A 144,179-nucleotide genomic window follows, 5' to 3' on the forward strand; every position below is an offset into this window, starting at 1 on the left:
GGCCCAGGCCAGAGACATCTATGGAAACAGGCCTGAGCTAGCAACCTCCACCAGAAAAGACCTGAACTAGCAATCTCTGCCTGAGCAGGCCTGAGGCAGCAACCTCCACAGGAACAGGTACAAGCGAGCAACTGCCGAGGGAACAGACCAGAGCCAGAGACTTCTGCGGGACCAGTTGTGAGTCAGGGACCTCCAAGGAAGCAGGCCCAAGCCAGGGACATCAGTGGAAACAGGCCTGAGCCAGAAACTCTGCGGGAGTAGGCTTCAGACAGCTACCTCAGCAAAAGCAGGCCTGAGGCAGCAACCTCCACAGAAGCAGGTACAGGGGAGTCACCACTGAGGAAGCAGGCCTGAGCCAGAGACCTCTGTGGGACAGGGTGTGAATCAGCTACCTCTGAGGTAGCAGGCCCCAAGCAGCCACGTCCACCAGAGCAGGCCTGAACCAGCGACCTCTGCCAGAGCGTGCCAAAGCAAACAACCTCTGTGGGAGCAAGCCCAAACAACCCCCAGTACTGTAAAGTGACCCCTGGGAACAGAGCACTGAACAACCTACAGGAACACTGAGTGGCCGCCAGGATGACTAGAATCATAGGCCTCGTTGCATTTCGAGGAGCAACCATCTGAGCCTTGCATCCATTAGCACCTGGAATACTGATCACCAGAGACACAGACAGCTCCAACTACACAATAAGAGGAAAAGAATGGTAGACAAGGTAAGAACACACTCAATACCACAAAGAGCAACATGACACCAATAAAAACTAGTGGCCCTACAACACTACTACAGCACGACTTGAATCACCAAATACAGATGAAGCAGAAGAAAATGACCTATAAAATGACTTTAAGAGAATGTTTGAGGCCCTTAAAGAGGAAATGAAAAATTCCCTCAAATAAATGGAGGAAAAGAAAAACAAAAATTGGAAAAACTCAACAAATCCCTTAAAGAAAACCAAGAAAAATCAATCAAACAGATGAAAGTAACAATTCAAGACATGAAAACTGAAATAGAGACAACAGAGAAAACACAAACTGAGGATATTATAGAAACAGAAATTATGAGAAAATGATCAGGAACCACAAATACAAGCATAAATAGCAGAATACAATGATGGAAGAGAGAATCTCAAGCACTGAAGATACAATAAAGGAAATAGACTCATTGGTCAAAGAAAACATTAAATCTAACAAATTCTTAACAGAAAATATGGCACACCATGATAAGACCAAACCTTAGAATAATAGGTATAGAAGAAGTAGTCCAACTCAAAAGCACAGAAAATATATTCAACAAAATCATAGAAAACTTTCCCAACCTAAAGAAAGATATGCCTATGAAGATTCAAGAAGCCTACAAAACACCAAATTGGCTGGATTAAAAAAAAAACATACAGAATAATGAAAGAATATTAAGAGCTGCAAAGGAAAAAGGCCAAGTAACATATAAAGGCAAACCAATCAGAATTACACATGACTTATCATTGAAGACAATAAAAACCAGAAGATCCTGGTCAAGCATTATACTGACATTAAGAGACCACGGATGCCAACCACACCCCCACACTACTATACCCAGGAAAACTTTCAATCACTATAGACAGACAAAATAAGATATTCCATGACAGAACCAGATTTAACCAATACCTAGCCACAAACCCAGCCCTACACAAAGTACTAGAAGGAAAACTCCAACCCAAGTAAGTTAGCTTCATACATAAATACACAGACAATAGATGACCTCACAGCAGCAAACCCTGAAGAAGGGGTAAACGTACATAACAACATCACCAACAACATAAACCAAAATAACAAGAAGTAGCAATCACTGGTCATTAATATCCTTTAAAATAAATGGACTCAACTCACCTATAAAAAGACACAGACTAACAGGTTGAATACAAAAACAGAATCCATCCTTCTGCTGCATACAAGAAACACACTTCAACCTCAAAGACAGACATTGCCTCAGAGTAAAGGGTTGAGAAAAATGTTCCAATCAAATGGACCTAAGAAACAAGCTGGTATAGTTATCCTAATATCTAACAAAATAGACTTCAAACTAAAATTCAAATCGAAAGAGATGAAGGACATTTCATATTAGTCATAGGAAAAGTCCATTGAGAGGAAATGTCAATATTGAACATCTATGCCTCAAAGAAAATGACACCCACGTATGTAAAAGAAAGACTTCTCAAGCTTAAATCACACATTAAATCCCACACACTAATAGTGGGAGACTTCGATACCCAACTCTCACTACAGGACAGGTCTGTCAGACAGAAAATTAACAGAGAAATAAGGGAACTAACAGATGCTATGCCTCAAATGGATTAATAGACATTATAGAACATTCCACTTAAACATAAAAGAATATACCTTCTTCTCAGCACCTCATGGAGCCTTCTCAAAAATTGCTACTAGGTAGCAAAGCAAACCTCAACAGATTTAAAAATATAAAATAACTCTATGTATCTTGTCGGATCACCATGGCTTAAAATTAGAATTCAACAGCAACACTAATTCCAGAAAGCCCACAAACATACGGAAATTAAACAATGCTCACCTGAATCATCAATAGATCAAGGAAGAAAAAAAGGAAGAAATTAAAGACTTCCTACAATTCAATGAAAATGACTACACAACATACCCAAATTTATGAGAAACAATGAAGGCTATGTTAAGAGGAAAGTTCATAGGACTAAATGCTTACATAAAGAAGCTGGAAAAATCCCAAGGTGAGTTAAAAGAGAATTTGAAAACTCTAGAACAAAAAGAAGCAAACTCAACTAAGTGAACTAGACAACAAGAAATAGTCAAACTGAGAACTGCAATGAACAAAATAGAAACAAAGAAAACAATACAAAGAATCGATGAGTCAAAGAGTTGGTTCTATGAGAAAATCAACAAAATAGACAAACCTTTATCCAAACTAACCAAAAAACAGAGAGAAAATATCCAAATTAACAAAATCAAAAATGAAAAGGGGACATAACATGGAGGAAATCCAGAGAATCCTCAGGTCACATTTCTAAAACCTGTACTCCACAAAACTGGAAAACTTAAAGGAAACAGACAACTTTCAGGATAAATATCACTTGCCAAAATTAAATAAAGACCAAAAAGCAAATTAAATAGACTTATAACTGCTAAAAAAATAGAAATAGTCATCAAAAGTCTCCCAACCAAAAAAAAAAAAAAAAAAAAGCCAAGGGCCAGATGGCTTCAGTGCAGAATTCTACAAGATTTTCAAAGAAGAACTAATTCCAATACTCTTAAAATTGTTCCACACAATAGAAACAGAAAGAAAATTGCCAAACTCTTTTTGTGAGGCTACTATTACCCCGATACCCAAACCACATAAAGACATTACAAAGAAAAAGAATTACAAACCAATCTCACTCATGTCAGCAGTTTTGTTTGGTACTTGGAGGATCTAGAAGGATTCATGCTCAAACCTATGCAGGTGACTGGAAAGCCCCAATCCAGAAGTTAACAGCTGTTGTTTCCTTTTCTGCTTGTCAAGGGAGAAGTTTGACTCTGATGGCATCTTTACCACGCAGAAAACTGGCAGAAGAACATCTACACGCACTTCTTCAACTTGTCTTCACTGACTCTTTCTCACCACCTAAACTTTGCTTGCACAGTGCTCCTACACAAGACCATACCCACCCAGGCAATTTTCCTTGTTCATATAAAATAATCTATAGTATATAATAACATATATAATAATCTTTCTCCATTGAATGGGGATGGCTTTGGATCCCATGTAGAGACTTCCCCATAATCAAGGGCAGCAGATGCCACAAAATTTAAAGTCAGTGAATTTTGCATGTTGCACATGCCAAGCAGATTATTTAGTTGGCAGTTACAGTTTATTTTAAAGGCAGAACATACATTTATTAATTTAACAACTCCAACTGTGTATCCATTTTGCTTTTTGAAACATTGGTAAATGATAGTCACTCAGATGGTGACTGGTGTAATACCTATATATAAAGACAATAGTAGCATGAAGAGGGAGCTATGTGTTTGAGTCTTAACATAGGAGCTAGGTGAGCAGAAACAAGAGACAGTGAGATCCAAATGGCAGTGGCCTTGCACGCCATGCTGAGTTTTTACTTTATTCTGTAATTGATCACACCAAGATTGTTCATTATTTCAGCAAGGAAAAAGAAACAAGATTTTTGCAAATATCAGAAAGCTAGATTTACTATCGTCGATAGCAACAAACAGTGCCATGCCACCTACAACATCTGCAGACTGTTAGTGGTCCTGCAATGGGAGGTGAGAATTTGATAAACCTACTGGCCATGTTGATACAATTTTACCATCCCATAGGCACTAGAAAATCTGACTCAGCCTGCCATCTCCTCCATCCGTCCTCCGTGACAAATTTCTAATTTTTCATAATCTACTGTGTCACACTTCCAAAAGTTTCAGCTTCCCACCCACCCTCTGCCAGACTTTTCAGCTACTCACAAAGAGTTTCCTTTATAGATCAGAGCTAAAACTTTGCACACATTAAAAAAATAAAAAAATAAAAACCCTGCACCTTTTATGCCTGCTGTTGCTTCCTGAGAAAAGGTTACAGGAATCGCAAGTAAATTTTAATGAGTGAGCTTCTAAGGTCTCAGAACTGATTTATGTGGGGAAGCATTTGAGATTTTGTAGTAAGTGCATGGTTGACATGAATTATCATGTAGATGTACACCAGTCCACATACATAGTCCTCTTGCTTTAAAGAGTAGCTCAGGATAATTTCTAAATGTCAACGCTGGATCTCTGCTAATTACAAAGCACTAAGCATTTAGAAAATCAAGTCTATGTCTCCTAGAAGTGACTCATCATGAGGCCACTTCTTATCAGGGGAATACACCGTTTTTAAGTGTAAACATGTAGAGAAAGAACTATTTCCCGATTAAGGAGAGAAGAAGATCAAGTGACTGTTTCCCTTCTTTTCCCTACTTTGTATATCTGTCCTGTTTCTTCTGCTCCCAGACACATGAGTGACTCATGAGATTCTATTTGAAGTTTTACCTCACAGAATGGAGTTTTCTGTCAAAATCAATGACAGAGGAAAAGAAGAAGTCTAAACTTTCAAAGTTCCTGACTGCTGAGAAGACAGGCCAATTTTTGTGTATAGGATGGAGCAGTGATCAAAACACGGCTAATAACTTAAAGATGCACAGTGTCATCCCTCTAAATGACACTACGAGATAGTGCGAAATTTTAGAATTATCAATTAACTCATGGAACATTTGAATTTCTCAAAAGAAGCTTTGTTTTGAGTGCCTAGAATGTGCGTAAACTGAAGGAGACCTGGGTGATAAGAGGACGAAAGGGGCACATCATAGACTTCACTTCACCCGTGGCATGTGTTGAGACCTTACCTTCTCCAGTCTTCAGATACAAGCCTAGTCCCCATGTGGGAACTTTAGAAATCTTCCCAACCAGGTACTGTGATGTCTTGTGGTGAGTAATCAAATTTACTTTTCTCTTTTGAACCCATTTGCTCATTGTTCTCTATATTTAAATTATTTAAGGCAATAGTCCTTTCCCGTCACTATTGTCGCGGCACTATTTGCTATACCTTGACATCCCAACGTTATGAATTCTAAAGCCTTCCAGATAAAGACTTTTCCTGCAGTTTTTATCACACAAATGTTCACACTTGTAAAAGGGAGCTTGTCAATCTGAAATGTTTCTGTCAGTTACATTTGGCTGCTCGGAAGTACTAAGACAGTGAAGACCCCAATGCACGATGAGGGGAAGAAGCAAGTGACGGAGGCTCTTTGCTGAGTCGGATGCACTTATTCCTGTGATCTTGTAAAGTCGTGGGTGAATCTACCACTCCCCTTTACCAAAATTGCCTAAAAACATAAAGCCCACTAACAAAATGCTATTTTCTGATATAGTATTATAAAATGGGCTTTCTATAATTTAAGGGCTAACTTACTTGTCCCAAGAATACCTCTCAGATGGCCTTCACAAATTCCAAGTCAATTTCTGTGCAATAAAACCCTATGTGAAGATTTGAAAGTTGAAAAGTTGACTCCTCCTTGTCTTACAAATACAATAATTGAATCATATTGACCAACATACTTAAAACTATTGAAGTCTAAATTTCCCTATAACAGCAAAGATATTAAATCTGCTGGGAAATTGGGCAAATTAGGAAATACAATGCTTTCTGTAGCTCTGAAGAGTTAAATGGTAGTCTTCAAGATTAAAAATCAATTCATTTGGTAGAATTGTCATTAATCTATAGATTCAATGCAATCCCAATCAAGGTCCCATTAAAATTCTTCACAGAGATTGAGAGGACAATAATCAACTTTATATGGAAAAACAAGAAACCCAGGATAGCCAAAAAAATCTTATACAATAAAGGTACTTCTGGAGGCATTACCATCCCTGACTTCAAACTCTATTACAGAGCTACAGTATTGAAAACAGCTTGGTATTGGCATAAAAACAGAGAAGCTGACCAATGGAATCGTATAGAAGACCCGGATCTTAAACCACAAACCTACGAACACCTGATTTTTGATAAAGGAGCCAAAAGTACACAATGGAAGAAAGAGGGCATCTTCAACAAATGGTGCTGGCATAACTGGATGTCAACCTGTAGAAGAATGAAAGTAGATCCATATCTATCACCATGCACAAAACTCAAGTCCAAATGGATTAAAGACCTCAATATTAATCTGAACACATTGAGCTTGATAGAGGAGAAAGTGGGAAGTACTCTACAACAATGGGCACAGGGAACCGTTTCCTACGCATAACCCCAGCTGCACAGACATTAAGGGCAACATTGAATAAATGGAACCTCCTGAAGCTGAGCAGCTTCTGTAAAGCAAAGGACATTGTCACTAAGACACAAAGGCAGCCTACTGACTGGGAAAAAATCTTCACCAACCCTGCAACTGACAAAGGTCTGATCTCTAAAATATATAAGGAACTCAAGAGACTAGACGGTAAAATGCCAATTAACCCAATTAAAAAATGGGGCGCTGAACTGAACAGAGAATTCTCAACAGAAGAAGTTCAAATGGCCAAAAGACAATTAAGGTCATGCTCAACCTCCCTAGCTATCAGGGAAATGCAAATCAAAACAACTTTGAGATATCATCTTACACCTGTCAGATTGGCTAAAATCCAAAACACCAATAATAACCTTTGCTGGAGAGGTTGTGGGGTAAGGGGTACACTCATCCATTGCTGGTGGGAATGCACACTTGTGCAACCACTTTGGAAAGCAGTGTGGCGGTTTCTCAGGAAATTCGGGATCAACCTACCCCAGGATCCAGCAATTCCACTATTGGGAATCTACCCAAGAGATGCCCAATCATACTACAAAAGCATTTGCTCATCTATGTTCATAGCAGCATTATTTGTAATAGCCAGATCCTGGAAACAACCTAGATGCCCTTCAGTGGAAGAATGGATGAAGAAACTGTGGAATATATACATGCTAGAATACTACTCAGCGGTAAAAAACAATGACATCTTGAATTTTGCATGCAAATGGATGGAAATAGAAAACACTATTCTGAGTGAGGTAACCCAGACCCAAAAAGATGAACATGGGATGTACTCACTCATAATCGGTTTCTAGCCATAATTAAAGGACATCGAGCCTATAATTTGGGATCCTTAAGAAGATAATAAGAAGGTGAACTCCCAAAAAAAGATATAGTAATCCTCCTGGATATTGGAAGTAGACACGATCGCCAGGCAAAATTGGGAACTTGAGGGTTGGGCGAGACTGGGCCAAGGGAAGATGGGGAGAGAAAAGTGTGAAGGGGAGAATGGGGGGAGCTCGGAGGAATGGGATGCTTGGGATACAGGAAGGGTGGATATGGGAGCAGGGAAGCATATATCTTAATTTAAGGAGCCACCTGAGGGTTGTCAAGAGACTTGACCCTGGAGGGGTTCCCAGGTTTCCAGGGAGACGCCCCCAGTTGGTTCCTTGGGCAGCTGAGGAGAGGGAGCCTGAAAAGGCCAGTTCCTATGGCCATACTGATGAATTTCTTGCATGTCACCATAGAACCTCCACCTGGCGATAGATGAAGAAAATGACAGAGCCCCACATTGGAGCACCGGACTGAGCTCCCAGGGTCCTGATGAGGAGCAGAAGGAGAGAGAACATGAGAAAGAAAGTCAGGACCGTGAGGGAACCTCCACCTGGCGATAGATGAAGAGGATGGCTGAGCCCCACATTGGAGCACTGGACTGGGCTCCCAGGGTCCTGATGAGGAGCAGAGGGAGGGAGAGCATGAGAAAGAAAGTCAGGAACGTGAGGGGTGCGTTCACTCATGGAGACGGTGGGACAGAACTAATGGGAGATCACCAACTCCAGTTGGAATGGGACTGATGGATCATGCAACCAAACCCGTCTCTCTGAGTGTGGCCAACGGTGGGGGCTGACTGAGAAGCAAAGGACAATGGCGCTGGGCTCTGATTCTTCTGCATGGACGGGCTCTGTGGGAGCCTTCTCAGCTTGGTCGGTCACCTTCCTGGACCTGGGGGGAGTTGGGAGGACCTTGGTCTTAGCATGGAGTGGGGAACCCTGATGGCTCCTTGGCCTTGAGAGGGAGGGAGGGGAGGTATGGGTGGAGGGGAGGGGAGGGAAGGGGGAGGAGGAGGGGAGGGAAGGGGGAGGAGGAGGGGAGGAGGAGGGGAGGAGATGGAAATTTTTAAATATAAAAAAATAAACCATGAAAAAAAAATCAATTCATTTAGTCTACCAAGAAAGTCCAAGTTTATACAGTGGACTTTGGTGAAAGATCTATCGCTGGACAAGCAGCTTCTACTTTTTCTATCAAGAGCCATGTGAGCTGACTTGTGGGTGCTTTCCTTGGTTTTATGGCCCAATCTTGCATTTTGTACATGAAATTTGAGAGACTGAAAGTATCTTTCGTGTCTATATTATGGATTCTGTGTTTTAAGGGATTCCTGTGTGTACGAACATGGGTGCCTGTTCATCTATACACATTTCTTGTATTTTTTCAGTGGCTTCTTTTCTTCTGTTTGTTTTATCCTATTCTGTTTGTCTTTATCTTATCTTATTTTATTATAATTTTTAGATAAATATTTATTTTAAAACCAGAATCAGTAAAGGTGTGGATTCTGATGGGAGGGGAGGTGGGAAGGATCTCAGAGGAACTATTGGGGAAGAAGAAAATATAATCAGAATATATTGAAAAAAATCCTTTAAAAAAGAAAATAACACATAATTATCATGGCCAACCACATTATATGAGAGATATCATTAGATCAATAAGCTTCTTAACAATGTTCTATTTTTACTTCATTTCCTTATTATTACTTATTATTCATTTTTAGAAGAAAACTTACAGAGCACTCTCAAACAAAAGGTTTATTCACTAGTGCCAAGCAGCCGATGCTCTTCTAGAAAAGAAGGTGAACTGTATATCCTAAGGCTCTGACAGGATGGCATCACAATAGCCAGCTGGAGTCGAGAGTAGAAAACTTAGGGCTAGAAAGATGGCTCCACAGTCAAAGCATTTGTGCAAATGTGAGGAGAGGAGAAGTCCAGATCCCCAGAACCTGCACAAAGACAAAGTGAACATGGCAACCTGTCTATAATTCCAGTCCCCAAAGACAGAGACATGGGATTCCTTGTACAAGGCGGCTAGTGAGGCTCGCCATGTAAGCAAGCTCTCCTCTGAGAGCCACTGGCTCCATGAATGCAGTCAGAGAGTTATGGAGGCTGATCCCATATCAACCTCTAGCCTCCACTTGCATGTTCACCCACCCACATACATGCACAGCGTTCATGCAAGTGCACATACACCCTATATCTGTGAATATGGGGTGGGGGGGATAAAGTAGAAAAACTATTCTTGCATCTTAGTAGCCACTGTTTAACAACCCGATTTGAGGAAGAGTGGAGAAAAAATGGTTACTAGCTAAAATGAAGGGCAAGAAATAGGGGGCAGCAACTCTCAAATATGTTTCCTTGGAATATGCCCCAAAACTCCTTCAGTATTTCTCACATCAGTCAGTATACATAAAGTCTAAATAAAATAAAGTAAGTTTGTAACAGTGTGTGTGTTAGACCTCTGTTATTGTAATAAGTAATCATCCACCTTAAAGAAGGAAGGTTGCTTTTGGCTCATAGCTATTGAGGTATCAGTCTGTGATCTATTGGTCCCCTTGCTTTTGATCTGTGGCTAGACAGCACACTACAGCAAGGCATTAGTGCAAGACGTTTACCTCCTGGATATCAAGTTAGAGAGAGGGGGGTTGAAACCCCACTGTCCCCAATAACCAGAATACCACCCATTGGGCAAAAGTTCTGAAAGTTCTGACTCCATGCCAACAGCACTAAGCTAAGAATGAAGTTTTTTGACAGTTGTGCCTTTGGGGATGATTACAAGTGCAATATAGCAAGAAGCAAGAGTACACAAAAGCTTTGGTCGCAATACTTGTCACTCTAGCATGTGTATCCTATATCTAGCACACTAGTGTACTGTTTATATATGTAAGTATGAATGTTTATATGTACATGTGTACACAGGAAGAGATGCATATGTGTACATAAACATGTGTATGTGAGTATGTATAGTACAAAATACATAATTCATTGTGTATGTAGTAACACAGTAGATTTTGTTACACTCTTTTTTTGTTTGTTTTTTTTTTGGTTTTTTTTGTTTCCAGTTTATTTATTTTTTATTAAAAATTGCCATCTCCTCCCCTCCTCCTACCCCTTCCCTCCCCTCCCCTCCACCCATACCCCTACTCCCTCCCTCTCCAGGCCAAAGAGCCATCAGGGTTCTCTACACTATGTTGAGTCCAAGGTCCTCCCAACTCCCTCCAGGTCCAGGAAGGTGAGCAACCAAACTGACAAGGCTCACACAGAGCCCGTCCATGTCGTAGAGACCAAGCCCATCGCCATTGTCCTTGGCTCCTCGGTCAGCCTCCACCATCAGCCACTTTCAGAGAGTCCGATTTGGTCGCATTGAACTATTGATTGTTAGAATTTTATGCAATGATGAAATTACTTCCTAGTTGAATTAATATCATGGACTGGAAAGACAGCTCAGTGATTAAGAGATCATAGTAATCTTACAGAGAACCCAGGTTCAATTGCCAGCACCCACACTGGGTGGCTCACCACCACCTGTAACTTCAGCTGCAGCAGAAATTAGGTGCCTCTGATTTCCATGGGCCCTTCATTCATGTGTATACCTCTCTCCTGAAAAACCACACGCACAACAGACATTTTTTAATTAAAAAGAAAAGAAATTTCCTTTATTGGTTATAGTAGGGTTTTCTATAATTGAAATAAATAATTAGCCTTGCTTATATGGTTCTCCATGCAAACCACAATGTTAGATTTTGTTTTATGTATTCATGTGTTTTTCTACTCTTCTAAACATAATTGTTTATAAACCACTACTGTATGTAAAGTGCTTTGTTAAGACATCATAGAAAATGAGGTTGTGATTTACAGGTTTTAACATACTTAGGATGAAATAATATGTTGTTAATATTAGTGAGAATATTTGCACAAGAAAAGTATATGCTTGCTCTCTACATTACATACACTTTTCATTTAGTAACACAGGAAGACTTATTTCAATACAGGATAAATAATTTCTGGTGTAGAATTGTACAGTAGTGTACCCATAGATAATCCTTAGGTAGATGTCCTTCAAAAAAGATGGAAGAAAGGATATGGAGTATTTTTTTTCACAAAGCATTATTCTAATGTGAGCAGCTAGATGTACCATCCTTGCACTGGATTAACACATGGGCTGGGGAAAGGAAAGTGGGGTGATATGTGTGTACAAAGTGTCACAACACAAGCCATTTGGTTTTTATCCAAACAAACTAATGTTAATATTAATATGAATTTTTCAAAAAGATTGATGAGAAGACAAAAACTAGAATAAACAAATGAGAGAAATACAGTCAGTTTTAAAATGCTCCGTAATTTTACCTTCCGTTGATAAGTAATATTAAGTTTTATTTTATATCTTTTCACTTTTTTCCACACAGGCGTAAGTGAGTCATACATAGTTTAGACAAATACAACACCTGTAACTCAGTGTCTGTCTGCAGGATGGCTAGGTGCTTGCTGTACCGAATGTTAGTCTAAAACATGGGGAGTAAGGACACACAGCTTGAATGGTTTGCATGGGAATGAAAAAGAATAAAGTAGATCTGGGGTATGGAATAAAAAGGGAAAACTGTAATGAGAGTGTAGATAATCTAGAGCATTGGTTCTCAACCTGTGGGTTATGACCCCATTGGGGGGGGTCACATATCAGATGTCCTGTACATCAGATATTCACATTAAGATGCATTATGATAGAAAATTACAGTTATGAAGTAGTAATGAAATAGTTTTATGCTTGGGATATAGTCACCACAACATGAGGAGTTGTATTTAAAGGGTTGTAGCATTAAGAAGGTTAAGAACCACTGATCATCTGGCCTGTGAGAGACTATCTTAATGGGGTTTGTCATGGGAGGGCCCAGCCTATGGCGGGTGGCACCATCTCTAGGCAGTTGGGCCTTGGCTATATAAGATTGCTACCTGAGCGAGCCCGAGAGTAAGCCAGTATGCAGACCTTTTCTGTTTTTTCTGTCTCCAGGTTCCTGCCTTGATTTCCTTCCCTGGCTTCCCTCCGTGATGGACCGTAGGCAGAAAGTGTAAACCAAACAAACCCTTTCAGCCACAAATTGCTTTTGGTCAATGTTTTATCACAGCAAAAGGATGGAATTAGGTTGGAGAGAAAATAAGAGACAGAGACAGAGAGGCGTGCAGAGAAGAAAGCAACAGTGGCAGAGAGAGAAGAATTTTTCCTGTCACTTTTCAGAATAGTGACATATGCCTTTAGTCCCAGCACTTGGAATCTAAGACAGAAGAATTGCAAGGCCAGGTATGTGGATAGTCTTCCTTCAACCTGATACAAGCTTGCATCATCCAGGAATAGGGAACATTAACTGAGAAAATTCTTCTATCACGTTGGCTTGTATGCAAGTGTGGGATGTGTTCTTGATTAATGATTGACCTGGCAGGGTTGATCCCTGGCCAGGTAGTCCTGGTTGGTATGAGAAAGCAGCTGGAGCAAGCCCACAGAAAGCAAGGCAATAAGCAGCAACCCTTATTCCTTTAGGTTTCTGCCTAGAGGTCCAGCCTTGGCTTCTCTTGAGAATGGGCTGTAAACCAAACAAACCCTTCGTGGCAAGCTGCTTTTGGTCTTGGTGTTCATCATGGTCATCGAAAGTGAAAGAGAACCCCACGTAAGTTACATAGTGTGTTCCCTGACCAGCCTGAACTACTACTAATCCCAGGAAATGAAATTGTAAGAAAACGTATGTCAAATATGCCAAAATAAAGATTTCAAAGTCACTCTTCATGTAAATGAAGACTACCAGCCAGTTCAACAGTAGATTAATATGTTTACATGTGGGAGTTATGTCTTGCCAGGCTCATTCTCCTTTTTACTATTAACAGCATGAACTTCCCAAATCCAGTGGACACGTAGCAGAATAATATTATAGAATAACATATGTAGTAGTAGAGTCTTGCAATGGCAAGACTCTATACCCGAGGCCCTAACTTGGGACCCAGACGACAGGCATATGTTTATGTGTCTTCAGCCCAAAGCTCTCTGGGAATTTAGAACTATAATTTACAGGATGCCAAGTGGTTTCTAGATATAGCTCACTGTGATACATGAAGCTGGAGTTCTGGTGGCAGCATAATCCAGCACATAGATCATGAAATAAACAGAAAAATGGATGAAAGATGAAGAATGTTGACAATTCTTTAATATCATGGTTTCGTCTTCTTTTTTTTTAACATTTCTATGTAGTGTTGGGATCCTTGAGATATCTCTTGATTTTTGTAACAAATACATGCTTGTTTGTTTGTTTGGTTGTTTGGTTGTTTGGTTGGTTGGTTGGTTGGTTGGTTACTTGGCTTTTGGTTTTGGTTTGGCTCATCATTTGCAAAGCCACATACACAGCCTCTGTCTCTGTCTCTGTCTCTGTCTTTCTCACACACACGCATGTGTGGGCTGCAAGCATTCACATGTTTAGTATACTGCATTTTAACATTCTGTAATATATCAGAAGTATTTTATATTAATAAATGTATCTATAACATCTACATTAATTATTCCAATAATTTGTTGTACATTGATAAATGCTCCATAATTTACTTAAAAAATCCCCATTCTCATGCACTTCCTGCTCTCATAAAGAATCTTTGCACATATATCTGCATACTTATTTGTATTTTGTCCTCAGGATAAATTTATAGCATCCCATATGCTGGATCAAAGAACATGTACATTTTTAAGGCTTTTGAGATACATTGCCAGTTTTCTCCCAAAATATACAACAATTTATCAAAAATAACCACATATATTTAATAACCCAATAGAAGTACAGATTAGGATCTTGTTTTAAGATTCAGTATTTCAGTCACTAGAGCAGGATGGTATTTATTCACACATGAGTTACTTCATTTCTTTTGTACTTGTAATTGCACATTTATATTCTGAACTTATTTTTTATGAGGATACATGGTTTTCATGATTGTTGTAAATGTTATCCTAAATATAAAAATGTCACTTGCTTGCTTAGCTTAGGTGTTGCACATATACTTTCTTGTGTGTTATTCGATGTTCACTTTTTAGTAGGTTGATTTAATGATGTTTGTTTTAAAATTTGTATCTTATAATGGAGCAATCTTTACATTTCTGTCTCTGGTGTAGAATTAGAAATTCTTCTTGGCTGGGGAAATAGTTCAGTCCATAAAATATTTGCCATGTGAACTTGAGGACACAGGATTACCCACAGAACCCACTTAAAAAGCCAGATACCAATACCATAGCTCACTCTATAATTCCAATGCTATGGATGCAGAGATGGAAGGTGCCCTGTGACTTTCTGGCCAGCCAGAGTAGCCACATCAGCAGGTACCTGGTCCTAGTGAGAGATCCTGTCTCAAAAATGCTTCCTGAGAGACAACACGTATGCTTGACCTCTGACCTTAGCACACATATGTATGCACATGCATCTATGTCAGTGTGTGCATGCACACACACACACACACACACACACATCACACACCACACACACACACCACAAATTCCTTTTGAGTTCCAAATGTATACAGCCATTCAGTGAATTCTCCTCATCCTCTCAGGGAGATATGTTTGACAGCTGGACCACACTGTTTATAAACACTGAAGTGATTATTCTGTCATTTAATGTGGAATGGAGGGTTGAACTTTTCTTTAGTGCCCCCACTAGCCTGGGCTCTACCCAGAAGTGGTAGAAGCTTCAAGATGAGGGCCCTAGAAGGAAACTTCGGGTTATGGGGTTTGCCCTCCAAGTAGAGAATGGGACCATCATCTCCTTATTCTCTTCTCATCTCTGTGGTGAATGGGTGAGTGAGGGGGGAACTGGGGTTGTTATGTAAAACAGAAAAAATCTAAGTAAAAATAAATAATTTTTAAAAAACCACCCAGACTCCACTGAGTTTAGGAAAAACATCCTGATTACAATTTTCCCTTCCTCTACTCCTCTCAGCTCCTCCGTACCCCCCATCCTATACAGATCCACTCCCTTTCTGCCTCTCATTAGAAAAGAATAGGCTTCTAACAAAACATAACAAAATTAAATATAATTAAAAAATCATACCAAAGTTGGACAAGGTAAACCCACAAAAAGAAAAGAACCCCCAAAATAGGCACAAGAATCAAAAAGACCCACTCATTTTCATACTCCAGACTCCCTTAAAAACACTAAACTAAAAGCTTAAAATGCATATGCAGAGGACCTGGTGCAGCCCCTATATACCATGTGCTTTTGCTTCAGTAACTATGAGCTCATGTGCACCTTGCTAAGTTGCTTTAGAGGGCCTTGTTCTTCTGGTGTCTTCCTTTCCCTCTCTCCTACACTCTTTCCACCTCCTCTTACATGGGGTTCCCTGAACTCTGCGGGGGGGATTTGACTGAGATACCCACTTAGAGCTGAATGTGTCAAGTGTGTGTGTGTGTGTGTGTGTGTGTGTGTGTGTGTGTGTGTGTGTGTGTCTGTCTGTCTGTCTGTCTCTGTCTCCCCCTCTCTCCCCCTGGGGTGTGTATGTATGTATCTGTCTGTCTGTCTGTCTCTCTCTCTCTCTCTCTCTCTCTCTCTGTCTCTCTTTCTCTCTCTTTCTCTCTCTCTTTGGGGTGTGTGTATGTCTGTCTCTGCCTCTCTTTCTCTCTCTATGGTGTGTGTGTTTCTCTCTCTTTCCCTGGGGTGTGTGTATATCTGTCTGTGTCTGACTCTCTATTTCTCTCTCTCTCTCTTTGTGTGTCTCTGTCTCTGTCTCTGGGGGGTGTGTCTGTCTGTCTGTTTCTCCCCCCACCTCTCGTGTGTGTGTGTGTGTGTGTGTGTGTGTGTGTGTGTGTGTGTGTGTGTATGAGAGAGATAAAGAGAAAAAGAAAGAGAGAGAGAGGAGGGGGGTCTTGCTGTGGAATTCTGTAATTGTTCGCATATGCTGTAGGAGGAAGCTTTCCTGATGACAGCTGAATGAGTCACTGATCTATGAGTTTAGCAGAACAGCATTAGGAGTCATTTGTCACCATTTTTTTTAACATTAGCAATGTTTGGTTTTACCCCAGGTTTCTGAGTTATTTAGTCTCTGGTTCTTGGTCACTAAAACAGTGTCAGGTATAGGTTCCATCTCATGAAGTGTGCCTTAAATAAGATATTGCTTGGTTACTCCCACAGCTTTGTGCCCCCATTGCCTAGCATAGCCTGCAGGCAGAACAGGATTGTAGATTAAGGATTTTTGTGGCTCTTTTTACAATCTAATTTTCAATGTATCACCTCCCTTTTTACTGATTTATTTTAGAGAAAATTAAATACCAAGTATTTCATTTAACTCTGACATTTTAGGAAACGCCTCTAAATAATTCAGTAAGACACAGGTGTGATATTTATGCTTAGAGAATCCTTCAAGAAGAGCACATTACCTGATATAGAATCTAAGCCACACCATCACCCTGAATGCACAGGACTGTGTTGTACTGATGTAGATGGACCAGTCTGTGTAGAACACTTGGCAGAATTTGCTCAGACATCTTTTAGTCAAACATGTCTCGGAACACAGCTTCAACAACACCTTCCCTGTTTCTCTTTTGGTCACCAATCTGCTAGCGTTCTTACCACATGCCTGATCTATTCCTTCAGAACAAGTCAACTTCTCCTCCTCAGAGGTTTAGTTAGTACTTTCCACCTTTATCTGTATAACTTCCCTCGTAGCTCCTGGGTATATTTAATTATATGGGTTTATTAAGACTTCTTGAGTGCTATTTTTAGTTGGCTTCTGCTTATACTTTTTGTTTAATAATAAACACCAAAGTCAATATTCCCTAAAGCTAGTATTTGTAGTTTATCTTAGAAGTTATAGAAAAAGTATTCTAAGCAGTTAGTTTTGATTAGCATATTGTTATTAATCTCTATTTAGTGCTTCAGCTAGTTTAAAATATATCTTGTATAATCTGGGAAGATGGCTTGATCAATTTAGTGCTTGGTATGGAAGCCCGAGAGCCTGAGTTCATATACTTGAACCTATTTAAAAAAAAATAATAAAATCCAGTCATGTGGGATGAACTTCTATTCTGAGTGCTGGGGAGGTGGAGACAGGGGATCCCCAGAGCAAGCTGACTATACCACAAACTGAGACACATGAAAAAAAAAAAACAACAACAAAATGAAAGAAAAGAAAACCCTACATCCTAAACTCAATATCAGCAGGTAAGGGATTGAGGAGCTGGCACTTGCCATTGGCCAGCACTGAGGACCTCCACACTCGTGACAGGAAGAACACAGATGATCCAGGAAATTTGACTAATGGTAAACTGAGGTGATATATCCACACTGAGGCTCAGAACCATATCTAACTCCAGAAAGCATAGAGTACACATGAACTCATGCAGGCACACACATGTGCACATGGAAATAATCAATCAATTCGCTAATTTTAAAATTGAAGCTGGGGTCTGAGAGAGCTGCTGTGTGCCATACAGTCTCACAGACAAGCAGACAGGCAGCTATGGCAGTTAAACTGTATAATTGGTGCCACGTTTCTCTTGTGTATGTACAACTCTTTCTTCAGACGAATATCTAAGATTATGTCCTTGCAAAGTTAAACCCCCCTCATTATAGAAGCTCTGGAAAAAAAAAAACAAGAAAAGGAACACGCCTCAACATAAGACTATTATAAACATATGCTAACATTCAAAAATATCCTGTCCTTGCCGAGTGGTGGTGGCGCACGCCTTTAATCCCAGCACTCGGGAGGCAGAGGCAGGCGGATCAGCATGAGTTCGAGGCCAGCCTGGTCTACTAGAGCTAGTTCCAGGACAGGCTCCATAGCTTCTGAGAAACCCTGTCTCGAAAAACCCAACAAAGAAAAACTCTGTCCTTGCAGCACTCCTTGTCTCCACGCTGCACTTCATGAGCTGTGTTGGGACAGTTGCTGTCTCCCCAAAACCCACTCTGCTGTTCTTCTGCAGCAGCGCCATGTTTTAGTCAACCGCTCCGGACTCCAGTTAGTTTCTCATCTATGCACCTCAGCTGTCACAGTCACAAATCTCTTCTTACCTACCGGTTCTTCGCCTCAGGCCTAAGCCAATCACAGCACAGAGAATCTCTGGCCAGAGTTAAGGCTGGGTATCTAAACTAAATTACCCAAATTAAAGGAAGAATATTTGTTCACAAGCTGATGGGACAGTGTTCTCTTCACTGCATGAGATATGAAGGAGGAAGTGTCCATCCTTCCATGCTAAGAAGCAGCTACTGAAGCGTATGCTATGGCAGCAGATCACGGTGGGGTAGAAGAGAGCTCAAGGCAAGGCGTCTATGATCTGAGCACTCGGGAGGCCTGGAGAAAGAGGATTGCCAGGAGAGTGAGGCTTTGGCTACATTGTGAGTTCCAAGCCACTCTCAGATTCAGTGTGAAACCCTGTCTTCAAACACTTACCTCTGGGGCTGGGGGGATGGCCCAGGGGTTAAGACAACTTCCTGCTTTTGTGCACGATCCATGTTTGGTTACCAACACCAATAATGTATCTCATAATCATTGATAACTACAGTTCTAAGGGGATCTAATGACCTCTCTTGGCCTCTAAGGGTAAGAGACCCCCACTTGGTATAAATATATTCAGATGAAAATTCATACAAAAAACCAAACACACAAAAAAAATGATTTTAAAACATACTTTATCCCCCCAATAGGAAAGGGACATTCATTTTTTATTACATTTTGAATACTGGATTAATTTTCCTGATCTAATCAATTATTTTTGGACTTCTTACTTTACAAACAAACCACTTAATAAACTTAATAGTTTAAGTTACTTCACATTGATGTTTTCCTATTATTTGTAGACATAATCTTTGATGCAGTCAATTATTTAAATAAATTTTTCAATAATATATAATGATAAATACTTATTATGACTATACTGTCTATAATGAGCCAACAAGAAAACATTTTTGTACCTTTCTAGACCTTTTTAAAAATCTTATTGAAAATTATTTATATATATTATTTTATATATATATTCTGATCATGGTTTTCCCTCCCCAATCTCCTCCCAAGGTCCTCCACACCTCCCCACTTGTTAAAGTCACATCTTCTTTTCCTCTTTAGAAAGCTTACTCTAGTCAGTTGCTTTCTTTCCACTCTTTAGTCTTTGTCTGCTCACCTAGCACTGTGTTATCCATTGCTTGAAACCCAAAGAGATTCTGTTCCTGGATTTCCCTCCAGTGAAGCCAGAGCAGTACTGTGGCATGGTTCATAGAGAAAAAACCATACTACCTGTTGTCACTGTCATAATCAAAATGACATTAGAGCCAGGCAGGCATGGTGGTGCACGCCTTTAATCTCAGCACTTGGGAGGCAGAGGCAGGCAGATCTCTGTGAGTTCGATGCCAGTCTGGTCTACAAAGCAAGTTCCAGGACAGCCATGGCTGTTACACAGAGAAACCCCTATCTCGGAAAACAAAACAAAACAAAGAAAGAAAAAGAAAAATGACTTTTGAATATCTATTGTCTTTTTTCTAAACTCCTTCCTCTCCCTCACTATGTCAGGAAGTACGGTGAGTCACAGTTAAATTTTAATCTGCCCTCACACATTGTGTAACAAGAAGAGTAAACAATTTGGACAGACCTTTAGCAGATGCTTAATGTTTCCTTCGAGTGTGACTTCCGAAAATCCAACTGTGAAATGAGAATGTTCAAAGAGTTCAATATTAAGAAAATTTGAAAATAAATCCTGACATAGCAAGGTTGAAGAGAATGCTTTTAAGACTACCACACATTTTATTAGTAAACTGTGTCCAGTGTGTTGATAAATTCATAATTGAATATATGACCCATAACTCAGGTTTCTGATTCTACATATATTTCCTCATCTGTTTGGGGACTGAATTTTTCATATGCTGACTTCTTCATCTAATTGATCCAAATGCTTCTAAAATCATTTGGGTTCATGTCTTGGTATTTGCCCTGTTGACAGTTCTGGGCTTGCTAAAGCTCTGTATTGTTTTCAATTACTGTTTTTTCAGATCATCCAAATCAAAAACACAGTACCAATTAGTTTAGAAGAGCTAGTGGTTTCTGGATTTCTCAAGAACAATAATCACAAGAAACCTCAAGATTATCTCCTTATTGGTGACTTGTGCCAACTCCTTACCACCTCCTGTGATCACACAGTGGCTTTGAAAACCATCCTTGAACAAACATCATCTCCAGTTTATACAGGGACGGAGCACAGAGCTCTGAGCAGGATAGAGCTGGTTGACTCTTCTCTGTGTTCTCTTTATGGCAGGGTTGATGGGTCAACAGTCCAAGCTGTCCCTGTGTGACTTGCAGCAACATGACAGCCATCTCCACAATGTTATTCTGGAAACATGTGGCTACAAAGAATCATCAGGCAGAGCTAACATCAATATTATACTTAATAACATCTGTAAAAGAAGAAATATAAATATGCATTGAATAGACCCTAGTTTCCTTAGAATGGAAAAAAACAGAAGTTTTTTCTAACATATAACAATATTTTAAAAATTACAAGAAGGAAGATATGAGAATTATAATGACCCAAAATATTAAAATAAATAAGTAGCAGCCTACTAAAATCCATTTTGGGGATAATTAATTTTTCTTTAGACAAAATAACATTCATATGCCATACAGTTTCTAGAATTATGTATTGGAAGAATACAATTATTTCACAATATAATATAACCACATAACATTTTCCAAGCTCTAAAATCAAATCTTGTTATCCATCAAAGGCAGTAACTGAATCCTCTTTAAAAGACAAGGTGCGTATAGAGCCAGTTGCTCCATTTTCCTGGTCACAAAATTCAGATTATAATCCAATGGCACCACCTGTTGTTGGAATGGCAGAATTGACCTAAACGACAAGATCACACGCTACTGAAATTAAAAGTCTAACGACAGAGCACAGGTCTTTGACAGCTGGGCAGATGACATAACGAGGCAGTTACATGATGGTCGATTGAGTCAGATGCCACTCTGATCCTGGCCTTGTGGAGAACTGCACAGGATGCCTAGAGCATCCATCATCGTATGAGCATAAGAAAATAGATAATTAAGATTAGTCACCCCTGGGTTGGACCTTGGACTTCCCGCAGGGCAGGGAACCCTGACTGTTCCTTGGACTGGAAAGGGAGAGGGAGGGGAGTTAAGGGAGGGGGAGGGAAATGGGAGGTAGGTAGGAGGCAGAAATTTTTAATAATAATAAAATTAAATTTAAAAAAATAAAAAAGATTAGTTACCCCTCATGCATGCTGTTAAATGTAAGTCATTGAAGAAAATTATTGGTGACTTTGATTTGTGCTTGTACGTGTGTATGCTTGTGTGTGTGTGTGTGTGTGTGTGTGTGTGTGTGTGTGTGTGTGTGTGTATGTGCGCGCACGTGTAGAGGTCAGGGGACAATATCAGGAGTCATCTCCTATCATTCTCCACCTTATCTCTTGAGATTAAGTCCAGCAAGCTCTGGCCTCCCTGTCTCAAAAAAAATTTTAAATTTGAAATTATAATATAATTATATCATTTCCTCCCTTCCTTTTTCTCCCTCTAACACCTCGTTCTCTCTTTCAGATTCATGACCTTTTTCATTAATTATTATCATACATATACATAGTATACATATTCATACACACATACATATATATTCCTCAAGACATAAATACAACCTTCTCAGTCCATATAATGTTATTTCTCAGGGCTGACCATTGGTATTGAGTCACAGGGGTTTCCCTGGAGAAGACTATTTCTCCTGCTCTCGGCATTTTTAGTTCTTTGTCTAGGGTTATGGCCTTGTGGACTTCCATTGTCTTCATTTTGTCCTGTCGGGTAGCATTATAAAATATTAACATGATCTCCTGATATCATGGATGAAACTCTTCTCAAGATTATTTTTTAAGATAAAGTTTATATTAACAAACAAGCATTGCTAGCATGTCTATTGGTTGTTGTCTTGTTATAGGTTTGTTTATGCAGGGGATCGTGGGGCAGGGTGGTTGAGGAGCAATAGGGAGGGAATAGCATGGTACATCAATGGGTGTGGAAGAAATTTGGGGCTTTGACTATGGAGTGGGAAAGGAGATGAACCAGGAGGGAGGAGTGTAAAACAACCCTAAAGATGTCTGAAAACGTCATAAGGAATCATTATCTACCTAAAATTCCATCTAGTACATAGAAGTCTATGTACATATAGACATATATACTTAGATGAAATTCTTTTTTTTTTTTTTTGTTTTTTTTTTTTCAAGACAGGGTTTCTCTGTGGCTTTGGAGCCTGTCCTGGAACTAGCTCTTGTAGACCAGGCTGGTCTCGAACTCACAGAGATCCGCCTGCCTCTGCCTCCCGAGTGCTGGGATTAAAGGCGTGCGCCACCACCGCCTGGCCTAGATGAAATTCTTACACTTGGCCTGGCAATGTTTCCCCAAAGAGCCACAGACTGATGCACTGTCTGCCTGCAGGCTTGAGCTTTCCTAATCCGAACACATTTAAGCCTGAGTTCTCCTGCTACACATGCCCTTCAGCCCTATATTTTTCTTGACTTTCTCCACTACTAGGGTAATAGTTTCATGTGGTGCTCCTCTCTCCCCAGATAACTTTCGGGGCAAAGAAGCCCATTGAAAAACCCCAACTTTTGTATCACGGCTTCAGCAAATATTGGATTTTAGAAATCAAAGACCTAGTTGCTCAGTACTGTTTCCACACAGGGAACTTCCATCTCCTTTTATGTTTCAGCTCCATTTCTGTCAACAGGGGTGCTAATCGTATGTTTAGGCAGAGTGATGTCTCAACTTGTTAATTAATATACCAAGTTTATCCATTCTGCTTCCAAACTGCTTGTGGGATTTGCTACTACCTAAGCTCAAAGTTAGACATGACTCTAACTCAAAGCCTTTCTCCTGGACCACTGCAGCCACTTCCTAACTGGTTTAGCCATTTCCGGACTCTCTTCTCTTAATTCAGGGTCCGCACTCCTCCATGCCAGGCAGCATTATAAAATATAAATATGATCTTCCCATATGTTGCTCAAGACTCTTATCAAGCTCCTGTTACTTTTTAAATAAAGTTTACATTAGGAACCAAGCACTATTAAGCAAGAAGATTAAGGGAATAGGCTCTAAAATCAAAGCTCTGTCTTAAAATGTTTCTTGGTAGGCCCTGGATTTAAATCCTGAATTTTTGTATTTCTTGCATGATCCATGGCAAGTACTTATCTTTGCAAGAGATCTAGTAACCTACATCACAGGGTGGGAGAGTTATACATTGTAATTTATAATATATATATATATATATATATATATATATTAGCTTCTGCTGTTCTTATTTAAGACAGTTTCCTATATTTAATATTTTAAGCCCTGTAGTGATCAGCTCATTGTGCCCTAATGAAACATTGCAGGGAGAGGGAAGAAGGGGGGAAGAAGAAAGAGAGAAAATAAGTAAATGAATATATGTGTTTACTTACAGCAAATAGGATGCTTGTCCTGTTGAATGAAGGCCCAATCCAATGACCTCATTGAACTTGAATTATCTACTGAAGGTCTCATCTCCCAGTGCCTTCGTAGTTACACTTTAAACACATAGAATTCAGAGAGAGACAGTTCAGCTCCTGAGTTGTATCTTTCTAGTTACAGAAAAATCAGAATTTTTCCACAATCATATTTCCTAAATCATTACCTAAAAGGCACATACACTATCTCATATAGGTATATATGCACATATATGCATATACAAGTATATAAAATTTTTCCTTTAAAATATTATTGTGTGCATACATGTTATGTGCAGAGGTGTGCATACTACATCATATATGTGGAAGCAGTTCTCTCCTTTACACGAGACCCACTGTTCTCATGGTTGCAGGTTACTGCTGAGCCATCTTGGCAGCCCTTTCCCACTCTTTAGTCAAAATTCTCTTCAGCTTAAATTCTTCTGGTTTCCTCTGACTGAAATGAAGAAATAATTCTTTCCTGGAACCCACTCTGTAGACCAGGCTAGCCTCAAACTCACAGAGATCCGCCTGCCTTTGCCTCCTGAATGCTGGGATTAAAGGCATGCGCCACCACCATCTGGGAAGAAAATTTTGAATAAATAAAAATTTGTATTTCTATTGTAAAAAGGAACACACAATTTAAATGTTGTGGTGGAAGAATAAGCCAATAAATAATTTAACATTAATTAAACATTACTTGCTAAAATATGCACTGCTAATTTAAAAATGTAAAACACCAAAAATAATAGATACAGTATAAAGAAGGGACAAGGACATTAATCAATGTCTGCTTGAAACCTGCCTCCTTCAGTATAGATGAAAATTCAGAAAAATCACAGATCAAGATATTTTACTGTTCTTAAACCACATTTTTTACACTAAATGTGCTAGAGTAAATGGGCAGTACTTCAGAACATATAGGGGTATCTGTATGCATGTGTGCTAAAAGAAGCTATGTCACACAGGGTGATAATGCTCCTCATAAGAGCCATAGCCTACCTAGCAAATGCCAGGCATAGGAAACCTTCCTTTGTTGGTCACAGGTATCCAAGAGATTCCCCAAACAATATTGACTATTGTCATTGATCTGGGTTTACCTCCCGAAACTAAGACCATACTGCTGAAAGCATCACATACTTCAGATGCTGGACTGAGAAGAACTGAACTGGAGCTGACCTGGATGGAGACCTCCTCCCTGGAAATGAGCTCTCAGAGTATCAGAAGGTGCTATGCAGGTTTCCAAGGTGGGAAAGCAATGCGTAGCACTATGAACAGTCCTGCAAAGCCCACGAATCATAACAATGACCAGCCTTGACAAGCTATCCCTAATGGTGTAATAGTAGCAGGGCACTTGCATCTTGAGGGTAAATAAACAAGAGTTGAAGAATTAGATTTAAGGCCCCCTCAATAGGAGGGAATTCATGCTTGGACTGTAAACATAGCCATGGTTGAAGAGGTCATCAACTCCAGAAGAGAATCTATGACTGCCATTTTCCTAAAATAATTTCTAACTATGTTTTAAATACTTAATCCTTATACTAAGTATAGCTCTTACCTCTCATCAAAGATCATCAAAGAAGCTTTTTTTTCAGATGGAAATTATTACACAGAACCACAGCTGGTCAAACTACAGAGAATAAGTGACCATAGAGCATAGAGTGCAGGAATACAATAGATACATCTGCAACCAGACCTGTATTCCTCACACAAAGGAAAAAAATTACAGGAGGCAGGACAGAAAGATAATAAAAGACAGAAGATCTGGCTGCCTGATGCTAGATGGCGTTTTATAGACACAGTAGGGAAGCTCTACCCATGAAATCATAGCAATATGGTTGCCCACAAAAGATCTGCAGGATGACCAGGAAAATTTCATGTTCCCATTCCTACCTGAAGAGCTAAAGGCAAATCAAATGACTCTTGAGAGAGGGAGAATCAGTTTTCTTCAGGGACAAGCTATGCAATCCCAAGTAGTCATTTCTAACATAAGTGTTGTGGAATAATCATTCTGTACACTGTGAAGATTATTGGTGTAGTAAAAAGCTGAATGGCCAATAGCTAGGTAGGATTTCCAAGCACAGAAGACACTGGAAGAAGAGGAGCAAAGATGCCAGGAGACACAGAGCAAGCAGAATGGGTGGTAAGGAGATGAGGAGATAAAGTCATAAGGCACAAGCATATTAATAAAAATATAGGTTAGTTTAAGTTCTAAGAGCTAGTTAAAAATAAGCCTAAGATATAGGCTGAACTTTCATAATTAATAAGTCTCCATGTCATTATTGGGGATCTGATAGTTCCAAAAAAAGTCCAACTACACACGTTTTTAAGTACAACACTAACTAAATAGACTCCTTAAGGTGTGCATATTACAATAATAAAGAAGACATGAATAATAATAATATTACAATAATAAAGGAAGTAAAGAAGCCATGGGAGGAACTTGAAGGGGAGAGAGAAGAGAGGTGAAAATGAATTAAATATAGTGTGTACTTTGTAAGAGAATGACTCCCATAGAGTCCAGTGTTTAAATACTTAGTACTCAATTGGTGGAAATGTTTGAGAAGCATTAGGAAGCATGGCCTTGTTGGAAGAAGTGTGTTACAGAGGGAGGTCTCTGAAGTTTCAGAAGACAAATCTTATTTCCAAGGTGCTCTGTGCTTCCTGTTTGCAGTTTAGATGTGATCTCTTAGCCATTCCTGCTGCCATTCCTTCACACCACCATACCATCACAGACTCTAGCCCTCTTGAAGTATAAGCACAATTAAACACATTCTTTTATAAGTTGCTTTTGTCATTGTGTTTTATCACAGCAACAGCAAAGCAACTAAGACATACAGTATTCATATGTGAAATTAAATATATATACATTTAATACATATTCTAAATTATCATATATAATATTATATACTTATTTATATATAATCAATTAATATATTAAATATGTTTAAATTAAACAAAAACATGCTTTTAAATATGGCCTTTTCTCTCTGTATTGATACATAAGTGACTAAATCTATAATAACCATTTCTATGTTAATAGGAAAAATATGATATTGAATTATATATATTAAAAATGTATAGTTTTCAAGAGAAATTTGGATTTAAGTTACCCCTTACCTTTGAGATATGCGTGTCTTAAGAGTTGGTAAAGTTAGAATGTTTGCTTATTATAGGAAGTAATTTTAAGTCCTAACTTCTAGTATAAACAAATTTCATTCTTTTTATTGATACTTATCTTATTATAAGACTTCATGCACCTGTATTTTAAGAAAGAACTAAATAATTCTCTCTGCAGTTATGAGGATAACAATCTAGTCACATGGAGTTACAGATGAACTACTGTTACTGTTAGTTTGACTGTAATAACTGAAGAAAGCTTAATACAACATGACAAGAATATTCCACCTTACAAAATAGCTAAGATTCAATGTATAAAAATAGGATAAAGGAAACTCTGGGGCTAACAAGACAGCACAGTGGATTAAGGAGTTTGCTGTCAAGCCTGAAACCTTCAACACATGGCTGAATGAGAGAACCTATAACTACAAATTTTCCTCTTACCTCTACATGTGTGTCATAGTGTGTATGAACCCATGAGTGTGCACACACACACACACACACACACACGCAATTAAACAAATATATTTTTATGAGGATAAAAGGAATGTAAAATGTGGGGTCCAGGGCAGCCTGGCCATACATAGGGGACCCAGGTCATATGGGGCCCACATGTGTGGCCAGGCTGCACAGCCATGGCAGGCTTGATAGAGACCAGCTAAAATGTAGACCAGATTTTCTTGGTTTATTGGCAGGTAGCACCAGGTTCTAGGAAAAACCATAAACCGACACCACCCAGGGAGAGCCAGCATCTAAAGGGAAGTACCTGATTCCAATGGTTAGATAAGATTAAATAAGACCATGAGATATCCCGAATCCAGGACTCACTTATTACCCTTTTGTCAAGACCCCTAGACAAATGTCAGCCAATCAGGGTCCTGAACCCTGAAATTCCCCTCACCCCAATCTCTATTATGATAAAAGCCCTACCTCGACTGGTCTGGGCACTCTCTGCTCTCAACTTCTGTGCTGGACAGACTTGAGAGTCCATGCCTGAACTTGAATAAAGGCTCTTTGCTTTTACATATGGGTGCAGATTCCATGGTAGTTTTTGAGAGACACCATGATCTGGGTATAACAGAAAGACTATTTTTAAAGTCATGAAGAAAGACATGCTGTTATGATTTTAGCCAAACCAGCATGGCTGGCACTTCCGGGTTCCAGGGCCATGCATGTGCAGACAAGCCCTCAGGCACCTAGCTGCCCTGGGGACCTTAAAAGGCCCTCGTGACCCATGTGCAGCATGGTTGCATCACCTACATATGACACAGCTATGTGAACCCTGGTGTGCATGCATGAGCTCTGTCATCTGTGTATGATGCAGCCATGTCACCCCCTGTACACATGCTCTAGGCAGCCTTTAAAAGCTGGATGCACCATCTTCAGCTCTCTCTCTGCACACCGACCTCACCAGACCTGTACATCTCCCACCCAATAAACTCCTAAATCAGTTTGTTGCGTGTTCCATGTTTCCTTCTCACTCACACCAGGTAATTTCATTGATGCTGTGAGACTCGGTAGGCTCTCCTGGCTCTCTCCCGGGGTTGGGATTGGAACAGGGTATTTTTTCCACAACAACCACATGTTCCATCTGCCTGAGCATGAACTCTATGTACACCACTGCCTTCAATTGGTGAATTTCCCCATTCTGGTCAGTTTGACCGTTTCTCCAAACCTGAGGAATTGACTATTGGCTCCCAACAATCCTCTGGTGTTCCTAAAAATGGGGGGAAAGCCCCCAACTGGCTACAGTTGAGCCCTTCGCTGACATTCATCTCTGCTTGCATCCTATAGCTAAATACATGATTGGACAACCCAGGGCAGTCCATCAGCACTAGCACTGCACACACTGAGCAGTGTGTTTGCCTTGGGGCTGAGGGTTCCTCAGATTTTTCTTTTTCTTTGTCATTTCCTTTCTTTTTCTTTTTGGACTACTCGTCAGTGGTCCCTGATGTGAGTGACTACTCAGAGCAGCCTCTAGCCTCTCTGGCTTCCAAGTTGCCTGGACAGGAGACAGTCAGGCTTCGACACCCTTCCTATAGAGAAAAGATGTCTTCCTATAGGCTTTGTAGTTTTGCCGCCATTTCACACCCCACCTCTAAAGAGGAAATGTCCTTCTATAAGCCTTGTGGTGTCACCATTATCATGGGTTTTGGGAAACAAGCCCTTCAAGACCATCAATCCAATCTCCCCCCTGGGATGCCTTTTAGAGGCCCTAAAACCCCGGGCCTTAATGCCCTACTTATAGATTCCCATACTTGTCTATCTTTGTGCTGCCCTCTTTGGCTCCCCTCCCCACTAACTACTCCGTCAGTCCCACTGGATCATTCCTCCTTTCTGGTGCCTGGCCACAGTAGCTGCCCGGCTCTAGCACCCACCTTTACCCCTCCTCTCACACACTCATGTGCTGCTATGGAACCCAATCCTGACCAAGCCAAGCCAGCTGCAGTTCTCCTGTTGAGAGAAGTGGTTAGGATAGATTGATTGGTTAGGGTACACGTCCCCTTCTCCCTCTCACAACTCTTCCATGTTGAACAAAAACTGGGGTCCTATACGTCTAATTCTACCTCTTTAATAAAGCAATTCCAACACATGACCCAGTCATATAATCTCACCTTTCATAAATATATATGATCCTATCTAATAATCTACTTTCTGAAGAGCACAGGAGAATCTGCGAACAGACCAGACTACATGCAGATGAGGTTCACCAAACTCCTGCAACACCCCCCCCCCCGGGGGGGAGGAGAGGCTCTCTGGACAGGAACCACACTGGGGTTATAACACCCCAGGTGAAATTTTAGCTGGAAACCGGTTTGACTTGCCTTCTGGCAGGTCTCGGTAAGGCTGCCCTCAAGCCAGTAAACTATACTAAGCTCTCATAGGTTATTCAGGATACAAAGGAAAAGCCTTCTGCATTTTTGGAATGCCTCACTAAAGCTCTGTTTCAATATACTAACTTAGATCCAGAAACCACAAAAGGTAGACAGTTACTCATGACTTTTTTTTTCTCAGTGCCACCCTGACATAAGCTAAACTTAGACGTTTAAAGAAAGGCCCTTGACCCCACAGGTAGAAGTCTTAAAGTTGATTTTTAAGGTGTACCATGCAAGGAATGACAAAGCCCGTAATCATCACTGACACGTTAGCCATGCCCCCCCACCCCACCCGCTAAGGCAACAGACGGCCTGATCCGTGCTGTCCGCACTGCTCCCTTGCTCCCCAAGGCTCGAGAACTGCCAGACCTGTGTTTCAAATGTGATAGAACTGGTCATTGGGCCTGAGCATGCCCTTATCCTCATGTTGGTCCCATGAGAGCTTGTCCAAGATGCCATCAAGAAGGACATTGGGAAGTCAATTGTCCTCGTGTACATAGTAGCATGGAGACATCAAACCCAGAAAATTCTCAAGTTGACCTTCTAGGTCTGGCCATGGATGAATGAGGCTGCCCCGGCTCCTTTGTCTAGGTGGACTGAAGCATTCCCCACCACTAACAAGAGGGCCCAGACAGTTTCCAATGTTCTTCTTCCAGAAATTATCCCCCAGGTTGGAATCCCAACCTGTCTTCAGTTGGATAATGGTCCAGAGTTTACCTCCCAGATTTCTCAAACTTTATCTAATGCATTCCCTGGCATTTTCATATCCCATACCACCTTCAGTCTTCAGGGAAGGTAGAACAAACTAACCATTCCTTTAAAAAAATGTTCTTGTTAAGATATCACAGGAGCTTCACCTTGACTTGGTAAAACTTTTGCCTCTGGCCTTTCTTAGCCTTAGGGTTCTCCCCAAAAGCCCCCTTAACATCTCACCCTTTGAACTCATGTATAGGTGGCTGGTTTTAACCCATGGCCTCTCACCTAAAACTACTCCCCTTCCTGATCACCTGCTTACTCTGCTTTTATCCCATCTTTGCTCCCTATTATGGAACTACTCATTACTTCAACCATGTACCAATCCATGCCCACTGCTGATTAAAATAGATCAGGTACTATTCTCTCTTCCAGACCAACCCCTCACCTCTTTCCCCTAAATGGCAGGGCCCCTTTAAAGTAATTCTTGTAACTCACACTGCTGCCAGGCTCGAGGGACTCCCTCACTAAATCCACCTGTACAATCTCAAACCTTTTACTCTTCCAGCTCAAGATGCCCCCTCGTATAAGATAACTCAAACAAGGTCCTGCTCCCTTAACTTTTAGAGGACACCAAGATGAGCCACTTTTTCTCCAGTTCCAGAAGAATAAAAGTCTCATCACCATAATCAACTCTCCTGTGCCAAAAATTCCATATACTCTCCCTCTTCCTCCCATCTGCTTTACGAATTTCTCTATATCTCCAACGTCATACTTAAATTTCCAGTTAACCACTCAGCTGTTATTACAGGGACCATCATTAAACATAGAGCCAGAGGTACAAGGACAGCCAAAAGCCAAGGTGGTAAGAAACAATAACAAGTTTGGGGACATTCACAGTTCCAGACTCCAAAAACTCACAAAACAGACTTTAACATAACAGGTTTATCACTGACTGCAGCAGTGTCTCCTGGATGTTAAGGTAACACCATGATGCTAAAGAGAACAAGTGCCTTAAGATTTGCTTCAGGCAAAACATTGAGGGGTCTAATAATTCCCCTTTCTAATAATTCCCTCTGTTTTCTTCCCTCCTCCCCACTGTCTTCTATTCCAAAACTATACTATCATGATCATAAGCTTCTAATATGTCTAAACTTTATTTCTTTTTGAACATTTTTTCATAAGCTCCAGGGAACCAATTGGACCTATCTAAATGGACCAGACTCGCCCAGAATAAGTTTCATTTAATCCTTCCATTATCATTCCTGGTCTCGGGAATCCCTGGGAAATCCCCCCCCCCCCCCCCCAAAAAAAACCCTTCATCTTCCATCTTGGTACTATCTTCCCTCAATCACCAGGATCTAAAACTTTTCCAGACATAATTTTCTGCCTTTCCAGCATCTTGCAAGGTCCAAGCCAGCCAGCCAGTTCCACTGAGCCCGTAAAAACACGAAAGTAATCAGCCACCCCAGGACGTAGTCAAGCACCTCAACTATCCAAAGCCCACAAAATCAGCCGGAAGCAGTCATGAGAGACCTTACAACACCCCATTCCCACCGACCCCAAACTCCCCAATTTTTTTTTTTTTTTGGTTTTTTTCGAGACAGGGTTTCTCTGTGGCTTTATAATAAACAAAAGGGTGGAATGTTATGATTTTATCCAAACCAGCATGGCTGGCATTTCCAGGTTCCAGGGCCATGCCTGTGTGGAAAAGCCCTCAGCCACCTATTCGCTTCGGGGGACCTTAAAAGGCCTTTTGTGACCCACATGCAACATGGTTGCATCACCTATGTATGATGCAGCAACGTGAGCCCTTGCGTGCATGCGTGAGCTCTGTCATCTGCGCCAGGTAATTTCACATGTCCCGACGGGCGTGTTTAGCAATCTCCTGCTACTGCAGGAAAGAAAGCTGAAGTATGGGAAAGGTATAAAATAGAAGAGCCTTGTTTTTAAACTCAGTGATTTTAAATAAGAGTTTACTTATCTTAACTAGCTAACACAACAACACTGTTTAAAAAGAACTAATCAGTGAGCTATGCATCTTGAATTTATCATTAAAGAGCAAAACTGCCTAAAATTTGAGTGAAAAACTATAATAAGCATTAGTGTTGCATCAAATTCCCACAAAATGTCTTCATAAAATATTCCTTGTTTTCTGGCACATTCCATGCCAGGAAGTATCTGAATCCTTTGCTCACATTTTTTCTTTTATACCTTAAAGTATGTGAACTCTATAATAATTCCTAGTTTAAGGACCAATAAGCCAAAGTGGGGTGAAGCTAACTTGATAATCATCACAGAAGAGTCTGGCATTTTCATGACTCAGAATCCGACCTCCAAATAACTATGAAATACTTCATCATTGAAATAAACAAAAAAGACACAAACCACCACAAACATAAAATTCACAATTCACCTTTTTCATTTAAACGACAAAGCTAACCAATGAAAATTCTTTTTGAAATGTCACAAATAAGTAATACTAAATTTAATGACATTCTAATTCTTTAATAAAACCCTGGTCTTTAATCTCAAGGGCTGCCAACATATGTGTCTCAAAACTTGGGAGATGGAATTATAGGGTCTAGCCATGACAAGCACAATAGAGCCTTAAGTTTAAGTTTGCCCTAAGTCAATACTTGGTTCCAAGGACAACCCAGGCACTACCCAGGAGCCAACCAACCTAAGGGAAAATACCTAACACTCCAAAGACCAGCACATACCCATCCCCTTTTTACCCAGTGTTTGGGTAGGGTATCACCCCAGCCCCTGGCATCCATTTTGGAATATCTGGGTGGAAAGTTCCATTTCGAGGCTCCTCCCCTGGGAGTTACCTCAGTCCAGACTCCATTGGAGAAAGCCCGCCAAATGGTGACCCCTCTCCAGTGAGGGTGAAGACCACTCCCAGAGGCTATTTAAACTGCTCCCCCCCCCCCCCCGCCCCCCAAGAGAACAAAAACTTGGTCTTCTTGTCTTCCTTTTCCCTCTCCATGATCTTCCCGGTTCTCTTTTCCCCTCTCTGTTGTCCAGGAGGGCTACCCGGGAGCTCTGGCTTCCATTAAATCTGGGCCTTTTCTAATTCAGTTTGATTTGGTCTGATTTGGATTATTGCATCCGGGGAGAGGGCTGAAAAACCTTTACACCCAGGATACTGCTAGACAAATGTAAGCCTATTAGGGGTTCTGAACCTTAGAAATTCCTCAGCCCAACCTCTGCTATTATAAAAACCCTGCCCAAACTAAACTCCAAGTGTGAGTTGGACACACAGAGAGTCCGAGTTCGAACTTGAATAAGAATAAAGGCACTTTGCTTTTACATACGGGACTTGGTCTCCTTGTTGGTTTTGGGGGGACCCCGAGATCTGCACATAACAGAAATCTGTGCCTTGTACGAACTGGTTGCTTTAGGTCAGCTTAGCTCCTGTTAGCTCTTTGTAATGTGAGTTAGTTACACCTGTAGTTATTTTTAATGCACAAGTGCATTTACAAGTATAATCACGTAATGAGTTGATTGAATTTTACATGGTTTATCAAGGGACAGTGAAGAGCAGCTCCCAACTCAAGGGCATAGCTATCATAATTCTAGTTTCGGGTATTATTCTAGATTTTAAGGACCGGGTGGTAGATCAAAAGTCCCAAAGCCTGCTACAAAAAGTAGGGCAGAGCCCAGGAGAGGAGGGGCTCTCTCAGCCCCCTGGCAGGGTAGGACAAAACCCAAGAACCTAACCACCGCCAAGCCTACTGTTCCCAAAGGTGGCCAGAGACTCCCGGTTCTTCAGTCTCTCCCCACTTCTGCTTTCGGGGACGACATTCCCCGGTGCTCCGCGGGGGGCGGGGCTAAAGGAAGTCGGAAGTTCGACCACTTCCGGCCCGGAAAACTCCTGGCTTGCGGCTTCGGCCGGCTTGACAGGCGCGGTCTCTGCGGGCGGCGTGTTGCCCTCACCTCGCCCGGCCTCCCGGTCGCGCCCGGCCGCCGCTCTTCCGCCGCCCCTTTCTCGAGTCTCCCCTTCCCTATGTTCCGGGGTCGGAGTCCGGGGAGCAAAGATCCTCTTGCCCAGTCTCCATCATGTCCGAAGTGACCAAAGAGCTACTGGAGCTGGTGTGGGGCACCAAGAGCAGCCCCGGGCTGTCGGACACCATCTTCTGCCGCTGGACGCAAGGTACCGGGACCGGGCTGGCATTCCAGCCGCTCCGCCGGGACGCCCCGCCCGCTCGCTTCCAGTATCCCCGCTCCCCCATCTCGGGTACCTGGCGCTTGGCCCCATGCCCTGCTCTACCAGTCCCGGGCTTGGTCCCAGTCTCCCCCGCTTTTGGACACCCGCGTTCTGTCCCAGTAACCCCGCTTGGTCTCAGTACCTCAGCTCCAGCCCTTCTGCTACCCTCACTCTTTTCCTGAACTCGGGCTTGCCCCAGCTTCTGTCTCTCTAGTGTCCGCACCCTTTCCCTGTGCCGGTCCCTGGCCCCAGTAGCACAGCGTCGGCCCCTCGGCTTCCCGCGCCCTTTCCCTGTGTCAGAGCTTGATCCCTGTACTCCTGCTCTGCCCGCATCGAGACTTCGCACTCAGTTCTAGTATCCGGACTTGGTTACAGTTAACCCTGCTCCTGCACCTCAGGTACCCCGCGTTAGGCTTCCTTGCCTCAGCTCCTGCCTGTCGGATACCCCGAGCTTCGTACTAATACCTATGCTCCAATCAGTGGTTCTCAACCTTCCTAATGCGCGCGACCCTTTAGTATACTTCTTCATGATGTTCTAATTCCTAACCATAAAATTATTTCGTTGCTGCTTCATAAATACAATTTTGTTACTGTTAGGAATCGTAATGTAAATATGCAGGGTATCTGATGTGCGACCACCTTGGGGGGGGGGGGGGAGGGCGGAGACCCACAGGTTTAAAACCGCTGCTCTAAGTGGATTTTGATTGGGAGAACTTGGGTAGGAGGGTGTTTACCAAAGAGCCCAAGAGCCACTCCCACTCCGGGCTGACTTGCTGCAGGGGCTGAGTGGGGACCTGGTGGGCTGCAATGTAAGTCGCCTAAAAAGTGCCACCTGTCAGGATCTTTATATCTCCAGTCACCACGTGAGTTTTATGTTATCAGTGTTTGGATTTTTTTTTGGTGGGGGGTGGAGTAGAGTGAGGTGAGGTAGCGATCTAAGTGACTAATGCCAGAAAGCAGTTTTATGTTGTAATTGTGTGGTTAGTTGTGGCCCTTGGATGGAAACACGGTATTGCTCGCTACAAATTGTTTACGTGGCCGCAAGTATCCCTGGTTTTAAGACAGTGTCTGGTATTGTTGTTTGCAATGTAAAAGGATTGTGGATCCCAGCACTTCCTCTGCCAGTCTAATGGTGCTCAGAATTACCTACTCTCAGAGGCCATTGCCAGATGTTGCTGTGATGGTCATTTGGGATTATGGGAGTAGGCACAGGGCACTGACTTGCTGCCTTAGTAAGGCGGCTTCATTTTTGTGGTCGATAACTGCATCGAATTGACAGCTGCAACCCCAGTCTTCTCAAAATAAGATGCGGGAGTAAATAGTGTAAAACAAAGTTACATCTAGAGATATTCCATTTAGGAAGTTACCTTAGTCAAGTTATTCTGCTTTGCTTGTTAAAATAAGCCAATAGAGTAGCACATAGTTCTTCTTTTTTCGTTATTATGACAGGTTTATTTGTTTTTTTTTTTTTTGGAAACCCCTTTCACTTAAAGAAGTATATGTCTTGGGTTATTTTTGAGCAATATATATATATATATTATATATATATTATTTTTATTTTATATATATATATAATTTTTTGTTTTTTTGAGACAGGGTTTCTTTGTGTAACACCTGTCCTAACTAGTTCTTGTAGACCAGCCTGGCCCTGAACTCACAGAGATCCACCTCCCTCTGCCTCCCTGGAGCTAAGGCATGCACCACCACTGCCTGGCTTTGATTTTATTTTTTATTTAAAAATATATGTGTGTGGATGTTTTGCTTCCATGTATGCACGTGCACCACATGCATGCCTCGTGGCCACAGAGGCCAGAAGAGGGCATTGGATTCCCTGGAATTGAAGTTATGGATGGCATGAACCTGCGTATGGATGCTGGGAATTGAACCCAGGTCTCCTCACAAGCACTCAGTGCTTTTAGACACTGTGCCATCTCTCCAAATTTGTTTAATAAAAGGTTTGAATTTAATCTTTGTTTTTGAAACAAGGTCTTACCAGGTAGATTTGTCTGGCCTTGAACACACTGAGATTCACCTGCCTTAACCTCCCGGGTGCTGAAATAAAAGACGTGCCTTATCTTCCTGGTCCAAACTGACTGGTTTTAGTTTGAAAATTTGTCTTTTGTTTCTGCCTTCTCCTGTTCATTTGCCTATCTTTTAAAAACACTTTTTCACCTTCTTCGTTCATTAGCATCTCTTACTTGTTTTTCGTCCTCTAAACCACACTGGTGTCCCCAGCCTTGCTGCTGAAGCCTGGGCCAGTAGAGCAAGGATCAAGCCTGGGCTAGTAGAGCAAGGATCAAGCGCCTGCAGGGGTATTAGGTGAAGGGACAGAGAGGCCTGGAAGCACTTGGAGTCTTTGGAACCAGTTGTGAAGGCATCTGAAGAAAGCGTTCCAGACAGAGGGCACCACCCCTGTTAAAGTCTCAGTGCCACATGTTCTCACACTGTTAATTGGGAAACAGGAAGGAGATTAGTGTTGCTTGAGGGGGGCAGTGCAAAGGGGAGGGTAATAAATGCTCTAAAAGTAATATACTCGTATAAGGCTTTCTAGCCATTAGAAGGACATTGGCCCTCATTCTGAAGGAAACAGAGGAGTCCCTGGAAGTTTTGGAGCAAGGAGACAGGTTGTTTTTAGGTTGATTTGACTGCTGTGGTGAGGGCAGACAGTGGTGAGACGGTGGTTAAGATCAGATGGTCCCTGTAGTCCGAGGGGAGAGGAGGTGCCGATCAGGATAGTAACACTGGAGACAGTAGATCGACCATGTCCCAGCAGAACCTAGATTGGCATCCTCTCTGTCTGACAGGAGTAGTATTGATCATGGGAACATTTGACAAACTAGGAGTTCAATTTTCAGTGTTGATTTTGTAACACAGTATTTGGCAGACTCCATGCAAAGGGCCAGCGCCTTTTCTGGTTCCTCATGGGTAATGTGGGCACAGCTTTCCAGAACATCACTTATGAAGCACTCAGTTTAGATCTCAGGAGCTTAGGAACCTCTCTGTCTGTCCCTTTCTCCAAACTTCACTTTGCTTTATTGTTCCACCTGAAGGTATGTTGGAAAAAGAGATGACGATCTATAGCAGCTTAATGTGGATTTTGTCTTTTTGAGAGGGGGCAGGACTGTATTTGACTAAAATTCGATTTGGGGGATTTTGAGGAATAAGGGAATCTTTATTAAATAATATGGAAAATAAGATTCTAACTTATGAAAAGTGAGGAAGTGTTTAAAAATATAAAATGTGCCAACACGATAGTTCAACAAGGAAAGGTACCTGGCAACCAAGCCTGACTACCTGAGTCTCATCCTCAGAACCTACATGCTTGAAGGAGAGAGTCAGCTTCTGCAGGTTGTCCTCTCATAGCCACACACACACACACACACACACACACACACACACTCACTCACTCATGCACAAAATACACAAAAATAAATAATTCATTGCCAGATCATTTGCACCAAAGTTTGAGCTTAGGTTTTCCTTTCTGTAACATAACTAAATTATAATTCACCTAAGAGGCAATTAAAAATCATAATTGCAAACACATGAGGAGGTTGATTACTTAGTACTTTAAGTATATAATGTAATTCATTAATTCAAAGATTTGTACTATAGTGTCATGTTGTACAGGGTTTTTTTTAAACCTTATTTAACTGTTACTGCAACCCTGCAAGATAGCAGAGGATAAAGTCTTTTTTCTAATATCACTAGCTAAGAAAAATAGAGTCCATTCAGATATTTGGCTTAGCCTAAACTGTCTGACCTATAGTAATCTAACAAAGTCTGCACCCTTGGTTTTGCACTGGCTACTAAGACTTTAGAGACCTTGCCTGTCCAGTTGGTTGGAGAGATGCATGTGTGTACAGACTTGAGAATAAAAGCCTGGAAATGTGCAAAAAGGTTGATGACTCACATTTAAATTAGGTGCTATATATCATGAAACTGAGTATATCTTCACTGTGAAATAGTTTAAAAAACTGTATATATCAAGTCAGTTATTAGATGAGTAATCTTAGGTTTAATCACAAAATATTGTCTTTTTGTGATAAGCAAAAATGTTTTAAATCTAGGGAATAGCTAGAATGAAAACACTTAACAATAAGAGTAGCTGTATATTAGCAAACTCGTATTCAAGGAGAGAAGTAAAAACATCTCCCTGCGGTGCGATTGTGATTATAAGCACCACCCAAGAATCTTGATAACTGTATTATATTGATAGGACTTTTAATAATGTTTTTACTTCCTTTTGAATATTGGTAGAATTTTTAAAGAAGGCTAGAATCCACTCCTAATTAATTATTTATTACATGAACTGAAAGACTGGTAGACCCTCACCGCTTCTCTGCACCTCCACGCAGTACCAGAGCTCCTTCCTTATTCTCCTGGAACAAACTCAAAGGTCTTTACCAAGACTGACAAGGCCTGACCCTGCTTAGCAGAAAAGAAGGTATGGGACTGGTGGATCTGGATGGGATGGCCACCAACTCTTGGCCCAGACTTTGGCTTAGTTTGAACCTCAGATTTGGTGGTCTTAATGTGATAACCATCGTTCTTCGTTGCCACTTTCCTTATTAAGTTTTTCCCATCCATCTTAACTACTTCCAGATCTCCATTTATTGTTATCAGGATCTCCAGTGTGTTGTGTGTGCTGGATAAACCTGGCATCAGCACAGACATTAATTATATCTTAAGTGAGTCCTTACTGCCTCTGCTCTTCATTCTTTTCTGTTATCCTTGAGCTCTCTAATGTTGATCCAGAGAGTTCCACAGTTCTCACCTTTCTTCATTCCCTTGACTCCAGTCAGTGGCTACTCCCTCCACTTTTTTTTAAAAAAATATTCTAAGCTTTCTACCTCATAGGTCAGCAGCTTTCATGTTTTCTGAGCCCTGGATCCTGTTATACTCTTAAAGAACTCAATGTGAAAGCATATGACATTAGCAGAACTGTGGCAAGTTATGTCTTGGCAGATTGCAAAAACTATTTTAACTTCAGGTGGGTTCCTTGCACCGGTCTCTAGTACTATTAAAAAAAAAAAGTCTGTGGGGCAGGATGCACATTTGAGAAGCTCTGTCTGGTTGGTAGTCACTGTTGCTGTGATATACTTTCTCAGCTCTTTTCTAAGACCAATAGGTCTTGAATTTCTCTTTTCCATATCAGTCATTGAATCAACCCCCATTTTCGTTGGTTTGTTTTGACACAGGGTCTCACTATGTAGCCCTGGCTACCTGGAACTCACTAAGCAGACTCTGAGCTCAAACTCAGAGTTCACCTGCCTCTGCCTCCTGAGTGCTGGGATTAAAACCATATGCCATTTTTTTTTAGTTCACGCCCTTCATTCTTTTGACTCATATCAAGTGTCAAAATAATTCTTCATGCTACCGCCATTTTAATTTCTGTGAAACTTGTGCAACAAATAGTTTGCTTTTGCTGTTTCTCCTGTCATTTAAAGTCCTGTGCTCTCGCTAGCTCCGAGTTTTCTTTTGTATCACTCCAGTGGCATGCTTGATCTAGCGTTTGTCATGGCTGACTACTCTTGCATCTAATTGTGCTTTTCTAGAGCCTCAGCTACTATATTTCTGTCTGGCCTGTTTTTCTAAGCTGTTATCCTGCGTTGCTGACACAGCCTCTCCCTGTTTTTCTAATGTTCTCAGCTGTGTTATCTGTGTAGTGCATGTTGGCCTTCACTGTAACTGACCTGTTTCAGATGACTGCACTTGCTATCTACTGTCCCGAATCTTGCTTTGAGGCCCATTATCTCCCACTTCTAGATGGTAGTAATGACTGCTTTACATGTTTGAAACTAAACTGTTTTACATCTTTACAAACACCCCTTAATTGTCTTCCCTCTCAGAAATTCAAGAAGCATTAATAAGCAGTGACTATATAGCACATGGTGAAAAACAGCCATCAAGTAAAGATATGATACCTATATAACTAACATGAATGTAAATTACAATAAATGCTGGTTGTGCTCAGGGATGGGAATACTTAGACATATTTGCCAGGAAGTCTGTAAGGAGTTAACATCTAAATTGAATCCTGAAAACTATGAAGAGCAGAATAGAAGGAAGTATTTCATCTGGAGAAACGAGCAAGCAGTTATAATAAGGACTTCGTAGCTAAAGCAAAGTAAAAGTAAAATGGAGGTCCATTGAATTGGGCAATCCTCCCATATCTTTAGACCAGAAAGGGGAGTTAAGGTTGTATTCTACTTGAAGTGAGAGGCCGTAGAAAGACTTTTAAGCAGACTGTGACCAAACCTTGTTTCCATTTCTGACATACTCTCCAGGCAATCCCAATGAATAGGAGGGGTTCAGTAGATGAAGAGCTGGAAGGTGTGTTTGGAAACTGATCAGTATGCTAGGTGAGGAGGATAGCAGTTTGAACTATGAGGCAGACTAGATATGGGACAGAAATGGACACATCCAAGATAGGTTTTGGAGCCTTGAGCTAAAAGGAAGAAGCCTAAAAATTAAGTCAGTTTTTTTCAGAAAGGGCTGTGTTTCAGACAGAACAAGCATAAGGCAGGACCACATAAGGACTTTAGATTTTGTATGTTTGGTTTTTATGTGGGGTTACGTGGCTATAATCAGTAATGGAATTGAAAGCGTAGATGAAATTGTTAGGGGTAGATAAAATTCTGCATATTACCAGAGAGAACATATAGTAAGGAAACTGCATAGTCCCAATCCTTGGGCATCATCAGCATTTAAGAGGTGCTGTGGTAAATGACAATAAACAGGTTAAAGTGTTCAACAAGAGGGACCAAAATGCAGGAGCCCAAGCTTCTTCAGAGTTTATGCTCATGATTTTAGGTGAGTCTTTACGAGTGTCTTGGAGGAGTCACCAGTGAACGTGGCTGAGAGTGAGCGAAGAAAGTGGCTGAGGAGACTGAGCCGAGAAAGGCAGGCTGCTGCTTATGGCTGGCTGGGGTGGGGCTGAGAGGGCAAGGACGAGAGCCAGTGGATTTCTTGGTGGAACCGCTTTATTTATTTTTTTAAAACTATGCGAAATACACATTAAATGCAGTTTGGCAGAGAGGCCAAAGGAGAGGTTGGTGAGGAAGCTCCTGATCCTCAGCTTTTTTTTTTTCTTTTTCTGTAGAAACTTCAGAGGCAACTCTCATTTCTCTGTATCTATATCCATTCTCTGTATCAAGCATGCTCCATTTATATAAAGTAATCAAACTTCAATTTCATTTGAGATGCTACCTAAAAATAACTCTCTCTCCGTAAAAAAGTAGCTTTTATTGAGTCAGTTCCATCTGTACTGGGCTTCTTGAAAGAAGTTTTCTGTTTCCATCCTTTAAAAATGAAGAAAGTTGTCTAGTCCTGCTAGGGCTGGAGCTTCCTCAGGCTTGTGCAGGTCTCTGTAGTGCCCCTCGTCTCTCCCCCTCCTCCTGTTTACCACTTCTTTCTAGCCCTAACCTGCCCCTCAGCTGCATTAAATTTCCCTTTGATCTATCAACCTTTCCTGCCCTTACAGCCCTTTTCCATTTAATAGTGATATTTGCTTTGCCTGAACATCATTGTTTATCTCTGCTCCAAAGGCCCTGCCATGCATGATTGGCCTCCAGTTCATCTATTAAGATTTGACTTGGGCAGAGTAAGATGTTCCCTTCTGCACCCAGGACACCCGCAGGGTCCTTCATTCCTCTGTTACATTAACATAGTCTTTTTTTTTTTTTTTTACTACCTAGTTACAAGTCTCTCCTACTAGATTATCAGCTTTAGATCAGTGATTGTAGCAGTCTTGTATATATTCTGAATTGCAAGATCTGGTGTTTATGAGATTTAAACAAACCCAGTGTGTTTGCTGGGTTACTGAATTTAGCCATTAGTCAAATTCACTAGATCCCTAGCACACTGAAGTTGAAAGTGAACATTTTAAAAATAAGACCACCGAGGCTCAAGACGAAATGTTTTTTTTCCAGTTTCTAGTGGATTCTCCTGATTTCTGCCCCAGGGCCCTCTGCATAACTTTCCCTGCTATCTGTCAATGCTGATTAGGAATATTTAAAATAAGGTAGAGCCAGTGTGTGAACACTTAGTATCTATCATGCCATTTAGATTTTAAATTACAGGATGTGACTCAAAGATGGAAACAAAGTAGCAAATTAGGCAAATTTGTGGGCTACTTGTGAGCTACTGCCTAGCCCACTGCTCCCTTACAGTGTTCTCACTCAATTATTTTTAATGAAAAAAAGATAATAACAAAAATACTGTCTGGAAAAGAATGTTTAGATTTCTGGTCTTCCTTCAAGCAAAATAAATTATCTAAAAGTAAGATTTAAGGGTTGGAGGTGTAACCTAGTGCTGAGTATGTGTTTGGCATATATGAGTTAATTTCAATCATCGGACCAAGAAATAAATAGAAGTAAATTTAATGCCCTTCCATTCAAGTCCACTTTGCCTTCGTAGAGTGGTCCGTGTGTGTGTGTGTGTGTGTGTGTGTGTGTGTGTGGTGTGTGTGTGTGTGTGAGAGAGAGAGAGAGAGAGAGAGAGAGAGAGAGAGAGAGAGAGAGAGAGAGAAGACGGGGGAGGGGAGATGGAGATTTTAGTAATATTTTGGAGGAGAGGTAGTAGTTGCATACCATTTTCCAAAGAGTCCTCTTGGTCTCTTAAAAGAAGAGTCATTCTCTCCAATAACTATAGATATTTTGCTGTTGTAAAAACATGATCTCAAAGTAAAGTACATGAAAAATTCTTTAAGAGATGCTGTTGGAATTATTTTTAATCCTTGCTACTTGCTTTCATTTTTAGGGTTTGTGTTTAGTGAATCAGAGGGATCTGCATTAGAACAGTTTGAAGGTGGCCCCTGTGCTGTTATTGCACCTGTTCAGGTAACATAGTCTACTTTACCAACTCCTTAGATAAGGGACGTGTTCAAAAGTTTAGCACTTGTGTTTTTTTTCTGATGTCTGCGCTCCGTAGAACAACCAGATATGGCCGTCTAGTAGCTCTTACACATGGAGTTATAACTATCCAAGATAAAAGTGAATTCAGAGCACGAATGAGTCATTACAGCAGTAGCATTTTGACTGTTTTAAGGAAAAATAAGAGGTATACCCTAACTTTCAGAAGATTAGGAATTACAGGTGGAGGCCCATTTTGTAATAATATTAAATCTTAATGTTTTTGAATTTCAGAACTGACTTGTGCTATAAACTGTTGAATTGCTGGAATCTGCAGCTCTGGCTTATTGTTACATGTATGACTATCAGTGTAACTTCAGAGCTGTTTATATCACTATCATACATTAAAATTAAAATGTTTGTTTAATAAGAAAAGATATGAATTGCCCACTGGACATGAAGGAGACTTTTCTAAACTCTTGGTTACATAATACATTCGTCTCCAACTTTATCCTCCTTATGCTAACATCACACAATTAAAATGTTTCTCTAAAAGAAAAGCCATCTCAGCAATGGAGAGATGGCTCAACCATTTAGAACAGTGGTCACTTTTGCCAACGACCCAGACCCACACATGGTACGCATGCAAAACTAACTGCAGGCGAAACTTTCATACACAGCTATCAAAATTTTAAGATGAAAAGTAGTCTCTTCTGAATTATTCCAACATAAATTGTAATAGACCATCTTGCTTTTATTTCTTCAAAGAATAATGCTTTTTTCACATTTGTAAAATTATTAAGAAAAATTTGAGTGTCTGAATCTTGCTTCAGAATTAAGTATATAGAGTTGAAATTTAAGTATAACAATAACATTTATATATCCTGTGTGATTATATATATTATTTGTATAATAATATATAATATTCTGCTACTAGCTATTATTATATCCAATTTCTAAGTAGTTGAGGCAAATTTCAGGTAGCAGTAGGAATCGTGTCTGAATTTGAAGATCTTATGCCCTTCATATGTGTTATATTTGGAAATAGTCTCTGTGGTCAGTAATAGTACTATAAGATTGAAGGCCTGTGGATGTAGTTAAGCAGGAGATTATAAGCATTTAAAATGCAGTGTGTATAAGAATAAACAAGGATTAACTTTAACATGAAAATCCTGACTGCCTGTTCCAGACCTTTCAGGCAATGGATTAGTCTGAGAAACATGCCAATACTTACAGTAAGTGTTTCAGCTTAAACATCAAAATTAAGTCATTAAGAGTAATGAGAGAACCGAGTAAGTCAAAATATTAACAATAATCTTTTTAAATATATATAACATGATACTTCTAGAAAATACACATAGAAATAGTATTAAACAGATAGTTAATTTATTAAATAAGAATTTACTAAAACTTTATCTCTTAATAAAGAATGTAATAATAGGTGATGAAATAAAATAAAATTCCGTAAATACCACCAATATGACAATTTGAGGAACTAATAGATCGTCTCTTACCATATGCCAAATATATCCTTGAACTATAAGAAACCAAAATATTAATGTACTAATACTCTAAGAAAAAGGATTATTTTAAACCAGAAAAAAATAATTTCAGTAAACATTATTAGCAAGGATGTTGTCTGTCTTACATGGGGAATTAGTACAATTGGGAAGAAAAACCCTCTATCCCCAGTGGTAACATGGCACCCAAAGTGGTTGGTAACAGGTAGAGTGATGTCAGATAGTAAAAGAATAAAGACGGTTGCTGAGGGTGGGCCAGTTAAAATAAAACTAGAGCCTAATTCTAATTCTTTTTTATTTTTTTTAAATCTTTAGATATAAAATTGTCAAGCCATATGAGGGTGGGTTCTATTGGCACTCTCAAATATTGCTGTCTAGTACAGGTTTAACTAAGATTCTGTGAGGGTGTTTAGACTACAGCTAGAGACATGATAATGTAGAGTCTTTAAAAATAACCCTTCATATGGGAAAAATTTCTTCATAAAATTTAAATGAGGAACTAACAGGTAAATGTTGAGAACTTTATAGAAGTAGTGATTATAGCTATTACTTTCTGTGAAGCACAGAAATTGAACATCTTAATATAAGCATTATAATTCCTTCTTACAAAACCAGTTATGAAGAAAGAATGAAGGAAATATTATATGCCAGCGTGATAGTATTAGTGGTGTGATAAATGTCTTTGTTTTACCTTCAAAGTTTGTACTGTAGATAATTACACAAGGTAGCTAATTTCTGTTGACTTTGATGATAGTATATACTTGATGATAGTGTCTGATGATGATTTGCTTTATTTCTATGTAGGTACAGTAGGACTACTGTGGGGGGGTGGTAAAATTCTTTGTTTTGATGACTTTTCAAGTGCCAGGTAGTATGCTGTGTGCATTGCATACATTTTCTCATGTAATCCTTACCAAAATCTTTCCAAGTTTGTCCTACCACTTTTGATTAATAGAGTAGTTAATCAAGACTTAAGCGTAGGTCCTTCTTACTAAAAGCAGTCTTCATTCTGCTTTTTCATAGCATATGAAGAGTCCTATAATACCCCTGTTTCTTAGACTTGCCCTACACAGATTTATATTCAACAGATGGAGCCCAAGAACCTGTATTTAAACAAGCCAACTGCACTATATCTTAAGGAAACACTGTCCTATGTCCCATAGCTTTCTATGACATAGCCAATAAAACATTAGGGATCAATTTGTTTTTCTATCAAATCATATAACTTGATGGCTCAAATCATGAAGCTGAGTTCTTGTGAGAAGAGTGATTACTCTAATAGTTGGATTATCCCTTCTCTCCCCGCACTCTTTCTTTCTTTTGTTCCATAGTCCTGGGCATCTAAGTCATAATCTCACCATGGTACGCAAGTGCTATACTACTGAACCTCATCTACAGTGCTTTTGTAGTTTAGCTTGAGACAGGGTCTTGCTAATTTCCCAAGATGGCCAGTAGTAGTATTCTTTGTATAACAGATCAGAGCTAACAGGAAAGAACGTCTGTTGTATTTAGATGTCTCCTACCCCAGAAATCCAAGAGAAACATAGACATATTTCTGTAAACCTTCACTATTTGTACAGAGCACTAACATGCTGTAATTTCTAGTTACCTACTTATTATGTAAATTAACTCTACTTATTAGAAACTATGTGTCTGAGGGGGGTAATCTGTGACTCTGGGATAGAGTATATGTTAGAATATTCAAAGTAAATTACTATATACTCTGACTTTTGAATATGGGGGAAGACTATGTAAAGTTTTAATAAAACCGAACAGAAAGGTGCTATTAATTTTTCCATTTCTAACAGTAAAAGAGCTGCATGAGATGTGACTAAATGCGATTCTAACCATTGCTTTAATTGTGTAAAGGCATTTCTTTTGAAGAAGCTTCTGTTTTCCTCTGAGAAGTCGTCCTGGCGGGATTGCTCAGGTATGATAGCTGCCTTTCAAGTTTCTCCTTCATCTTCTCTTTTAAACCTGGTCTGTGCAACATTTCTTGTTAGTAATTCAATTTTTAAAAAGTCTGTTTTCAGTAGGAAACAATTGGTGGGATAGTATTTCTTGAATGTTTCAGGAAGTTTCATAAACAGTGACTTTGTTTTAAAGTGTGCATTTTTAGGTTTTTAATAAAGGGAGACAGGATAAGTAGGGAAAACACCTGGCCTCCTGCTAAAATGGGTGTTTCTCTTAACTTCTAGAAGATAATACACCCGTAAAGAATACCCATATTCCCTGGTGTTTGTTTGATGGGGTCTTGCTATTTAACAAGGCTAGCTTGAGGAACATGCTGTGTAGGCCAGCTGTCTTCAGACTCAAGTGTCATCTACTTTAACTGCTTATTGCTAGGATTTTATTCTTGCTCCATGCCTGTTTGTTGTTATTGGTCTCCCTCCCTGTCTCTCCTATTTTCGTTTTTTGACTTACTGAACTCTGATGGGGAGCTCAGCATGCTCTTTTTACTCTTATGTCTTTTATTATAATGGAAACACTGAAAGTAATTATATTGCAATGAAGCTATCAGAGTGTCTGCGGCTTGAGTTAGACAGATACAGGATGCTACCTGATAACAAATGGTTTCATTCCACTTAGCAATTTACGAAGATCTTTCTTTCCTCAGTTACAGAATTATTTCTTGTGAGCCTCATAGTCACCTCTAGGAGGCAGGATATTACAGTGTCAATATTGTATATAAGAGCATCATAGCTTTCAGTCTAACCCATGACCATAGAACCTTCTCATGATTTTGAGCAGAGATTTAAAGATGTCCTGGTTGTATATATTTAGTGTTAATATGAAATGTATAAGATCCAAGTCAGTTATCAACATGACTTTTAATTGCAGAAAATATTTCTTCCTTAAAAATACAGTCACTTTGACAAATTTAGAAAGCATTTCCATGTGATGCAAAGTGTATGGAACCGTTACTGACCGTAAAGATCTTTCCATTAGCAAAGACAGAAGCCTCTTTTATCATCAAATGTGATACAGGATTTGTTACACAGCCTTCTTTTTGAAGTTTGAAATGATAGTGGATCTGGGAAGGGGCACCACTAGAGAGGGGGAGGGGCTGCCCAGGTTCTGGAAGAAGTGGCCTTGCTTGTGACCCACATAACACCAGTGCTGAGCTTACTGTGGAATTGTGTAGTGGCTTCTGATTTACTCAGCATAACAGTGGTTGCTTCTGCTATCGTAATGGATTGTGGGTTTGGTGTGCTGATGGTGTCTTATCACCTAGCTCTTATTCCTGTAAATTGATGAGACATTAGAATTCAGAAGATGAGAAGGAAGGTCTCCAGGAGCTCTCTTCCTCATTATGTTTGATTCTGCAGTACAGGGCACCTGAGCACTCAGGTGCTCAAGACAGAGATGGTTAGCATACTGTTTCTCATAATGTTATATTCTGCATTCTTCTTTATTCTTCTAACTGACACCAGTATTCAAAGTGATAATATTTTCATCTTTAGGCATGTTGTTTTCTAATTTACAGTCTTTGGGTTATATATGGATTTTCCTCATTCCTATAAAACATTTGACTTTTATTATTAAGCCAAGGCATTCTTACTATTTTTCATGACTGAATTTTCTTTTTCAGACAAACCATTATAACATATACTTTGGTTATTTTTAGAGGAAGAGCAGAAGGAGCTCCTTTGTCATACCTTGTGTGATATTTTAGAAAGTGCTTGTGACAGCTCTGGATCATACTGCTTGGTTTCATGGTTAAGAGGAAGGACAACAGAGGAAACGGCTAGTATTGCTGGGAGTCCTGCACAGTCTAGTTGCCAAGTGGAACATTCTTGTAAGATACATTTTTATTTCATGAAGTAATTTCTTGTCCTTTTATTTTTAATAAAACTGTCGAAAATTTAGAAGAGAATATTTTGTTTTTATAACTCTTTTCCTATGCTTAGTTTAACTAGTAATCTTTAATATTTTCTGTTTCCTTTTCCATTATTTTAATTACTATAAGACAGTGCATTTTTGCAAAAATTATATTTATCTTTTAAGCATTTTAAAGATAATTCTAGTTAATTTCTACTTGATGAGATCTCCTTTGAGCATTAGAACTTTGATTTTAAAATTCTAAAGACTATACATATGTATGCCATAGATTCGGGTGTGTGTGCATCTTATTTAGATGAGAAGGGCTTTTTATGCCATTAAATGCTTAAATATCCCTAGTTGCTTTCTAGAACAAAGGTGGGGACATTTTCTTAGTTAATACGCTGTTACTTTGCTCCTGCACTTTTTGAACCTTGTTATATATCTGGACCAAGGTAATTTTAGTTTTGTTTTATTTATGTCTTAAGCTTTTTATATCTTGACTGTATTTTCTTTCCTTTAAATAATCTAAATAATGTCTATTCTTGTTCATAAAAATCATGGTGCATACCTTTAGTCCCAGCACTTGGGAGGCAGAAGGCAGGCAGATCTCTGAGTTTGAGGCCAGCCTGGTCTACAGATCTAGTTCTAGGACAGCTAGAGCTGCATCAAGAAACCCTGTCTTGGAAAAACATAACAATAATAAAAAGAAAATTAGACACTTGAACATTCTTAAAGTGTCTTAAATATTACCAAAATGAGCTAGTAAATTAGAGTCTTCTGATGGTAGGAAAAATAGATACAAATTGTTTTTTCTGATTTGCTTTGTAGGAAAAATCTTATTAGTAGGTAGCTTTTGATAACTGGTAGTCCCAAATATATAGACTGAAAACGTGATTTATTCCACCTATACTGTAGTGCAATCACTGCTTTCTGTATAAAATGGTTTTATAAACTTAGAGACCTGATGTTAGGAAGTAAGTACTTGATTGTGTGTGATGTGTACCACTTTCCGTATAGAATTGTCTGGAAGGCAGTGTTACTACCTTCCCTGAGCTGAAATGTCTAGTATTTTCATCGTTTTTCCCATACCTCTGCAATTAGAACAGCTTGTGGTTGGCAAATTTTAATAGCACATTTGCAAGGAATTATTTTTAAAACAGTCATGTAATGTTTCTTTTCAGGCCTTTAAAACATTGCCATTTGAAAAAATTATTTTGGAGTTCATTATAACATTTAAAGACAATTGGAAACTACTCAAAGGGATAACACTATAACATCACTTAAGACTATTTTTAAATGTTTTGTAAATTTTACTGTATGGCAAGTAAGCATGTTAATTCCATTTGGGATACTAAATTTTGAGAGAGATTAAACTATTCAAAGATTTTAAGCTCATTTACAGCATCTTCACTTGGATTTTAGTGCATACCATGTGCTTACTATGGAGGAAGTGGTGCATTTCCATACTAATGGGTTGGGAAGCTCTAGAGTGAAGGGCCTCATTGCACAGTTACCTAAGCAACTAATTTAGATGGGTATGTGATATTGAACCCCCTCCAAAAGCATGCTGTAGAATTTTCTAGTTTACTTAATGCTTCATTTTAAACACAGCATAAAACCATATTTAAAGTATACTTTTAATTTCATATAGATTGAAACATTTTATTAGCTGAAAATTTGAGAATTTATCTTAGATACTGACAGTTGAACTAAACTTACGTTGAAATATTTGTTCCATATAGCAATCTGTTTACCTGGTTTTCTTTATTCCTAGCTGTGTTCCTCCTCCTGTGTCTCAGTTTCATCATTTCTGCCTGCTAATCTTTATTTTTTTTGCATGCCTCTTTAAAGTACTCTCTTTATGTCAACTTTCCAGGGTGGCATAAGCAGGCATTATAAAACAGTATAATTTGGAAGAGGTTAAATATAATTTCATCTTCATAATTTAAAAGTGAGGTATTTCCCCCTCTCATTGTGTATAAGCATTAATTCCATTGGCTTCTGTGGTGTGTATATTTTTTGCTTTTTAGTAATGCACACTTGTTTATAGTAGTATATTCTTAGGTTCAATTTCAGTTTGTTTCCCACATAAACCAAAAGATAAATTAATCCATTTGGACTTCTATAGATTTTAGAAAGTCATTTGAAACATTGAAAAGTTAAAATTAGGCTATATAAAGCTAGTATATTGTGCTATTTTAAATTGTAAATAAAATTTTTAATTCTGATTTCATAATCAGTTTCCTTAAACAGTAGTAAAAATTTATGTGTGAGTCATATACTGTTTGCTTCATAAAATTGCTCATTGCAAGAAAGTAGGCGTTTTGATTGGCTTTAAAGACTTTTTCTTCTGGAAGCCAAGACTGAGTCTACTTTCCAGAGCTGCTTAGAGCTTGGTGCTCTTAGGGTTCCTGTGTGCACCTCAGCTCCCTCCTTTCCAGCCAGAGATGAAGAGGCCCTGAAGTCAGGCCTGTGCTCACAAGTGTCCAGCACTAGTGAAGCCTTAGTAAAGTCATCTTTGGTTTAAAGAATTTCTTTGATTTTTTTTTTTTAGAAATTTAAAATTTGTATTTTATTAATATAATCTTAACAGTTATTGAAAACTTGTAAATGATTGCATGGATAAATGAGGAAACAAACTTAAATCTGTTCTTGAACCTGCAGTTTCAGTGCTATGCCTTTTATACACATTTGTTTAATAAGTCAGCAGTAAGCCAAAGAATTTTATAGTGTAAAAGGTTAGCTCAGATGGTTACTTCTGTTGTAAACTGCGGAATTATTTTAGAGTTCAGGACACAGGACAGTTTGTGGCAGACAGACAGTAGTTCCTATTTTGCATGTTCTATTAGCTGTAACTGAATTGTACAGAGAAGTTCATTACTTAGTAACCCTTCTACATTCTCAGTACATATCTAGTTTAGTTATAACCATAGTAACTAAGATGATGAACTATAAATTCATGTTACTATAAAGTTCAGAGTCAACTGAGAATTGTAGGGGAATAAGAAGTAGGGAATGTTTTGATTGCTTGAAGTATTTACAGCCTGCTGTGTGTATCTTGTGTCATTTATTTGCCGTGTGTAGTGCTGAAAAGTGTCTTTTGTGTATAGCTGCCTTGGCTGTCGAAGAGCTTGGCTTTGAGCGATTTCATGCATTAATTCAGTAAGTAACATTGAAACATTTAAAATTCTTCCCTTGTTGACACATTGCCATTCTAAGTCTGTTCATGCTGTGGAAAGGGCCTTGGACTTACATAGTACTTCTCTGCCTAAACATGAGCTTAAAATACCTTGTTTGAGCATTAATTTGCTTTCAAATTTAAAAATAATTTATACATGTATGTAATTCTAAGTCCTAAAGTAACTATTGAAGTATACTTTTAAAAACACTAAACTAAATGCCTCTTCATCATATCAGTGAAAAAAATCATTTTAAATTGTTTTTCTGTTCTGAATGAATGCAAAGCCATTTTTAGTGAGACAAATACTAGGATTATTTATCTGCCAAAATATGTTTTCTGTAATTTTCATTTAAAGTGCCCATATTTCATCAGAACATTTAAGGATTTTATCATAAAACCCAAGGAAGACTGCTATGTTGACAGAATTATAGGTGACATTTGAAATTTAACATTAATTTATTTTAAAAGAAGCCTCAAATGTATTTTGTAGTTTTAACCCTCAGATGTTTGTTGAAGAGCTTTCATGCTTTAAATACTAGTTTTCTTGTTATTGAATACCTCTTTGAAAAGGTCCAGTCTCTTGTCTACATAATTGCATAGACTTAGGAACTCGTGCCAGGTACTGCACCCAAGAGAGGCAGAGGCTCCCTGCCAGGACTCAGACTGCCTTGGTGGACTGGGTTATAAATGGTAGGAGTTGTCAGCAGTATGTTTTGCTTTCCTTAGCTAAATTTGTTTTTAGAACTTGAAGATACTTCATAAATATTTTCTGTGTGTATGTTGTAATAAGTAAGAATTGAATTTTTTTTCATTTATGAATGGGGTAATCAGGATACTAATATTTAATTCTTCTTCCCCCCAGAAAAAGATCATTCAGAACTGTATCAGAATTAAAAGATGCTGTCTTGGACCAGTATTCAATGTGGGGAAACAAATTTGGAGTCTTGCTTTTTCTCTATTCTGTATTATTGACAAAGGTTTGTTTAAGATGATTTTCTGTCTTAGCTTAGTGCTGTTTTTCCTACTGTTAGATGCTGCGTGGCCACTGCTTGTACTTTCATGGTTGAGGAGTTTGCTCCTGCCTGCATTCATTCTTTAACCCCACTCCCGCTTTCCTCCCTCTGCCCTTCTGGACTGCGGAGGTGATTGTTACTGCTCTGATTATGAAATGTCATGAGTTTGTCTTAGTTTGCTTTTCTTTGATCTTAGCAATATCTAGCACTTGACCTTTAGTCCTAAGGAAAGTCTCTCTGACCTCTCTTTTCTGGATTTAGTTGTTAATGCTTGTGCTAGGTTTTTTTTTTCCAGATAATGTCTCATATTTTTTAAAAAGACATTTTCTTTAATACCTTCATTTCCTTCTTTCTGTGTTCTCTCCCTCTCTTCTCCCCTTCTGAATTTTAGAATTCCACAGGAGTCATTTCCCGGTCCTGTGTAATTTCTCTTTTATGGGTAGTTACCTCTCGCCCACCGCCCTGCAGCTGCTCCAGCCTGCACACTCCTAGTCCTGTCTTCTTTTTGCAAATGCCAATCTGAAATTGCCTGTAGCCCTTCAGTCTCACTTGGACTAGCTCCTGATTGTACTTTTTCTGAGATCAGGTTTATTTGTTTTCCTTTTTTCTTCTTTTCATTTTACCAATTTTTTTTTTAATCATTAACTCTATGATAGGTATGTGACATCCCTTTTTAAGGTTTTCTCTTTTTTATTATAAAATAACAATAATTCTATTATGGTTTTGTTTGGGGTGTTAGTCTTTATTACATGCAGAAGGTGTTTTGGGAAAATAGAAGATATGACTTAAGTTTGAAAGGACTCAAGGACAGACTACATAGTAAGGACCATTTGGTGGATGTATGGATGAGAGGAGTTTTACATGTGGAAAAGTTGTAATAAAATTTACCAAACAGCAGGAGCAATAAGTCTAAAGAGGCAAGGGATATTGGAGTATATCATAGTTTGGGGATCACGAACATTTCAGTTCTACTGCAGTGTGATACCTAGGGACTACTGAAAGGTGATACTCACGCCTTTGTAAAAGAGGTTTCTTGTGAATTACAAAAAGATACTTTAGGTTTTATATCAGAATTGGAACACAGTACAGTTTTTAAATATGACAGGACTGTGTGTGTGTGTGTGTGTGAGAGAGAGAGAGAGAGAGAGAGAGAGAGAGAGAGAGAGACACAGAGAAAGAAAGAGAGAGAGAGAGAGAGAGAATAAAAGATGCAGAAATTGGACTGAGAATGTGTGATGAAGAGACTTCATAAATGAAATACTAGAGTCAAGGAAACTAGGAGAATGGTATTGTAGTAGACCTAAAGCAGGATGGTGGTCATAGAGTGGGGGAGAAAGGGGACAGAGAGTTAGGATAAAGAATATAAGAGAAGTTAACCAAATATTAAGCAAGTTACTGCATTTTAAGTAAAGTGAGATGCCAAAAGTGCTTGGAGGTCAGGTGACTGGGGTAGCGGTAGTGGTGGTGGCTAAGGTGTTGCACCTTCTTGAACTTTTCTTGACTGTTCACTGTCACCCAGTGTTTTTGTCTCAAATTCTGATAATTTCTGTATCCTCGGCTGTTTTAGCCATTCTGCTAGTTGTTCCCTTTGACCACCCTTGAACTGTTGTTGCTCTCTGAAGTAATTCCCCTGCTGCCTACTGTGCATTTTGAGACTTTGTTGTAGCCTGCTTTGTTTTGTTGTTGCCTGCGATGACAAGTCAAGGTCACATAACTCTATGTTTTCCCCTGTGGCATATAGACAATCATTTAATACTTTGACTGTTGGTTGTCTATTGCATCCTTAGATGTAGCCTGTAGTATAACAATTAGTGGCATTAGTTGGGTTTATAGTGCTGTGGATGTCACTTTGTGCTGTTTTGGAGTTGATGGGGTTACAGTCCCTCATTCTTCTGTGGTTCTGCAGCTGCCTGTTTGTAAGACTGAAAAAGTGTCAAGACATTGGTTTTAAGAAATGAGAAACTTCTCTTCTCATAACTGATATTTTATTTTTTTACTGTATATTTGAATTACCAATTTTGGGGGGAAAGTGTGATCATATGTAAACTTTCCATTTTCTTCTTTACCTATTATATCTTTTGTGTATTTAATTCTGTATCTCTATCTAAATTCAAAAGTCTGTGACTTTACTAAGTTTTCTAAATGACCTAAAGTAAAATTAGTTTTTTAATTAGGTATATTAGGTTTTAATTTAGTTTAGCCTGAAGTTAAATATTATACTAAATAGTTTTTTCTTCTCTCTTGAAAATTGTTTTCTCTGTCTCTTTAATCAACATTAACTTACTACCTTTGAGTCCCTTAGTGTCCTTTATAGAGCCCATGAAAGAAATAGAATCTTTGGGGAGATACTTGTAACCATATCAAATATACCTCCACTTCAAGTCTAAGTAATTTGAATGGTATTCTATTAACATGTGGTCCAAACTGATCATACTTTGTGCTTTAGTTTTAAATTGAAGTTAATGAAATCTTGGTTTCTTTAGGGCATTGAAAACATAAAGAATTCAATTGAAGATGCAAATGAGCCTTTGATAGACCCTGTGTACGGGCATGGCAGGTAAAGGCTGCAGTCTGCTGTCTCTTACTGAACTTCAGGCTTTAGGAGTGGGAGAATTTCTGATAAGCGTACTGGCAACAGAAGCCTGGGCTTGGCAAGCCCTGAGCTGCACAATTGCACTGCTGTAGCCAGGGTTTGCTCTGTGTGGCCAGTGTTGACATCCGGTTTCCAGTTGTTAACACATGGCTGTTATTATGTCAAGTAATGCGTCAAGATATTTTAACAAAGCCTCCTCATATCTATTTATATATTTTTAAAAAGGTTAAATTTACTCACATTAACTTAGAAATAAGTATTTTCTTACCTATCTGTGCTAGTTTATTTTTGAGATAAAACAACTCTTTTCTAGTTATTTTTTAGCTTTCTTTACCAAAATCAATAGAACAGTGACAATTAATCTATTCCCACATAAGTCCTTCTTTTTAGATATATCTGCTTTAGTTGTTAGCATTCACCTAAGTTTTATCAAAGATTGCATATTAAATAATTTGGAATATTCTCCATCTATTATATATTGAAATTTCTTTGGTTGGGGAATGAGAATTGTATGTATAAGGATAAATAGGATATTTTAAATGTAGTTAAGAATTATGCTGATTTAATTAAGTGGATTTTGGTAGGTTCTTCTCCAAGACCGATGACTTCACTAGTCAAGGTATCCAGTCCCAAATGGTTTTCCAATACCAAGTAGTCAGCCCTAAAATCATCCAGATGCAAGGAACATTATATAGACCGAGTAGCTTGTATTTATGTAGGAGTGTGTGCATGTGTATTTATTGTAAATATATGTAACAATAATTCAAAGAAAAGAGGGAATTAATTTGAGAGCAAAGGGATACATGGAAGAGGCTGAAGGAAGGAAAGAAAAGGGGAAATAATTCCAAAAAATATTATATGTAAAAGTAAATGTAAATACTAAGTAAACAGACTAATTTTTATCCATTTAAATATGCCATCTTAAAGTTGCTAGGCATATGTGATTATGGTAGTGGATGCCATTGTAGTGCAGCGCTCAGGCCCTCACCAAAGTCAGACGTAGAAAAGGGAAGTTAAGGTTTCCTCTCACTTTGTGTTTTAACATATTGAATGTAAAAAATCATTAAAAACAAAAACCTTTATTGTAGGAATTACTTGATTTGCAGAACTAGTTTTATGCCTATTTTAACTAATATTTAATTTTTATTGATAGCCAAAGCTTAATTAACCTTCTACTGACGGGACATGCAGTTTCTAATGTATGGGATGGTGATAGAGAGTGCTCAGGAATGCGTAAGTATGTTCTTTGCTATGGTCTCAAATGTTAATATTTTAGTGAAATATGGGAAATTGATATTCATCTACTTAATGGCTCTATATTATGTGGATGTTAAGGTAAGTGCTTTCTATTAGAAGAACTCTCTATGGTTTCTAAGACACCGTAACATTAAAGTGTTGATTTTTGAGAGCAGACAGTCTTAGGTACTAAATATGTCTCTTCAAGGCTTTGGTTTCCTCTTGGTTGTTATGGGCACTGGGGCGCTAACTTTAGAAGTGGCAGTCTACCTCTTAGTAGATGTACACGTGAGTACTTACCCAGGGACAGTACTGCAGTCAGTGCTGGAAGTTATGGGAACTTAAAAAGTGATTGAGTTACTGGTGTTGATAGTATCCTGGTTTTCTATGTAACGTTTAGTATACACATTAGTGTGCTGGGCTGGTCTTGTTTTCTCAGGCTTTACATCTCTTGCCCTACAACAGCATTTCCATTTCTGGTCAGGTGGCTTCTTATACTGTCATGAACATCAGATGAAGCACAATAGCCAGTCTGTCCACTTAAGCAGAGTTGATGCACAATTACAAATTAAATCCCTCTCAGTTTTTTTACTGGGCAGTCTGAATTCATTTCTGTAGTTATTTAACCTTTATGGAATAACTGCAATAAGCCATCGTAGGACATGAAGCTTCATAGTTCTTGTTCATAGGCAAATTTGTTTGGTGTTTAATAGAATGGTTACCAAACAACAGAGAATATAGTACATTTGAAAAAATGTTACTACTTTTCATTTATATGAATGATTCTTAACTTGTAATTTGAATTTTTCCCAAATTTTAGAAATTTGTATAGCAAATTAATAGAAAGAAAATACAATGTTAAGAATATTTTGAGTAAAAGTTACAGAACTCCGGAATTTACAGAACACAATGCAACCTTCCACTGTGCTGTTTGAAAATGAAGAGCCTGGCTTTCTACACCAGGTGATGTGTACAGCGTAACTCACTTAGTGGGGAAGTTAGAATAACAGTCCAACCCTGCTAACTGCATGGATACACAGCCCCACAAGTGCTCTGTCGTGTTCTGCTCTCTGTTTAAGCATATCCTAAGAACTCGCCATTCTGATTTAGATATAAAAGCATGTGATCCTGCTAACTAAAGTGTCATCTCTCCTGTGTAAATCAGTTTCTTTAATTTTTCCCTCTTCCCAAAGGTTTCTGAGGTATCTGCTATCATTTCAGATAACTAGAGAAGGAACCGTGGCTTACGTGTCTCTTCCAAGCTGGCCTCTATCACTGCTACTTCCTTCTGCTTGCTGTGGCCATAACTGTTAGTCTTGTTCATTACTAAGTTATCCTCATCCAATTTCCTATACATTCTGTGCTCTCTTTCTCTGTGCTCTCTTTCTCTCTGTCTCTCTCTCTCTGACTCTCTCTCTCTCTCTCTCTCTCTCTCTCTCTCTCTCTCTCTCTCTCTCTCTCTTTCTCTCTCTCTCTCTCTCAAATCTCCTACCCTCCTGCCTATCCTAGGTACATAGGCTGTTGCCATTTTTAGTCTTAGCTCAGTTACAGAATTTGTTCATCAAATATATAAGCCTTGGTTCCTGGTCTATTTTGCAAATTCACTCTTTTCTGATTCTTAAAGCCATTCCTGACTGTTGTTTACTATGGATAGGTTAAAGTACAGTTTAAGGGTCAAAACTAAGCTGTGACTAGAAGATAGGGTTATCCTGCAGAAAGAGAATTGCAGGATTCAAGAAAGTGTACTTGAATTTTTCCTCCAGTCATTAGGAATGTTGACTTGAACTCAATTCTGTTTTCAGATGTTTAAACATAAAACAAAAATCCATACATTTATTCAGCTTTTGCTTTGTATATTTCTGGCTTAGATAACATGATGGGAAGTGTGGAACATAAATAAAATAATTTATGCAGTAGTTTTCAAACACTCAAACAAGCCTCTCCCCTTATTTAATTTCCTTTTGTGTGGAAGTAATACATTCTTCAAATGGCTATTGTAAATACTAAGAGTTTGTAATATCTTCACAGTCTCAGGAAATACTCAATTCTCTGTCAAATGCTTATCCACATAGGTTAGGTGAATGAGAACATATACATAGATGATTTGATGCATGATGAGACGTGTTGAAATAGAAACATGCTGAGGAAGGAGGACGCTTTTCTCACTACGTTTATGTTGTCATAAATAGATACTGGAATTTTAATGGGGACAGAGAGCATGAGCAAGAGGGTCTTTGGGGAAATACACATTGTATGTTCAGATAGGGAGACGGACAGACTGAGTAGAGCAGGGTGCATCATTTGGAGACCTTAAAACAATGACGGTTCAGATCCCAGCTGAAAACAGTTAAGGGTAGAACATTTAGGTGTTGGGACATGGATGGACATAGAGTGTAAGACTCCTCCTGGGTGATTCTGGTGAGCAACCTGGTTTGAGAAATGGTAGGTTCGTGATGAACACTGGTAAAAGGAAAGACTGTGTCAGCATAGGCTTGACTGAGAACACAGAGGCTACTGAATGCCATATTTACTCCCAGTTGGTATTAGAAAAAGAATCATTGTAAACATTGAGCAGAGAAATAACACTGTAAAATCTAGAAGAAAAAGGTGCTGTTCATTTGTAGAATTATTGGAGTGGAATCACAAATTGAGAGCTGTGGCACACGCTCTGACAGTGGGAAAGATGTAAGACAGACATAGACAATGGCGCAGGAAGGAAGGTATTTCCTTACTGCAAGCAGTATGTTTCGGGTTTGTCTTTTTAACCTTAGTATGACTAATGAAACTGAGGCCTGGCTGATTATTAATTTGCCCAAAGTGAAACAGCAAATACTAAACCAGCAGGACTTCTAACCATGCCAAGGCCTCTGCTTGTTCTCTGTAGAACCCCATCTTTCTAAATCAGCCCATCCTGTGCTCGTTTCGGCAGCACTTATACTAAAAATTGAAATGATAAGTCTGTCCACCTCTGTGGCAGATCCCTCCAGGAGGTGGAGCTCCTCATATTAGAGGTGAGGGTGGAGTACAGGTAATTATCAAAATTTTAAATCAAACACACTGCATTAATAACACATAAAGCACAGGAAAGCCCTTGAAGGTATGTGTATTTTGATAATATGCTTAACCCTTTTCTATAGTGCCTTAATGCACTGCATTTCATTGCCAGTTAGCCTGAAAGATAGATGTTTGTCCACGTAGAGAGAAGTTAATCCAGAAGACCTTGGCCACAGCATAGAGTTGGAAAATAAGCTGTGCAGTGTCTCATTCTGCGAGAAGGGGGCTAAGGGTAAATTCCCTAGTGAGGTGAATTGAGTTGTTCTTCATCAGTGTGGTGAGTGATAGAAGCAAGGCCTTTGGCTGCATGGTTGTTGCTTTAATTATTAGAAGTTGCCTCTGCTATGGAAAGGGGAAAGAACCAGCTTTAATAGGGGCAGCAGAAAGCAGGTATATGAGTGGGAAGTGGTCTTGGGATATGCATGTTCTTTTAAAGAAATGCCATGCAATGGAGAGAAAGGAACAGGTTTCGTTCAACTGAGGAAATTCAAGATACGGAAGTTTACTGTAAGTGAACATACGGAAGTTTACTGTAAGTGAACATAAGAAAATGTTCAAAGATAAAGAAAATGGATGTGAATTATGAATTAACAGCAAAGAGCTGTTAGGAGTTTAGAAGAAGGGAAGTGGGAGTGACTGAGAGTAGATCTCACCGACAAGGCTGTTAGGTTTTTGCGTGTTTGTTGTGGCTTTGTTTTATTTGTTTACCTAGCAATAATCACTCCTGGTAGTAGAAGAGAAAGTGAATATTAGGTGTGACCTGGGAATGTTCACTGCAGGATGAACAGAGCATTTTTCACTTTTATTTATTAAGGTTATTAGTGTTTGAATTGTCATGTGTGTCTTTTGCCTTGAGCAGTTTACCTTGGGTGAACATGTAGATGGTTTACAAGTTGGCTACTACAAAACAGATCTGTAAGAAGCATTGTGTGTGAGTCAGTCCTATTCAATGTTCCTGCAGAATTGATTTCTTAAATTACATGTGTAGTAAAGATTGAGTCAACTGTTGACTTTTTTAAGTAATAACTTTATTTAAATCTAATCTGTGTACTATGCATGCCACCTCACCGAAATGTAGAATTTGTCTTGCTTTGTAAGGAAGTCCTAGCTCCAGCAGCAGCAGCTCCCCATACTTCCATTCCCTCCATGTTGACAGCTGCTAATCTGTTTGCTGTTTCTGTGAATGCTCATGCCCTGGGCATTTAACATAGATAGAATTATACGATGTCCGCTGTTTGTGACACATGTCTTTCACTTTAACCAGTGCTTCCCTGTACCGGTGCTTTACTCTTTGAGAAGCCATATTGCAGTATGTTGATGAGCCATGCATCTTTATCCATCATCAATTGCTGGACATTTGAAATGGCCACTTGTCTGTTATGAATAATGCTATTAGGGACATCTGTGTGCAAGTTCTTGTGAGAGGATGTATTTTTATCTTTCTTTGTTATGTACCTAGAAATTGAAATCCTAGATAATACATTAACAAGATGTACTCTCTTGAGGAATATCTGTTAAACTATTAATTAATTAGTAGCAACTTTGTCTCTAAAATATGCCTTAGAACTAATACAGTATCAACGTATCTTTCTGACTGTAGAGTTATCTTTAATATTTGGTCATTTTTTGACAAGTGATTATATATTTTAATTGACATTTGGTCTACTTTCTGCTGACCTGAGCTCAGTTGTTTATTCCTATGTAAGCTTTTAACTAGTTTGCCTTCTAGTAATTGTCTCTTCTCGTCATCTGCCATTTTACAAGGAAGGGTGGGTTGCTTTATCCAATTTATGGGTTGCTCTGTAAGTTCTTTTTTAGTTCTTTATAATGCAGGCAATTTCTTCCGATCTTTTCTTATGTAAATTTTTCTTAGTGATGTCTTTTGTTCCCAAGGTTTTGACTTCTATAATTTAGAGTCATTTGATATTTTCTGTGCTTGAACAAAATACTACAGCTCTCTGCGTCTTTGTTCCTATATCTGAGGAACTCTGTGTCTTTCCTCCCTCTCTCTAACTAGTTCTCCTGTGCTCACTTCATGTGTCACCTGTCCAAGGAGACCTTCGATTCTCACTGCAGAAAGCGACTGACCTTATCTCAGAGCAGTTCATTTTCCTGGTGTTTCCCACTTCCTGCTTGTCCTTTGCAGCCCCGACTGAACTGCTCCAAGGCCATCAGTCCTCTTCGCCTGTGGCATGCTTCTACAGTGCTTGATACTCAGGGTGTTTGCCACATGTAGGGTGATTATCTGGTTTCCAAAATAGCATCAAATTTGAAAAAATCTAACAGGACTCCTATAAATTCCCCAACAGTTATAAGAGATGACAGTTAGTACAGAAAATAACAACCTAAGTAATAGAAGACCCAGTCAGTAATCCCCAAAAGGTAAGCTTATAGAAATAGAACATAAAATAATGATGGGGGGGAGAAGGGAGGGGCTGGGCAGAATGTGAGAGAATATAAAATTTCTGTTAAAAGGAGTAAGTTTAAGAAATCTATTGTAAAATGCCCTATCTGTAGGCAATGTGTTCTCTGCTTGAAAATTGCCAAGAGTAGACTTTATTGTTATCCCTCAAATACATATGTGAGGCACATTATATGTTTGTATATATGTTTGTGTATATGTGTGTATGTATATATCAGTTTTCAGATACCTACAATGGTACATTTAAAATATCATGCTACTGAACACAGAAAAGTAGGCCTTCATATGTTCCTGGTGATGAAGTATTCAGATCTGGTCAAGAATCACATCTATGATGTGTTGGACTGTATTCATCTCCTCTTCTTTTGCCTTCCACACCCCTTCCTTACAGAACCCTAATAATCCTCTTCCACTTCCATGCCCTTAACACCCTAAATTCTACACATGAAAAGAAAATATGGTGTTTTTTGTTTGAGTTTGTCTCGTTTCAGTTAACACCATGATTTTCCATTCCAAACATTTTCTTGCAAACAACATAATTTGGTTTTCTTTGTGCATGAACAAAATTCCATCATGTGGATAAGTCACATTTTCTTCATCCATTTACCTATTGATGGGTACTCAGGCTGATTTTATTTTGCAACTTGGCTGAATAGGGTTGTAATAAATATGGAAAGATGTTAAAAAATAATAATCAGATGCTCAAGTGTCTGGTGTAGATGATTTTTTTCTCCTGACTTTTTTTTGAGACAGTTATATAGGCATTAATTAGCTTGTTTTAGCTAAGCTACATGAATACGTATTTCAGAACATGTTGTATAGTATATACAGCTTTTATTTGTGAATTATAGATAAAATTTAATGGTACCTTTTTGCTAAAGAATAGTTTTATCTCTTTGCCATCAAACTAAATAGCAGTTTTGAAAATTCAGCCAGCAATTTAGATGAACTATTTTTGGCAAAGAAAATAGTCATAAAACTGCCTATTTCTTGCAAGCAAAGGGTAAAGACTTTGAGACTTTTAAAGGAAATATAATGCATATAAATTCTATAAATGATATGAAAATATATCCGCACTGTCTTTGTAAAAGTATAAATTAGGATATTTTGATTGGTATACTTAATCTAAGAAGGTAATATTAGGTATATATCCTGTTTGGGAAAGTGAGAATAATGCATTTTGAAATATTATCGTCTAATGTTAGTCATGGTAGTGTACTCCTATATCCCAGAACTTGGAAAGTAGAGGCAGAACGATCAGGAGTTCAAGGCAGTCCTCAGCTACAAAGGACATTGTGGCAGTTTGGGTATGTGAGATCCTTTCTTAAAAAAAAAAGGAGGAGGGGGAGGGGGGAGGGGGGAGGAGGGAGGAGGAAGAAGAAATATCGTTTAAACCAGATACCTGATCATGTGATTCTTGACAAGATCTGAATACTTCATCACCAAAATTAATGAAGGCCCAGTTTCCTGCATTTAGTAGCACGATATTTTAAATGTACCATTGTAGACATTTGGCTAAATCCAAGGCAATAGATGATGTAGTATCTAGTTCTGACACTAGGTGGCGGTAATTGAGTTTAGAAATCAATTGTAGCCCCTGCTTCTTAACATGTGTTGGTCTTTGAATAGGAGGATTTGTCTCTGCTTACCTTTCAGAGGGAAAGAGATGGGATGTTTGCTAACTGTAGAGTATGCTTTCTACCCAGCTCTGCATTTGCTCTGCTCCTATCCCCAGAGTTGCTGCGACCCAAAGACTAAAATATTTTTCTTTTATACTCTTAATATTCCTGAAATTTATTTAAATTCCATAGAGATTTTACTTGTAGACAGTAATACTTTTCTTGTTAGAAACTGTACCTGAGAAAAAGGTTTTTTAATCTATGTTTATGGTACTAATGTATTATATAGTTCTCCCTAGTGTACATTAGCTATGAAAAGCCTTTGCTACCACTTCAGGTCCATCTATATGCGAGTAGGTCTTATACCAGCATCCTCTGGGCCTTGGCTCTTGCGGGGTACCACTTCCTTGACTTGGCATCTGTGAGTTCATGCTGGTGACCCATTGGTATTCTACCTGGCTTGTCTAGCCTGTGCTTCTGAGCTCTACTGACAGTTGCTTGTCTCCAGTTGGAAGTCCCCAAAGTCCTTCAGTCCCCATTTGTATAAAAGCAAAGTCGTGCTCAGTCTTCACACAAACCCAGAACATGTTACTTGGATTCCTTCTTTCAGTTAATCACTATTTACCAGGTTTGCCATGTTTTCTGTGCTTAAGGAACTAGGCATGATGTCACACAGCTGTGGTTCTGAGTACAGAGGAGTCTAAGGTAGAAGGACCCTTGAAGCCAAGGGTTTGCGACCATCCTGGGCGACACTGAAAGACACTGTTGAAACTGCGTGAAGCTCTGCCGACTTTTTACTTCTTACCTCAGAACACTGACCTCCATTCTTCCTTCATATTTCTTAGTTTTAAATTTTCTTAATATCTTTTCTGGCCTAGAAAATTTCTTCCCAGACTCCCCTATTTCCACACAGGTTTTACCACACTCCACTCTGGTCGTGTCTGTATGCATACACATATGTAGGGAGCACACATTGTTTTAATTTGTCCCTTGGTGAACTCCTAGCTGTTCTAAGCAGACACTATTTGTACCGGCGGGTACCGGCGGTCGGAGGGGTTAGGGAATAACCAAGATAGTCCTTTTATAATAAATCAGTTTTAATAAAAGGGGAAATAAGGGAACTTACAGAACCAAGGGTCCAGCGGAGCAGAAGGTAACGTGGGGGAAAGCAAAACGGGCTCCTCCCGGCGCCCCGATGCTATTTAAGGGGTATCCTACCTCGCTGGGGCAGCCACGCCCCTGAACGCAGGGATTGGGCCAGCTGCCCCAACAACTATTTCTTAGTCATCACTGTTTCCCAGCCTTAAGCATACTGCCTGGTTTCATTTTAGAGTAGAAAGGACGAGCTTGAAATGTCCGAGTTTGCTGGGCAGTGGTGGTACACTCTTACACACCTCTAATCCCAGCACTCAGGAGGCAGAGGCGGGCCATCCTTTTCTCTTAAATTCTCTGAGTTCAAAGCCATCCAGGTCTACACAGAAAGTTCCAGGATGGCCAGGACTACACAGAGAAATCTTGTCTTGAAACCTGCCCCGCCCCACCCCTACCACCCCTGCCACCAAAAAGAAGGTCTGTGTTTTAAGTGCTGTGTAGGTAGGGTTACCATTATCCTATAATAAATATTAATAGTTATGCTTTAACATACTTATTTTTTTCTCAAAATTAAGATCAGTTCAAGTGAGCTGCTTTCATAGATTAATGTATCCATGCATATGTGTGTGTGTGTGTGTGTGTGTGTGTGTGTGCACTCACACATACATGCCAATAATTTTTTTGGATTACAGAGTGATTTTCCTTTGACTAAAGAGTTAATATTAGGCATAGTTTTACGGATACTTTTAATCAATATTTGAGCCATTACTTTCAGCCAGTGCAAAGCTACCTAGTATCATTTTATTAAAAATAGTGATAACATGTTTATTTGACCTTACTTTTTTTTGTTTGTTTGTTTTAAGACAGGGATAGCCCTGGATGTCCTGAAACTCACTGTGTAGCCCAGGCTGACCTTGAATTTAGAGATCTGCCTCCTGAGTGCTGGGATGAAAGGCGTGAGCAACCATGCCCAGATTGATGTGATATATTAATAAATATGTGCAGAGGTTTGAAGAGTTTCAGGTGAAAGAAAATATTATGGCATGATTTGAATATAAATTTATGCACATACACTACTCAGTCATACATATACTAACACAATATTAAATTTGGTTTTCTTTATTTTTTGCAGAACTTCTCGGTATCCATGAACAAGCAGCTGTAGGATTCTTAACATTAATGGAAGCTTTACGATATTGTAAGGTAAATGTCTTGAAGGATTTGGGTATGTTGCCCTGTGGAAAGTATTTTCATCCTTACGGTAGCTAACTTCACTTCTGACTGTCACCACTCATCACCATCTTACTTCCCCGCAGAACTCCCAGCCGAAACTGACGAAGTGTAAAGAAATTAAACTACCAATCATTTTCATTTTCCTTCGAAGGGAAAGAGTGACAGAGCACAGAACAAAATAACATAAAAAATGAAAATATATATGGTTGACTACAATACACTTTTAAGCCATTTTAACGTGTGTGCTGGAATTAGGGAGCTGCCTTGAACCTTCATCTTTGATTTGAGGCACCTTCCTGTGCGGTCCTCGATAGCCATTAAATATTACAGTGATTTTAGATGAAGCTTACATCAGGTTTCTCTCTTAAAAGACATCATATTCTTAGACAAAGAATGATGTAGATTTGTGTGGTTTTTGATTTTAAATATTTATTTCATACAATGGTTATGATGGTCATGATTTTTAGTAACATTAGCAAGTATCTTATCTTCCCTCTGTCCCTCTGTGTGTGTGTGTGTGTGTGTGTGTGTGTGTGTGTGTGTGTGTGTGCGCGCGCGCATGCTCCTTACTGTTCTTGTTACTCTTTGTCAAGGTATCGTTCCTCCTTCATGACAAAATGTAAACAGAGATGTGTAGATATAAGAACTGTGCAGGATCTATTCTGGCCTTCTTTCTAAGCTGTAGCTGTAAACAATAATGACGCCTTCAACTTCAGTCATTTTAGTTACACAAATTAGCACTGTTCTAAGACAGTCTGGCAATCAGAGATTCAAACTGAGTTCCCTACCTCCAGTCCACACCCATACTCATTTTTCTTGGAGGAAAGTGTACACCGGTGATCACCCCACCCATACACTTATTTTACATCTGACTAATTATGGTGATTTTGTATTCTGAAATATTTAAATTTTTTGTTTAGTTTTTGCTGTGATAAAATAGCATGACCAAAGGCATTAAGGAAGAAAGGATTTATTTTGACTTATAGTTCCAGAGGGAGAGTCCATTATTTTAAGGAGACATGCCATGGTGGGAGAGCTGGAAACAGAGAGACCATTGCCCACAGGAAGCAGAGAGAAAGAGAACAGAAAGTGGGCCAAAGCTATAAACTTTAAAACTGGTTTCCAGTGATACACATTCTTCAGCAAGGGTCTACCTGCTAAAAGTTTGATAAACTCCAAAGCACCACCAGTTGGGAGCAAAATGTTGAAATTCATGTACTTAAAGTGGACATTTCTCAGTTAAACCCATATCCATGTAGCCTATGAAGTCTTCATCTGGATCCTGTCGTTATGTCAGTGCTGCTCCCTCTGCCGCTGTGCTCCAGCCACACTGGCCTGTCATTTACTAGAGACATTCAGCCCTTTCCTGCCTGATAGATCCTAGTACTCACTATTTCTGTGTCAACTGTCCCAGCTCTTTAAATAAGTGACTTTAAATATCGGAACTTAAAGTTCTTTTAAATCGTATGTATTTCTGGACATTCCCTCAGTTACCCTTTAACGGCTGAGCCGCCTTTCTAGCCCGCCCTCGGTTACTTTCACATTATTTGCTAGGATGACTGGCTTCTCTGGTGACTTTCTACTTTTTTTTTTCCCTAAAATCTTGAATTTGTTTTCTCTTCTCTTCACCAATGGTATTAGACTCCTACAGGATTCTTCTATTGCCCGAGTGCACTGTTGCTTATAAGTGAGAGGTGAAGAGGTCTGTGCTGACAACTCAGCCACCAATGGCTTCCATCCTGGGGACAGGACATGGCTAGTGGGATGGAGTTAGCTGGGTTCCCTAGGCTTTTATGATAGGCTGATTCGAGTCATTCCAGTGGCTCTGTACTGTAAGGCTGTGGCTATTTGTTGGGCGCCTGACACATGGGCAAATAGGCTGACCTTACCGTGCGAGGACTATGAAAAGAAAGACCGTGGTGCAGGGCGAATTTAATCAGTTGTCCCTAAAGCAGCCTGGCTGGTCTGCTTTCCTAAGGCATCTAGACTGAACTGTCGGCTTCTAAAATGCTGTGTAAGTTCTTAGTCAGCATATATACATACTTGTCACCAGGTAGAGAAATGGCATAAAGGAAATGAATTATGCTTGTATAAATGTTATAAAAATCTAAACATTTCTCCATTCTTTGAGAGTATAGCATTGCTTTCTAATAAACAAATTACCATTTTACTTATTTTGAGCACTACAGGAACATAAATGAAGTGGTACCTATTTATAACCATCCTATGCACACAGAAAGAATGGTGCTTTTAACTGTATTTAAAGATGAGAGCCAGGCAGTGGTGGTGCATGCCTTTAATCCCACCACTGGAGAGGCAGAGGCAGGCAGATATCTGTGAGTTCGAGCCAGCTTGTTCTACAGAGTGAGTTCCAGGATAGCTAGGGCTGTTATTTAGAGAAACCCTGTCGGGAAAAAAAAAATATGCAAAAACAGAAGAACCCAATAAATACAAAATAACACATTTCATAAATATCACCATTTGATGTATACACACAGTTCTGTGATTTTGCTGTATTCATAGGGCTGGGCAACCATCATCCTTTTCGAATTCTGAAAGGTTCCCCTCACCACCAACAGAAACTCTGACCTAGCAGCTGCCTCCTCCTTCCTAGCTCTAGACACCACAGCTCTGCTTTCTGACTTCATGGGCTCCTCCGCCCATGTGAGAGCACTTATTTTCTTCTGTGTTGAAATCACTCTGTTTTATAATGTATCAATTCTGTTTCCATCCATCAACTGATGGATGTTTAAAATTATACATTTTAAAGAACCTGTTAATATTGTAAAACTTTAAATTTAGCTTCTGTCATGAAAAATTGAATAATAGGAGTCTTCTCTATTCTTAATGGTTTAGACTTAATACTTTAGAGTGACAATTTCCAGTTTAGCTATGGTGAGCATTTGTCTGCACGTGTTTTTATAGGCATATGATTTTACATTACTGTGTACTCAGGAGTGAAATTACATGGTCACATTGTAATTCTCTGTTCAATATTGGAGGGCTATCAGTTTGATTTCCAAAATAAGGATAATACTATGTTCTTTAGTGATGGAGTTTTTAATCATAAAATATGCCATTAGGTTTATTCATTTATCCTTTTTCCTGCTGTAATTTTTTTTTAACCTTCCACCTTAAGTGAAATGCACATACTTTTTCTAAGGGAAACTAAGCAGTATCTCAACTGTCTACTGTGTGACAGAGTCTTAGTATAGAATCAGAACAGCTGTATGTAGCGCAGTGGTTGGTGCTAAAGTTCAGGCCAGGTCCTGCCACTGTGCCTCTCTGCTCCCATTAGAGTGAAGTCCCTTGTTGCTCCTCTCTGCAGCCCCATTTGACACTGAGGTTGTGCCTTCCTTCACTCATTTCCTTCTCTGCTGTCCTCAAACGATCCTTCCTGTTCCATGTTAGCCTGTCAAACTCATACCTGCTTTCACAGGACCAAGGAACCGAGTCCTCTGCCCATGAATACAAGGGTTCCTGTGTGGTGCTGCAGCAAGGGGCCAATAGGAAGGAATAACTGGCCTGAGTGCTCCAAGTAATTTCTTACAGTTTCCCAGTTATAGTCAGTCTGCATGAGAAAGGAAAGCAAACTAGATTGGTAAAATTAGTTGTTTTTAAAGGACATGTCCTCTTGGAAGTGTAGAATTGATTAGTGTGAACAAGATGGATTGGGTGAATCTTTTATTTATTCAAAATGCACTTTTTATCTTAGTCACAAATAAAATGCAACTCTTTTTGGCACAGTATTATATGTAGACATAAAACCTTTTTGAGGAGCATAGTCTTGTATATATATGACCTTGCAGGCAAATTGTAAGTATGCCTTTTTATTTTAAAGATACTATGTATGGCCCAGGCAGGAGGCAGAGACAGGTGGATCTCTGTGAGTTCAAGGCCAGCCTGATCTACACAATGAGTTCTAGGACAGGCTCCAAAACTACAGAGAAACCCTGTCCCAAGAAAACAAAACAAAACAACAAAAAAAGATACAATGTATGTTATAGAACCTTGATCTTTCCATGAAGTCGAATAGCAGAAGTCCTTTATATTCTTTTTTTTTTTTTTTTTTTTTTTTTTTTTGTTTGTTTTTTTGAGACAGGGTTTCCCTGTAGTTTCTAGAGCCTGTCCTGGAACTAGCTCTTGTAGACCAGGCTGGCCTCGAACTCAGAGATCCGCCTGCCTCTGCCTCCCGAGTGCTGGGATTATTGATTGTTTTATACTGTAAACTTTTTCTTTGGGGAGGTTATTGGATTAGCCTAAACTCTTTAAGACAAATGGTGCCCTTATCTTTCCCCCTTATCTTGGTTATTGATTTACAATTATTACCTTATAAAGTATTTATAAATTTATGGCTCTAACTTTGTGCCAAGTTGAAATTCCTGAGGTTCTATCTGGAGAATGTAGCAAAGTCTGAAAGTGATGTGTGTGTGCACGAAGATCTGCATTGCTGTGTTCTGGCTGAAAGGCGCAGTGTACGTTTAGGAGTAGTTCCCCTCTGCAGTCAGCATTAACCTCTGCGGGGAAGAAAGTGAATTACAAGTCTGTTATGTTTCACATAATTCTGAACAAATATTTAAGGGGCAGCATAAATTTTTTATTTATTTGTTTTACTTTGCTGAATTTATTCTAGGTTGGTTCTTACTTGAAATCTCCAAAATTCCCTATTTGGATTGTTGGCAGCGAAACTCACCTCACCGTGTTTTTTGCCAAGGTAGGCTTGTAGGGACTTTGTTTTCTTCAGAATGATACTAGGCAACACACAATACTGTATGTCCATATTTAGTTTGATCTTTGTTCAGATGACAATCCAGCCAGTGATAAATGCAATGTTTCCCAAAAATCTTATCAGTTCGCACTACAGAAAACACTGTTACTTTGCTAAATTCGGAGTAATCTCAATAAACTCCTTCATGACTCAGTTGCCATTTCCTTGTCTCTGCTAACTCCAGAGCTCTGGGGTTTTTTTTTGTTTTGTTTTGTTTTGTTTGTTCAGAAATCACTGAGATGTGGAAGAAACAACTTTGGCTTTTAGATTCTTATGTATAAATGTTTCTAAATCTTACTTGTTAAGAAGACTAGTATTTTCCATAGTGGGGTGGGTGGTAGGAGATTTGCCATCAGATACCTTCATTTAAACCCTAGCTGTGCTTCTTTTCAAAGTAGGGTTTCATAATAGTACCTAGTTCTGAGAGTGTTGTCAGCCTTGACTTTAAAATACTGAACAGTGTCTGGTACAAGGTGAGCAAGCGTTCAGTAAATCTCAGTACTTGTTACTACTGTGCGCACGTCCATTATTCAGCAACCATCAGATATTGGAGTAACAAGGGGGGTATAAAAATGTATATTTTCAAGGTCCCTTACTCAAATGCACTTTTCTGATTATTCCAGGAAACTTTGGTAGCATGATTTTTCCAGTGTAATGTTGCGTCTGTAAAAATTTTATAAATTTCACTGAACTGATAATCTCAATTTTTATTTATTTTCTTCCTGCTTTTATTGTGCTGGCCAAAGTTCAGGAGCTTGTAGATGCAGATTAAGGTCCATGTTACTTGAACACAGACAGGCCGTGAGTGAAGCTGTATGAAATACAGGCCATCCTGATACATTATCCCTACTCTGAAACTTGCTGTTTCCCTCTCAAAGTAGGGAGGACAAAGTCAAACTCAGAAACAGAAAACTCGCAATTCTGAACACATACTGAAACATCAGTATGTGTTTCTAGAAAAGAAAAGCAGTTTAAATTTACATGAAATGTGTTTTTAAAACAATTATTTTATCTCTAACCCCATTCTCTAACCTTAGGAAAACTGACAATACTATACAAGTGGGTTTGTGGGCTTGGGGGAACTTGGGCTCTCATATAGCCAAGGCTGATGCTATACAGACCAAGGCTTCCTGCCTCAGTGGAAAGTTGCACAAATAGTAAATGAAACTATTACCATTTATTGGGTTCAGTTTTGGATATTTTAAGATATAAAGTATCTGTATATTCTTCACTACATAAAAAATGCTGAAAGTTTTGCTATTCATGGAATCATAAAAAGAAACCATTCACTATTTGGTTTGATCTTTTTAAAGTACTTCTATATTTGAACTATCATTTTTGGCCATATTTTGGCTATTTTGTTTTGTTTTGAATTTTTGTTATTTTATGCTTAATTTATTCACTTTATGTATCCTATGACCCCAAGGAAACAAAAGAACATAAATTACCCCCCAAGATCTTATTAGAAATAAACTATAAAGTTATATAAAATTGTCCTAGTGAATTATTTCTATAAGACTGAGTCTGCGTCTCTGGATTTTTACTGGTTGGAGTTAGACTTGTTTGTTCTTTGCTCATAAGTGTCAGCAGCATATAAGGAAGCACTGTTTCTTGTCTGCACTCTATGTGGGCTGCAGGTGTGTTCCTTTCTTCCTGTGCTCAGTTATCAAATGTTTTCTAGGGATAGTTTGTGCCTGGAATTATGCCCGGTGCTATGAGTACAGTGTTAGACAGACAGACAGACATTGTTCTTGCTTTTGTGGAGGTGTGTGTAGCCCATAGGGGGAGACTGTGGCTAAGTCTCCACTTGAGAAATTTTCAAGAGTCAGGTACATAATACCTTGGGAATTTTTCTGAGTTTTGTAAAGCTGAGCTGTTTCCTAGAAGAATTAATACGTAAAGTGGGCACTGGGGTAGCAGTGAGATTAAACTGGGGAAGGGAGCAAGAACTTCTGCTACTTAGAAAAGGTGGGGCAGATAAATGTCTGCAGAAGGAAAGGCTGGGAGAAAAGAGCTGGAGAGCTCGCAGCCCGGGAGGCAAGCATGCGAGAGCCCAAGAGAACTTATAGCCACTACACTTGGTGAAAATTTAGCTGGTACAGGTCTAAGAATGGTAAAACAGAGAACAAGTTTAAATTTGCATTTTCAGCAGATCACTATGGGTAGTTGTAGAAGACAGACATGTTGAAAAATAACCCAGGTGATTGGTAAAACAAATTTTTATCATATTTTCGGTGTTATAATAATGGAATAATTTTGTCCAGGGTAATTTTTTTATTCTTTGAGATTTTATGCATGCGTACAATGTATTTTTATCATCCTACACATACCCATTCCTTCCTCTAACTTCTTGTGAATAATCTATTCCCTTCCTTTCCACCCTACCTCCCCTCCCTTTTTTTTTTTTTTTTTTAAATAATCCACTGAGACTAGTTTGTGCTGCCCATATGTCAGAGGCTGTGGACATCCTCTGTATCATAGTCTGTCTACTAGGGACCAACCCCTAAGAGAACTGGCCCTTCCCTCTGCACTCTATGTAGCTTCTCCTCTGAGAGTGGGAGGGCATAAGCACCTCTTGCCATCATGCCAGAGTGTGGTTTGCTGGCTTGATCCTCTGCAGGTCTTATGTAGGTGGCCACAGCTGTGTAGCTGCTGCATTTTAGTCTTTACTCTTTTGGCAATCTTTGAAGGGGGGGGGCTGCCAGTCAGCTCCCAAATAAATATACATGGAAATTTATTCTTATGAATTCCCGGCCTTAGCTTGGCTTATTTCTAGCCATCTTTTCTTAATTTAAATTACCCTGTCTGCCTTTTGCCTCTGAGCTTTTACTTTTTCCTTATTCTGTATATCTCTTCTTTCATTCTTATTCCATGTCTGGCTGTGTGGCTGGATGGCTGGCCCCTTCTTTTCTCACTCCTTCATCTTTTCATCCCAGATTTCTCCTATTTATTCTCTCTGCCTGCCAGCCCCACCTATCCTTTCTCCTGCCTTGCTATTGCCCATTCAGCTCTTTATTAGACTAATCAGATGTTTTAGACAGGCAGAGTCACACAGTTAAATAAATGCAACATAAAAGAATGTAGCACATCTTTGCATCATTAAACAAAAGTTCCATAGCATAAACAAATGTAACACATCTTCAACTAATATTTCACAACACAACTGCTGTGTGTTTGTGAGTTTATTGACCCTGTCATGTCCAGAAGACAACTATTTGGTATGGTCCTTGCCACCCTCTGGTTCTTACTGTCCCTTTCATGGCTAAGTAGTTCTTAGACACTTTTTCTCTGCACTTGGAAGCTCCTTTGTTGAGACTCAGAACTGCCCAAATCTATATACATATTTAGGAGGTCGTTTGATACTGTGTCCATTTAGCAAAATAATAGCATTAAGTTCACTCCTGATTGTGGGACGACATGCACAAATATCTATTCACTACAGATGGAACCATAGTAAGAATACCACCAAAGCCCAACTTGGTAAACCAGTAGGCTTTATTGGGGTTACTGGAGTCAGAGTGGATGAGTTGTTACTTAAAGGAACAAACAGCTATATCACCAAAAGCTCATCCCAACATGGATGACACCCAACCTAAGTGACAGTTCATGAAAGCTGGAAACCTGGAGTTCACTGCACAACTTTTAAGCAGCTTACTAGGATCTCTTTTCCAGGTAGCTTTACCGGTCTCTGCCACTTCCCGGCAGCTTGTCTCATCTGTCCCTTTTAGGCAGGCCAGATGGTCTAGGGGTGTCTTTTGCAGTCATTTGTGCTTGTATAAGCTGAGGGAGTGAGGGGCCAGTGCATTTGGTCAATTTTAGGGACTTTCTGAAACTTCCATGTTGTTTATTTATGGAGTCTTAAAATTTTTCCCTCTAGAATATCCTGAATCTTTAGGCGATTTCCTCTAAGATAGACATTTGTATTTCAGAAAATTGATGCAGGGCACCTGAAGCCTGTACTCTTCCCAGCCACGGATTCTCGGTCAGATATTTATAATGTCACGCATCCATTTCCTCTCATGGAGCAGACCTTAAATCTAATCGGAAAGCAATTGGTTATCCCTATAGCATCTTTGCCACAATTGCACTTCTGGATTTTTCTTTCCAGCCGGTCATCGTTGTAGCTCACAGTATCTACAGCTGCATAAGACTGTTAGTGACTTTCCTCTCTAGAAGCCTACTTATATTCTTCACATAAATACTGTGAAAGCTATCCATCCCTTGGGGAAGAAACTTCTTATTCAGTACCTTTGATTTCTCCATGCCCTGTAGTATGTTCCAACAATGGACTATCACCATCACGTGAGCAATCTAGAGCACTGCCAATAGATTATATTGTTTGGGGTGGGGGTCTCTGAGAACTCTCTGACCAACTACTTGAAGGAAAACACCCCTCATTTGGCATTAGGCTTTTTATTTGGTCACTGGGAACTCCATAACCAACAGCTTAAGGGGAGGCACCCCTCATTTGGCATTAGGCTTTTTATTTGGCAATCTAGAGCTAGGAACATTATCTGTTGTGTAGGATAATGTGAACTTAACCCCTATTATATATGAACTTGTGTGTGTGTGTGTGTTTAGGAAGCTTATAAAATGAATTTTCATATGACTTCTAATCACTGCCCCCATGCCCTCTTCTGCCCTACCTTTCCATTCCATTTCCTACTGAAACTCTTTCCCCCACTCATTCCTTTTTCGACTGCCCTGTTTTCTACACCTCTCCTTTAAAATATGTCTTTCCCTATTCTTCCACCCTTAACCTGTTATTTCCCTTCCACAAAGTGGGCCCTTTCTGATTTGTTTCAGGGTAATAGTATACAGTGGAGTGCATGAAAGAGATTTATTTCCTGAGGTAAAATGACAGGTCTTGGTGATGCTTTTGGGTTTGGTAGACAGATAGAAATGTCTAATGAGATAGGATGTCTAATGATTAGACCTCAGAGACGCAAAGTTGTATGTTTGACAACTATGTTATTTTTAATATTTTATTGTTTATAATTTTTAAATTTAAATATATTTTGATCATATTCTTCTCCTCCCCCAAATCATTCATGATCCTTTACCCCTCCGTACACCCACCCAACTCTAAATTCCTTTTTAAAAACAAAAACCCAATACAACAAAACCCCCAAAACTAGAAAACAAAACACCAAATTCTAACCAAATAAAAACATGCCAAAAAAAAAAAAAAACTATGGAGTCCATTATATATTGGTCAACCACTCCTAAAGATGAGGCCCACCCTGGAGTGGTTGATAAACCCAGTGTCACTCTGTTAGAAATACCTCCCAACATGTAGGTATAAATGACAGTTTAGTTGTTGAACTTTACCCTAGTGGCTAGATTGTCTTTCATTCATTATTTTTTTTAATATAGCAAAACAAAAACTGTCACTTTGGAGTTGGACAGGACAAACCAACAGAAGGAAAAGAGCCCAACAGAAGGCATAAGAATGAGAGAGCCACCCATTTGCATACTCATGAATCCCATAAAAACACTCAACTGGAAGCCATAATGTATGCGCAGAGGACCTGGTGCAGGCCCTGTGCATGCTCTCTCATTCTCTGAGTTCGCATGACCTTTCCTGTATTGATTTAGAGGGCCATGTTTCATTGGCATTCTCCAACCCCTCTGGCTTTTATACTCTTTCTACCTCTTCCTCAAGGTCCCTGAGCTCTGAGGGGAAGGATTTGATGGAAACATCCCTTGTAGGACTGAGTGTCCCAAGGCTTCTCACTCTCTGCATAATGTCTGACTGTTGAGTCTCTATATTTGTTCCCATCTTCTGCAAAAGAAAGCTTCTCTGCTAATGGCTGAACAAGGCACTGATCTTTGAATATAACAGAATATCATTAGTAGTTTTTGTTGTTGTTAGACCAGTATTATTTGTTTTTTTACCCTAGGTTCCTGGGTTATCTAATCTCTGGTTCTTGGCAACCCAGAGTAGAGCTGGGTATAGGTTCTGTCTTATGGAGTGGGCCTTAAGTCAAATCAGTTATTGCTTGATTACTTACAAAGCTTTGTGCCACCATTGCCCCACCACATCTTGCAAGCAAACACCATTGTAGATGAAAGGGTTTGTGGCTGAGTTGATGTTTACATTTCTCTTTTGGTGGTGTGCATTGTACCTTTACCAAAGCTGCTAGAACATAGGGGCAAAGGTTCTACATAGGCACCAGCTTGACATATCCATGTTCAATGAGTTGTATAGGTGTTATAACTTCTTTATTCTTAATTTGCTCACTTATGATTCAAAGAGTTTACTTAACATTTGTAAGTCAGGTGGCTTTGAGATTGGGGCAATGAAAGGCAAATATGTAGAGAACTAGGGCATCGCTACTCAGTTATCACTTCCATATTGAATTTTCTTCCAAGGGTACTGATAGGAGACAGTCTATTTTAGATAATACATACTATAAACATTGTTCAAAATAACTGTCAGAACATTTGGCCCAAGTCCCATTTTTATTCTAAAAGGAAGATTTTTAAGAAGGAAAGCTCAATTCTAATTTTGTGTGCCTGAGTAAACAGAAATAGTCAAGTTTATATAAATTATCTGAACACCAAGTAATAGCCTATAAAACTTAACCTTGTCTATGGTGTGAAAGGATATGTATCAAGCTAGTTAATAATTTAACAGGCATTAGTAATAACATTGAATACACAGATGACTCAAAGAAATTTTATAAAAATTAAGAAGATTGAAACATATAGAAATGAACTTTGCTTTACTAAAAATAATTGCCCTTACAGATGTAGGTTGAAAGCTTGGTTTAAACATCTAACGAGAGGCTTATCTTAATTTCTAGATTGTCTTATATGTTCTGTATATATGCCATTAAATTATTGCAAAAATGTAAGCTTTATGTATTGGACTCTTTGTAAATAGAAATGGCAGCTATGATGTGTTTCACTCTGAAAATTAAGAAGGAAATTGTAACTACATGCTAAAATTAAGCTAAAGGGCAAACTGGCATTTCATTGAGTAATAACAGGTAGTTTCTATGTATTTTGTTATTAAAGTATTTTAAAGCAATGGTATTCCAGTGTGTGTGTAGTGAATCTTTGTAGAAAAATCACAACATTTTTCACAGTACACCGTTTCATGGATGACACTTAAAAGACACCAGTCTCCAGTAGTTAATGCTTTGGCCTGATTTCATTTACATATTTTTAATAAGAATTTGTGTATTTACCTATAAGATAAGCAAAGTTTTTTTTTTTAAAGATAAGCAAAGATCTTGACCCATAGATTTAATGAGTCATAGATTTAATGGCCAACTTTTCCATCACTTTCTTTTCTAGGAAAAAAAACTCCTTTACATTGAGGCTTCAGTTTTATGCAAATTTCAGTTTGTATTTATTCATTTTATTATGTTTTCTACCCTTATTTCTAACCTAATTAGACACCTTTTTATATGTGTTATCAAAATAATGGGCTTAGTCTGAAATTAATAGCTTAGTATTTCGTTTTTATAACAGTACATCTTTGTTTTCTGACTCCAAAAGAAATGTTGTTTATACTGATAGACTGCACAGTGCAGAGAGCGGTGGTGCAAGCTGAGGAATCCAGCCTAATTTCACCATGGAAATAATAGTAAACTGCCTGAGCAACCCTAGGAAGTGGGCTTTTTTTTGCATCTTTTTACCCCAAACAAGAATCTAGTTAAGCTTTCTACATTGTAGTTTATATCTATTTATCTATTTTGAATTAGAACTTTGGTTTCCCTATTGTGGTTTTTTTAACCACAATCAGAGCTTATTGTATTTTATATTTATAGAAAACCTATTGAACAAATGGTAATTATCACTTACTTTGAACTAGTATGTTCTTGGCTTCATGTAATACTTTGTTGTGATAGTGGAAAACTATAAATTTTAAGTAAATGAGATAATGGAATATGATAATTGAATCTAATAAATTATTAGCAGTTTTAAGAGGACGGAAAGATGGTTCAGCAGCTTAGAACACCTTAGATCCTGTTGAAGAGGATCGTTTGATTTCCATCACCCACATGGCAGCTCACAACTGTCAAACTCCAGGTCGTGCAGATCAGCATCCTGCTCTGACCTCAGCAGACTGTTGTCTGATATGCATATGACATGATATGCACCAACATACATGCAGACACTAATATACATACAATTAAAATAAAAATCTTTTTTTAAAAAAGATCACCCTACAACACTGTTTGTACTTAGGTCAGATCATCACTCGGTTTTGACTGAAGCACGGGAGATGTGGGAAGTGTAGACAGTCTTCAGCTGCAGACTGTGGCAGCGCCGTGCACCGCATGGCCTACTTTGAAGCCTTGGGCCATTTTAAAGCAAGTGCTGTTTGTTAAATGTTATGATTTCCCTAAATTTGTTGTGGAGTCTTTTAAATGCCAATTCTAATGCTTGTAAATAACAGTTTAGTCAGCTGAGATTCCAATATTACTGAATACAAGAACTTTGAAGAGTGGCCATAAATGAGCAGCATCAGAATAAGGAACATGGTTAGGATTGCTGTTGTGGTTTGCAGGTCGATAGAGAAGCCTCTGTCTCCAGTGAGAACCTGTCATCTGTCTTGGGTTTTCCTTGATAAGATCTGAACTGACTGAACTTTTAACAAATAATACCGTGGAGACTGACTCTGAACTCAGTAGTCATCATGGCGTGTGTGAGTTGCTTAGTAACCTTGGACTTCTTTCAGTGCTGTTGGTGTCTCTTTCTGACCCACAGGAGAGAGATTTTTTATATAATTGTAAGAAATTTTTATTACAAGTTGATTTTATTGAAAATCAATAATAAAATGAATTTAATCATTTTATGAACTTATTAGATAACCATATTGAAAAGTTATTACATACTTTATGGAATTTTCTCTGATATTAAATTTGAACTTTCCACTGTGTTTTATAACTCATCTTTTCTGATATACTAGTGGTCCTTTTAAAGATCTAACTAAACGTGAGCTTGTGTGAAAAGCAAAGGTGATCCTGCTCTCACTGACACAGTATCTTCGAGAGTCTGCTAGGGAAACTCACTAAAGCCTCCCTGTGTGGACTGGAGATTGAGTCTTGTCTTAGGGGAATGTCATAGGATCTCCCTGCAGGAAGGAGCCTATGGGAACTGCAAGTAGTCAGGCGGCAGAGTTCCCACAGGGCCTTCTAATGGGGATATAGGCAGGTAAGATGCTGAGTAAATGGACTCTTTCAAGAAGGAAACATAACTCCTACTAAGTTGAATGGAGAATTTTTCATGCTAGCCATCTGAGCTTTGGAAGAACAAAACCTTTAGATCTGCAGAAGGGAATATGCCCTGTGGGCATGGGTCTCCAGCCCTCTCTCTGGTGCCTGTGTTGACAACATCCTAACTCACTGCACAAGAGAAAGTCCCATGAAACCGTGCTTAAACTCACTTTGTCTTTCGAATTGTTCCCTTTAAGTATCAGAAAGTAAAGCTAGTTCTTATTGGACAAGGCTGCATAATGGATGATAATGTATGCTCAGTATTCTGTGTGGAGGTGACTGCTCCATGCTTCCTTAATTAGCGCATTTCTCTCAGAACCACAAGTCGAGTCTTCTCATAAAACGTTCTTGCGTACCAAAAGGCTGCAGGGTAGCCAAGCTGAGCAGCCAGGCATTTGCCCGCCTCGCTTGCTCTTTTCTATCTTTTCACTCGTGATTCTTTGTCTTTTTTTCATAATTGGGTTTAAGGATGAATTACTTGGAGCATTTTCTTAATTTCTTCTTTGAGAACTAATTATGAGGTTAATATGCATTGGTAACAGAACTATAGATTTTAAATTACTACTTTAGATATTATCTGATATCTTTTTAGGTATTATTAGATGATCTTTTTGTGCATTTTACCTAAGTATGGGCTAATCGTTGCTAATCCAATATAAAAAAAAAATGTTAGGAACATATGTACTCCAGAAATTTTGTCTTCAAAAAAACGGGGACTAAATTCTTTTTAAAGTCATTTTAAATTTTCTTTCAAGGTTGGGGTGATTTTTATAGTTTTGATTTTGCTCTGGTTTGGGCTTATAGAAATCAATCTGTGTGTGTGTGTGTGTGTGTGTGTGTGTGTGTGTGTGTGTGTCTGTGTCTGTGTGTGTGTGTGTGTATGACCCACACAAACACACGGTCTCATCTTTGACTTTTCCTGTAATTAAGTACTTTTTATCAGGGAAGAGCATATGAATACATATTACTATTTAAACAGAAAATACATAAAATACATTTATTTTAATGCAAAGGAGAAACACCTCAGTTCTCTTACTTATTCCTGGGGTTGGGATGCAGAGAGGCTGGCTTCTCTGTGGCGCTCTATATGGCATTAGGAAGAGCACTCACTGTACATAAGTGGGAGGGAGATCCTTTTTGAGGTGATTTAACATTTCCCAGTTTTGTTTTAATGAAAAATAAGTAAAATGCTTTATACTGTTAATGTTTAGTGTTTTGAGAAAAATTCATTTTTATGTATCTTTAATTGTTAGATAAAACTCATGAAGATTAATATATGAGCATTTTGTAATAGTTTGCCTCTGTATTTTAGCCTTGTGTAGTCATCCCATCCATTTGTCTTAGATTTTACTATTTCTGCTAATGTTTACATTTCATAACTTACCCACTACAGAAAAGGAATAGATTTAAGACATGTATTTATTTTTTAGATTAAATCATAATTTTGTGTGTCTTAACATTTGTCTTCCAAAATAAATATAAAAATAATTTTGAAAATATTGAAATTCCTTGAAAGTTTGATAAGAAGTCTATGCAAATTAACCATTTTCAATTATTTGAGTATTAAAAACATGTATTAACCAATAGCCTCTCTAACTGCTTGACATATTTAAGGCCAGTTCCCTTTAGCAGTTTAAGGTTTTGCTGTCTCCCTCAAATGTTGTCTTAAGAGAGTCCAAGTGATTGCCTAAAGAATCTGCCCCTTCTGGGGCCTTAAAGCTGTCTGTCCTGATCAGTCTAAATTTCTCTAGTCAGCAGTTGAGTCCACAACTCTGGCTATTTATTGAGAGAAAAGAGTATAGTCATTTGAATTTATTACAAGAAATAGATTTTATGTTATTTTATGTATATATAAGGAAATACCTTTCATATCTAATATATGACTAGTCCTGAATGAGCCCATTGAAATCTTAGTAGACATTTTTGGTCTAACTTTGACATCTTTGGCTATGAAACTACTTATTCTTGTTTTTGTTGTTGCTGTTGGTTTTTCAAGACAGGGTTTCCTTTTAGCTTTGAGTCTATCCTGGAATTTGCTCTGTAGACCAGGCTGGCCTTGCTCACAGAGATCTGCCTACCTCTGCCTCCCAAGTGCTGGGATTAAAGGCGTGCGCCACCACCACCCGGCCTTGTTTTGTTTTTTAATTCATGAGGTGGTTTCTAGCAATTTACTCATCACACCTTTCTTCACTACCAAGAAGAATCTTCATGTATTATTCATGTTAAGTAGGGTAATTTGAAAGATTATTTTCTAGATAAAGGCAGTCTTGGTCTACAGGAGAATCATTTTACAGTCAGTAACTTGAACATTAGCAATGAAGCTTCTGGCTTGACTGAAAAGATAGTGAAAGAACATTGCACGTGCACAGTAGTGGGGAAAATGCTCCTCGCCTCTGGAGTTCATCTCCTCAGACACGTCCTCCCTGCTGTGTATGCTTCCCCTTGTACATGTAGAGCTTAGAGCTGTGTGGAAGAGTGGCCTCTGAAGACGGCTTCTATCCTGAGGACTTTGACTTTGCTGATACAACAGGATAAGGTGCCACACAGCTAAGGACTGCTGTCGACATAGCCTGGGGCTTTTGTAGGCTATCAGGAAATGAAAGCTAAGAAGAAAACACCACTAGCTTTAACTGATACTTTGTGTTTTGAGGACATTTAATGATTAATTAAAATCTATTTCTTGATATTTTCCATGTCATTTTAAGCATAGTTAACAAGACAGAGTCAGTATAAAATAGATTATAAAGTGGCTTTAAACTTTTTACTTCAAACTGAAAGGTCAGTTATATATTTGTATTTATTGTCTGGAGGGACCTAAATGACAATATAAAATGTCTGCAAGCTAAAATAACATTTTTTATAGGTGTAATCTTTGCATTGGGTAACTTTCTGGAAGTTCTTTGATCACAGCAGCAGATTCTTCTTGATAATGAAGAAAGGTGTGATGAGTAAATTGCTAGAAACCACCTCAGTTACTCTACTGGCACCCTGCCAACACAGGCCTTGTAGGTCAGCACACGTTTAGAACAGGTAAAGTCACATTCTAAAAAGACTTAGTGCAATCAAATAATTACGCTGATAGCACATAAAGTACTGCATGAGACAGAGACACATAATTCAGATTCCTGACCATGGGATACTGTATTCCCTTTCATCTCAGTCCCTGCTTCTCTGCTACAGAACATCACCAGTTGAGTAACTGGGAGTGGTCTGGATGGACTTGAAGGCTGTGTTCTCCAGGAATCCCTGCTGACCAGCAAACGGGCTGAGAACAAATGATTCACCCTAACATTTCTATGGCCAAAGCATCTGATTATGTCATGTTAATATAGAGATTTTGTTTTAGAACAATCATAATTTTGGTGGAAAGTGCAACTGAATTTATCAGATTCTTGTGTTTGTGATGTTTTCCTCCTGAGAGAATCTAGAGTTTCAGATGTTTCTCCTATTGAAGCTTTTTCCTAAATGGTTAAACTAGAGATGAAAAAAATACAAGTAAGTGATAGCTTGAGTGACATAGAATTACATCATTACAGTCCCTTTAATTAGAACTCAGTAGTAAATGGGAGATTTGAGGGTTAGTGCTATATATTTGATCCTCATTTTAGAAGGTAATTTTGTTAAGATAATGATTTATAAAAATGTCTTAAGATTGTTGGAGGAAGGCGGCCACTTGTTGGTTCCTGGTCGCCCGGCTAGCTTAGACCCAAAATAATCACACAGAAATTGTATTAATTAAATCACTGCTTAGCCCATTAGCTGTAGCTTCTTATTAGCTAACTCTTACATATTAATTTAATTCATCTCCATTAATCTGTGTATCACCACGTGGCTGTGGCTTGCCATCTAAAGTTCTCAGCATCTGTTTCCATCAGCTCCATGGATTCTCTCAGACTTTGCCCTTCTTTCGCCAAGCATTCAGCCTAGCTTTCCCTGCCTAGTTCTGTTCTTCCCTGCCATAGGCTCAAAGCAGTTCTTTATGCATCAACCAATAAAAGACAGAAGGACCTCCCACACCATAATATTTTCCTCTTTCATGTATTAGACTGTGACCTAGACTAAGTCTTTCCTTTTTGGGGGGAGGTGGGGTTGTGTTTTGGTTTTTGGTTTTTCGAGACATGCTTTCTCAGTAGCTTTGGAGCCTGTCCTGGAACTAGCTCTTATTGATTAGACTAGCCTCGAACTCACTGAGATCCACCTGCCTCTGTCCCCTGAGTGCTGGAATTAAAGCCGTGTGCCACCTACACCTGGTTGACTAAGTCTTTCTTTACCAACTAATAGATGAGACAAAGTAAGAATGAGGGAATAGAGAAGAAAAAAGAGAAACTATGGGTGTGTGGATTGAGAGATTGGAAATATGGTAAATGTGAAGGCCAAGGGCTCTTATCATGATAAAATATTAGAAGTAGAAGATCTGAGGAATCAAGTCCTCTTCATACTTATAAAATTATTCAGGGGCGTTCTGGTTTAGTTCCTTGTTATAAAATACGAAACTTGAAAATTATAGCCTTACTAAAGTATTTTCTTTTAGGATTATAAAACACACTGAATTAAATAAGATTCTTATTTCTGTTCAAATTTGGTGCACAAATACATTGAATATTAACCTGCAGCCCAATTTTCTGTGTGGATCCCTTATCCATGGGTCTTTGTGCTAGGAAATGTGCTTCTTCACAGCGCTTTACCCAACAAGGTTGCCAGTAGGACCAAGAGAACACAGTGTGCTCTTTTGTTCAAGCTAATATCTTGCTGGTTTAGCATGGAATATGCTTTTATTTCTTCATGCTTGGAATTTAGATATCAGGTAATTTTCTTTTTGTTCTTTTTTATAACGCTGGTAAGTTAATGTAACCCTTCTTGTTCCCTCAACTTTACAAACAATAATAATACATTTCTCAAATTTCACTTGATGAGTATTAACATAATGCTTTGTTTATATTATCCACCAGCTCATTCCCCTAAATGGATTATTCTGCTTATACTTTTACTTAAATACTATTTTACTTCTTTGTTATAATTTGTTAATTTATAAGTATATAAATTGTTGGAATGCAAAGTAATGTTATGGTTTATCAACACCCTATGGAATAATTTAGATCAAGTTAGTTAGTGTCCATGACCTCCAGTTCTTATCATATTTGGGGAGGATAATCAAGATTTATGTCTTAAGAGTTTTACAATATACAGTTGTCTATGTCTGTACTCATCATAGTATGGACTAGAACTGAAAAGGACATCTTCCCTCATTCTGGTTCTTTCTCCTTGGATCCCAGGTTTCTCCAGTCCTCCTAACCCCCAGCTCCTGTAGTCAACTTTCTGGTCCATGCTTCTGAGTTTAGTTGTAGAGTTTACATATTAATGACAAGAAGAAAGATTTGCCCTTCTATGCCCGACTTAATGTAGTATAATAGTTTCCAGTTCTGTGTGTAGTGATGGAAATGACCAAGTTTCTTTTTTGCAAGACTGAGTAGTATTCCATTGTGGGCTACATTTTTTTTTTTTTGATTCGTTTATCTGTTGTGAGACATTTGACTTGTTTCTATGACTTGACAATTCACATGACAGTATAGACAACTCTTTGACCTTGAGTCCTAGGGTTATACCAGAGTGGGATTGCTGGATTTTCAAAGAACTTCTGCACAGTTTTCCATAATGGCTGGGGTGTTCTGCATTAATTCTTTACTACCATGGCGGAGCTCATTTTACTTCCTTGCATGCACTTGCCTTTTTCTGACAGTGGCAAGATGATTTCCCATTCTGGCCATATATTGCATTTCCCTGAGTTATATTACTAAACTTTTTTTTTCCTTTTCTCATGAATTCCATCACCTTTTGTGTGTCTTGAGAAATGTCTATTCATTTACTTTCCTACTTTTTAAATCGAGTTTTTGTTTTCTTACTACTAAGTTTGGGATTCTTATATATTTAATGTAATAATCCTTTATGAGATTTTAGGGCTTACAAATATATCCTCATTAATGGGTTTTAAATTTGATGTGATCCCCTTTGACTATTGTTGGTTTTGATTTCTGGGGGTTTGAGTGAGATGACAGAATCACTGCCGTGGCCAATGTCATTTAATTTTCCCCTATTGTTTTCTTCTGGCCGTTTTATAGTTCTTGTTGTTACATTTAAATCCTAATCCATCTTGAAGTAATGTTCATATGTGATGTGAGCTGAGGGTCCAATTTCATTCTTTTACTTGTGAAAATCCAGCCTTCTCTACACTGTTAAAGAGACCATTCTTTGCCTATGAATAGATTTTTAAAGTTATTACTTTGTGTGTGTGTGTGTGTGTGTGTGTGTGTGTGTGTGTGCATGCATGCATGCACATGTGCGCACACACAAACAGAGGTCAGAGAAAAAATTTTAAGTGTTCATTTTCTCCTCCCACCATGTGGTTCATGGGATTGAATTCAGGTTGTCAACCTTGATGACAAGCTCCTTACTCACTGAGCTATCTTGATGGTGTTATTTAAAATCAGTTGGCATTCTAAGATTAATTTCTGGGCTCTCCATTCTGTACAACTGTCTCATGCCACACTGTTTTAACAATACTATACTGTTGTCCACATTTGTTCTTTGTGCTCCTGATTGTTTGGCTATTTAGGACCTTTTGTAGCTCTTTTGAGGAAATTTTAAATTTTAAAGATTTTTTTCTATTTCTATGAAAAATGATGGTAGAGTTTTAATAGCTATTACATTGAATCTACAAATCACCCTGGAAAGTATGAACGTTGTAACACTGTTAATTCTTCTTCTTTATGGCTATGAAAAATAACATACCAAAAATTAAGTAACCTAGGAAAAACTAATTTTCTTGATAATTACAACTATCTAGTTTTATGAAAAAGTAAAAACCCCAAAATCAGAGTGGGGAATGCTTTCAAACTCTGTGAAACCAGCACTGCCCTGACATCAAAAGTAGAAAATAGCACCATAAGAAAAGTCAGGCAAGGCTGGATACAGGAGACTGGGGGAAGAGGAACTTAGTTCCCAGTCCAGGAAGACAAGTGGAAGGAAAGGAGGGAGTCAGGAAGCCAGTGTTCTTGATGAACATAGATGCAAAATTCCTCAACAAATGTGAGCATATGGAATTCAGCAGCACATAAAACAGAGCATCCACTATGACCAAGTGCATTGTGTTACAAGAGTGTTCTAAGATATATTAATAAATAAATGTGACATATCTCATCAAAAGAATGAAGAATACAAACTATATGATTATCTCATTAGATGTGGGAGGAGGGGCAGAAGTATATGACAGAATTCAGTATGTTTAGATGATTGAGAACTCTCACCAAAATTTTTATAGGAGGAGCTCACCTCAGCACAATAAGGACCATGTACAAGAAGCCCATGGATTCTTAATAGTGAAATACTGAAAACTTTTCCTCTGAGCCGTGGAGGAGAACAAAGAGGTCTACTCTCATTCTTGGGTGTCCCATAGTGTTGAATATCCTTGTCAGAACAATCGAGCAAGAGAAAAGGCACCCAAAGAGGAGTAGAGCAAGTAAAGTCACTGTGCTGATGATGTGATCTTACATAGAAAACACTACAGACTTCATGGAAACACTGTTGACGCTAGCCAACAAATAGAGAGAAGTTCAGAAAGAAGTATTCCTATATCGCAACAAGGAACTGCCTGAGAAATCAAGGGAACAGCCTCAATTTATAATAGCTACCAAAAAGTACCCAGACATAATTAAAACAAGGAGTAGAAAGATCTGTACATTGAAAACTATGGAACATCAATGACAGAAATTAAAGCAGCAAATACATGGGAAGACGTCCCTTAGCCATGAATTGGGAAAATTAAAGAGTTTTGTTTTTTAGACAAAAAAAATCCTGATTATTTTTCCCTCCTCTCAACTTAGATTCTAGTTTTAAGTAATACTTAGGAATTCTGTGGAATATCTTAGAGTGCATGGAACTCATCTCCTCATCTCTAATTGATGCTACAAAAGGTTACGTGGACAGGTGAATGGAAAGAATGAATGTCCGTTTGCACACAGTTGGTTCCACTGCTGCTCTGCTCCTGGCCAGGAAGGCACTTGTGTTCCCCCACTGGCTCACACAGACCTACAGAAGAGAACTGAAGAAAGAAGGAAGAGGGCTAGGAGTCGTTGAAGGGGTTAACGATTATACTAGGATAAAGGCAGCTAAGCAGTAATGTCTCCAGTGTTAACAGTTGCTCCCTGAATCTTGAGAGCTGGGATACAATCCTAGCTTTAGCCAAGAGCAAAGGCTATATTGGTGATGAGAGTTTTAAGAAATATTGTTCAAGAGGCTGGTGATGTGGCTCAGTTAGAATGCTTGGCTAGAATGCAGGGAGCTCTGGATTCAACCCTAGCATGCTATAACTAGGAGAGAGGTACAAGCCTGTTATTCCAGCACTCAGGAGGAGGGTGCCAGAGGACCAGAGTTCAAGATCAAACTCAGCTTCATAATGAGTTTGTGACTCTGTCCAAAAATAAAACATTGTTTGAAATAAGTAAGCAAACATAATTCACAAGTCTCTACTCTCTACCAAAATTACAAATGCATTTTTCCTGTGACCCAGTAACCCACTGTAGATCTCTCTTATAAATATGACTAAGCCTACATAAAATTATACCTTCTCGTTTGCTTGATGCATTCTTTTTGATAGCAAAAAATTAAACACCGCCCATGTATCCAGCAAGTAAGGAACTAAATCATGAATTCAGAACAGCATTGAAAATTAAACCAACCAAAGAAGACATTACTTGGCGTGTGCATATGGGCAGAACAGCAGAAAATGCAGAAAAGGCCTATATCTGGGATGGAAAGCAGGAAACATAATCTATATTACTAAATTGTTCAAATTAGCAAGTCCTCTTATTCATCCTTTTTTGGAATACATAAAAATAGGTAAGGTCTTGTGTAATTGCTATGTTTTGATTCTAATTCCTAATTTTTCATAAAAAAAACGGAACATGCCATTCGATCCTGAGGAGGTTAGACCTAAGGGTCAGGTGAGAATTCACTTACTGCTTCTTTTAGTTCTTCTTCCATAAATGAGATAAGGAAGGGTGAGGACAGAAGTAAGATTAATTGTCCATAAGACATTTTAAATTTTATTATTTATACCTCACATCTGTTTTCTTTTATTTTCTGGTTTGATTTGGTTTAAGATGGTCTTGCTGTGTAGCTCTGGCCGAGGGTTTTAGATAGTGTGAAGGAATACCTATTCTCTGATAAGGTGACTCATAGAACACAAATATAGGTAAAAGTGTGAGAGAAGCTATGACCAGACATCAACTACAGGGCCCTCGATTCTGCATTCTTGTCAGTCAGAACTAGGATTTCACAATGGCTTAGATCTGTGCAGTGAAGCTGTATGAGGAAACACTGGGCTTCTGGGTGCAGAATGTTGAGTAGTGATGCCCACTGTGATGAAGAAACTTGATTTATACGGGATATGCCATAGGATGTCTCCTTGGAAGCTAAATTAGAGATGCATGTGTTACATTCCACTTACAGAGTGGCACTTATCATTACAGTATTATGTGTGATTGTCCGTATTAGTCTTTGCTGTTAGCCCAGTCTCTGTTCTAATCTCATAGTTTTCATTCCTTGAAAACTAGAGTAAATTCTGTTATATTTTCTCTTTGTTTTGATTTGTTGAAAATTTAGAAGATATTTGAAGTTATACATTTCTTTACATATACAGTAATATAAAACACATAAATTATGGGTCCTTTGCATACTGTATTTTATATTAATTGCTTTTATAATGTTGGCATGACATCCTCTTGATTTTCTGTGGTTTAAGTGTCATTTCCATCCTTCAAAAGTAAAAGTAAGCACTAGAGAGAGCTGGTGGTTTCTCTGGCCACTCGTGTAGGCTATCTTGTAGCCCAAAGACTCTCACTCCAAATGTCATCATTTCTCCACCTCAGCCAAGTGTTTAATGTTAATATGATGATGTTGCAGCTGACTGGCAGTATTCATTTTATTTTTTAGGATATGGCTTTAGTTGCCCCTGAGGCGCCTTCTGAACAAGCCAGAAGAGTTTTTCAAACCTATGATCCAGAAGGTAAAACATTCTATATTGATACTCAGATTTTATTCAAAAGATGAATTGATTACTAAATGGAAGATGAGTGTGTCAATTCTTAAAAAAGAACTTAGAGGAAGTGATAAAATGGAAAACAGAACACACAGGACTGTGGCTGCTATCAAATTCTGCCACTGAACAATTGTATTTCTTGGGATCCTGAGTTAAAGGTGATTTTCTCTTTGATACAGGGTGTCAAAAGACAGGCAGGAGTCACCTAAGTAATAATCTTTCTTATTTAACTGATCCAAATGAACACTGAATTAGCAGATCAGGTGCAAGAGAGATGACTCAGCAGTTAGAACATGGATTGCTCTTGCAGAAGATCTAGGTGTGGTTCCCAGTACCCCTGTCACGCCAGCTCTGGAGTATCTAACACTTCTGGCCTACACACACACACACACACACACACACACATGCACGCACGCACTCACGCACCTACACATGCACACACGCGCACGCAATTAAAAGTAATTGAAAAAAATCTTCATTTGGAAGAATATGATCCTTCTGACCATGTGTTTATTCTACCAAAATGAGTTCTGAAAATTTCACATGTATATCATTTAACCGTCTACAGTTACTGTTACCTGAGGAGTCTCAATGGGCTTTTGTTTTGTACTGAAGAAAACATTGTGCCTTAACCCTGCATCTCCCTCTTTTAAAGACAACTTCAAGTGAATACCTTAAGTTCTGTTGTAAATTCACATAAAAACTTAAGTTGTTAGGTCAGGGCATTCCTTCAGAGCTCTGAAGAGCTTCAGTTGTTGTGTTCTCTATCTTCTGCTTTAATATCTTTATTCTTGCAAATCCGTCCTGTTTCCTCTTAGCAAGGCTCCTCTCTCGGGCTCTGCTGGCACTACCTCATCAGGAGCAGGTTGGTTTGTGAGTGAAAAGACAGAAAACAAAAATCCGTTGCTGTTGGAGGCCACTTGTTTGTTCCTGGCTGCTCAGACCCGAAATAACCACACAGAAACTATATTATTTGCAATACTGTTTGGCCAATAGCTTAAGCGTATTTCTGGCTAGCTCCTATATCCTAAATGAACCCATCTCCATTAATCTGAGAATCGCCATGTGGCTGTGGCTTACCCGCAAAGTGTGGCATGTCTCTGGTGGTGACTCCATGCCTTCTCCCTGACTCCGACTCCTTTCTCCCAACATTCAGTTTAGTTTTCCTTGCCTAGCTCTACTCTGCCCTATCAGCAGGCCAAGGCAGTTTCTTTATTCACCAATGGTATTCACAGCATACAGAGGGGAGTCCCATAACAATCCGTTTCAGTGCTTAATCATTAAACTTGGTTACAAGAGCAGTGGTGAGAAAAGAAAACTCATCTTCCTCAAGGCAGATCCTGTATGTAAAGCATTACCTAGTAGAGGAAGAAGAACCCATTTCGCTTGCTTGCTTTTGTTTAATACTTCAGTTTGTATAGCCCTGCCCAGCAAGCTAACACCATACAAATTTGAAGATGAAAACCTTTTTACTTAAAATTTTCTCCCTCTAGTAGAAATTTGAATTGTATTACTTGATATGGGTTGTATGATATTCCTCACAATTGTACTCGAGTAGATGAATGGACTCTGTGCTGGCATTCCAGCCACCACTGATAGCACCTCTGTGAGATCATATCTTGCACCTGCTTTCTTTAAAAATTTATTTTTATTTTGTATTTATGTATCTGTGTGTATGCCAAGTGCATGTGAGAATACCATACACATCCAGGTATTCTCTGAGGCCAAAAGAGGGTTTCAAATTCTCTGTAGCTGGAATGACAAGTACTCGTGATTCACCTAGTGGGAGTCCTGGCAAAGGAGCAAGTGTTCTTACCACTCAGCTACTCTCCAGCCACTACATATCCATCTTCCAAATATAACGGAGACTGCTGTGTGTAAGTAACATTACAGCTTAGAAAACATTTTACCTCTACAAATATACTAAAGCAAACTGTGCCACCATGCATGTAACTGGAGATAGGACTCAGGGAAGTATTTGCTATGCTGACATAAGGAACTGGACTCAGCTCCCCAGCACCCACATAAAAAACTAGCCATGGTGTGTGTGCTTGTGTTCTCACTGCTAGGGATGCAGAGACAGGAAGATCCCGGAACCTAACAGACTGGCCAGCCATACAAGCAGAATCATCAAGCTCTGGATTCAGTGAGAGAACCTGCCACCCACCACCCACTTCTGACTTACATACACATGAATACATGCACATACCCACACCAACACCCACAAAAACTTTGCTATGAATCTAAAGATAGATATAATTTGCCAAGTTGCTAAACTTGGTATGCATCACTTTCAAGGCTTCATATGGATTTTGTATTTCTAAGAACCAAGAGTAGATTCTTTGCCAAGTTGCTAAACTTGGTATGCATCACTTTCAAGGCTTCATATGTATTTTGTATTTCTAAGAACCAAGAGTAGATTCTAGGTGTTCTAAGCCTTCTAATGTCGACCCCTTTATACATTACCAATGTCTTTTTTATAGCTACAGTCATAGAAATGCTCCCACCATTCTAAAGTTGTTGATTAGACTGCTGCTAATAATCTGGTATTGACTTTCCTTTTCCTTGAACAATTACAGCAATCAATACTTTAGATTCTTCAGGATTCTAGAAGCCTGCTACTTACTTTGATGTCAAACAAAATTATAGGATCAAAACTATATTTTTGAATTGTTAGTTTCTCATTTGGAAATACTATCAAAATTTTAATCTTAGTGATGCTTTATTATACCACTTTAATTACTTGATAGGGTTTCAGGATTAAATCACAAATTAAGAAATAACAATAATAAAAACTGCTCAGAACATAATGAGAATGATTTACCAGGCAGCAAACCCATATGCATGAACTTTTAAGGATGTCTATAGTATTTTGGTTTTGGTTTGTTTTGTTTCTTTTCCACTTTTTTGGTTTTTCAAGACAGGGTTTCTCTGCTTATCTCTGGCTGTCTTGGGACTCAGTCTGTAGACCAAGCTGGCCTGGAACTCACAGAGATTTGCCTACCTCTGCTTCCCTGAGTGCTGGAATTAAAGACTTTCGCCACCAGCACCCAGCTGGAAGTCTAGTTTTATCTGTTGATCATGTTGTAGATCTGGGCTTTGCTCTCAGGTACATGCTGTACTGAAAGAATGGAGCTAGACTGCTGAAAGGGTTCAAACAGGGACAGCAGGGAATTTTATGTTAGTCTTGCTGAGATGCAAAATGTGAAGAAGACATCAGTGATAGCCAATAAGCACAGGGACTTTTTCAGATTATTCTTCCTGTTTGTTGGCGGCCAAAATCTGGTTCATGATTAAAGATTCTGAGCTTGGAACTGTGACTTTTAACTAAACAAAATAATTTTTTCTCTATCTTTTTTATTTCAAAACAAGCTTATAGGTTTGAATGTCTTTGAAGGTGCTCTCAAACAGTTACTTAAGTTTTTTTTCCTAGTTTTTTGAGACAGGGTTTCTCTGTGTAACAGTCCTACCTGTCCTAGAACTCCTCTGTAGACCAGGCTGGCCTCAAACTCACAGAAATCCTCCTGCCTCTGCCTCCCGAGTGCTGGGATTGAAGGTGTGCGCCACCACCGCCCTGCCAGTTACTTCATTCTTTAGACCTCACAATATTTGTATCTGGACAAGCTGTAGTTGCACTCATCCTTCACATTAAAATGTGAGCATTTTCAGTTATCACAGATGACCCGGAGCAATTAGTCCAGGGCAGTCTGTCTGGACAAGGGTGAAGTACTGCTCAGGATGATTACAAACGCAACAGGTCTTTATTTAGCCCTAACCTCTTTCCTGCCCAGTAGACAGCTGCTCACTCTATCTGTTGTTTGTTACAAGAGTAGGACTTTTAGACAAGGTTTCTTAGAAAATTGTCAAATTGCTGAAAAAGACATTAACTGTCCTACAGGCATTTTGTTTGTGTCGTTAATTTTGGCATCGCTAGAGTTTGGGTCACATTCTATCTCTTCTGTATATATACACACTACCATTTTAGTTGTTGACATTTAATTTCTCTAAATTTTGTTTAATTATCACCAATTATTTCAATATTTCTGAATTTGTTAAGATTTGTGTCCCAGGTTTAGGTCCATTCTAGAGAGGTGTCTGAGCTGCTGAGAAGAAATGTGTATTATTTGGTGTTTGGTGGATATCTGTAGGTGTCTGTTAAGACCCTGTGATGTATGATGTCGTTTAATTCTGATGTTTCTCTGTTTATTTTTTTTTGTACAGATGGCCTGTCTTTTGGACAAAGTGGGGTATGGAAACCACATACTATTAGTGGATTAATGATAACCTCTGTCTTTAATTCTAGAGGTGTGCTTTATGAAATTGGCTGCCCCAGAGTTTGGTGCATTTATGTTAAGGATAGTAATTGTGATGTCCTCTTGGTTGATTGTTCTCTTTGTTACAATCAAGATTCTTTCTTTGTTCTGTCTGTCTGATTAGCTTTAGTGTGAAGCTGTTGTCAGATATTAGAATAGCAGTGTCTCTCGCCTGCTCCCATGGATTGGGTACTTTTTCCATCCTGTCACTCTGAGGTGGTCTCTGTCATAACATTAAGCTTTCTTGTAGACAACAGGTAGATGGGTTTTTGTCCCTTTATCCAGTTAACCATAGTGTGTCTTTTGATTGGGGCTTTGAGGCTGTTAATATTTTAAATTATTCATGAGACTTAATATTTAAGGTTATTAATGAAAGGTGTGTATGGAACACAGATATTGTTTTGTTGTGGTTTGTATTTTTGTTGTTGGTTGTGTTCTCTGTAGTAACTTGGGTTTTTTTTAGTAATTATTACTTTTCTTTTTACAGTATCTTGTCTATGCTTATTCGTCTCTTCAGTCCAATGTAATATCTTGTATTTTGCTTAGGCTTGGTCTGCTCGATATAAAATTTTTAGGCTTTGGTGTCATAAAGTATTTTTATTTCTCCTTCAACTCTGACAGACAGTTTTGCTGGGTATGGTAGTTTAGGTTGGCAGTCCTGGTCCATTAGATCTTGGATTGCATTTCTCTAGGCTCTTCTGGCTTTCCAAGTTTCTTCTAAGGAATCAACTGTTCTAATAGGTTTTCCTTTTTATGTGATTGGCAATTTTTCTCTAGTGACTTTTAATGCTCTTTAAGTATGATATGTCCTGGGGATTTTCTCTTCTCATCTTGTCTATTTGGTGTTCTCTGTGCTTCTTGTATCTGCATGGGTTTGTCTTTCCTTAGTTTGGAGACATTGTCTTCTATAATCTTTTTGAAGATCCTGCCTATGCAGTTGACATGGGATTTGTCACCCTTTTCTATTCCTTTGATTTAAAGGTTTAGTCCTTTGGTGGAATACCACATTTTTTGTATGTTAGGTGTGTGTGTGTGTTCTTTAATTTTTCATTATCTTCGCTTGTTATGGTCTGGTTTCTCTACTTTATCTTTGGGTCCTGGTATTCTATATTCTGCTAGATTTGTTCTACTTCTAAGGCTTTCCCTTGTTCTAGTTAGGTTATTGAGCTTTTCAATTCCATCCTCACTTCAGCTTTTCTTTTTAATGTTTTCATCTCTTTATTGAATTCAATTCTCAAATCCTATATTGTCTGCATTATTTTCATCAACCTTATATATTTGGGTTGGGGGGATTGGTCAGGTGTTTGTTGTTTTAAGTTCATTGTCTCTTAAGTTCATTGAGCTGGGTTTGTTTTTTTGTTGCTGCTGTTGTTTTGGTTTTGTGGGGAGGGGATGTTTGTTTTTATCTTCTTAAATTCCTTGGAATCTTTAATGAAGTTTATGATTCTTCTTTGAAATTCTATGTTCTGAAGTTCATGAAGTTATTTCTCATTGGAAAACATCTTTATAGGACTGCTGGATTTGGGGGACTAAGTAATGTCTTCATCTTTCATAATTGTATTTCTGCAATGAGATCTTCGTATGTGGACTTATTTTGTTAGTTTTGAGTCCGATATGGAAACAGTATGTTAGGACAGAGCACAGGATGTATGAGCCAGATTGGGCCTGAAGGTTGGAATTGTCTTAGGTAGAATGAAGTCAGGTACCCTAGGAACTGGACTGGCACACAGGATGTGAGTTGTGGTCTAAGTCTTGAGTTGGGAGGCAGATTTGGGTTAAGAGAGATGCATGGAGCAGACCACAAGGTGCACGGAGCAGACCACGAGGTGCAGTCACCGTGCTAGACCCTGGTTCAAGATGAACAGCTTAGATGTGAGCTGCAAGGAGCCTGCAGCTGATGGGCAGGTGGTATGCTCCTACATGGAGCCTCAAGTTTGGGGTCAGCACATCCAGTGGTGTTCAGATGAGTCCTGGGCATTGAAAGTGGGTTCTGGGCTAGACCCGTGGGTTGGGGAGATTGAGGCAGACTAACCTTGCTAGAGCCTGCCCCAAGATGTGGAGGACCCTGGCAGGGCAAAAAGTTTTCTATACTGTTTGTTTAACTAAACCATAAAATGTTTTTTGTGAAATTGTCATTGTCGGCACTTAGCTCTTAGCTCTTCTGTGCATACAAGCTTTAGCTCTTTTTGTAGGTGTGTCCTTGTTGCTGTGTTGGGTTTAGTGTGAATTTTTTTTTTAAATTGAATTCTGTAGTTATTTGTTAGTGTCAAGCTTGTTTTAAGATTTTTTTTCAAAAGTGTGTGGATTAGTATCTGAGTCTTCTGTTCAGTTCCATTGGTCCTCCTGTCTGTTTTTATGCCAATACCAGGTTGTTTTTAGTACTGTAGCTCTATAGTAGAGTTTGAAATCAGGGATTGCGATGCCTCCAGAAATTCTTTTGCTGTACAAGATTATTTTTTGTGTGTTTTTTGTTTTTCCATATGAAGTTGAGTACTGTTCTTTTAAGGTCTGAAGAATTTTGCTGGGATTTTGATGGGCATTGCTTTGAATGCTTTTGGTAAGATTGCAATTTTTACTATGTTAATTCTACCTACCCAAGAGCATGGGAGATCTTTCCACTTTCTGGTGTCTTCTTCAATTTCTTTCTTCAAAGATTTAAAGTTCTTGTCATACAAGTCTTCATTTGTTTGGTTAGAGTTACTTCAAGGTATTTTATGCTATTTGTGGTTATTGTGAAGGGTGATGTTTCTTTGATATCTTTCTCAGCACATTTATCATCTGTGTACAGGAGGGATATGATTTTTTTTGAGTTAATCTTGTATCCTGCTACATTACTCAAAGTGTTTATGAGTTGTAGAAGTTCATTGGTAGAATTTTTGGGATCACTTATGTAAACTATCATATCATTAGCAAATAGTGAGAGCTTGACTTCTTTTCCAATTTGTATCCCCGTGATCTCCTTTTGGTGTCTTATTTCTCTAGCTAGGACCTCAAGAACTATATTGAACTATATTGAATAGATATGGAGAGAGTGGACAGCCTTCTCTTGCTCCTGATTTCAGTGGGATCACTATGAGTTTCTCTCCATTTAGTTTGATGTTGGCTGTTGGCTTGCTGTATATTCCCTTTATTATGTTTAGGTATGTTCCTCGTATCTCTGCTCTCTCCAAGACCTTTATCAGGGTGGAATGTTGTATTTTGTCAAAAGCTTTTTCAGCATCTAATGAGATGATCATGTGGTTTTTATTTTTCAGTTTGTTTATGTGGTGGATTACATTGACAGATTTTCGTATATTGAACCATCCTCGTATCTCTGGAATGAAGCCAACTTGATCATGGTGTCAGATGTTTCTGATGTGTTCTTGGATTCGATTTGCCAGTATTTTATTTATTATTTTTACATCAATGTTCATGAGTGAGATTGGTCTGTAATTCTCTTTCTTAGTAATGTCTTTATGTGGTTCTGGGTATCAGGGTAATTGTAGCCTCATAAGGAGTTTGGCATTGTTCCTTCTGTTTCTATTGTATGGAACAAAACTTGAGGAGTATTGGTATTAGTTTTTCTTTGAAATTATTGTAGAATTCTGAGCTGAAACCATCTGGTCCTGTGCTTGTTTTGGTTGGGAGACATTTGATGACTATTTCTATTTCTTCAGCAGTTATAGGTCTGTTTAATTTGCTTATCTGGTCTTGATTTAATCTTAGTAAGTGATATTTATCCAGAAAGTTGTCCATTTCCTTTGAGTTTTCCAATTTCCTGGAGTACAGGTTTTAGAAATGTAACCTGATGATTCTCTATATTTCCTTCCTGTCTGTTGTTATGTCCCCCTTTTCATTTCTGATTTTGTTAATTTGAATATTCTCTCTGCTTTTTGGTTAGTTTGGATAAAGGTTTGTCTATTTTGTTGATTTTCTGGAAGAACCAACTCTTTATCTCATTGATTCTTTGTATTTTCTTTGTTTCTATTTTGTTGATTTCAGCTCTCAATTTGATTACATCCTGTCTTCTAGTTCTCTTGGGTGAATTTGCTTCTTTGTGTTCTAAAGTTTTCAAATGTTCTTTTAATTAACTAGTGAGGGATTTTTTTTTCCCAGCTTCTTTATGTAGGCATTTAGTGCTATGAACTTTTCTCTTAACACTGCTTTCATTGTGTCCCATAAATTTGGGTATGTTGTGTGGTCATTTTCAATGAATTTTAGGAAGTCTTTAATTTCTCCCTTTCTTTGTTCCTTGACCCATTGATGATTCAGGTGAGCGCTGTTTAATTTCCATGTGTTTGTGGGTGTTGCTGTTGAATTCTAATTTTAACCCATGGTGATCTGATAAGATACATGGGGTTAATCCAGTTTTTTTTTTTTATCTATTGAGGTTTGTTTTGTTACTGAGTATGTGGTCAATTTTTGAGAAGGTTCCATGAGGTTCTGAGAAGCAGGTATATTTTTTTATGTTTGAATGGAATAGTCTATAGATGTCTGTTAAGCCCATTTGAGTCATAACATCTATTAGTTCTCTTATTTCTCTGCTAATTTTTTTGCCTGACTGACCTGACCAAAGGTGAGAGTAGAGTGTTAAAGTCTACCACTATTAGTGTGGGGTTTAATGTATGATTTAAGTTTTAGAAGTGCTTCTTTTATATATGAGGGTGTCCTTTTATTTGGGGCATAGATGTTCAGTGTTGAGATTTCCTCTTGATGGATTTTTCCTGTGACTATTATGAAATGTCCTCTTTGTCTCTTTTGACTGATTTTGTTTGAAGTCTATTTTGTTAGATATTAGGATAGCTACACCAGCTTGTTCCTTAGGTCCATTTGATTGGAATTTTTTTTTTTCCCAATACTTTACTCTGAGGCGATATCTGTCTTTGAGGTTGAGGTGTGTTTCTTGTGTGCAGAAGGATGGATTCTGTTGTCATTTTAAGTGAAGTTTTTATCCATTTGCAGGTTTGTGAAGCTGCTAAAAAAGAAAGTAATTTAACTTCAAGGTTTAACTAGTTCTTTTTATTTTTTATTTTTTATTGCTTTATAAATAATACCATTCAAAATTTCCACTTCCTTCACTCCTCCCATTCCTGCCTTGCTCCCCCACTCGTGCCCCACCCTCCCCCTCCAGTCCTAAGAGAGGGCAGGGTACCCCACCCTGTGGGAAGTCCAAGGCCCCCCCCATCCAGACTTAGGAAGGTATGCATCCAAATAGACTAGGATCCCAAAAAAGCCAGTACAGGCAGAAGAGACAAATCCCAGTGCCATTATTATTGGCTTCTCAGTCTGCCCCAATTGTCAGCCACATTCAGAGAGTCCAGTTTGATCACATGTTCATTCAGTCCCAGTCCAGCTGGATTTGGTAAGCTCCTGTTAGATCAGGCACACTGTCTCAGTGGGTGGACCAACCCCTCAACGGTCCTGACTTCCTTGCTCATGTTCTCCCTCCTTCTGCTCTTCAACTGGACCTTGGGAGCTCAGTCCAGTGCTCCGATGTGGGTCTCTGTCTCTATCTCCAACAATTGCTGGACGAAGGTTCTATGGTGATATTCAAGATAGTCATCGGTCTGACTAAGGGACAAGGCCAGTTCAGGCACCCTCTCCTCCACTGCCCAAGGACCTAGTTGGGGACATCCCCGTAGACACCTGGGAACTTCTCTAGAGTCAGGCCTCTTGCCTACCCCAAAATGGCTCCCTTAATTAAGATATCTTCTTCCCTGCTCCCATATCCGTCCTTCCTCCGTCCCAACCGTCCCATTAACTGTAGTTCTTAAGTAGATTTTTTTTAAAATTTTCCTTGAAGATAAATCTTTGTGTCCCTAAGAAAATTCATCTGTACAGGTACCTAATAGTAGTAAGCTCTATAGTTTACTGTACATAGAGTATATATCATACATAGTTTATCCACCCCTTGGGCTCCTGTAATGTGATCTTCTCTTCCCCATAACCTGATCAGAAATGTTCATATTCCACCTTCTCTTTAATATTTTTCCAGATAATGGATTCATAGCCGACTCCCTTCTTGAAGATGTGATGAAAGCCTTGGGCCTTGTTTCAGACCCTGAGTAGTGAGTGGGATTGGGAATGATCGCGGGGCGGGGGCGGGGTGGGGTGGTGGTTCTAAGCCTGTGTAAAAAGACAATAAAAATTTAGGGGAAAAGCCTAACCTGATCTGAGAACAGATGAACATGTCTATCACGTGTTGATTCTTCACTCTCCGTTGACTGTCTCACTTCTTAAAATCAGTCTTTCACTATTGATTTGAAACTTTCTCTCTCTACAAAGACTTCCATTTTTGAGATTTTATGTATGCGGTTTCATTGACAATAATGACCTTGCCTTTGTTTTAGATCACAATCTAATGGCCTTTCGTAGACCCACTGAAACTCAGAGCTTTTGCATAGAGTGCTCAGATGACAACCAGGCCTGGAAAGGCTGTAATAGTCAGGCTCCAGCATCTTCTAGAGCTGAGGAATGTATCACTGAACCTGGCTAGAGACTTCACAGAGGTGTAACCTTCATAGAACCCTTAAAACACACACACAAAACTGTTTTACCCCTGAACACATGGCTCAGATTCCATTTCTAATAAAACAACAAACAAAAACTCTGGAACTGACCTAGTCTAAACACAGGCAGAGGAAAGAGAAAGACAGACAGACAGACATCCACCAAACTCTGAGAATGGTCTCCTGACAGAGACCTTCCCAGGAAGGGAGTCCTTTGTAGCCCTGTGCCTGGCCCCTGCTCTAGCTGTCCATCCCTAGAGAGCTTGAGCACAGTGACTCCACTCCACCTTGAGCCCTGGGGAAGGATCTTGGGGAAGGTGATCAGCCCAAATTCACTGTAATTCCCAAACAAGCTGCTTTGCAGTTAGTAGGCTAACTTTGACTTGTCATTTGAGATAGCGTTGGGGGAAGAAAACTGACAGTTTTGAATTCCTTTAAACTGCACTGCCCTTTTCTTTGCCTCTCCACCAGCCTCTATTATACCTAAATGGCAAAAGCTGTACAGAACTTGTTTACTTCCGATTGCTGCTAGACCAGCAAGGGCTATGCCACTTGCTGTGATTCCCTGGACTAAAGCTCTTATGTCTGTAGTCTTCAAGTTAGGTTGTCCAAGAATGTTAAGCATCTATCTTATTTACTTCTTAAAAGTAACATTTTGAAGATTTTTTTATTATTATCTGATGTCCCAATGCCTCTTAGCTTGTTTGTTTCTAACGCCTAGAGCCGAAAATAGATTTTAAAAAGTAAATGCTCCATTTGATTGTTGAATTCATGCATACCTAGGACGCAGAGAGAATCTGCCTTTGGGAGGTTACAGCCTGAGTTTATAAGCCTTGGTTTTTAAATTACTTTACCTAATAAGGAACAATATTCTAAAGTCACCATCATAATTTAAATTTTAAATAGTAACAGATTACTCTGATTTAAAAATAGCCAAGTTTTGGCAAATTAGATGCCATTCCTGTGTATTTGTCATTAAAGTTCTAAAAAGAAAAGCTTTTAGGATTTTGGCTTCCAAATGTGTTATGGTACCAGCAATTGAGTCATGAGAGAATGGACTATTTTGTGGGTTTGTCTCCTTTGGTATTCACTGTTTTTCTTTTTGTCTCCCTATAGTATAAATCTTGTGAAGAACAAATTAGATCCAGAAGGATTAGGAATCATTTTGTTGGGTCCATTTCTTCAAGAATTTTTTCCTGATCAGGTAACAGCCAAGAGAATCTATGCACTCATTTGCTCTGTTGAGATGATTGTCTGTGAACTGGACTATTTTTTCCTTTTCCTGAAATGCACATGTGAGACTGAGAAAACACCGTTACATAAAAGCTTCCCATGCAGAGGCCAGAAGAACATGTATTAGCCCATGTGACAGTGAAGTTCTTAGAAAACATGCATGTGTCAGTACAGTGATACAGTGCCCAGAGGGTGTGTGTGTGTGTGTGTGTGTGTGTGTGTGTGTGCTGATAATAGCTACGTACCCTACTCAGTAGGTGTTGCTGTGCAATGGGTCTGTGTCCTGGGTCAACAATGTAGTCCTCAGAGTATGCGTGTCTTACAGTGACATGTGTGTGGTACGTGTGCTGACGTAGCCATGTAGTCCTTGATGTGGAATCTTTATGTTAGCACAGTGATGCAGTTCTCTAAGGGTGCCAGTGGACCAGTACACTGTGCAGTTCTCTGAATTCTGATGGGTGGCAGAGGACAGTGGAATGCTAAAAATAAAAAGAAGGATGAAATTAGAAGTACATGAAATAAAGAGAGACGACACTCTGTCTCCCGTCCCTGAGTTCATTCTTGCGAAACTGTTGGCTAGTGTGTGTCCTGGGACAGTGCCACAAGAGGAAAGGGCAGGCACTCCTAGTAGCGAGCCTGAATTCCAGAAGAAAGGGTGAACAGGATAGCTTTGTCTCAGTGGAATGGTGCGTGTCTTCTATTGGCTTTGCCTCAGTTAGCAGGGCTGCTAGTTCTCACACTCTTGAGTTGTGCTTGCATTGTGACAAGCCATTTCTATATCCTGCATCTGCCCTTTTCTTTGTCCTAAATGAGGCATTTATCCACTGAACTGAATTATTCAGCTTAATCATGGTCATGTCATCAAATAGAAGAAGTATAAACTGTTCTAATAGAAATGCCAGTTTTGTTCAGCTATTGTAGAAAAATGTAATTGTTTAATTTTGATATGTTGTTAATTTGATATATTGGGCACAGGTCTGACTTGAACAGAGTAACTGGCATTACTGGCACTCAGTCTTAGTAGTTAATGCACGCTTAGACAGCATAGGTTCCTTTTGGTTATTAAGAATAAAGGTGAATGGTAAAATCAGGAAGCAGCCAATTGCTGTAAAAGGAGCAGCGGGCTGCTTTCCCACCACCCAGCTCCTGGCTAGTTTATACCTGAAATAATTACACAGAAACTATATTCATTTAAACACTGGCCTCTTACTGGCTAACTCTCACATCTTGATTAACCCATTTGTATTAATCTCTATTTACCACGATGTCATGGCTTACCAGGAAGATTCTAACCTACGTCTATCTCAGGTCTGGGAGCCATGGCATCTGCCTGACTCTACTTTCTTTCTCCCAGAATTCTGTTCTGTCTACTCCACCTGCCTAATGGCTAGTCTATCAAAAAGTGAAGGCAGCTTCTTTATTTAGCCAATGAAAGTAACACATAGAAGAAGACCCTCCTACATCAGCCAGTGCTATCACAGTATAGTAAATTGAACTTTTTAAACTTTGGCAAGTAATTTATGAAAAAAAACAACAAAAAGAAAACACTCTCAAACGTCTCTTTCTGACACTGGAAAGGCAGGCACTGTTGGACTGTAGTGTTCAGTGTATTAGCATGCCAACCATTGGGCTTTTCTGAAAGTTCCTTTAGCTGTGTTAGTAGATGGTTAATTATAGCATCATAAGGTTTTGAAGCAGTATTTGAGGCTTGTTATATTTCAAGAAGGTGCTGCCAGGACATTACTAAAAACATTGCTTCTTAGTTTTCAGTGTGGACTACTCATGCGAGGGTGGGGACTGAAAACTGCAGTAGAAGACAGTTCTCAGCTCTTTTGGCTGCATGCATGTTAATTACAAGATGATGCTTAATATTAGCATAACTTCTTAGCTCGAGGAATTAATATTGTTTTCATATTTCTGCTTCTCGGAGGGTTTCATACAGTGTGTTTTGGTCATACTCACCCTAGCTACTTTCCTGAGCTCCTCCCAGTTGTGTGTCCTGGTTGTGTTATTTTATTTAATAACCCATTGACTGCAGTGAGAGTTCCTGTCTTTGTGGAGGAAGAATGTTCCAGTTCCCTTCTATCCTACAGGAAACAGACCTTTCTCTCTAATTGGTGCTCTTGAGTCCATCTTACTGTTTGCTTACTTCCCTGTGACTCTGAGCAAAGTCGTCATTCAAGCCTGGTTTTTCTCATTGTCTCTGTGGAATTCATATTCTTTCCTTTTCTAACATATGTGACCCCGCTGTCATTTTCCTCTGGAGCAGAAGGTTCTCAAAATGTAGTGTGTAAGATGTAGTTAGAAATGCTAACCCTCAAGTCTCTTTCTGGGTCTAGTGAATCGGGAGCTCTGGGGACAGAGCACAGCAATGTTGCAGCACCTCTAGGTGACTAATGGATCTAACTTAGAGCAGCTTCCTCACAGGAGACCGTTCCCACTTCTGCCTATCCACACCATGTGGGAACTCACTCCCCTGTGCTCCTTCTGCCTTCCTATCTGACCTAGTGGGAGGACACTGCATTGTTAGGATGTAGACGCTAAGCTACATCCTCACTTAGTTTAGTGAGACCAGTAGGAGCAGCTGTCTTCAGTAAGCATATCCTGTATGCCTTGTAAGTGAGTGCAGTTATCCCCCCATTCCTAGAAAATGTAAAAAGTGTGCTTGGTGATGACTGACCCCAGAGCTAAACTAGGTCTATCATCTAGCCCCATAGGCAAAAGTACTTCCTGCTTTGCCCTGACTTTGTCCTGTTTCTGTGTGCCAATTAGCTGTTCTATCTTGAGAATACAAAGAGGATTCAAGTGAGGAGAATGACTATTGTTAAGTTGAAATAAATTGTGAGTCAAAAAGAAATTACTCACCTAAGTAATCAGAGTGACTCGTGTATGCCATTCAGGAAATAGTCACCTAAATTCAGGTTATGAGAGCTTAAATTTTAGTTGGGAAATACTAAAGCAAATGTAAAACAATGTAGTCTTCTGGAATAACAACCCAATGATATAAAGTCATATGATGTTTATTCTCAAATTAATTCAGACAGCTTTTTCTTAAAGCTCCCATAGTAGTAGAGGAAACTTTACAGGAAAGTAAGATTTGGGTCAGGTCTTAGAAAATGAGGAAGGGGCCTTTTAGAAAGAAATGTGTTTTACATGTCTGACACAGAACTCAGAACTTAGGGGTCAGACTGAAGGGCAGAGTAAGGCCTCTGCTGTTTTGGAGACCCTTGCTTGCTCTTGGCATAGTGAAGAAACACTCAAAGCTCATAGGAACTGAAAAAGTGAGCTTCAAGAAGGGAAGCTTCTCTGAGCCTCAAGCCTAGAGCAGAGCCCTGAACCCTTCCCAGACTCCCCCCACTTTTCCTCCTTTCAATAAAGCTGCATCTTCTCAGCCCACCACTTGTCAGGAGCTGAACAGGAGTTTCCAGCAGTTCACTTCCCACCAAGTAGAAAAGATCCTGTGGAAGGACCCTGGCCAGGAAGACAAGCTGCAGGGATAGAAAATTGCCTGCTGAGAATCAGCTAGGAGCCCAGGCACTTTGAGTGGTAATAAAGTCTTATTAGGCATGATATGTTTTGATTTCTGTGAAATTATATTTTTAATTGAAACTTCTGATTCAGTACTGTGGGAAACTGAAGCTATTGGTGCATGTGTGTTTGTGGTTTCGTGGAGGCAGTGCTGCTTTGTCCCACAGCAAGAAGCAAGTATTTGTAGTGATGTATTTTAGGAGGTATTTGTTAGGAACTTGTTCTTTTCGTGCAACGCGTACATCCACTTAGAGCCATAGCAAGTATGGCAGAACTTGTGCCGGTCAGGGCTTCCCTGCTTCCAGAAGCAGCCGTCTCCTTTCTCAGCCTTCCTGACAGTTAACGCCATACAGGTTGTCTTTACCAAGTGATCCCCCAATAACAATAAAGATTTAAGAGATTTGCACTTTTACATTCATTGATTATTAGAAATTGCTTATAAAAAGGTATAACTTAAAGTTTTAATAGTCCTGTATTTATAATAGGGCTCCAGTGGTCCAGAATCTTTTACTGTCTACCACTACAATGGATTGAAGCAGTCAAATTATAATGAAAAGGTATGAGAATTCATTTATAATTTGTCTTCAGCTGGGTTGTGTCTGAGTCTCCTGCAGTTGCTACTTAAGGTGTTCAAGAAGTCTCTCTACTGCCACACATGTCAAAATTGTCTGTGTTCAATTTGACTAATACATAATCTGCTTTCAAGCTGTACATTGAACCATGGGGCAATAATTTCACTGTGACAAAATAGCTATGCGTACCATATACACATTGTTACTCTAAACTGTGGAGCTATTTCCAGATCAGCAGTTCTGGCTAATTCACAGAAGGCTCTTATTTGTCAGTTTAAATGCAGAAGTAGATAACACTGAGATTTTAATTGAGAATTTTTTTAATTTACCAAAATGGCTTTACTGAACATTTACCTAGTGTATTTAGTCTTTAGTTTCGTATGGCCCTCTGAAGTCCGTATATGTCTGCTCTGTAGAGGGGCCTAAGCACGGGTAAGCAGCTTGTCCCGAGCCAGGAAATGGCAGAGCTGGGATTGAGACTTGTGAGTGTAGCCCAGCCCAGTGCCTGTGCTTTCAGCCACTTTGCTTTGCACCTCAGCTTTCTAAGCTGTTGACCAAGGCACACAGTCTGAGTATACTAGCCTCGTTCAAGGCAAAAGCTTTGTCTGAGCACTCCACCTTTTTTGAATGAAATGCCACCTTTGTGTGTTCTTGCGGCAAGTCTTAGGTTTATTCAAGGAACAGCCACAGTAGGCTTAGCCAATATTAGGAGGAGTGACGCCTTTTCAGTTTGACCTCATGCTGCTTTATAAGTATCTAACTGGAGGGTGGCTATACAAGTAGATCATAAGTTAGATACATTACCTTATAAAAATGAAACTAAAAGGCTAAAATTTATTTTAATAACAAAATATAAATTAAAACCTTTCATATGTCCAAAAATCTTTTCACCAATTTATTGCTATCTGTAACAGAGTACAATTGGTAAGAAATCCTGGATGATTTCTTATTGTGTGTTAATGAGTACTTCATCTAGTTGTTGAAGTTTTGCCTAGCTTCATCATCACTAAATATTAATTCACAGCCACAATCCCTGTAAGGTAGTCAAATATTATCCATATTTTACAGATGAGGCCTCTGAGACAGGGAGATTAAGTGATTCAGCCAGAGTCACACAGCAAGTCATTGACAGAGCAGGGATTGGAACTGAGTTCCTGATTCCCAATCCTGTCCTTGGTCTGCTTGGCCACGCTACCTGTATATAGTAAGTTTACAAACCATGCTTGTGACAAGCGTCTGACATACTAACACAAGATCAGAAATCAAGACACCGGAGTATTAACATGACATACTGTGTAACAGTTGTGAAGCAGCGCATGCACATCGTTTATATAGAAGTGTAAAGTCCTGAAGTTTTGCAGGGTCTGGAAGTAGGGCTGACTACTCAGTTAGGTACCACTCCAGATACCAGGAAAAACAGAACACTAGTCTGGGCTGCAGCCACCAGGAAAGACATCAAACACTAGTGGAGACCACAGAAGAGATCACATTGTTCTGCTCTGATGCTGTGCAACTGGAGAAACAGGTCCTATATCAAGATATATTCCTTTCAGACAACATTTTAGAAAGTGGCACTTTTGCTTTGAGATTGAAAAATATGAGTTGTAATTTTAATATGAAGAATGTATTTCACTTTAATGCCTTTGGACTTCCCTAAAGAGTAAAGTTTATAAACCAAATTATGTGACCTAGTAGTAGAACATCTATTCCTACATCAGTTGTGTTCTTAAGGGAACTCTTGTTGAAGGCTGATAAACTTGTTTCTTTTGGCTCCTTGGTCACATACTTATGTTATGTTTTTTATGTTATGTTATGCTTTTATGTTATAAGAGCATAATTGCAATCATGTGTAGCCTCCACTGAACTGGTAAAAATAATTATGCATACTCTGGAAGAGAGCAGTCCATAGCCACTCCTTTTAATAACACAGTGATTAGTGTACACATTGAATCCTTGGTAGTGAATCAGTGTTCTACTGGTATGGCAAATAACTTTAAGTATTCTCTTTAAAAAAATAAAGCAGAATAAATGTTTCCTAGTGTCTTCCCACCAAATTAGTTAATGTGATCATTGCCATAGGTCTCTTTTGCTCTGTCATCCTTCATGAGTTTTGTGTCTGTCCTCACATATACTCAAGAGCTGCATTTCAAAACCATTAAGTCCAAAGCCAGCAGATTCCATTAACAAGCATGCTGATCATCTTCAGATCCTTCCACTGAAAGTGAGAAGTAGGAGCAACTGACTGCCTCAGTAGTCAAGCCAGAGCAAGCTCAGTATGCTGTGTGGACACTAGGGGAAGTAACACACCCTGTTGTCCATCATTTGAAGAACGATTTCTTTTTCTTCATCTAAAAGTATATGGCTTGTGATTCACCTATCTTTTTTTTATCTTGATCTTGAATTCTAAATTTTACCAGTTAATAATTAAAATTCATGTCACCATCTCATTTATAAATTTATTTTGCAGATGTTATAGTTGAGTATAATTCCTATCAAAACAGTTAGATGTAAATCTCCACATAATGAGATCTCAGAAACATACTTGACTGTGAAGCTATCTGTATCCACTTGAAAATTTGCTATGAATGTTAACTGACCTTGCTGGCTTTTCCTTTTAACAGGTAATGTATGTGGAAGGGACTGCCGTGGTTATGGGCTTTGAAGACCCCATGCTACAGACAGATGACACGCCCATTAAACGCTGTCTCCAAACCAAATGGCCATGCATTGAGTTACTGTGGACCACAGAACGCTCTCCTTCACTCAACTGAGTTGTCTGAGTATTTATAAGGAAGATTGTAAAACGGGTGTTGAAAGGGGGATTCATGACTGACTACATTAAGCTAAACACTGGTATTGTTGATTAACTGTAAATAACAATTAAAAACACATTTTCAGTGTTTAAGATATGTTTAAATTATTTGTTCTAAAGCTTTATGTTAAAGGTTATCCTATTTTAATCCTTTCTGTGAAATTTACTAGCAAAATTAGGCTTTAATTAAATTTTATCACTTCCGCAGTCAGGTAATTGGTTGTTCCTTACCAGATAATAAACAAGATATTACAGCAGCTTTATAATGAGACTCAGTCACAAACACCTGCCTGGTATCTCATTTCATTCAGGTTCATTTTGTTGTATTTATTTTGTCTCCACACCAAAAATGTAGAAGTTAATTTTTGTTTTTCATTGTCATTCATTTATGGAAAATCAGTTTTCCATAAGAAATACTAATAAATAACAAAGTATCGGCCCTGGTCCTTTGGTAACTTATTTAACTCTAGCATGTTTACAAAAAGTGAAAAATATGTGGGCACTTCCCATTTGCTCACAGGTTTCTAAGGATGTATTTTTTACAATGATGGGGAGACTGTTTGCTAGATGGTCTTAACGCTGTAACTTTCACTTCACTGTCTTGCTAAGTACACTTCTCCACCTTTGTTCCTGCAAGCCAGCTTTCCTATATATATTTATAAGCGTGGTAAATGCATGAGAACATCTGTTGTTACATTAGCATATGGCATTATTTATTATGGTTCCAGTTAATATTATAAATAAAGACTTTTTTTCTTTAACTACATCCTTGCACTTTTACATTAGTGGCTTATGATCAACAAGTGCTTGTAAACATTTCTGCCTTCAAACCTGCAAACAAAATGTTCCTCGTGGAGTCAGAAAGGAATGTGAATATAAGCACAAGACTGGCTTACCTGAGAGCCTGTGAGCTCAGCCAACAACACAAGAGCTGGATGGCAGCCGTCTGGACCAATAGCAGAACTACAGAAGCCTCATCGTGTCTGCTCTAGAGCTCTCCACTTCCTTCCCTTCTGAATGAGACCATAGCTATGTCCTAGTGCATTTCAGATGTGAGCTTTACCTTCAACACTGTATTTTTCTTGAGAGCATCTGAGTCAAGTTGGATTTCAATATAAACAATTACAATATATAAACTAAATAGATTTTAGCATAGAAAAAACTCGATACAAGATTTTATATATAACTAACTAGTGGCATTCTCTTCCAGGAATAAAATACTACTAGGATTTCAGGACACGGCACAGAAATCATCTGCCCCCCCAACAGTCTTCTTACTGCTGCTGTGTGAAATACTGTGTGTTTATTTTGCAAATTGTCACTCAAACTTTAAATGAGGGTTCAGGATGTAGCTTAGTTGGTAGGGTACCTATCTTGCATGAAGCCCTGTGTTCAATCTCCAGTATAAAATTGGGCATGGTGTTACACACCTGTAATCTCTCTTTCAGAGTTGGAAGTAAAAATCAAAAGTTCATGGTGAGATGGCGGGTACCCTGGATATCTAAAACCCTGTCTTTAGAAAGAAACATGGCACGGTACCGTGATAGCTTGCCTGCTGCTCCGTCTGGAGGCTCAGCTGAAGTGCCCAGAAGCCATGACTGGAATCATCTCTAGCTGTGTTGATGCAGTGACAGGTGTGACTGGGCTCTTAGCTCAGGCACACTGCTGGAAATTTCTGCAGTAAGTCTTTGTGTAGTGTCTATGTGCAAGTCACCAAAATGAATGTGTGATGGGAGATAAAGCTAATCTAGAAAATCCCAAAATATATAGAAAGTAAGCCACATAGTTTTAAGTAATCCAAAAACCAAAGAGAATTATAATTGATAGCATAGCATAGCTTTTCTAAATGATACCAGAAGTATGGCAGAGCAAAAGTCACTTCATAAACTAATGTCATGCTTAGAAGGAAGTAATAGCTTTTAATAAATACAGAAGAGAAGAAAGTTTGTAATTAAAAACCTAAAGGAAGTATCAGGAGATAAAAGATAAAATAGGCAAAATATTGAGTTTGGACCCTACCTTATGCCTGATATGAAAATTAACTTTATGTGATCATATATGCAAGCGTTAACAGCTCTGGGGGAAAGGTTCCCTGACTGTCAGAAGGCAGGCTATACCTGCAAGTGTTACAGCTCTACAGGGAAAGGCATCCCGGCTGTCAGAAGACAGGCTATACCTGCAAGCGTTATAGCTCTGAAAGGAACCGCATCCTGACTGCAGGAAGTCAGCTACAGCTACAGCTGTGAAGGGAAGGGAAGCTGAACCAAAACTGTTATGGTGGGGGATGGTCTCAGCAGGATGTAGCAACCCTGCTTCTCTCTCCGAGAGCCCTTACAGCTCCAGCCCAAATTGTTACCTCTCTGCTTCACTCCGAAGAAGGAAACCCCTACAAAAAATGTAGCAATCTGCTCCAGCTCCAGTGGAAAGCTGTTACTGCTGCTCCCCCTCCTCTAAGGGAGTTTCCCTGCAGAAGTAGTTGCACATTGCTTCTCTAATCCTCCCGACTAGGGAGTTTCCCAGCAGAGATTCTGCTCTGCTCCAGTGAAGGAAGGTCCTCACCCAAAACTCTCTCAAGGGATTTATAGGGAGGGAAGAATCCAGGAGAGTGGCTCCCTCTACCAGGGTGAAAAACACCAACTGCCAAGTGAATAGGCACATGGCTTCTTAGGGGCAGTGTTTTCCAGTGAGAAGAATTTCAGTGTGGGAATTGGTTAGATTTCAATCTCAGCTTGGACAAACTCAGAGAGTAGCTAGATTTTGTACACAGGGACTGGTTGGTTTCGTACTCAGTTGGTCAGGGGAAGAATATGTTTCTTTGGCTCTGGTTTCAGGGCCAAGGTGTGTTCTTTCACTGGGTCTTGGTAACCTTTTGGCTCTAGTTTCAGTGCCAGGATTTTTTGTTGGTGGTATTATTGTTGTTTGGCTCTGATTCCAGGGCCAAAGTGTATTTCTTTGACTCTGGTTTTAGACTCAGAGTGTGCTTCTTTCACTGGCTGTGGTTTCAGGGTCAGGGTGGGCTTCTTTGGCTGGCCCTTTTCCCATGCAATATGTCCACTTCTCAAAGCTAAAGCTATAAAAGAAAATAAAAATAATAATAAGATATAGGGATAAGTTTTAGTGACTTTGGATATGACAGAAAATGAAAAGGTAATATTCATCAAAATGTAAAACATGTCCAGACACTACCATCAAGATAGTGGAAGAATAATCAATAGAATGAGAGAGAGTATTTGTAAATCATAGGTCAAAAGAAAATTTTCATAGCGTGCGTGAAGAATTCACAACTCCGGTGTTTTCAAATGAATTGAAGATCTAGTCCTTCAAAAGTTGATGTTCAAACGGCCAGTAAACATGTAAGATTCTCAGCCCAGGTAGGTATTAGAGAAGTGCATGTCAAAACCAGGGGCCGCTCACCACTCTTTAAGCAAGCTAAATCAGAAACCCAGATAACAGCAACACTTGACAAAATCACAGAGTCAGGAACCCTCATGTGTCCCCTGGGGATATAAATGATGAAGCTATCTTAGAGAACAACTTTTTATCATTCCTCAAAATTCCAAATACAGAGACAGCATATGACCCATAAACCCCCTAGGCATGTTCCCAAACTAAATAATGAAATGTGCATACAAAGACTTTGTAAGAATCTACATACCAGCATAACTATGACAGCACATGGAGTCAGCCTAAATGCCCAACTGATTGGGGGGTAAGCAAATGTAGTATACGCATACAGTGGAATTTTATTTGTAAATATAAGTGAATGGTGGTACATGCTAACACATAGGTGAATCTTGATGACATTGTGCAGCCTGAAGCCGTCATAAGGGACATTTATAACTCCATTTATTTGCAATGTCTAGAACAAGTGAGCAACACACAGAAAGTGGATTAGCAGGCACAAGGTGCTGGCTAGGGGATGAACAGGGTACCCAGGTTGGGGAGTGACTGGGTTTAGGGTTTATTTGGAGAGTAATAAAATGTCCTAAAATTAGATTGTCATTAGTCATAAAACCATTGAACTGTGAGGCTAAAGAGAAAAGGCAGAGAAATCAAATAGATATGCAAGAGGGCAAATCCAATGGTTCTCTTTTAAAAAAGAGTTATAAAAACTAAGAATGATTTTTAAAAATGAAAAAAATAAAAGAATATAAATACTATGCATATTAAAATTATTAAAGGGAGATTACAAGTTATCTTCTGTAAAGACATTTTTAATTTAGATTAAATGCCTGTTTGAAAAATGCAATATAACAGAATTGACACAAAAAAATTCTCTGTTGGGGCTGGAGAGATGGCTCAGAGATTAAGAGCATTGCCTGCTCTTCCAAAGGTCCTGAGTTCAATTCCCAGCAACTACATGGTGGCTCACAACCATCTGTAATGGGGTCTGGTGCCCTCTTCTGACCTGCAGTCATACACACAGAATATTATATACATACATACATACATACATAAATAAATATTTTTGAAAATTCTCTTTTGGCTAAAGAAGGTTAGTCAGTAATCAAATACATTCCCAACAAGGACATACCTAACCTGGATGGTATCACTGGCAAATGTTCCTGAACACTTGTTATATGTCCTATGTATGTGTATATGTACATATACATATGTACACACATATATAATATACAATGTATGTTTGATACATATATATAATTATATAGTTTATCCAAACACTTGTTAAATGTCCTACATATATGTATATTTGCATGTGCGTATATATATATATATATAAACAGATTTTATGCAAATGCTTGTTATATCTGCTACACATATATTTCTATACATCTACATACACGTGTGGATATATACATATGTGTGTCCCAAAGGGAGTGGCACTATTAGGAGGTGTGGCCTTGTTGGAGGAAGTGTGTCACTGTGGGGGCAGGCTTTGATTGAAGATTCCTTTAGTGTGACAGTCAGTTGACTTCCTGCTGCCTGCAGGATGAAGCACTTTGAGCTTCTGCACCACATCAGCCTGCATGCTGCCATTCTTCCCTTCATGATGGACTGAACCTTTGATCTTGTAAGCAAGCCACCCTCAATTAAATGTTCTCTTTATAATAGTTGCTGTGAGCCAGGCAGTGGTGGTGCACGCCTTTAATCCCAGCACTCGGAGACAGAGGCAGGCAGATCTCTTTGAGGCCAGCCTGGTCTACAAGAGTTAGTTCCGGAACAGGCACCAAAGCTACAGAAAAACCTTGTCTCGAAAAAAACAAACAAACAAAAAAAGAGTTGCAGTGGTCATGGTATCTCTTCACAGCAATAGATAGTAAACCCTAACTAAGATAATATCTATAGAAGCAATTTGTCTAGAACACACAAAGAACCCATGTCAGTCATAAAGAAAGGAGCAACCAAATTTAAAATTGTGCAGAGACTTTAATCAACCCTGAACTGAACTCCTTTGAACCATGGTAGTGGCAGCATTGAAAACAGTTAACATCACCATGCTGTCTATACTGGCAAATTTTATGTCAACTTGACACAAGCTACTGTCTTCAGAGAGGAGGGAACCTCAACTGAGAAAACGATCAGGTTGTAGGCAAGCCGGTAGGGCATTTTCTTAATAAGTCATGAGGGGGGACCAAGTTCATTGTGAATGGGGCCTCTTGGGCTAGTAGTCCTAGGTTCTATAAGGAGGCTGAAGAAGCTATGGAGAGCAAGGCAGTGAGCAGCACCCCTCTATGGTCTCTGTATCAGCTCCTGCCTCCAGGTTCCTGCCTTACATGAGTTCCTGCCCTCACTGCTTTTGATGATGGACTTTTATATAGAACTGTGAAGAAAATAAACCTTTCCCTATTCAAGTTGCTTCTGGTCATGGTTTTTTTTTTTTTTATCACAGCAATAGTAACCCTAGGACACAGTCTAAGACATGTGAACTGCACAATTTAGCTCAGTAAATACAAGGATTTGTCTCACTTCTGACTGCTTGCTCCCAGCATGCACACAAATAATTCACTTAATATATCTCCTTTATATGTAAAGTGGTTGAAAATAACATCCCACACAGTCCCAAGAATTGGTGGAACTTTATAGTCAGAGACTGCTCCTTTGTTTCCCGGCTGCCCAGACCCGAAATAATCATACTGAACTATATTAATCACAACACTGCTTGGCCAATGACTCTAAAGTATTCCTGGCTAGCTCTTACATCTTAAATTAACCCATTTCTATTATTCTGTGTATCGCCACATGGTTGTGGCCTACTGTAAGGTTCTGTCTGGCATTCAGCGTCTATCTCCTGCAGCGGCTACCTGGCTTCTCTCTGACTCCACCTACTGTCTCTCTTCCAGCCTGACTATATTCTGCCCTGCCATAGGTAGGCCCAAGCAGTTTCTTTATTCACCAATGGCTATAAAACATATTCACAGCATAAAGAGGGAAGTCTCACATCAGAACTTGCTGTACATACTAGGTAAGTACCAAAAGAAGCATCCTAGCCCTCATTAGAGGATGCCTGTGCCTGCTACTTATCCCCTCTTCATGGGGGGTGGGAGGGAAAGCAGTGTGCTGTATCCAACCACACATCAGTTACACCAACTCAGAGTCTATCTAGTAAGACTTCAATTGCTTATTTTTTCTTAACTATTATTTCCACAGCAAAGTTCATAATGTAGTTTGATTTGAATGTGATTTGCTGGCACTTACATATGCCCTGCCCTATATCTACATAAAATATAATGTACATTGGATATTATTGAAGGAATCTACATATATGGCCCATTGCAATGTGATGCTTTACCCTACCAGCAAATGTAAATTATAGCAATTATCTGAGCAGGAAAAAATTTCCACCAGAAATTCATCTCAGCATTAAATAAATGATTTCACAATGCCCAAATCAGAACTGATGCTTAAAATCCCGACTGAGGAATACTCACTCTGTCAATGTAGTTTTTACATTATGCAGTAGTATGTTCTTCCCTGCCGATGCCCTTCCTTGTCTTGTTTGCACTAAACCGATGTTACAAATTAAAACTATTGACTAATTCTAAACATACTTTGAGTGGTAAAGCAAATGTGAGCAATTTCCAGCTGCCCCATGAAATTAAAGCATTTTGTCTCTAAGTGCACATACAGTTTTAATGAGGGAAATACACTGTGTCAAAACCACTGTGCTCTGGGGAAAGAAAACGATGTACTCATTCCACTTCTTATATGGTCTCATGCACTGCCCCACTGTATCTTCCCACATAGCTGAGTCCCCAGAGCCTCACCACTGAACAGCATTTCTTATGCAACCACAGATGGGAGTCAGGCTGGAGGAGCTCTTGGTGGGGTAGGACCCTCCAGGGACCACCGGTTCTCAGCTGCATATACCCTTATACTGTATATGTTTTCTGTCCTGTTGGCTCCACCTGCAAAATGAGTTATTCTGGCTCAAAGTAAATATTAAGTTAAAGTATCACCTTTTATGGAAACCCGTAGCAATATTCTAGCCAATTGAACAATAATTCTCATGGAAACTGGTGGGGGTGGAGGGGGTATCTGCCTAAAAAAGAGATCATATGCATATTATTGAACAGTAGACAAAAACATAATATTTAAAATAGTAAACCCCCCAGCTCATCTCTAGAAGTGATAAACTCTTGGAGTTTATCAGAAGCAGAAGTCATATTTTCCTTGTATCTATAGTTCTGGTAACAGTTTATGGGACAAAATGGGGTCTCACCAGTGATATGTTTTATGTTGAACTGTTATTCAACATACAACAATTCCTCTCCTCTCCTCTCCTCTCCTCTCCTCTCCTCTCCTCTCCTATCCTATCCTATCCTTTGTCAGTCATTACAGTCTCCACCCTCTAAGCAAGGCAAAGTATGTACGTTGATTTTTCTTTCCTTTAAATTCTGGGATTCTAAGAGTTTTTCTCCGATGTCCTTCAGGAATGTAGTATCTAGTGTAACCCCCGGACAAGAGCTAAATGTGGAAGGAGATACCATAATGAGACTAAGCTGATTAACATCTCACGCTCCCCCGAATGATGTTATTGAATGAGGCAGAGAAACATTGGTGAATGAGGCAAGGCTGGTTGCAAGACTAAGGAAAAGCCCTGGCAACAAATGGGAAAGAAGGCTCTGAGTTCAGGGCTACAGCCTCGATCTTAACACCAATTTCGACTTTGAGGGACCACAGCTTTAGTGATGGGGTGGAGTTTTCTACCGCAGCAGCATGCCTGGTGCAGGAGGGTGGACTATAGCAATGAGGAACTTGAATAGCATAAGACTTGTCTAGGGCCTGCCTGCCTCCGGGAAACTATAGATAGTGGGTGAATACTGGCAGAGAGGAGAGAGAGCAAGTGTAAACAGCCTCTAAATATTGTTAGCAGAAAGGTGTCGAAATCAAGACATCAGAGCAGTGTTGATTGGGGCGCAAAACTAGACATCCTCACAGAGAAACAATAATATGGAAGCCTTCCAAACAGCAGGAGGGACCACCCAGGAAGAGATGAGTGGCATTTAGGACAGCCTTTGCCATACATGGGAGTAGCACCTGATGCTAAGGCTCGCGGTACAGGGACTCTGATACAAACCTGTTAGATCTACTTCTCCTTGATCCTTGGCTAGACCAACAGAGTCCATGATATTCAGGGGCAGAACAGGAAGGTCTCACCCTCCCCAGTATTCAGGCCTCTGTTACTGTTACCTGTCTCCGAATATTCCAGCTGCTTCTGCCACTTCAGTTGTGTTCACAGTCTCTTGTCCCACCACTTCCCGCCTCTCCTGCTTTTATAAGAAAATGAGAAGGGCACACCCTGGGTATAGCTGAGAGGTGATGCTCTTGTCTGGCAAGCACAAGGCCCTGGAATCCACCCACTAGAATCCACCCACATCTCTCTGACCGTATGATTGGTAACAAACCACAAAGCACTCATCATTTCTGGTTGGGGCTAGCCTCCTTGCAGTTCTTCCAGTCACCATGGGTTTTTGGACCCCAGGGCCTTTGCACTTTACCAGATCCTGTCTCACTTTCTGCTGTGGTTTGGATGTGGCATCTCCTCTAAGGGTTTGTGTGTTGAAACCTTGTTTCTAAGCATGGTGAGTGGGGGATGGACAGGACCCCGAAATGTGCACCCTACTAGATGGTGATGACATCTTGGGTCTGTCACTCTTGGAAGAATTTAAGGTAGTGCTTATGGGTCCTTGGTGGCTTTGCAGGCATTATCATACAGCAAGCTTGCCTCTCTACACTGGAGCAGTCTTCCGAGGAGACCAGGTAGACTGCTGAGAGTTCAAAGCCACCACCACCCCCCACCCCCCGGAGTGGGGAAAGTGCTTCACAAAGGCCTGTGCAATTATTCTTTCAGAATTAAATACCACCAAGTTACCAAGGACAGATTTTCCACTAGTTTAAATTTGTGGTTTCTGGAAGAAATTCAAGGATATCAGTGTTAGCAGTAAAATATTTACATAATACATGTTAATTACCCAAATAACTAATCATAGGCCCCTCCCCATGCCTCCTGGAATAAGCTAGAGAGAGTGATGCTTCTTTGCGCGTCTCTAATTCTTAGAGGGAGTGGAAACACAAACCAATGCCTCATACCCTGCCACAATATTAAGAAAATGTAGGGGGCTGGAGAGATGGCTCAGCGGTTAAGAGCATTGCCTGCTCTTCCAAAGGTCCTGAGTTCAATTCCCAGCAACCACATGGTGGCTCACAACCATCTGTAATGAGGTCTGGTGCCCTCTTCTGGCCTGCAGGCATACACACAGACAGAATATTGTATACATAATAAAAATAAATAAATATTTAAAAATAAGAAAATGTAGAAAGATGAAAACTCAGTGAGAAGTCCACAGCTAGGGAAGGGGAAGAGAATGGCTAACGCAGAGGAAGGAATGGTTATAAGGACTTGGCTGCGGGCAGTGCTGGATATACACAACAGAAGACAGAGTGCTGAAAAAAATATGGAGCTCAAGAAAGAAAACCATCTAGAACGAAATGGAAGGAATTTGTTATGGGAAGGACATGCTCAGTTTCAAAATATTGATTCAGTGGGAGTACTCAAGCTCTTCCTATGTGGAAGGCACTGTATTAACGTCAAGGAGCCAGATACGAATAAGACCCATAGGATGTTATACTCTGCTCAGAAGTAAAAAACTACAACATTGGAAACAAGAACGTGTGAATACTGTTTGAGGAGAACAGTGAGACATTGGATATGAAATGAACAGAACCCAGAGGGAGGCTGATCAACACATTACCTTGCTGGGTGGGTATCGGAGAAGTCCCTGAGACCCAAACAATAAGAATGAACGAGCTTAGGGCTGGCGAGATAACTCAGTGAGTAAAGGCTCTTACTGCCAAGCATGAATACCCAAGTTCACGCCCCAGATCCCACAAGGAAGACAGAACTGACTCCCACAAGTTGTCCTAAAACCTCCACACACTTCCTGTGGCATGTACATGCCCCAACACATGTGAGCACATGAGAAAATACATGCATAAAAATTACAAAGAAAATTATTAAAGAATGAGCTAGTTGAATGGTGTCTTGAGAGAAAGCAATGCGGGTGTTAAAAACAAGTTTAGTATAAAACAGTTTAGCATGCTTGGGAGCTGGAAATGAGATATACAGAAATGAGAGGCAGGGGCTCATTTGAGGATTGTAGGGAGATCAGAATATTGCAGGTGCTTTAAGCCATGGTTTGTGCTTCTTTCTGATTGTGATAACATGCTACTGATGTTGAGCAAAAATGTTAGAGTCTGATATAAAAAAACCACAGTAACTTCTCCGTGTGCTCTAGATCATGAAAGAGCAGACTGGTAGTGAGAAAATCAGGGAGTTCTCTTGGGAGTTCAGGCAAGGAGACGCGGCTGTGGATTGGGCTCCAGAAACAGTGGCATTGAGAACTGTCCATTTCATGAGCATACTTCAATGGAAGAGACCACAGCACCATTGACTAGATTTAAGGAGTAATGTGAGGAAGATCATACCCATGAACATTGGAACCTGGCAATTCCAGAGAGAAAGTTAATAGATACCTAGGGAGGAGACACACAACGAGAATCTGACAAAGTCCAAGAAACAAGAGCTAGCTTGTCAAGACAGGAGTGCTCCCTAAACACCCAGAAATCTACAGCCAGGCAGGTTAAGATGGGATTGCATTGGTTAGTTTAAATGAGAAATGTCCTCTAGAGGTTCAGGTATTTGAGTACTTGATCCCCAAGGTGGCCCTGTTTGTAAAACTGGTCTGGACTTGTTGGAGGAAAAACATCACTGGGGCATGTTTTGAGAGTTAATATCCAGTCCCACTTCCAGTTCGCTCTCCCCCTGTCCTGTATGTGATTGAATGTGATCTCTAGGCTTCTTGTTCCAGCATCTGCCTCCTCTACCATCACAGACTTTCCTTCTGGAACTTTAGTGCATATCAACAAGAGAAAGAAGCCAGACTCTATAATCCCAACTATAAGATATTCTTGAGAAGACAAAACCATGGAGACAGAACAAAGACAGCGCACTCTTGACTTCCTGGCTGCAGAAGTGAGCAGCCTCAACCCCACATTCCTGCTGCCGTGACACTTTGTCTCACTTAGGCCTGAGACAATGGGCCCTGCCAGACAGGGCCTGAAATTTCTGCAACTTGAGTCAGAATGAACCCATCCCCCTCTGACACTGCATTTCTCAGGAGTTTGTCATATCGACCAAAGCTTGACTAACACAAAAAGTAAAGAAAAAGAACCCTTACCGTCACCTGTCCGGCCAGCATTTGCAGTCCTTCGCCGTATGCCACTTCCTCCACAGCACTTTGTAAGGTTTTCTGATTGGTGCCCATGCTGACTTATTGCTTTATTGACCATCTCAAAGCTCTAGAAGGTAGACGTCACAAGGAAGGGTATGCTACTCGCTGAAACCCCGAGTACCTGTTATCTGCCATAGTTAAGACAGTTGACATTTAGCCAGCAAATTACAAAATGTCCTCATGGCAGAAATTTCCAAACTTGTGAAGTTGAGCTTGCAAAAGAAACTGCAGTGTGAGACATGAAGGCTGCTAGCATTTTTCCTAGTCCACTTGTGCCACGAACCCTGAGAATGAATGGCACATTCCACCATCTCACCGATTGCGGAAGTCCCTGCCTCTTCTGATTACTGTGCGCTGCGTGACCAACTTGATGTGTGCTCCGTATCTTTGATTTATATTTGACTTTTAAAGCTCACTTGCTTAATGCAACCTTTATGAATCAAATTAAGTTGTTAGGATGCATGGAGCTGATTACAAAGCCCAGCAAAGCCGGAATCGCACAAGTGCTTTGCCTTTCCGTGGGCTATTTTGGGTGCCTTCGCTTGTTCACTAAGACATGGCATCTGAAAGGAGAAACTCAAACTCTGTGCGCTCAAGGGCTTGATGGCAAAAACGATAGCTGTGTCTATCAAAGCTCAATTAACTCTTCAAACTACTGTCACCAGCTTACAGCCAAAGCAAACTGCAAACAGGCCAAGCATGCTTTTAGTAAGACACCAGTATGCTCCCACTAAGACAACAGCGGCAGTGCTTTAGGAAAAATAATGGAATCTCTTAGGCTCTATTTACTGGGCAAACAGATTAACCACCTAAAGGTGTTTGCAGTATCTCTAAGCAAGGACAAAGAGCATGTACTGTTGCGGTAGAACATCTCTGACATGTTTTCAGTCTTATCTTTAGCCACTAGACATATTTTCAAAACATCATGGACTATTTCCACTAGGTTGCGTCAGCAAAATTCCAGATTTTAGGATACATTTTAAAGGGTAGCTGAGGTGGGATTCTCCTCTGTGTGCTGTGACTATGTTTTATTACCATTGGTTAATAAAGAAGCTACTTTGGCCTATGGCAGGGCAGACTAAAACTAGGTGGGAAAACCAAACAAAGACATATAGTGAGAGCAGGCAGAGCCAAAGAGAGGCCATGTAGCTAGCTGCGGAAGGAGAAGACACTGGAACCTTACTGGTAGGCCACAGCCTCGAGACAATACACAGATTAATAGAAATGGGTTAATTTATGATGAAAGAGCTAGTTAGGAATATGCCTAAGCTATTGGCCAAACAGTGTTGTAATTAATATAGCTTCTGTGTGACTATTTGGGTCTGTGTGGCCAGTCTCTGATTACATGTAGCCATCCTTTTCTGAAATTTCATTATTGCTGCCACAATTTCCTTCAAACTCCAGTGTCTACCCAGACAACAGAAAGAACTTCTTCCCCCAACTCCCACCCTAACAAAAGCACTCAGAACCTTCAACCTAAAAGAACAATGAAAGTTTGGCTTCTGTGTTGTGCTGTATAGCGACAGACAGACAGTGAAGGCTCTAGTGCAGTAGTAGTGTCTGCTACTGCTATTAAAAGCTTCACAAGGTTGAATCTCATTATAGCTTCACCACTTGTTTCTATGGGAACTAGAAAACACTAACACAGCCATCTCCCCAGCTACACTGGAGCAAGCCAGCCATGTGGAGGAAGTCACTCTTGTCTACAACGGCATGTACAGGACCATCTTTGCTCTCCTATTACCTAATCAGTACTAAAACTAATTAGCACTCTGCCTGCCCATTCTGTCCAGATCCAGAAGCTCAACAATAGTGTAGTATGGTACAGTCCCAGAAGCAGAGAGACCAATAGGGCAGAATCGGGTCAAGAAATGAGTATCTAGTTGTATTTCATCCATGTTTCATATGGATTTCATGTCAAAGGTGGAAGGATGATTTGCTTTTCCATTATATCCATAGAAGAAAAATATACCACTAGATCCCCGCCTAACACCCTGCCAAGAACCAGATACCATAAGGGTACCACTAAAAGTTCTTAGTCACTTAGTATATGGCTTTAGGAGGGAAAAATAAATTTCTAAGCATTGCATTATTAAGGAAATGATGGAACTGTTATATAAAATCTTTCATAATTGCTATGTGGAGAAAATCGTAAACATTTAAAAGGAAATGACAAACTAGGAAAAAAATTATGTAACGGTGGCTAGCAAAGATTTCATATCACTACCCAGGCAAGAAAATGGACTTACACAGAACGTGCAGTTATTATTGAAAGACCCACTCCAATGGCGGTGCATGCAAAGAGGTGTCAGCCCCTCACTTAGAGCTCTTGGTAAGAATGGCCATACTGACCAGGGCTAGGGAAGAGATGACTCAATGGGAAAGGAAGCCTGCTCTCTAAGCACGAAGACCTGAGTTCAGGTCCTCACCCCGGTACTGTGTGAGCCTGTAACTACAGCACTGACAGACAAGCAGATCCTGAGAACTTGCTGACCAACAAACCAGGCCAGCCAAAAGGCTGAGGTTGTCAGGTTCACCAAGAGACCCTGTCTCAAGACAATGAGGTGTGGAGTGAGAGGGGAAGGCTGCTGTTTTGCCCTAGACTCTGTGTGTGACATATGTATGGGACACACACATGTAAGCCACACATACAAAAACATATAGATAAGGGGTTAAGAAATGATTGACTATGCAAATGTCCATAAGGACATTGCTGCAAGCCAACTCTTAGTTTGCTCAGGATGCTCCAGTGTGGAACCAAGGCTCAATATGCCAGGAAATGCCCTGACCCGGGCAAACTGGGACATTTGGTCAGTTTAATATGCATGCACCTATAGTAGCAGACTTAATGGTTGAGTGTCAACTCCTTACCAGTAATGCATTCTGGTAAAGAAGGGTCTCGATTCCCTTATTGTCTTTCTTTACTCTTAGTTGTACATTCTAGTATTCCATCAATAGATGTGTTTCTTTTATGAGAACACATTTATTTATTCCACTTTGAATTTCTTAAATGCATAATGGCCTAGTATATTATTCTGTGTGTAAGATTTTCCGAAATATAGGCTGAGTCAAATATTAGAAATTCATATAATATATGTGACATAGTGGTAGAAGTTGCCAAATTTTTTTTAAAAAAAAATGCTGCCTGGGCCTGTTCTCTATGATTTCATAATTAGTCTAAGAAATGCAAGTGGTTTAATAAAAGGTACATCACATAATTATATTGACATGCAAATTTTTTAGTGCTTTCAAGAAAACCTGAAGTCCCTCTGTGTATCTGGTTCACTTAATAATCACATTCACAGTGTGTGCTGTGAATATAATTAGTCTTAACAATAAAAACCTGGAGTCAGATATGAGGGGTGAAAGCTGAAGGATCAGAGAAGTGAAACAGCCAGCCATTAAAGTTCTTACATTTACAAAATCCTCAGACTGAAAAGCTGAGCTCCTGTCTCCACCCTCCTTATATTCCTCTTGTGGAGGCATTTCAATTGTATTTTAATCAATAAAGCCTGCCTGAAGATCTAAGAGTAAAACAGCCCCACTGGTAAGCTTTACAGACCAGGCAGTGGTAACGCACACCTTTAATCCCAGTAGCCCTAGAGAAGAGAAGATTATAAAACGGGAGGAGACAGCTCTCACACACAGTTTCATTCTGAGATTCCTGGAGGCAGGATGGCCATTTCGGACTGATGTTGAGGTAAGAGCCAGTAGCTGGCCAGTGGTTCCTCAAGGTGAACCCCAGTTTCTCTCTCTGCCCAGTCATATCACTTCCTGTCTCCACCTCTCTAGGGCTGGGAGTAAAGGCGTGTGCCTCCCAAGTACTGGAATCAAAGGCATGAGATCCCAAGTGTTGGGATCAAAGGTATTTACTACCACTGCCTGGACTCTATGGTTAACAATAGTGGCTAGCTCCACCCTCTGGTCTTCAGGCAAGCCTTATTTGTTAGAGCGTAAACAAAATATGACCACAACAATGTCATGGCATCAAGCTGTGACTTAGGCTTTCAGACCTTGTCCGTTGATGTCAAGACTGTTTGCTGAAGTTGGCAACAAAATGTTAACTCTTGTGAATTTATTAAAGTAAGACTTTCCTTTTACATTTGTTAAGGAAATATTCAATTTCCTTAACATCTATTCAGTTATTCACAGGTCATGTGTTTTTCTAGTCAATTTAAGCTTTAATGTTTTGACAGTTTCATACTTATACATAATGAATTTTGGTCATGTTCACTCTCCATCAAATGTTAACTTTAACTTACTTAACATTTAAACTAGTCCTAATTTAAACATGAATGCAGGAGTGTGTGGGGTGGGTGTGGGTGTGCGTGTGTGTATCTAAAAACTTTGGTGAGAACAAAACGAATTATTTTATGGTTCTTTCAATAGCCAAGTCTCACGGGGGTTGCCAGCTGCATGCATCACAGATGTGACGGAAGAGGACAAATGGCTGCAGGCAGCCTTGCCTTGTGACTAGGAAAAGCTTTTCCGTGTCCGTCCACACAAAGGTCCATCAGCACCAGCTGGATCCTCCTGCCTCAGTATTCTTTGTTGGCAAGCTGTTACTGGATTCACTAAGGTCTTTCCAGTTATTGTGTTTTTGAATGCTTCCATATGAGACTGAGTTGAACAGAGGAAAACATACTTTCTTTCAAATAAATACCCAAAGACTATGACAATGTCTCAAATGCTGCTTCTTAGATTCCAACCCCTCCCCCCCCCCTCTCTCTCTCTCTCACACACACACACACACACACACACACACACACCAGAACAGCTGGCCAGGACCTCATGAGAACTAAGAAGGTCAGTGCTACCCAGAAATCCATACCTTCTGACTTAAAGAGCTCACCTAAACTGGAAGAACAAACAGCCATACAGCCACAGATTCCAAGGCATCTGAATGTAGGGCCCTGTTCTGCCCTTTTACACATTATCGCATCAGCCCTAGAGAATCGCCTCAATTTATCACTGTTGGAGTTTCATTAGAGAGCCCAAATCACACATCAGGGATTGCTTTACTACTATATAAACCCCTCCCTGCCTTTGCCGGAGACAAAGGGTCTCTTCAGCAATTGCAGCTAATCAAAAGCAAATTGAGCTTTGGGCTCAGCTGCTTTCAAAAACAAAACAAAGGCCAGCAGCCCTCCAGGGAACAGTCTCCCTATTCCACTAGTGCGCCTCTCAGGTTGCCTTCCCTCCTCACTCCCTTATTCAATGTCCCCATCCCTTCCCCCCACATCTGCCTACTGAAAAAGAATGCCACAGGTCGGTACATGTTTTAAAGAATCAAGTTAAGTTTACTTTTCATCTACTAGAAGCCTGATGAAGAGTTTATGGAGTGTCACCGTACAGAAGATGCAATCTTGTAGCATCAGTATCATGCCTGAAAGAACCGATGTACATCCTTGAAGCTCCTCAGAGGCGAAGTAGAGTCCTACCAAGTGGTGGAGGTGGCTGGTGGTGGGTGGGGGCAGTCTGAAAGGAAATCACCAGACTTAGGGAACCAGTGAATCTGTCCTGCCTGCGCCACAGCAAAGTGTGGGGGCTTACGCTCCATTAGAAACCCAAGACCAGGTCACTCATGGGCCAATGAATGCGGGCAGTCCACCTGCTGCTAAAAAGAGTAATACCAGTACAAGTCATTAATTTCGAGCCAGCTTCTAGATGCTTAGATCTCCCTGAGTGTCGAAAGTGGCACCAGTATTCTTCGGGGTTTTCCAGTTACTGCATCTATCTCCTCTCCTTCCTTCCAGTCCACTCTGCAAGCTCGGGTTTGACATTGCACCACGTCAGACCTAACTGCCTCCAGTCATGAGCTCCTCCATACCTTCCTTCCTCTGCCACCTTTCATGTCACTTAACTCAGATGTCATTCACAGTCATTCATGTCCCACACCTGGCCCTCAAAAGCCATTACTGGCTCGAAAGTCAAATGTATTTATTGTTTTCATCAAATCTTGTATTTTTGGTTAGTGGAGATAGAGTTCCACACATCCTAAGGTAGTTTGAAAAATACTATATAACTGAGAATAGCCTTGAATGTCTAATCCTCCTGCCTCTACCTCTCTAGTGAGGGGATCACAGGCTTGCACACACCTCTGCACACTATTGATACGGGGCTGGCGATGGACCCCGGGCTTCATGCACGCTAGGCAGGTGCTCTGCCAACTGAGCTGCATCCTCAGCCCCCATAACAAGGATCTGTAGTTTGCACTCTTCTTACAGCATCCAGCAACCTTCATCTCCAGCTACAGAGCAGGGTCATCCTCCTCCTGCTCCCCCTGCCAGCTAGCCACGCCTCCCTCAGGCCTGCCACTCACCTCCAAGTGCCTGGATGCCTGTTTTCATTCGCTGCCACATGGAGGGTCATGACTGCTCAAGAGAAGAGCCACTTTCAACTCAGACTACAAGCAGGAAGTGATTGCTTCCACCAAAACTGGTTTTCTAAACAAACAAACAAACAAACGACTGCTCAGAATTAGCCAGCTGATTTCCAATATCCTCCCTGCCCACAGGAAGCAAAACCCTCGAAGAACACCGAAACACGGTTGAGATGAACACCGCTTTACGGCAGCTTTACTGCATTGTGCAGAACATACTGAGCGACAGAGTCTTTCCTAGAAATCTCCTGATAAAGAGTCATCTCTAAAAGAACGGGCTAGGGGCAATTACATCAGCAAAGACTATAGTGGATTTCAGAGGTAATCTAACTTTAAAGGAGGAAAAGCCATTCAAAGGGATGTTCTGGCACATCTTCAGCAGAACAAAGCCCAGGGCCTGGAAAAAGAAGATTCAAGGCAAGTGTCTGGTCCACTCTGGTTAAAAATATCAGAGTTCATGGATGAGGGAAACTGAAGATTGCTATCCCAACCCACTGATGACTCTGCAAATCTCACAAACTCTACTGTAGTGACCAAAGATGTCACAACCTACTGTGGCTCTGCACAGCTCTGATGGAGAAATCCAGAAAGTTTTATAGTAAACATACTTCAGAGTGGGAGAACAGCCATTCTTAATAAATCCTGTGTAACATCATCATGACAGCTAGAAGACCCTACAAGCACTCAACTAGCATATCTCATTGAAAACCATGGAAATGCCTTTCGCTGCTGCGTCCGCAGCCATGAGTATGCTCAGGCTACAGAAGAGGCTTGCCTCTAGCGTCCTGCGCTGTGGTAAAAAGAAGGTCTGGTTGGACCCCAACGAGACCAATGAAATCGCCAATGCCAACTCCCGTCAGCAGATCCGGAAGCTGATCAAAGATGGGCTGATCATCCGGAAGCCAGTGACTGTCCATTCCAGGGCTCGATGCCGGAAAAATACTTTGGCTCGACAGAAGGGCAGGCATATGGGCATAGGAAAGCAGAAGGGCACTGCCAATGCCCGGATGCCCGAGAAGGTGACCTGGATGAGAAGGATGCGGATCCTGCGCCGCCTGCTCAGGAGATACCGCGAATCCAAGAAGATTGACCGCCACATGTATCACAGCCTTTACCTGAAGGTCAAAGGGAATGTCTTCAAAAACAAGCGGATTCTCATGGAGCACATCCACAAGCTGAAGGCAGACAAGGCCCGCAAGAAGCTCCTGGCTGACCAGGCTGAGGCTCGCAGGTCTAAGACCAAGGAAGCAAGAAAGCGCCGGGAGGAGCGCCTCCAGGCCAAGAAGGAGGAGATCATCAAGACTCTGTCTAAGGAGGAAGAGACAAAGAAATAGAGCTTCCCTCGAGTCTGTACATAGTGGGTTGCCTGTGGCCTCATGTGGATCAGTCATTAAAATAAAACAAGCCTCAAAAAAAAAAAGAAAACCATGGAAATAACTATGATATCTATGAGCCCATCACAACTATGCACATCTTTGTGCACAGAGAAAGCACTAAAAATGCATAGTTTACTATTTCTTTCTGTGTATACATTTGATGCTTATTTCTTTCCTTGTCTCAAGTAAAATACCATATCAGATATTCCAAGAAAGCAAAGTATATATACCACAATACTAACCTCCAAGAGTGAGCACTCTAGTAAAGTAAAAGTACCAAAAAATTAATGATAAGGCAATTAAGAAATAGCTCAGAGCAAGTACTAGTAGTTTGGAGGAGCCAAAAGGAGAAATTCCAGTGACACTAAATATTCTCTTGTAGTGTTTTTTATATATGCAGATGAAGAAGGAGGAGGAGAAGAAGAGGAAAGAGGAAGAGGAAGAGGAGAAAGAAGGAGAAGAGGAAGAGGAGGAGGAGAAGGAGGAAAAGGAAAAGGAAGAGGAGGAGGAGGAGGAGGAGAAGGAAGAGGAAAAGGAAAAGGAGGAGGAGGAGGAGGAGGAGGAGGAGGAGGAGGAGGAGGAGGAGGAGGAGGAGGAGGAGGAGGAGGAATTATTTTGCAGACTATTTGGGACCTAACCCTTTCACCTGCATGACTGATAAGGGGGAGATGGGTGTTGGGCCTGAATTATGATGCTCCGCAATTAAGTGGGGAAGATGTTGGGGGACATTACATCATTGCTAGAGACCCACATCATCATCCAGGAAAAATTCAAATCAGATTCCTCTAGAATGGCCAGTAAGGATCCATTCAGTACTCATGGCTAGGACTGGAGAGAAGGAAAAAAAGAAATGGACAGAAGACAGAGATTTTGAAAAGAGGTCACCTGTCAAAAGCAAGGAACCTGAATGAATAAAAGGCTTAACAGGGGGCAGGCACAACTGTTGGAGAATATTATTTTCAGGTGTGTGACTTTCATTTACACTGCATTTGTTTAACTCTGTGAAGCTGTGTTACTGTGCCTGTCTAAAACGTCTGATGTTTCTAATAAAGAGATGAATGGCCAATAGCACAGCAGGAGCAAGAATAGGCGGGAATAGCAGGCAGAGAGTATAAACAGAAGGAGAAATCTGAGGGTAGGAGTAACGAGAGAAAAGGAGAGGAGGACATCAGGGGCCAGTCACCCAGCTACACAGCAAGTCATGGATAAAGAATTATAGAAAGGTATACAGAAATGAGAAAGATAAAAAGCCCAGAGGCAAAAGGCAGTCAGGATAATTTAAGTAAAGAAAAGCTGACAAGAAACAAGCCAAGCTAAGGTCAGGCATTCAAAAGTAATAATAAGCCTCTGTGTGACTTATTTGGGAGCTGGGTGGCAGCCCCCCCCCCCAAAAAAGACAAAAGAGTAAAACATCACACAACACAGAACCCTGGAACATTCCCTCAGTCAAAGTAATCACAGCAGCTTCTACCGGAAAGAATTTTACTCTTTACTTCAATTGGATGAGTTATGAAAAGGGCTCCCTGGACTCAGACACTGCCAACTACCAGGTCAGACCGTTTCCCATCAGGCATGGCGGGCTGGCAGTTCCTCGGCCTATTCAGGCCAGATCCTAATATTTCTTAGACCATTTTCTAACCCACATACTTCCTAGTGGCTAATGTGGATGCCATGGGGTTCTCAGAACCTTCTCCAAACCATACTCAGGGACAGAGAAGGTGGAGGAGGAATCTTGGAGTCTCAGAAGGAGCATTAGGAAGATCTTGGTCTGTGAAGACTTGGAAGGTAGTGTCCTGTGTACCCCTGCAAAGTCTGAAGCTATAGCCTTTCGCAGCTGGCATGAGTAAACAGCACATTGTATCTGGAGGCAAGCCCAGATGTACGATTGCAGCCCTTCCCAGACCGTGTCCTAACCCTACTAGGGCCCAGCACTAGTCACTAAACTCCTTATATGTATATGGTGACAACTTTCTTAATCCCCGCCAGCTGTTATGGTAACAGTGGTGCCAGGGGTGGCAGGGAACCAGTAGAAATAGAACACTGATTAATACCAAAGGGAGTGTTCTGGCCAGGAAATGATGATGAGTCACCACAACTGAATTCTGTTGAATACATAGAGCATTTGCCCTGTTTTTGAGAAAGAGGTGTCACTCTGGACTTATCATCTGAGCATGAATGGATGCGATCCACATGGCTAATAGTATGAATTCAGCAGGCAAAGAACATATGGACACAGACTTGGAAGGTCAAGAGCAGCCTATTTGCTCTGACAGCAGTCATCTGTGGAGTCAGAACTACAGACCCCTGCTGCCTCCTGGATCTCCCGAACTAGAATACTCATGAGTGGAATGCTGCTTCAAAAACATTTTTAAAATGCTAAAAAGTGATTCAGAACCACAGCCAAAGATATGAATCTCTGCTTTAGTACTGTTTTTTTTTTAACCAAAATTGAGATGCAAAATTAAGGTTGAATTTTAATACTACATAGTTCCAGAAGAGAAGAGTTGGACAATTAATAAGGATATTCTAGGGCTGAGGCATCTATCTGGAGGTGGGGTGTGCTTAATTTTTAGGATATCGGTGGAAGCAGGAGGCCTTTTTGATAGACAGGGAGGCAGCTACTGACACAGAAAATGGTGGAACATGAATGTGCCTTCCCCATGGTGCAAATAAGCAAAGGCTTCAAACTATGTTTGAGGTGCTGTACCTTAGGGCGTACAAGGGAGGGCTGAGAAGATAGTATGGTGGGTAAGGACACTTGTTCTGAAAATACAAGGACCTGAGTTTGAATCTCCAACACCCATGTAAAAAACCAGGCATATCTGTGCATGCCTATAGCCCTAGTACTGGAGGGTGGAGACAGTTGTATTCTAAGAGTGTACAGGGCAGCCAGCTTAGCCTAAACACCAAGCTTCTTATTCAGTGAGAGACCCTGTCTCAAAGCAACAAAGCAAAGAGCAACAGAAGACACCAGATATTCTGCTGTGGCTTCCGAATGCTTATAAATGAGTGTACAATCCATCCATACACTCACATCTATACCTGCACACATACACTACACACCTACCACTCCACACACATGCACATGTGAAATAAATAGGTAAAAGGGGAAGAATGACAAATTTAGCCTGTGACCAAATATTTTCCAAAGATTTTACTATCTCTTTTAGATAAGGATTCATAGTTAAAGTGAAATGTTGAAGATTTTAAGGTTGCATATTGATGACTCAGCAGGTAAAGGCACTTGCCATGCAAGCATGACTATGTGAATTTAATTTCCAGAGCCTGAAAGTTGACCTCTATCCTCCACAAGCAAGGCTTGCCATGTGCACACCCACATATTCCCATGCATCATGAATATGCATACAATAGTATTAATAAATAAAACAAAGCATATAATTGATCAGTGATAATCTGGCTGTGGTCAGACTTGATGTGGGATTCTCCTCTGTATGTTGTGAATACCATTGGTAAATAAGAAACTGTCTTGGGCCTGCATGGAGAATAGAATAGGTGGAGAAAACTAAACTGAATGCTGGGAGAAAGGAGGCGGAGTGAGGAGAAGCCATGGAGCTGCCACTGGAGAAGGATGTGTTTAAGCTTTTCTGGTAGGCAACCTCATGGTGATGCACAGATTAATGGAAATGGGTTAAATTAAGATATGAGTTATCCACTAAGAAGCTAATGGGCCAACCAGTGATTTAAATTATATTGTTTCTGGGTGATTATTTTGGGGCTGAGCATCTGGGAATCAACAAGCGGTCTTCCTCACAACACAGACTAACCAGAGACACTCCTAATCTGGATCTAATCTGAAATGTACCCTGCAAACCTATATTTTGATGATTAGGAATGCTCTTTTGAAGGCTGAGAGGCCTTATCAATGGGTCTTGACTGGTAAGGCAGGTTATTAGGATCAGGCTTTTGGAGGTTATGTTTCCATCTGGTTTTGGTCTCTGTGCTGTTTGCTACCCTGTGAGCAAGCAGCTGCCTCACCTCCCACCACGTCTGCCAGATTGCTTTGTCCTGACTTCACCACCACCTGGGAAGAGCCAAGATACACTTTTTTTTCACCCAAGTTGCTTTTTTTCAGGGACTGTGACATGGTGTTGAGAAAAGTCAGTAATGTGACTCCTATCCTAAGAACAGACCTCATTAATGAGGATTTGGCTAATGCACACCTTTAATTCAAGCAAGTGGGAGGCTGGGGCAGGCAGACCTCTGTGAGTTCAAGGCCAGCCTGGTCTACAAAGTGAGTTCCAGGAGAGCCATGGCTGTTACACAGAGAAACCCTGTCTCAGAAAAAACAAATAAATAAGGATTTGTCTTACAACGTCCTAATCTCATGGTGATGTGAAAGTGGCATCCCTCTTGAATACAGACTCTACTTGGAGATTTTTAACTTTGATCTTTTCCTGGAATACGTTCTCTTTTTTTTTATAGTCCTGGGCAGTGGCAGAGAGATACAGTTCCCACTTGATCCCACAGTTATTAGAGTGTATCTATCACCCATGCTCTCAGTGGACCGTAATGCCAACAGGTTTTGGATATTGATTCCTGTTTCATGTCCCATCATGTCTGTCAAAGCCCTATGTATGTATATAAGATAGTCATTACTTCAACTAGAACCATCTTTGTGTTAGACAGTCTTGCCCAACTGTACACTAATATAAATGTTGTATGCACATTTATGGCAAGTTGAGGTAAACAATGATTTCAGTAGGTTAGGCATATTAAGTGTACTTTTAACTTGCAATATTGTCACCTTAATTAGGTTTATTGGGACCAAACCCCACTGTTACTTGTGGAGCACTGGCATTTAACTTAGCAACTTAAAAGAACTGCATTGATAGTAGGGCTGCTTACTGCTCTTCTCATGGGATTTAGTAAATAAAACAATGCTCACTTTTTCTTGTTACAGGATGAACCAATAGGGACGTGGCTCTATTTTGACAGCAGTTGGAGGGGACAGTGGATGAAAAAACTCAGCCCTTTGAGAAGTGGGACCACTGCAAGGGACATGTGGGTAAAGAGATGTGCTCTCTTCATCATTTTCCCCACAAAGAAACGGCTAGGGAGGGATGCCATCTTACCAGCAAGCAAGTCAGGGTGAAGATGATTTCTAATGTCCTCCATGATGAGCCCATGCACTTCACTTATGCAAATACCCTCCCTAGAGGCTTGGGTAGAAGAATATATGGTAGGTGGGCCATTCTACAACACTTCTATGACATTTTCCCATAAGTAGGAGACATTTCATTCTAAAGTTCTTGATGAAGAATGTTAATCTCATTAAGACAGTGGGTTCCAATGTTCCAAATTCCTCTAACTTAATCAGCTAAACATTCTATAGACATGTTCATTTACTTGGCAGCATAAGGAATGCTATGGCAGATACAACAAGTCCATTAACAGTTTCTTTGTAACACATTTAATGTTTTGGAGGGACCCAGTAGTCAGTGCCTCCATATAGACATAATACATGGGCTTGTTATACTGTGTACATAGTATGTACTATGTATGACCCTTTGGAGAATACATAGCCTCTGTCTTTCCATGTCTTCTGTACTCTCTATCACAACTGCTGCCTCAATTCAAGTCTGGGCCATTACTTATGAGCTATTCCTCTGTAAGGCAGAGCACCACCGCATTATTTGGAAGCTAAACCTCCCTATGAAGATTGCTTAGTAGCCCCGATGAAGTGATCAGTCACATCCTAGACAGTGATCACCCTAGACATTCTAGCAGACCACTTCAAGCACCAAAGAGCAATTGGCAGGCATAAGTAGCCTCAGAGGACTGTTCTTTACCTAGCTCGTAGTATGGTGTCTGAATGAACTAGACATTCCTAGCCCAAGCCATACTAAAGTGTTGCTATTATTCGGTGTCCCTCAGGAATTCATGTGTTGGAAACTTACTCCCCCGTGCAACAGTGTCATAAAGTGGGGACTTTAGATACAACTGGAATGGCTGTTGCGGTTATCACAGGAGTCATTTATCTCATGAGTGGGCTCTTGCTCAAAGGCTGAGTTCGGTCCCTATGCATGCACTCTCACATGCATGGCCCCTGGCTTTTCTATCTTCCGCCATGGGACAATGCAGCAAGAAGGCTTTCATCAGACCCTTGCCCTTGACCATAGTCTGCCCACTCTCCAGAACTACATGAAGCCTCTGTTCCCACGGAATACTCAGTCTCAGCGGCTCTTTCATAGCAGCACAATATGTTCTAAGACACACGCTGATCTGACTAAGATGGTGTTAGTTCACTCCTTTCAAAAATTAAGGTGTGGGGAAAATAGAAGGATCAGTTTGCAAAAAGTTTCCAGAGTGTGTTTGCCTAGATCCCTGAGTGAGAGTGGAGAGACATATGTCATACGTTGGAACAGAATGCTAGACTGTTAGGAGAAGAATGGAATCTGAGGGGTAAAACCACACTCTGGGACAGGGTAGATGGCACAGTGGGTAAGAACACTTGCTATGTAATCATGAAGACCTGAGTTCAAATCCCAAGAAAACATGAAAAAGATGGGCACAGTAGCATGTGCCTGTAACCCTAGTGTGTCGAGGGTAGTGACAAGGAGGTACCAAGGAGCTTGCTAACCAACCAGCCTAGATGAAACTGAGCCTCAGGTTCAAGGCGAGATCCTACCTCAAGGGACTAGACAGAGACTGATAGAACAGGACACCCAACATCTTCCTCTGGCCTCTGTACACAGGGTGCATTCCTGTACATACGTGTGCACAATACACTACACCACACACATATAGAGTCTCTTTTAAAGACTCACTCCAGCGCCATAATTACTTGGAAGTATTTTGAAGCTTACACCACAGGCTTTTGCAGTTGAAAGATTCCTCTTTGCTTTTTTTCCAAAATCAGAAGAAACAGCCTGGAAAACCTCTTAGTAATAACATGGATTCCATCCCCCATTATGGCTTTCACAGAGATAGACATGGAGGGGAGACAGCCTGTCTTGTGGGAGAATCTGGCAAACGACATCATTGTGACTTCATCGGGTGAGGTTCAGGTTGCAGTTGTTCCTCTGTAGAAAACTGAGTCCACACAGCTGATAAAGCTTGTGTTAGTCGCAAGCGAGCATCATTGCTGCTTCTACTGAGTGGGCCCCTTTAAGGGGCCACACCATGCCCTAAAGCCTCTGAAGTCAGGAATTCCACATTTCTCCACTGAGTAGTCTAAGCCAGCTTTTTGCAGAACTTGTGAGACGTTAGGCAATTAGAGCAGAGGCAGGATGACCGGTTGAGAGGAGGAGTGACAGGTCCCACACATCCTCCTGGTCAGAGCATCACAGTTCTGGTGGCAAAGGCTTCATTTGTCCTCTGCTGAGTGCTCAGTACTCATCGCTTATCCACCGACACTCAGCAAACGCCTTGTGACTAAATGAAAGCCAATGCCATCTTCCCCCAAATATTGATACACCCTCATTGTGACTGAAAAAAATGGGGCTTTGGGGTTATAGGAAAATTAGAATATTAGATTAAATTTCTGTGATCCACTGAGTAGAACTATGGTTAATTACAAAGACATAAAAAAGACATCAAAGGGGTTGGGTTATGGAGAACAAGAAAAGAATTATTAGCTGTAAAAGCAAAGAACATTGGATTAATGTTTGGAGTAAATTTATTGATCAAACAGTCACCATCTTTGTAAGTCTGAGTCTTCATCTGTAAAATGGGACTTGGGAATGGTATAAATACTTTGCACCCACACAGGGCAGGTAAATGTGGCAGAATTCTCATTCCATAAGACCCTTTGCTTCTTAGCCAAGTGAGACAAGGTCCGGGATGAGAAGGGCCAGAGGGCTGTTTGGTCATTCTGGATTTTTACTGTTTGAGGATAAACATTATGCACCACATCCCTAGCATAAAGCACATTACGTGACATCAACAGAACATGTTTAAAGGATGCTTACAAGTACTTGTGCTCTCCATTTGTGGGGCCTTGAGTGTCACGTGTCCTCTATAGGCTCGTGTATTTGAGCACTCAGTCTACAGGTAGTAGCACTGTTTAGAAAGGTTATGGAGCCTTTAGAAGGAATAGCCTCCCTGGAAGAAGTCACTCACCAGATGTGGGACTTGCAGTTTTAATGCCCAGCCTCATTCCCTTTTCATTCTTTCTTCCTGACTATGATGCAGTGTTATCAGCTAGCCTCCTGCTCCTGCTTCCATGCCTTCCCTGCCTGCCACGTCTCCCCACCATGATGAACTGCATCCCTGTTGGTCTCTAAGCCTGACCTCCCTTACATTGTTTTTGTCAGGTGTTTCATCACAACAATTTAAAGTAATACAACACCATTCTTGCTTGCCGGATAAAGACATTGTGATAGGCAAGACTTGAAGGAGTTTTTGATAACTAGAAAGCCAGCAGGCAAGGATTACAATGGCATATAAGAGAGAATTAAGTGGGGAATCCAAAGGAATACTGAGAACATTGACAAGAGGAACAACGTCTGAAGAAAGCTTCTAGAATATCTAGTACAAACTTGATAAGGAGGAAGTACAAACACTGTGCACGAAGCTAAATCTAGCTGACCTGTAATCAGGAAACCTAAGGCAAGAAGACCTGGAGTTCTAAGGGAGCATGCATTACATAGTAAGAACTTGTATCAAAGAGGTGGGGGAGGCACTAGACTAGTCTAGGAGACAGCTAGACTAACAGTGTGCACTTACCTTACATGAACATGTACAGATTATGATATATGCAAAGAGATGGAAAAGAAGAGATTGGGTCAGAAGGGGAATTCCAAGGATGTAAAAGGTAGAACTTCCTATCCAAATGAATGTGCAGGCTATACCCTTTATAGCCTGGTTCAAGAATCCTAGCAAGAATAATAATCAGGTTTTATCACCACGTTTGACTGCATTTCCATCTATTTTAAAATAACACCTAAATGCATTATAGACTTAAAAGTATTTATTTTCTTAAAAAATGCTAAGGCATGAAGGTAGGAACCCAGAGGTGCATTTGGATTTTGCTTTGATCATTCCAAGAAAAGAACAATAGCCTTTGGTACTTTCAGATGATAGATTTCCTAAACTTACAAATGGAGATGCTGCTATGAAATGGAGAATAGAGAAAACTAGGTGGGGGAGGGATTATGCCAAGAAGGGGGTAAAGGGCAGTTCAGGAAGAGAGAGAGAGGGAGGGGAGGAATAAATAACGCTGAGACTGTTTGAAAAAATCATAGGGAAGCATACTATGTTTACTTAAAATACATTAGATATGTATTTATAATATATATTATATATAAACACTACACACACACACACACACACACACACACACACATATATATAGTGTTTAAAGAAACTATACCACTTGGAGTAATAATGCTTCACCCAAGAGTCATAGATCATGCGGCAAAATTCCAGTGCCAAGCATGGAAAACCCCCCTTCAAGTTTCTGATCAAGGGTGTTGAAGAGACTCCCCAAACAATCTAGGCATTGTTGTTTCTTTTGGGTGACTCCCAGAATTTAAAGATAAGACCCAATTACTGAAAACACCACAGATGTCAGACACAGGACATTGAGAGATCAGGTTGAAACTAACGCGGAAGGCTCCTCTCTTGAGTAGCTGTCATAGTAGCCAGAGACGCCACACAATCAACAGTCCTCCCTACCCAGTTGCAAAGCCCGATAAGCCCAGGAAAGCCCGGCCAGACAAGACATCCCCAAGGATGCAATAGTGACATGTGTATCTTAGGAGTAACTACCAGTTTCCTAATTAAATGTATGGCTCTTTCAGTAGGAGGGGACTCGTGTCTGGTACTGTAAACCCAGCCAACTTCCTGTGGACGATGAGGTCATGGACTCTGGGAGAGAACCTACAAGGGCCACTTCTCTAAATAAGTATAATAAGTATGATTTCTAATTTCATCTAAATACTTATCTTTATATCCACAGGTAAGAGTATAAGGTAACTCTCACCTCTTATCAAAAACGAACTTCTTTTTGTAGCAGACAGAGACCATTTCAGAAAGTCGCAAGTGGACAAAACTCATAAAACAACAGATCCTGGGGTCTCCACCCCCAATTGATAAAACTAGAACGTGGTCCCTATCATTAAGGCTCAGAGAACAGCATGGAAGAGAGGCCAAAAAGATTGAAAAATTCAGAGGATTATGATGCCCAGGGGCACGATAGTGGGTTTTTAAAATATGAGACAAGAAAGTTAAACCCATAAAGCCTCAAAAGTACAGTTCCCTAAATAAATACTGCACAATACCTTCACCACCCGTTGCCATGCCAATGTGAGTGGGGGAATCCCCCAAGGTCCTGATCCTACATAAAGAACTACAGACGATTAATGGATGCTACAATAGGGAGAATCAGTGATCTCCATGGACAAGGCCCTGGCAAATTATTCCATCCAACGTGATCAGCCCTAAATAAACACACATGGGAGCAAAAGTAAATGGACTTAGTAGGCTTATTTATGTACATATGTACATATATATTATATGCATAAAATGAATAAAGAAGAGGAGCTCATGAATTTGAGTGGAACTGGAAGAGACAAAGAAGGAGCTGCAGAGGGAGGGGTGCAAATAATGCATTCACAGATGAATTCTTTAAAAAATTAAAAAGAAAATTCCACCTCTTCTAAAAAGCCTCCTGTCACTCCATAAGTATAATATATTTATATATTAAATATACTAATATATAACTATAAATATGTACTGTGGAGCAGTGAATCATGTGCTCTTTAAAATAGTTTTTATTATATTTATTTACTGAGTGGTTACCGTGCTTATGTGGGTGTGACCGTTACAGTACTATCTGTGGGCCCATCCCTTCTTTCCACCATATAAAGGAGCTATGGTGTCAGGTTGGCAGCAGGTACCTCCACTCACTGAGCCATTTCCCTGCCCCTGGATCTTCTGTCTTCAGGGGCCATGAAAGCTCCCAGCAGGTGATGAAAGCCATGACCCTTCTCAGAAGAAAACTGTAGTCTTTATTTCATTTAAAATGGTTTGTTATTAGTATAAATAAAATGTGTAAGAGAATTAAAGTGTACTTCCTAAAATAGAAGCTTAATTAAAAGTCACAAAAATTGTTTCTTATCACATGTCAATAAAGAGTCAAATTTGCTTTGGCTCAACTAAGAAAATGAAATTGTAACTGTGATTTATGTGTCCACATGATAGAAATGTGTGACATTTGATACCTGTTCTTTTAGTGTTTTGTTGCTGTTGTCTTTCAGGGGTGGGGATTGAACCCAGAGCCTCGTGCACACTAGGCAAGTACTCTACCTCTGAAGTACACCCCTAACCCCAACATCCTCTCAATTTTGACTTTCCTTTTAGATAACCATGAATGTACACAGTTATGTTGGGGTTCTAGGACTTACGGAGACAGGATCTCCTTGTGCTTTGAGTTGAGTTAATGCCCATCATTTAGTTAGCCAATAAAGAGATGGTAGGTAAAGCCTGCATCTTTGACATTGTCCTTAAAGATGACAAGGATTATCTCAAAAGACAAGGAGAGGCTTTAAGCCTTACTCGGACAAGAGCAGCAGACTTGCTTCCAACTTGCCAATGCTCCCCCTCTTTTCCAGTTTCTTCCAGACCCACATGCTTTACTACTCTCAGCTATCAAAGGCCTTTGCCGTCCTCTCTCACGGAACTGCCAGCAAGGCAGAGGGCAGCAAATGAAGACAGAAGCATGTGTGCACATTACTGTTTGCTTCATGCCAACCTGCTCCATTACCATGACAGTCATGTTGGTTCCTATCAGAAAATGTGATCCAAGCACCACTTAATCCACACAAACTGGGTCTCAGAGCATAGTCTGTCCTGAACCTGTGCTGTTATATACACGGACAATACCCAGGCCACCGTCACTTTCTAAGACAATAGAACACAGGTCCAGATGTCCTTTGCTCCCAAGAACAACCTGCAAGTCTCAACCTCTTTGGCAAAATTTTATCTCCAAAAATGTTTACATCATGATTCATAACAGTAGCAAAATTACAGTTAGGAAGTAGCAACAAAAATAATTTTATGGTTGTGGGTCACCACAGCATGAGGAACTGTGTTAAAGGACCACAGCACTGGGAAGGCTGAGAACCACTGCTGTGTGGCTTATGTCAATCCACATTTTGACCATCAAATACAGCTGTTAACGTCAGAAACAAAGGCAGGCAGCAAAGGCTTCTAGACATTTTCATTTCAGCCACTGCCAAGCCAACCCTGATTTTCTTATTTTGTTTTTTCTCGAATAGTAGAGCAGAAAGTTGGCATGCTCACTGTGTCCCCAGAGCCTTCTTAGGTCCATAAAGTTAGCAGGGAAGCTGAAAACAGAATGGGCTAGCTCGGATTAGATAGTTGCTTCTGCACTTGAAACTTGAACTTAGTGTGTGCCATCCCAATGAATTCTTGATTGGCGTTGGCCTTCCAACCTGCAGAAAACATCAGATGGGACTCGGAAAGAATGTCCTTGGCTTCGCACACAGCCTTACAGGGCAGTGTCCCACACACGCTCAAGTCCTAACCGTACCGCCATCGCCTTCCGTCTTAATCACTGGCTATCAGGAAAGAAGCTGTGCTTTTCAAAGTTCTGAGGGAGCACAGTTTATCGATGCACTTGGCCCAGCGTCTTCCCTTCACATTGCGGTCATCTAGTCGTCTCCCTGGCTCTCCCACTCGACGTACAAACCTCCACCCCCGCGAGCTGCCTGTGCTTGCCATGGCAAGCGTCCAAAGCAGGCTTGTTTGGCAAAAACAGGAGTGTTTTTAGCAACAAAATCCAAGACAATGGTGAGCTACAGTCTGCAACCAGCATAACGTGGACCAATTAAGTAAACTCCATCTGGACCCCAGTTACTTACCATCTCCGTTACCTTCGCGTGGGAAGCAGAGCGACATGTAGTCTCTGCACCCACTTTTGCTCCGTAAGTTAGAGGCCCAGATTTGTTTGTGAATAACCTCTGGGTATCTATCTGAGGCCCTCTACATAAAATTAAAAAATGTCTTGAGAGGATCTGGCTATGTTCCCCAGGTTAGCCTCCAGTTCTCAATTCTCCTGCCTCAGCCTTCCAGTGTTGGGAATAAATGCGCACACCACAGCACTCAGTCTAAAACATTTGTACATACCTTGTGAAATTTATTTTTAAAAATCGATTTAAACATTTAGAGTTTATATGCCAAAAAATAACAGATTATTTGGATCAGTATGGTTTGAAATAAACAAATGAAACTCCAACTCAAAATGACTTACATAGGGGAATATAACTCACATATCAGAAATGTCCAGGGAGGGAGGGAAGAAGACATGGAGCATTGTCCATCCTGTGAGAACCCTGATGCCATCTCTCTCTGCTTTGCTCATTTCTCCTCGCTAGCAGCTGCTGCCAGCAGTTGGCATTATGTCCTTCCTCTTCCTGAGCCAGGAAGAGAGAAAGTCTCATTTCCCACCATGGCGTGTTGAGCCTGAACCAATCAGGTAACTGATTGAATGTTAGGCATTGATTGGTTTATACCCAAGATACATACCACATCCCTGTCAATCATTGTTCGCAGAGTGGCATAAACTGTTTGGCCTCTGTCAAACAGAGCCTATCCATGGACTGGCTGGTTAGTTTACCCCACCTGATCGTGATGGAGGAATGAGGGGAAGGAGGTGAGCCTCAATGCACAAGAGGAAAAACAGGTGAATGCTGATTGGCAAACAACGTGTAAATATCAACGGCACCACTTCCCTTAACAAAAAACCATCTCTTGAGTTGGAATGAGCTACAGTAGATGGATGTTTGTGAAGCTTCCTATGGTTTTCAGAGGCAAACAAAGGTAAAATGAGATAGTATTTCTCCAAAGGAGCAATTTGATTGCTATTACAGCAACTAGAATCTGGTGTTGTGACAGCTGATTTGTGCTCTCTCTACCACTGAGCATTTGTGTGGCACTGGAGGTCACAGCATATGCTGGAAACAACATGCCTATGTCATAAGGACTATGTTAAATCATGTAAGCAAACTGGGTGGTGGTGGCACAAGCCTTTAATCCCAGCACTTGGGAGGCAGAGGCAGGTGGATCTTTGTGAATTCGAGGCCAACCTGCTCTACAAGAGCTAGTTCCAGGAAAGGCACCAAAGCTACAGAGAAACCCTGTCTCAAAATACAAAACAAACAAACATACAAACAAAGGGATCTCTGCCTTTGGAATGTGACCTCTCCGTGGAGAGACTTCACTTCAGTGCCTTGGCTGTTGTAGACAGCTAGTGAGCGCTGGTGTGAAGAGCAAGTGAGTCTCCTTCCCTCTATTGCCCACTTCAAGGAGAGGAAAGAGTTAAGGAACCCAGGCCAGCACAGCTGGAGCAAGGTCTGGGTGAGGAGCCAGTGCTGAAGTGCAGGAGGGATGGGTTTGGAGTCATCTACCCTGAGTGCTGCTGGAACAAGCAGCTGAGAGAAAGAGGTAGAAGTGCTGTTTAAAGCCCATGGCCAGGCACTTGCTTCTTATGTTTTGTTGTTTTTGTTTTTGAGCCTGAGAGGCAAAGGGCCAAGATGGATCATCTGGTTCAGTCCCATAATCTTAAAATAAAATATCTGGGAATTTCTCTGTGGGAAAAAAGGAGAGGGCTCAAAGGAAAAAGACAATAGAGGACCTAATCCAAAAACAGCGACAAACAAATGTTTTCAAGGAATTTTCAGATTCTCTATAGAGGGAGAAACCGGCCACTGATGGAGAGACAGGCTCTGTTGTGAAGAAGCTTCAAGTATGAGGACTCTGTAGATGCGTCAGGGTGGACCACAGACCCTCCTGATCAGTACAAATGAGCGGGCCCTCCACCAAGCTTCCCTTGACCTCTGGACTTCTGCCAGCATATGGTAGAATACTGGCTACAAGAATGCATCCTGCTAGATGAAGAGGGAGTGGGAAGCAAAGTAAACAAACCAACAAAAAACAAAGCAAACAAAAACCCATATCCTGTCCCAGTGTAAGACTATGAATATTGTTTTGGGAATATG

At 39.9% G+C, this 144,179-nt stretch overlaps 2 protein-coding genes across 6 annotated transcripts; both read left to right on the top strand.

The window, feature by feature from the left end:
- The first annotated feature begins 34,664 nt into the window (after positions 1-34,664).
- On the top strand, positions 34,665-110,128 carry Mindy3 (MINDY lysine 48 deubiquitinase 3). Of its 5 annotated transcripts, XM_038332844.2 has the most exons (15): positions 34,665-34,947; positions 43,765-43,844; positions 47,246-47,306; positions 49,005-49,175; positions 52,312-52,363; positions 53,245-53,359; positions 55,879-55,952; positions 57,142-57,221; positions 66,544-66,614; positions 71,278-71,358; positions 90,633-90,705; positions 101,026-101,098; positions 102,656-102,743; positions 106,786-106,857; positions 109,494-110,128. In XM_038332844.2, the coding sequence occupies exons 1-15, from the start codon at positions 34,854-34,856 to the stop codon at positions 109,641-109,643; spliced, it is 1,335 nt and encodes a 444-aa protein (XP_038188772.1). In that variant the 5' UTR covers positions 34,665-34,853; the 3' UTR covers positions 109,644-110,128. The 5 variants fall into 5 exon arrangements, with proteins under 5 accessions (XP_038188772.1, XP_038188773.1, XP_038188775.1 ...); XM_038332845.2 differs by lacking the exon at positions 71,278-71,358; XM_042055228.1 differs by lacking the exons at positions 34,665-34,947; positions 43,765-43,844 and having other exon boundaries at positions 49,007-49,175; positions 52,286-52,363.
- An 18,416-nt stretch (positions 110,129-128,544) lies between these two features.
- On the top strand, positions 128,545-129,212 carry LOC119817406 (60S ribosomal protein L19-like). Its single transcript, XM_038334625.1, has one exon. The coding sequence runs from the start codon at positions 128,563-128,565 to the stop codon at positions 129,151-129,153; it is 591 nt and encodes a 196-aa protein (XP_038190553.1). The 5' UTR covers positions 128,545-128,562; the 3' UTR covers positions 129,154-129,212.
- Positions 129,213-144,179: the final 14,967 nt, after the last annotated feature.

This window comes from Arvicola amphibius, chromosome 6, assembly GCF_903992535.2.
Source record: "Arvicola amphibius chromosome 6, mArvAmp1.2, whole genome shotgun sequence".
NCBI classification, from domain to species: Eukaryota; Metazoa; Chordata; class Mammalia; order Rodentia; family Cricetidae; genus Arvicola; species Arvicola amphibius.

Bases quoted from the DNA above. Each gene is read 5' to 3' on its own strand.
- Mindy3 (XM_038332844.2), top strand. From the start codon at position 34,854: ATGTCCGAAGTGACCAAAGAGCTACTGGAGCTGGTGTGGGGCACCAAG. The intron at 52,364-53,244 runs GTAAGTAACATT...TCTTCCCCCCAG, and splicing joins CGATTTCATGCATTAATTCA to AAAAAGATCATTCAGAACTG. The intron at 55,953-57,141 runs GTAAAGGCTGCA...TTTTATTGATAG, and splicing joins CCTGTGTACGGGCATGGCAG to CCAAAGCTTAATTAACCTTC.
- LOC119817406 (XM_038334625.1), top strand. From the start codon at position 128,563: ATGAGTATGCTCAGGCTACAGAAGAGGCTTGCCTCTAGCGTCCTGCGC.